Source organism: Salvelinus fontinalis, chromosome 21 (genome assembly GCF_029448725.1).
Source record: "Salvelinus fontinalis isolate EN_2023a chromosome 21, ASM2944872v1, whole genome shotgun sequence".
In the NCBI taxonomy this organism is placed as follows: domain Eukaryota; kingdom Metazoa; phylum Chordata; class Actinopteri; order Salmoniformes; family Salmonidae; genus Salvelinus; species Salvelinus fontinalis.
Genome location: NC_074685.1, coordinates 5,539,283 through 5,675,384, shown reverse-complemented (window position 1 = coordinate 5,675,384; position 136,102 = coordinate 5,539,283). Strand labels below are relative to the sequence as shown.

The 136,102-nt window shown below is 46.2% G+C and overlaps 2 protein-coding genes across 7 annotated transcripts; both read left to right on the top strand.

Annotated features, from left to right (window-relative positions):
* The first annotated feature begins 46,458 nt into the window (after window positions 1-46,458).
* On the top strand, window positions 46,459-53,499 carry LOC129819100 (leucine-rich repeat-containing protein 19-like). 3 transcript variants are annotated; one of them, XM_055875667.1, is made up of 5 exons: window positions 46,459-46,546; window positions 49,073-49,198; window positions 50,267-50,771; window positions 50,979-51,182; window positions 52,147-53,499. In XM_055875667.1, the coding sequence occupies exons 2-5, from the start codon at window positions 49,082-49,084 to the stop codon at window positions 52,491-52,493; spliced, it is 1,173 nt and encodes a 390-aa protein (XP_055731642.1). In that variant the 5' UTR covers window positions 46,459-46,546; window positions 49,073-49,081; the 3' UTR covers window positions 52,494-53,499. The 3 variants fall into 3 exon arrangements, with proteins under 3 accessions (XP_055731642.1, XP_055731643.1, XP_055731641.1); XM_055875668.1 differs by having other exon boundaries at window positions 49,073-49,162; window positions 50,976-51,182; window positions 52,147-53,498; XM_055875666.1 differs by having other exon boundaries at window positions 50,976-51,182; window positions 52,147-53,498.
* Window positions 53,500-53,642: 143 nt separating this feature from the next.
* On the top strand, window positions 53,643-134,574 carry fsd1l (fibronectin type III and SPRY domain containing 1-like). Of its 4 annotated transcripts, none has more exons than XM_055873632.1 (13): window positions 53,643-53,922; window positions 81,040-81,135; window positions 81,368-81,499; window positions 90,757-90,858; window positions 94,812-94,834; window positions 101,759-101,880; window positions 116,979-117,188; window positions 117,736-117,834; window positions 119,267-119,396; window positions 128,190-128,284; window positions 131,510-131,761; window positions 132,664-132,752; window positions 134,208-134,574. In XM_055873632.1, the coding sequence occupies exons 1-13, from the start codon at window positions 53,908-53,910 to the stop codon at window positions 134,328-134,330; spliced, it is 1,488 nt and encodes a 495-aa protein (XP_055729607.1). In that variant the 5' UTR covers window positions 53,643-53,907; the 3' UTR covers window positions 134,331-134,574. The 4 variants fall into 4 exon arrangements, with proteins under 4 accessions (XP_055729607.1, XP_055729605.1, XP_055729608.1 ...); XM_055873630.1 differs by having other exon boundaries at window positions 128,187-128,284; XM_055873633.1 differs by lacking the exon at window positions 81,368-81,499 and having other exon boundaries at window positions 128,187-128,284.
* Window positions 134,575-136,102: the final 1,528 nt, after the last annotated feature.

Below are 136,102 nucleotides of genomic sequence, written 5' to 3'. Positions count from 1 at the left end.
GTACTCACATTCAGTGGTAGGATGGAGTACTCACACTCAGTAGTGGGATGCAGTACTCACACTCAGTGGTAGGATGGAGTACTCACACTCAGTAGTGGGATGCAGTACTCACACTCAGTGGTAGGATGCAGTACTCACACTCAGTGGTAGGCAGCAGTACTCACACTCAGTGGTAGGATACAGTACTCACACTCAGTGGTAGGATGCAGTACTCACACTCAGTGGTAGGATGGAGTACTCACACTCAGTGGTAGGATGCAGTACTCACACTCAGTGGTAGGATGCAGTACTCACACTCAGTGGTAGGATGCAGTACTCACACTCAGTGGTAGGATGCAGTACTCACACTCAGTGGTAGGATACAGTACTGACACGTCACTGTCAGTGGTAGGATGCAGTACTCACACTCAGTGGTAGGCTGCAGTACTCACACTCAGTGGTAGGATGAGGTACTCACACTCAGTGGTAGGATACAGTACTCACACTCAGTGGTAGGATGAGGTACTCACACTCAGTGGTAGGATACAGTACTCACACTCAGTGGTAGGATGCGGTACTCACACTCAGTGGTAGGATACAGTACTCACACTCAGTGGTAGGATGCAGTACTCACACTCAGTGGTAGGATACAGTACTCACACTCAGTGGTAGGATGCAGTACTCACACTCAGTGGTAGGATGCAGTACTCACACTCAGTGGTAGGATACAGTACTCACACTCAGTGGTAGGATGGAGTACTCACACGTCACTGTCAGTGGTAGGATACAGTACTCACACTCAGTGGTAGGATGAGGTACTCACACTCAGTGGCAGGCTGCAGTACTCACACTCAGTGGCAGGCTGCAGTACTCACACTCAGTGGTAGGATACAGTACTCACACGTCACTGTTGGTGGTGTATATAACTGTAGGTCAGTGACTCTATGGCCATCCACCTGACAGGTAACCGTCCCTGTTTTACACACAGTAAAGACATGTCTGTCTCAACACACACAGTAAAGACATGTCTGTCTCAACACACACAGTAAAGACATGTCTGTCTCAACACACACAGTAAAGACATGTCTGTCTCAACACACACAGTAAAGACATGTCTGTCTCAACACAAACAGTAAAGACATGTCTGTCTCAACACACACAGTCGAGACATGTCTGTCTCAACACACACAGTCGAGATGTCTTTGTGAATAATAACGTTTCGCCACCAAGGTAAATAAGAGTGGGGATAGTGGGCAGCCCTGGCGTGTCCCTCTCCACAAATGGAAGCTAGGCTAGGTGACTGCCTTGTGTTTGTGACCACAGCGGCCTGACAGGATCATATACGTTTCAAAGTAGAACACCTTGGTGACTCATGTTGACATTAAGTTTGTCAGCTTCAGAGACTCTTACCATCATCTTCTTCACATAGACCTCCTGCCCTCTACTGACAAACAGGGTGGAGGTTTATAGGGGGAAGAATAGTCCTGAGGACTACTGACAACCAGGGTGGAGGTTTATAGGGGGAAGAATAGTCCTGAAGACTACTGACAACCAGGGTGGAGGTTTATAGGGGGAAGAATAGTCCTGAGGACTACTGACAATGTAAGGTGTGGGTTTATAGGGGGAAGAATAGTCCTGAGGACTACTGACAACCAGGGTGGAGGTTTATAGGGGGAAGACTAGTCCTGAGGACTACTGACAACCAGGGTGGAGGTGTATAGGGGGAAGAATAGTCCTGAGGACTACTGACAACCAGGGTGGAGGTTTATAGGGGGAAGAATAGTCCTGAGGACTACTGACAACCAGGGTGTAGGTTTATAGGGGGAAGAATAGTCCTGAAGACTACTGACAATGTAAGGTGTGGGTTTATAGGGGGAAGAATAGTCCTGAGGACTACTGACAACCAGGGTGGAGGTTTATAGGGGGAAGACTAGTCCTGAGGACTACTGACAACCAGGGTGGAGGTGTATAGGGGGAAGAATAGTCCTGAGGACTACTGACAACCAGGGTGGAGGTTTATAGGGGGAAGAATAGTCCTGAGGACTACTGACAACCAGGGTGTAGGTTTATAGGGGGAAGAATAGTCCTGAGGACTACTGACAACCAGGGTGTAGGTTAATAGGGGGAAGAATAGTCCTGAGGACTACTGACAACCAGGGTGGAGGTTTATAGGGGGAAGAATAGTCCTGATGACTACTGACAACCAGGGTGTAGGTTAATAGGGGGAAGAATAGTCCTAAGGACGACTGACAACCAGGGTGGAGGTGTATAGGGGGAAGAATAGTCCTGAGGACTACTGACAACCAGGGTGTAGGTTAATAGTGGGAAGAATAGTCCTGAGGACTACTGACAACCAGGGTGGAGGTTTATAGATTGGAGAATAGTCCTGAGGACTACTGACAACCAGGGTGGAGGTTTATAGGGGGAAGAATAGTCCTGAGGACTACTGACAACCAGGGTGTAGGTTTATAGGGGGAAGAATAGTCCTGAGGACTACTGACAACCAGGGTGGAGGTTTATAGGGGGAAGAATAGTCCTGAGGACTCCTGACAACCAGGGTGGAGGTTTATAGGGGGAAGAATAGTCCTGAGGACTACTGACAACCAGGATGTAGGTTTATAGGGGGAAGAATAGTCCTGAGGACTACTGACAACCAGGGTGTAGGTTTATAGGGTGGAGAATAGTCCTGAGGACTCCTGACAACCAGGGTGACAACTGACAACTCGCCTGGACAAGACTGACAGTTATTACGACAAGTTTCTCACTCCGCAGACAGAGAAGAAGGAGGAGGCGTTGACAAATACCCAGAGGAGATACAGACAGGAAGGGGAAAGACACCCCAGTGTTACAATCATACACCATATTCATCTATAGATTTATCAGTTAACTAACGTAGTCCTACTCGTCTGATAAAATATTAGCACTGTCACTTACAGTGGCAAGGAAAAGTATGTGAACCCTTTGGAATAACCTGGATTTCTGCATAAATTGGTCATCAAATTTGATCTGATCTTCATCTTAGTCACAACAATAGACAAACACATTGTGCTTAAACTAATAACACACAAAATATTGTATTTTTCTTGTCTATATTGACTACATCGTTTAAACATTCACAGTGTAGGTTGGGAAAAGTATGTGAACCCCTAGGCTAATGACTTCTCCAAAAGCTAATTGGAGTCAGGAGTCAGCTAACCTGGAGTCCAATCAATGAGACGAGATTGGAGATGTTGGTTAGAGCTGCCCTGCCCTATAAAAAACACTCACAAAATGTGAGTTTGCTATTCACAAGAAGCATTGTCTGATGTGAACCATGCCTCGAACAAAAGAGATCTCAGAAGACCCAAGATTAAGAATTGTTGACTTGCATAAATTTGGAAAGGGTTACAAAAGTATCTCTAAAAGCCTTGATGTTCATCAGTCCACGGTAAGACAAATTGTCTATAAATGGAGAAAGTTCATCACTGTTGCTACTCTCCCTAGGAGTGGCCGTCCTGCAAAGATGACTGCAAGAGCACAGCGCAGAATGCTTAATCCGGTTAAGAAGAATCCTGGAGTGTCAGCTAAAGACTGACAGAAATCTCTGGAACATGCTAACATCTCTGTTGACGAGTCTACGATACATAAAACACCAAACAAGAATGTTCTTCATGGGAGGACACCACGGAAGAAGCCACTGCTGTCCAAAAAAAGTTGGCAAAAGTGCACCTGGATGTTCCACAGCGCTACTGGCAAAATAGTCTGTGGAGAGATGAAACTACAGTCGAGTTGTTTGGAAGAAACACAACACTATGTGAGGAAAAAAAAAGGCACAGCACACCAACATCAAAACCTCATCCCAACTGTAAAGTATGGTGGAGGGAGCATCACGGTTTGGGGCTGCTTTGCTGCCTCAGGGCCTGGACAGCTTGCTATCATCGACGGAAAAATGAATTCCCAAGTTCTATCAAGGCATTTTGCAGGAGAATGTTAGGCTATCTGTCCGCCAATTGAAGCTCAACAGAAGTTGGGTGATGCAACAGGACAACAACCCAAAACAACAGAATGGCTTCAACAGAAGAAAATACGCCTTCTGGAGTGGCCCAGTCAGAGTCCTGACCTCAACCTTCTGGAGTGGCCCAGTCAGAGTCCTGACCTCAACCTTCTGGAGTGGCCCAGTCAGAGTCCTGACCTCAACCTTCTGGAGTGGCCCAGTCAGAGTCCTGACCTCAACCTTCTGGAGTGACCCAGTCAGAGTCCTGACCTCAACCTTCTGGAGTGACCCAGTCAGAGTCCTGACCTCAACCTTCTGGAGTGGCCCAGTCAGAGTCCTGACCTCAACCTTCTGGAGTGGCCCAGTCAGAGTCCTGACCTCAACCTTCTGGAGTGGCCCAGTCAGAGTCCTGACCTCAACCCGATTGAGATGCTGTGACATGACCTCGAGAGAGTGGTTCACACCAGACATCCCGAGAATATTGTTGAACTGAAACAGTTTTGTAAAGAGGAATGGTCCAAAATTCCTCCTGACCGATGTGCAGGTCTGATCCACAACTACAGAAAACGTTTGGTTGAGGTTATTGCTGCCAAAGGAGGGTCAACCAGTTATTAAATCCAAGAGTTCACATACTTTTCCCACCCTGCACTGTGAATGTTTATACAGTATGTTCAATAAAGACATGAAAACGTATAATTGTTTGTGTGTTATTAGTTTAAACAGACTGTTTGTTTATCGTTGTGACCTAGATGAAGATCAGATCAAATGTTAGGACCAATTTATGCAGAAATCCAGGTATTTCCAAAGGGTTCACATACTTTTTCTTGCCACTGTATCTGTGTTTGTGACATAAATACAACGGTACAATATAAAGGACATGAAACTTGACAGAGAATTTTTAACTGGTTCATTATATCAACACGGTTGTATGTTCACCGAGCGTTAACATCGTTTCCTTTCTCACTTGTGTTTCACACGACCCAGACCTCTGTGTTTCTTTTGTTTCATTTCTGTTCAAGGAAAAGCTCTTGTTTTTTTTTTCATCCACAGGTGGTCTGGCTCTGTCTCTCTCTCTCTGCACGGTCTGAAATCCCTCCTCAGCCTTACACACGGTCCCAAACGGCTCTCTGTCCCCAAAGGGCTCTGATCAAATGTAGTGCACTATATCAGTAACGGGGTGGCACTCGGGACACGTTGTTTGGGAGCGACGGCACGCCCTCTGAGTTACGGCCAAAACATATCTTAATAAAAGGTCCAGCTGTTTTCTACTTTCATATTATCATTTCTGCGTAACAAATAAATACCTTTTACTGCGATTTGTTTTCAATTAAAATGGTCAAAAAAGAAGCAAAAAAATAGCTTCTTAGCAAAGTGTCACGTTCGGTGTAATGAGGAGACCAAGGCACAGTATGCATACATTCTCTTTGATTAGACGAATGAACACTGAACAAACTAACAAAAAAACAAACCGTGACGCTATATAAACGAGTGCTGACAGGCAACTACACATAAAAAAAAAGAACCCACCAAACCAAAAGGGAAAATGGCAACCTAAATATGATCCCCAATCAGAGACAACGATAAACAGCTGCCTCTGATTGGGAACCAATTCAGGCCACCGTAGACCTACAATATGCCTAGACTTACAAAACACCCCATAGACAATACAAAAAACCCTAGACAATACAAAAACAAGCATACCCACCCTCGTCACACCCCGACCTAACCAAAATAATAAAGAAAACAAAGATAAGTAAGGCCAGGGCGTGACAAAAAGAGCAATTTCTCAAGCAAGAATTTAGCTAAGATTGTCTGGGAGTGGTCTGAGTGGGGAGGGGAAAACTGAAAACTAGCTGTTATTTCAAGAGAGATTATCTTTCTTTTTGGTCTATTAAACAAATGTACCTTCAAAAACTCCATCCCACTAAAACACGCTGACATTTCAGGCGTCTTTTTTCAAACAGCTCTTACACTAAAAGGGCATTATAATCGTTTTCACAAGTTCACAGTATTATTCCAACTTCATAATGTGGAAATATATATAAAACTTGGGGAAATACGTAGTTTTTTTTTACTGCGCTGGGCCTTTAACAAAAATCGAGTTATTTCCTTCAGCCCATTTACTGGGAGGTTGACGTTTATTGGGATAAGTCTTGCCCTGGAGGCAGTACTGGGTCCACTAGATCAAAGTCAAAATTGGCAAAAAATGTATGAAAACAAAAATGAGCCTAATTTAACTTTAGGGTCAGACATTAGGGTTAGCAGTGTGGTTAAGGTTATGGTTAAGGCTTGGTGTAACAGTATAACTTTAGTACCGTCCCCTCGCCCCGGGCGCGAACCAGGGACCCTCTGCACACATCAACAACTGACACCCACGAAGCGTCGTTACCCATCGCTCCACAAAATCCGCGGCCCTTGCAGAGCAAGGGGAAACCCTACTTCAGGTCTCAGAGCAAGTGACGTAACCGATTGAAATGCTATTAGCGTGTACCCGCTAACTAGCTAGCCATTTCACATCCGTTACACTGGGTTAGATTTTAAATGACTTTGTGCCCGTGCCAGCTAGTAACCACACTATAGAGTTGTTTCTAGGGCAAGATTCAGGACAATAAATGCCAACCTGTGTAAAAAGACGAGTCAATAAAAGGAGAATGTATTAAGACATTATATGCTATGCTGTATTGAGAATCAAATCAAATCAAATTGTATTTATCACACATACACATGGTTAGCAGATGTTAATGCGAGTGTAGCGAAACGCTTGTGCTTCTAGTTCCGACTAGAGGTGTGTTAGGGTCTGTCAAAACCTCAGCATAGGGTGCGTCTCAAATGGCAGCCTATATTAAAACAAAAAAACTAGACAAGTCAGTCAAGAGCAAATTCTTATTTACAATTACGGCCTACCCAGGCCAAACCCGTATGATCCTGGGCCAATTGTGCACCGCCCTATTGGACTCCCAATCACAGCCGGATGTGATACGGCCTGGATTTGATCCAAGGACTTTAGTGATGACTCTTAGCACTGAGATGCAGTGCCTTAGACCGCTGCGCCACTCGGGAGCCCAAACTATATAGTGGTATATAGTGCACTACTTTTGACTAGGACTCACAGGGGATAGATAGGGTGCCATTTGGGACGAATCCTAAACAGAGCTGTCAGGGTGATAGATAGACTCCCTCTGTTATCTGAAGATAAAGGGAAGATGGAGAGACAGAATGCTGGGACTGGTTTGTGTTGTAACCCCAGGGACTGAATGACTGGCCTTAAAGCACACTGCTGCGTGTTGTCCAAACAACACATGAAAGTGAGAGACTGACCGGCTTTAACCCTAGAGGGGTTCTAACCCTAGAGGGGTAGGGGTTCTAACCCTAGAGGGGTTCTAACCCTAGAGGGGTAGGGGTTCTAACCCTAGAGGGGTTCTAACCCTAGATGGGTTCTAACCCTAGAGGGGTTCTAACCCTAGATGGGTAGGGGTTCTAACCCTAGATGGGTTCTAACCCTAGAGGGGTAGGGGTTCTAACCCTAGAGGGGTAGGGGTTCTAACCCTAGATGGTTAGGGGTTCTAACCCTAGATGGGTTCTAACCCTAGAGGGGTTCTAACCCTAGAGGGGTAGGGGTTCTAACCCTAGAGGGGTTCTAACCTTAGAGGGGTTCTAACCCTAGAGGGGTTCTAACCCTAGAGGGGTAGGGGTTCTAACCCTAGAGGGGTTCTAACCCTAGAGGGGTTCTAACCCTAGAGGGGTAGGGGTTCTAACCCTAGAGGGGTAGGGGTTCTAACCCTAGAGGGGTTCTAACCCTAGAGGGGTAGGGGTTCTAACCCTAGATGGGTTCTAACCCTAGAGGGGTTCTAACCCTAGAGGGGTAGGGGTTCTAACCCTAGATGGGTTCTAACCCTAGATGGGTTCTAACCCTAGAGGGGTTCTAACCCTAGAGGGGTAGGGGTTCTAACCCTAGAGGGGTTCTAACCCTAGAGGGGTAGAGGTTCTAACCCTAGAGGGGTTCTAACCCTAGAGGGGTAGGGGTTCTAACCCTAGAGGGGTTCTAACCCTAGAGGGGTTCTAACCCTAGAGGGGTAGGGGTTCTAACCCTAGAGGAGTTCTAACCCTAGAGGGGTTCTAACCCTAGAGGGGTAGGGGTTCTAACCCTAGAGGGGTTCTAACCCTAGAGGGGTAGGGGTTCTAACCCTAGACGGGTTCTAACCCTAGAGGGGTAGGGGTTCTAACCCTAGAGGGGTTCTAACCCTAGATGGGTTCTAACCCTAGAGGGGTAGGGGTTCTAACCCTATAGGGGTTCTAACCCTAGAGGGGTTCTAACCATAGATGGGTTCTAACCCTAGAGGGGTTCTAACCCTAGAGGGGCTCTAACCCTAGAGGGGTTCTAACCCTAGAGGGGTAGGGGTTCTAACCCTAGAGGGGTTCTAACCCTAGATGGGTTCTAACCCTAGAGGGGTAGGGGTTCTAACCCTAGAGGGGTTCTAACCCTAGAGGGGTAGGGGTTCTAACCCTAGAGGGGTTCTAACCCTAGAGGGGTTCTAACCCTAGAGGGGTAGGGGTTCTAACCCTAGAGGGGTTCTAACCCTAGAGGGGTAGGGGTTCTAACCCTAGAGGGGTTCTAACCCTAGAGGGGTAGGGGTTCTAACCCTAGAGGGGTTCTAACCCTAGAGGGGTTCTAACCCTAGAGGGGTTCTAACCCTAGAGGGGTTCTAACCCTAGAGGGGTAGGGGTTCTAACCCTAGAGGGGTTCTACTATGCTGACATATGGAATTGTTTTAAGAAGGTCATACCAAGGATAATTTAGCTATTTCATTTGGAATTGTAGGACCCCCCCTTTTGGTATCAAAAAGATACCTAAAGCGTTGGGGGAATGAAACGTTGAATTTGGCTTTACAGATTCATAACTCGAACAACAAAAAATCTAATGGACATTTGTTTTGAAGAGTCTGTCCTGTATCTGAGAGATGTCTGTCCTGTATCTGAGAGATGTCTGTCCTGTATCTGAGAGATGTCTGTCCTGTATCTGAGAGATGTGTTTCCTGTATCTGAGAGATGTGTGTCCTGTATCTGAGAGATGTCTGTCCTGTATCTGAGAGACGTCTTTCCTGTATCTGAGAGACGTCTGTCCTGTATCTGAGAGACGTCTGTCCTGTATCTGAGAGACGTCTTTCCTGTATCTGAGAGATGTCTGTTCTGTATCTGAGAGACGTCTTTCCTGTATCTGAGAGATGTCTGTCCTGTATCTGAGAGACGTCTTTCCTGTATCTGAGAGATGTCTGTCCTGTATCTGAGAGATGTCTGTCCTGTATCTGAAAGATGTCTGTCCTGTATCTGAGAGATGTGTGTCCTGTATCTGAGAGATGTCTGTCCTGTATCTGAGAGATGTCTGTCCTGTATCTGAGAGATGTCTGTCCTGTATCTGAGAGATGTCTGTCCTGTATCTGAGAGATGTAAGAAAGATCAGGCAATTATTATTATTATTTTTTATTACACATATTTAACCCCATATTTTAGACACTAAACTACTTCAATATATACTCTACTTCCAATACATATTTTTTTTTAACTGGTACCGGGCTACATTCAGACGAGTCTTGTGAGGCTTGTGGGTGTCCTAGAACAAAACAATTAACATGTGCATGTCCGTGAGAGTCTCAACTGTCATATGAGTGTGTAGTCTAAACTTTTGGGACGCTGCAGACAGAAGTTGGCATACAGGCCGTACCGACTTCAGACGAGTCCCGTGGGGCTTGTGGGGGTCGTAGAGCAAACCGGAGAACACCATCGTGTTCGCGAGAGTCTCGTCTTAATAGTTCATAGCAAAACCATTCAGACGCTACGGATGTTTTCGTGAGAAGAACGATTTTTTTGGGCGAGGGGGGGGGGGGGGGTGTCTCATGGTCTGACAAACACAGCTGTAGCTCTTTCAACTTTCAACTGGTATCTCTAGCTTAAACAGACATATGTTTATGTTTTTGTTTTTTTATGATGCTAATTGGATTTCCACGGGGGGGGGGGCGCAGACGTCAACTCTAGGGGTTTTAAAACTTACTGCTGCTTGTTGTCCAAACAACACATGAAAGTGAGAGGAACGTTTCCTGCTAAAGAAACGTGTTTTGTAGTGTCCAGTCTCTATTGCGCCCTATGTGGTTCTACTTAAGGGATTTAGGGGGACCTAAGTGGGGTTGAGAATAAACTCATTCAGTGCGGTCCTTAGAACGAGGACTGCCAGATCTTTGAAATATCACTCTAATTCTGGGGTGCCAGACAACTCCACATGTGATTTGATAAAATAAATATTTTATATGACATAGTGGTCAAAAGTCATCAGCTGCCTGATGTCATGAATATAAATAGAGTGGGCCACACTGTATTTGGATAGTTCGGATAGTCAACAAACTAAATACTATCTGTTGATACCAGGAGAGAACCAGTAGACCAGACACAGAGTCACAGTAGAACTAAATACCAGGAGAGAACCAGTAGACCAGACACAGAGTCACAGTAAAGATAAATACCTGGAGAGAACCAGTAGACCAGACACAGAGTCACAGTAGAACTAAATACCAGGAGAGAACCAGTAGACCAGACACAGAGTCACAGTAAAGATAAATACCTGGAGAGAACCAGTAGACCAGACACAGAGTCACATTAGAACTAAATACCAGGAGAGAACCAGTAGACCAGACACAGAGTCACATTAGAACTAAATACCAGGAGAGAACCAGTAGACCAGACACAGAGTCACAGTAGAACTAAATACCTGGAGAGAACCAGTAGACCAGACACAGAGTCACAGTAGAACTAAATACCAGGAGAGAACCAGTAGACCAGACACAGAGTCACAGTAAAGATAAATACCTGGAGAGAACCAGTAGACCGGACACAGAGTCACAGTAGAACTAAATACCTGGAGAGAACCAGTAGACCAGACACAGAGTCACAGTAGAACTAAATACCAGGAGAAAACCAGTAGACCAGACACAGAGTCACAGTAGAACTAAATACCTGGAGAGAACCAGTAGACCAGACACACAGTCACAGTAGAACTAAATACCAGGAGAGAACCAGTAGACCAGACACAGAGTCACAGTAGAACTAAATACCTGGAGAGAATCAGTAGACCAGACACAGAGTCACAGTAGAACTAAATACCAGGAGAGAACCAGTAGACCAGACACAGAGTCACAGTAGAACTAAATACCAGGAGAGAACCAGTAGACCAGACACAGTCACAGTTATCGCTGCCAAAGGTGCTTCAACAAAGTACTGAGTAAAGGGTTTGAATACTTATGTAAATGTGATATTTCAGTTTTTGATTTTTATCACATTCGCAAAAAATTCAATAAATCTGTTTTTGCTTTGTCATTATGGGGTGTGATATCATTATGGGGTATTGTGATGTCATTGTGGGGTAGTGTGATGTCATTATGGGGTATTGTGATGTCATTATGGACTATTGTGATGCCATTATGGGGTATTGTGATGTCATTATGGGGTATTGTGATGTCATTATGGGGTATTGTGATGTCATTATGGGGTATTGTGATGTCATTATGGACTATTGTGATGCCATTATGGGGTATTGTGATGTCATTATGGGGTATTGTGATGTCATTATGGGGTATTGTGATGTCATTATGGGGTATTGTGATGTAATTATGGGGTATTGTGATGTCATTATGGGGTATTGTGTGTAAATTGATGAGAAAAAAAACAATTGAATCAGTTTTAGAATAAGGCTGTAACGTAACAAAACGTGGGAAAAGTCAAGGGGTCTGTATACTTTTCCGAATGCACTGTACATCCAAAAGTATGTCCACACTCTTTTAAATGAGTGAATTTGGTTATTTCAGCCACACCCGTTAATGACAGGTGTATAAAATCGAGCACACCGACATGCAATCTCCATAGACAAACATTGGCAGTAGAATGGCCTAACTGAAGAGCTCCGTGACTTTCAACGTGGCACCGTCATAGGATGCCACATTTCCAACAAGTCAGTGTGTCAAATTTCTGCCCTGCTAGAGCCGCCCCTGATCAATGTAAGTGCTGTTATTGTGAAGTGGAAACGTCTAGGAGCAACAACGGCTCAGCATGCGAAGTGGTAGGCCACAGAAGCTCACAGAACGGGACCGCCAAGTGCTGAAGCGCGTAGCACGTAAAAATCATCTGTTCTGAGATGTTCGACAAGCAGATTTTCACATACTTTTTTGCCTAACTGTCTCACTCATCATTATTCACGATTCATTCAGGATTATCCTTAATAATCATGGTAGCATCCACATTAATGTAGAAATGTTTAGAAAATATATTCTATTATTTACAATAAAAGTGACTCCAAAATGACTCAATACATTATCTACCATTCATTTCCATTGTGGGCACAAAATATTCTGAAACAACTAACCAAAACAAACAGTAAATGTATCCAGCGAGTACAGAACCAAAACAACCAACAAAATGTGTCACTGTACCAATACTTTTGAGAGCTCACCGTAGTTGGTTGAGTACATATATGGTCATGTCGGATGTTGGCTTTCTATTGAGTGGAGTAGATATGAAGGAACAGGAAGTGACCTAGGGGGACAAGGCTTCTAAGACAGGGCCACGTGGTCTGTCTCCTGGGTGCCATGGGAAGGAAGCTGTCCCCGTCTCTCTAGTTCCTGGTTCCTCAATCTTTCCTTCAGCTCAGTTCCTGGTCCACTTGTAGTGGGTCGATGAGGATCTTGTTGAATACTGCCAGCTGCATGGAGATGGTTTTCACCAACGGACGGGAGTCACTTTCCACACCCTTAGAGGCGATGACTGGAGATCAACAGTCAAGGAAATATTGGTTTATACAACATATCTCCCACTGGGAAATTACATATGTCTTCCTTGATTCACTGTATAGAGATACAGGAGATCTGTTCTGGCTGTAGTGTAATGGGAACGATTCCCCAATGCACTTGGTAGTGTTGTGTGTACTGGAAAATAACTCTGTTAAAAAGAGTAAAGGATAGGGCCTCCTGGGTGGCGCAGTGGTCTAAGGCACTGCATCGCTGTGCATCGCTGTGCCACCAGTGACTCTGGGTTGGAGTCCAGGCTCTGTCACAGCCGGCCACGACTGGGAGGCCCATGGGGCGGTGCACAATTGGCCGGGCGCGGTGCACGCTGACCAGGTCGCCAGGTGTACAATGTTTCCTCTGACACATTGGTTCGGCTGGCTTCCGGGTTGGATGGGCATTGTGTCAAGAAGCAGTGCGGCTTGGTTGGGTTGGGTTGTTTTTCAGGGGACGCATGGCTGAGACAAGACTGTAACTACTACCAATTGGGGAGAAAAAAGGGGGTAAAAATATGAATAAATAAATAAATAAATAAATAAATAGAAAGTAAAGGATGATTTGTACCTGAAAAGGTTTCAGCCAGATAAAAAACAGACAAAAAAACACTCAAAGAATCTTCAGTCTCCAAAGTTATGACATTCTTACGATATGCCGATACCAGGCCAAGTTAGCCTGGTATCACATCCATTTGAGCTGGATTGCCAACGGTCATTGTCATGCAACAAGAGATCTGGGACTAGGCTAACCTCTAGTAGGCTGTTACCCAAATTTTACTAGTCAGTTGTCAGTGTTCCATCTGTACCTCAACATGGGGTTCATGTCAGCGTTCCCTCTGTACCTCAACATGGGGTTCATGTCAGCGTTCCCTCTGTACCTCAACATGGGGTTCATGTCAGCGTTCCCTCTGTACCTCAACATGGGGTTCATGTCAGTGTTCCCTCTGTACCTCAACATGGGGTTCATGTCAGCGTTCCCTCTGTACCTCAACATGGGGTTCATGTCAGTGTTCCCTCTGTACCTCAACATGGGGTTCATGTCAGCGTTCCCTCTGTACCTCAACATGGGGTTCATGTCAGCGTTCCCTCTGTACCTCAACATGGGGTTCATGTCAGTGTTCCCTCTGTACCTCAACATGGGGTTCATGTCAGCGTTCCCTCTGTACCTCAACATGGGGTTCATGTCAGCGTTCCCTCTGTACCTCAACATGGGGTTCATGTCAGCGTTCCCTCTGTACCTCAACATGGGGTTCATGTCAGCGTTCCCTCTGTACCTCAACATGGGGTTCATGTCAGCCTTCCCTCTGTACCTCAACATGGGGTTCATGTCAGTGTTCCCTCTGTACCTCAACATGGGGGGTTCATGTCAGTGTTCCCTCTGTAACTCAACAAGGGGTTCATGTCACTGTTCCTTCTGTACCTCAACATGGGGGGTTCATGTCAGTGTTCCCTCTGTACCTCAACATGGGGTTCATGTCAGTGTTCCCTCTGTACCTCAACATGGGGGGTTCATGTCACTGTTCCCTCTGTACCTCAACATGGGGTTCATGTCAGTGTTCCCTCTGTACCTCAACATGGGGGGTTCATGTCAGTGTTCCCTCTGTACCTCAACATGGGGGGTTCATGTCAGTGTTCCCTCTGTACCTCAACATGGGGTTCATGTCACTGTTCCCTCTGTACCTCAACATGGGGTTCATGTCAGCGTTCCCTCTGTACCTCAACATGGGGGGTTCATATCAGTGTTCCCTCTGTACCTCAACATGGGGTTCATGTCAGTGTTCCCTCTGTAGCTCAACATGGGGTTCATGTCAGTGTTCCCTCTGTACCTCAACATGGGGGGTTCATGTCAGTGTTCCCTCTGTACCTCAACATGGGGGGTTCATGTCAGTGTTCCCTCTGTACCTCAACATGGGGTTCATGTCAGTGTTCCCTCTGTACCTCAACATGGGGTTCATGTCAGTGTTCCCTCTGTACCTCAACATGGGGGGTTCATGTCAGTGTTCCCTCTGTACCTCAACATGGGGGGTTCATGTCAGTGTTCCCTCTGTACCTCAACATGGGGTTCATGTCACTGTTCCCTCTGTACCTCAACATGGGGTTCATGTCAGTGTTCCCTCAGTACCTCAACATGGGGTTCATATCAGTGTTCCCTCTGTACCTCAACATGGGGTTCATATCAGTGTTCCCTCTGTACCTCAACATGGGGTTCATGTCAGTGTTCCCTCAGTACCTCAACATGGGGTTCATGTCAGTGTTCCCTCAGTACCTCAACATGGGGTTCATGTCAGTGTTCCCTCAGTACCTCAACATGGGGTTCATGTCAGTGTTCCCTCAGTACCTCAACAAGGGGTTCATGTCAGCGTTCCCTCTGTACCTCAACATGGGGGGTTCATGTCAGTGTTCCCTCTGTACCTCAACATGGGGTTCATGTCAGTGTTCCCTCAGTACCTCAACATGGGGTTCATGTCAGTGTTCCCTCAGTACCTCAACATGGGGTTCATGTCAGTGTTCCCTCTGTACCTCAACATGGGGTTCATGTCAGCGTTCCCTCTGTACCTCAACATGGGGTTCATGTCAGCGTTCCCTCTGTACCTCAACATGGGGTTCATGTCAGTGTTCCCTCTGTACCTCAACATGGGGTTCATGTCAGCGTTCCCTCTGTACCTCAACATGGGGTTCATGTCAGCGTTCCCTCTGTACCTCAACATGGGGTTCATGTCAGCGTTCCCTCTGTACCTCAACATGGGGTTCATGTCAGCGTTCCCTCTGTACCTCAACATGGGGTTCATGTCAGCCTTCCCTCTGTACCTCAACATGGGGTTCATGTCAGTGTTCCCTCTGTACCTCAACATGGGGGGTTCATGTCAGTGTTCCCTCTGTAACTCAACAAGGGGTTCATGTCACTGTTCCTTCTGTACCTCAACATGGGGGGTTCATGTCAGTGTTCCCTCTGTACCTCAACATGGGGTTCATGTCAGTGTTCCCTCTGTACCTCAACATGGGGGGTTCATGTCACTGTTCCCTCTGTACCTCAACATGGGGTTCATGTCAGTGTTCCCTCTGTACCTCAACATGGGGGGTTCATGTCAGTGTTCCCTCTGTACCTCAACATGGGGGGTTCATGTCAGTGTTCCCTCTGTACCTCAACATGGGGTTCATGTCACTGTTCCCTCTGTACCTCAACATGGGGTTCATGTCAGCGTTCCCTCTGTACCTCAACATGGGGGGTTCATATCAGTGTTCCCTCTGTACCTCAACATGGGGTTCATGTCAGTGTTCCCTCTGTAGCTCAACATGGGGTTCATGTCAGTGTTCCCTCTGTACCTCAACATGGGGGGTTCATGTCAGTGTTCCCTCTGTACCTCAACATGGGGGGTTCATGTCAGTGTTCCCTCTGTACCTCAACATGGGGTTCATGTCAGTGTTCCCTCTGTACCTCAACATGGGGTTCATGTCAGTGTTCCCTCTGTACCTCAACATGGGGGGTTCATGTCAGTGTTCCCTCTGTACCTCAACATGGGGGGTTCATGTCAGTGTTCCCTCTGTACCTCAACATGGGGTTCATGTCACTGTTCCCTCTGTACCTCAACATGGGGTTCATGTCAGTGTTCCCTCAGTACCTCAACATGGGGTTCATATCAGTGTTCCCTCTGTACCTCAACATGGGGTTCATATCAGTGTTCCCTCTGTACCTCAACATGGGGTTCATGTCAGTGTTCCCTCAGTACCTCAACATGGGGTTCATGTCAGTGTTCCCTCAGTACCTCAACATGGGGTTCATGTCAGTGTTCCCTCAGTACCTCAACATGGGGTTCATGTCAGTGTTCCCTCAGTACCTCAACAAGGGGTTCATGTCAGCGTTCCCTCTGTACCTCAACATGGGGGGTTCATGTCAGTGTTCCCTCTGTACCTCAACATGGGGTTCATGTCAGTGTTCCCTCAGTACCTCAACATGGGGTTCATGTCAGTGTTCCCTCAGTACCTCAACATGGGGTTCATGTCAGTGTTCCCTCTGTACCTCAACATGGGGTTCATGTCAGTGTTTCCTCTGTGGTTCGTACTCTTCGCTCTTCTTCTGCGTGACCTTCTTAAATCCGTCTTTCCCCCGAGCCAGGGTCACTCTGTCCTCCTGCGGCCTCTACATAGACAAGAACAATAACTTGGTTTGCGTGCTTCTACATCTGCATTGCTTGCTGTTTGGGGTTTTAGGCTGGGTTTCTGTACAGCACTTTGAGTTATCAGCTGATGTACGAAGGGCTTTATAAATACATTTGATTTGATTTGTTTGATTGAAACGTATTAATTCATCCTCTGAGCCACGGACTATAAATATAGAAAACGTGCTGTAGGTTACAGTTAGGGACGCCGGGACGATTTTTGACAGGTGGTGCAGGAATTCTCTTTGTTGTTGCCTGATTTTGATATGTTTCTACTTATAATTTGCGATATTTTGGCTGGATATTTATTAGTCAACTTCGATACAATTAGATACACGTAGCTTCTCTTCCGTCATCGCATGTTGCCCTAGAAGCCTAAATAAACCAATACTCAACAGAATAATTGTTATAAATTGATAGAATGAATGCTTCCGTCTAGTTGACGTCGATAAAGTTGTCTCTGTGATCTCTGCTTCTTTCGCAGGGGATAGAAATTTAGGGACCAAAACAAAAGGGAAGTGACATCAGACCGGTTGTAAGGAAATGGAAAGCTGTTCAAACAACCCGACATGTTTCTGATAACATTTCATTACGGCTTGGATGCATATTTATGCGGTTTAAATACTGTCAGCTTTTATGATGCTGATTTTAAATTTATTTTTAAATGTTTCATTTCAACTTTATTTAACCAGGTATTTATATATTATATATATATATATAACCTTAACCCTTTATTTAACCAGGTATTTATATATTATATATATATATAACCTTAACCCTTTATTTAACCAGGTATTTATATATTATATATATATATAACCTTAACCCTTTATTTAACCAGGTATTTATATAATATATATATATATAACCTCAACCCTTTATTTAACCAGGTTTTTATATATTATATATATATATAACCTTAACCCTTTATTTAACCAGGTATTTATATAATATATATATATATATAACCTTAACCCTTTATTTAACCAGGTATTTATATATTATATATATATAACCTCAACCCTTTATTTAACCAGGTATTTATATATTATATATATATATAACCTTAACCCTTTATTTATCCAGGTATTTATATATTATATATAACCTTAACCCTTTATTTAACCAGGTAAGCTAGTTGAGAACAAGTTCTCATTTACAACTGCGACCTGGCCAAGATAAAGCAAAGCAATGCAACACAGATAACAACAGAATTAAACATGGAATAAACAAGCGTACAGTCAATAACTGAAAAAAAAATTAAGTATATATACAGTGTGTGCAAACGGCATCATACATTTGTTTGTTTATTCATCAATTAATTCACTCAATCATCCAAGGTCACCTTCGCAAAAGGGTCTTTCCTGATTATAAGGTGAAATAAAACGCATTTATATATTCAGCACTTGCTACGGTGTTAGTAGTGGATCTACCGCAGCAAATCTCCAGCTCAAAGACTGTATTGACAATTTTAAAAAGCATATACTGGAAATGTATTAAATCAAACGACTGTGACCGAGTCCAACCAACCGTTGGTTACACCCCTTTCTCCCTTAGTTGGACTGAAACTTAGTTTCTCAGACCGAGTCAGTGGAAGAAACATGACTTCCTGGTGTCAAACGTCTCCGAGAATGTGTTTCCTGTTTAAAAGGAGAGTGTCTTTGTAAAATTCCCTTCAGCTGTACGGAGTGGTTCCTTTGGTAACCACGTTTCCACAAGCAACGTGGTGGTGACCTTGACTAGATGCTCTTATGGTGTCCTTGACGAGAACATCTCTCAGAGATGGAACTACAGGTAACTGCCAAAACAAAGGAAACACGCGATGAGTAAATGAGGGATACAAAGTATATTGAAAGCAGGTGATTCTACACAGGTGTGGGTCCTCTGTTAATTAAGCAATTAACATCCCATCATGATTAGGGTCATGTATAAAAATGCTGAGCAGGTCATTATTTTGGCTACCATGCCAATGCCCTCCATAACATGACAATGCCCCCCATCCCACAGGGCACGAGTGGTCACTGAATCGTTTGACGAGCATGAAAGCGATGTAAACCATATGCCATGGCCGTCTCAGTCATCACATCTCAACCCAATTGAATACTTGAGACCAGCGTTTTCCACCACCGTCAAACAAAACAACAAATGGTGGAATTTGTTGTGGATGAATGGTGTCGTATCCCTCCAATAGAGTTCCAGACCACTTGTAGACTCTACGCTGTTGAAGCTGTTCTGGCTGCTGGTGGACCAACGCCCTATTATTATTAATTAAGAGACTTTCAGTTGGCGTTCCCTTTATTTTGGCAGTTACCTGTATATCCGTCAAGAAAGAGGTCTTGCCGATACTTCCTGGTGATACTCAGTAAATGGAAAAAGAGAGTTTAAAAGTTTAAAATGCTTTTAATGATTATCTATCCATGGTCATAATCATATTTTTAAAACCTACATTGAAATAAAACATGACTTCTGTAAAAAAAAAAACATCCATGTTTTAAACGGGCTGAAGTGAACCGGGAACGTTATTTCATGGACTAATGAACGCCTCAGAGGGAGTCCATTCCACCAGAGCCTGGACCACAGACAGATCCCACACACTACCCAACCAGTAACAGTGAATCTCCGGAACCCGCATTCATACGGAGTCGGGAAGGCTGATCTAGGATCAGGTTCCCCCGTCCATATGAGCTTAATTATTACGATTATTACTCAAATGCAAAACTGATCATAGATCAGAACTCCTAATGAGACTAACTGAGAATAACATTAGCAGTACCTTCTTCTTGTCCTCTCCCGCCGTCTTGAGACTGTCCAGGTTGCTGTATGTCTCCAGCTCCTTGGTTATGGTCTCCATCTTGTCTTCTCCCGCCGTCTTGAGACTGTCCAGGTTGCTGTATGTCTCCAGCTCCTTGGTTATGGTCTCCATCTTGTCTTCTCCGGCAGTCTTGAGACTGTCCAGGTTGCTGTATGTCTCCAGCTCCTGGGTCATGGTTTCCATTTTGTGCTTCAGGCTGGTCAGCTCTGTGTAGATCTTACTCTCCAGCTGCTATACCTTCTGCAGGTCCTCGGTCAGAAGGTCCTGGGTCAGACGGTCCTTGGTCCTGGGTCAGACGGTCCTGGGTCAGACGGTCCTTGGTCATATGGTCCTGGGTCAGACGGTCCTGGGTCAGACGGTCCTGGGTCATATGGTCCTGGTTCAGACGGTCCTGGTTCAGACGGTCCTGGGTCAGACGGTCCTGGGTAAGATGGTCCTGGGTACGACGGCCCTGGGTCAGATGGTCCTGGGTCAGACGGTCCTGGTTCAGACGGTCCTGGGTCAGACGGTCCTGGGTCAGACGGTACTGGCTCAGACGGTCCTGGCTCAGACGGTCCTGGCTCAGACGGACCTGGGTCCTGGGTCAGATGGTCCTGGGTCAGATGGTCCTTGGCCCTGGGTCAGACGGCCCTGGGTCAGACGGTCCTGGGTCAGACGGTCCTGGGTCAGATGGCCCTGGGTCAGATGGTCCTGGGTCAGATGGTCCTGGGTCCTGGGTCCTGGGTCAGATGGCCCTGGGTCATATGGTCCTGGGTCAGATGGTCCTGGGTCCTGGGTCAGATGGCCCTGGGTCATATGGTCCTGGGTCAGATGGTCCTGGGTCCTGGGTCAGATGGTCCTGGGTCAGATGGTCCTGGGTCAGACAGCCCTGGGTCAGATGGTCCTGGGTCCCTATTTTTTTAATTTATTTTCTTTTACCTTTATTTTACCAGGTAAGTTGACTGAGAACACGTTCTCATTTGCAGCAACGACCTGGGGAATAGGTACAGGGGAGAGGAGGGGGATGAATGGGCCAATTGTAAATGTCCTAGGTCTGGTCTGGTCTGCTACATCCTGGTCCCTACGTCCTAGGTCTGGTCTGTTACATCCTGGTCCCTATGTTCTAGGTCTGGTCTGGTCTGTTACATCCTGGTCCCTATGTCCTAGGTCTGGTCTGTTACATCCTGGTCCCTATGTCCTAGGTCTGGTCTGGTCTGCTACATCCTGGTCCCTATGTCCTAGGTCTGGTCTGTTACATCCTGGTCCCTATGTCCTAGGTCTGGTCTGGTCTGTTACATCCTGGTCCCTATGTCCTAGGTCTGGTCTGTTACATCCTGGTCCCTATGTCCTAGGTCTGGTCTGTTACATCCTGGTCCCTATGTCCTAGGTCTGGTCTGTTATATCCTGGTCCCTATGTCCTAGGTCTGGTCTGCTACATCCTGGTCCCTATGTCCTAGGTCTGGTCTGTTACATCCTGGTCCCTATGTCCTAGGTCTGGTCTGCTACATCCTGGTCCCTATGTCCTAGGTCTGGTCTGTTACATCCTGGTCCCTATGTCCTAGGTCTGGTCTGGTCTGTTACATCCTGGTCCCTATGTCCTAGGTCTGGTCTGTTACATCCTGGTCCCTATGTCCTAGGTCTGGTCTGTTACATCCTGGTCCCTATGTCCTAGGTCTGGTCTGGTCTGCTACATCCTGGTCCCTATGTCCTAGGTCTGGTCTGTTACATCCTGGTCCCTATGTCCTAGGTCTGGTCTGGTCTGTTACATCCTGGTCCCTATGTCCTAGGTCTGGTCTGTTACATCCTGGTCCCTATGTCCTAGGTCTGGTCTGTTACATCCTGGTCCCTATGTCCTAGGTCTGGTCTGTTATATCCTGGTCCCTATGTCCTAGGTCTGGTCTGCTACATCCTGGTCCCTATGTCCTAGGTCTGGTCTGTTACATCCTGGTCCCTATGTCCTAGGTCTGGTCTGCTACATCCTGGTCCCTATGTCCTAGGTCTGGTCTGTTACATCCTGGTCCCTATGTCCTAGGTCTGGTCTGGTCTGTTACATCCTGGTCCCTATGTCCTAGGTCTGGTCTGTTACATCCTGGTCCCTATGTCCTAGGTCTGGTCTGTTACATCCTGGTCCCTATGTCCTAGTTCTGGTCTGGTCTGTTACATCCTGGTCCCTATGTCCTAGGTCTGGTCTGGTCTGTTACATCCTGGTCCCTATGTCCTAGGTCTGGTCTGGTCTGTTACATCCTGGTCCCTATGTCCTAGGTCTGGTCTGCTCTGTTACATCCTGGTCCCTATGTCCTAGGTCTGGTCTGTTACATCCTGGTCCCTATGTCCAAGGTCTGGTCTGGTCTGCTACATCCTGGTCCATATGTCCTAGGTCTGGTCTGGTCTGTTACATCCTAGTCCCTATGTCCTAGGTCTGGTCTGGTCTGTTACATCCTGGTCCCTATGTTCTAGGTCTGGTCTGGTCTGTTACATCCTGGTCCCTATGCCCTAGGTCTGGTCTGGTACATCCTGGTCCCTATGTCCTAGGTCTGGTCTGGTCTGTTACATCCTGGTCCCTATGTCCTAGGTCTGGTCTGGTACATCCTGGTCCCTATGTCCTAGGTCTGGTCTGGTCTGTTACATCCTGGTCCCTATGCCCTAGGTCTGGTCTGCTACATCCTGGTCCCTATGTCCTAGGTCTGGTCTGTTACATCCTGGTCCCTATGTCCTAGGTCTGGTCTGTTACATCCTGGTCCCTATGTCCTAGGTCTGGTCTGGTCTGTTACATCCTGGTCCCTATATCCTAGGTCTGTTCTGTTACATCCTGGTCCCTATGTCCTAGGTCTGGTCTGGTCTGCTACATCCTGGTCCCTATGTCCTAGGTCTGGTCTGTTACATCCTGGTCCCTATGTCCTAGGTCTGGTCTGTTACATCCTGGTCCCTATGTCCTAGGTCTGGTCTGCTACATCCTGGTCCCTATGTCCTAGGTCTGGTCTGTTACATCCTGGTCCCTATGTCCTAGGTCTGGTCTGTTACATCCTGGTCCCTATGTCCTAGGTCTTGTCTGGTACACCCTGGTCCCTATGTCCTAGGTCTGGTCTGGTACATCCTGGTCCCTATGTCCTAGGTCTGGTCTGGTACATCCTGGTCCCTATGTCCTTGGTCTGTTCTGGTCTGTTACATCCTGGTCCCTATGTCCTATGTCTGGTCTGGTCTGGTACATCCTTGTCCCTATCTCCTAGCTCTGGTTTGGTCTGCTACATCCTGGTCCCTATGTCCTAGGTCTTTGTCTTGTCTGTTATATCCTGGTCCCTATGTCCTAGGTCTGGTCTGGTCTGCTACATCCTGGTCCCTATGTCCTAGGTCTGGTCTGGTCTGTTACATCCTGGTCCCTATGTCCTAGGTCTGGTCTGTTACATCCTGGTCCCTATGTCCTAGGTCTGGTCTGTTACATCCTGGTCCCTATGTCCTAGGTCTGGTCTGGTCTGTTACATCCTGGTCCCTATGTCCTATGTCCTAGGTCTGTTCTGTTACATCCTGGTCCCTATGTCCTAGGTCTGGTCTGTTACATCCTGGTCCCTATGTCCTAGGTCTGGTATGCTACATCCTGGTCCCTATGTCCTAGGTCTGGTCTGGTCTGTTACATCCTGGTCCCTATGTCCTAGGTCTGGTCTGGTCTGTTACATCCTGGTCCCTATGTCCTAGGTCTGGTCTGCTACATCCTGGTCCCTATGTCCTAGGTCTGGTCTGTTACATCCTGGTCCCTATGTCCTAGGTCTGGTCTGGTCTGTTACATCCTGGTCCCTATGTCCTAGGTCTGGTCTGTTACATCCTGGTCCCTATGTCCTAGGTCTGGTCTGGTCTTTTACATCCTGGTCCCTATGTCCTAGGTCTGGTCTGGTCTGCTACATCCTGGTCCCTATGTCCTAGGTCTGGTCTGTTACATCCTGGTCCCTATGTCCTAGGTCTTGTCTGTTACATCCTGGTCCCTATGTCCTAGGTCTGGTCTGTTACATCCTGGTCCCTATGTCCTAGGTCTGGTCTGGTCTGTTACATCCTGGTCCCTATGTCCTAGGTCTGGTCTGGTACATCCTGGTCCCTATGTCCTTGGTCTGTTCTGGTCTGTTACATCCTGGTCCCTATGTCCTATGTCTGGTCTGGTCTGGTACATCCTTGTCCCTATCTCCTAGCTCTGGTTTGGTCTGCTACATCCTGGTCCCTATGTCCTAGGTCTTTGTCTTGTCTGTTATATCCTGGTCCCTATGTCCTAGGTCTGGTCTGGTCTGCTACATCCTGGTCCCTATGTCCTAGGTCTGGTCTGGTCTGTTACATCCTGGTCCCTATGTCCTAGGTCTGGTCTGTTACATCCTGGTCCCTATGTCCTAGGTCTGGTCTGTTACATCCTGGTCCCTATGTCCTAGGTCTGGTCTGGTCTGTTACATCCTGGTCCCTATGTCCTATGTCCTAGGTCTGTTCTGTTACATCCTGGTCCCTATGTCCTAGGTCTGGTCTGTTACATCCTGGTCCCTATGTCCTAGGTCTGGTATGCTACATCCTGGTCCCTATGTCCTAGGTCTGGTCTGGTCTGTTACATCCTGGTCCCTATGTCCTAGGTCTGGTCTGGTCTGTTACATCCTGGTCCCTATGTCCTAGGTCTGGTCTGCTACATCCTGGTCCCTATGTCCTAGGTCTGGTCTGTTACATCCTGGTCCCTATGTCCTAGGTCTGGTCTGGTCTGTTACATCCTGGTCCCTATGTCCTAGGTCTGGTCTGTTACATCCTGGTCCCTATGTCCTAGGTCTGGTCTGGTCTTTTACATCCTGGTCCCTATGTCCTAGGTCTGGTCTGGTCTGCTACATCCTGGTCCCTATGTCCTAGGTCTGGTCTGTTACATCCTGGTCCCTATGTCCTAGGTCTTGTCTGTTACATCCTGGTCCCTATGTCCTAGGTCTGGTCTGTTACATCCTGGTCCCTATGTCCTAGGTCTGGTCTGGTCTGTTACATCCTGGTCCCTATGTCCTAGGTCTGGTCTGGTCTGTTACATCCTGGTCCCTATGTCCTAGGTCTGGTCTGGTACATCCTGGTCCCTATGTCCTAGTTCTGGTCTGGTCTGTTACATCCTGGTCCCTATGTCCTAGTTCTGGTCTGGTCTGTTACATCCTGGTCCCTATGTTCTAGGTCTGGTCTGGTCTGTTACATCCTGGTCCCTATGTCCTAGGTCTGGTCTGTTACATCCTGGTCCCTATGTCCTAGGTCTGGTCTGGTCTGTTACATCCTGGTCTCTATGTCCTAGGTCTGGTCTGGTCTGTTACATCCTGGTCCCTATGTCCTAGGTCTGGTCTGCTACATCCTGGTCCCTATGTCCTAGGTCTGGTCTGGTCTGCTACATCCTGGTCCCTATGTCCTAGGTCTGGTCTGGTCTGGCTGGGGGAAGGGCCCAGATACAGAGGCATGGGGCAGGACCCAGAGACAGAAGCTGGGGGCAGGGCCCAGAGACAGAGGCATGGGGCAGGGCCCAGAGACAGATGCATGGGGCAGGGCACAGAGACAGAGGCTGGGGACAGGGCCCAGACCCAGAGGCTGGGGGAAAGGCCCAGAGACAGAGGCTGGGGACAGGACCCAGAGACAGAGGCTGGGGGAAGGGCCCAGATACAGAGGGTTGGGACAGGGCCCAGAAACAGAATCTGGGGACAGGGCCCAGAGACAGAAGCTGGGGACAAGGCCCGGCGACAGAAGCTGGGCACAGGGCCCAGATACGGAGACAGAGGCTGGGGACAGGGCCCAGAGACAGAGGCTGGGGACAGGGCCCAGAGACAGTGCCTGGGGACAGGGCCCAGAGACAGAGGGCTGCGCTGGGGCAGACAGGGTCTGAGAGCAGGAAGGGGAAGCAGTCAGGTTCCTACTGATAGTGCCCCAGCCTGCTGCCCAAGCCAGCCGCCCCAACCTGAAGGAGCTGCTGCTGTATACAGAGTAGCAAAGGGCCCCATCAGCACTTCTGTGCATTCTCTACAGCTTCCTCCTGGGGCTAGCCTTAATCTCTCCGCCCAGGAACCCTGCCTGCCTGCCTGCCTGCCTGCCTGCCTGCCTGCCTGCCTGCCTGCCTGCCTGCCTGCCTGCCACACACACACACACACACACACACACACACACACACACACACACACACACACACACACACACACACACACACACACACACACACACACACACACACACACACACACACACACACACACACACACACACACAGCTTCCTCCTGGGGAAGTTCACCACAGGAACTCTGCCACCGACTCACAGAGGATGGATATCTGCCATTAGCAACAATATTTACACAGCATCGCTGCAGAGGAATGCATAGATAATAGTCTGTTCATTAATGATGTATAGAGTAGGATTAGGCTATAATCCATGCCTCCCAGATACAGCCTTCAGAGCAAAGCATTATGGTGTATAGACTAGGCTTAGGCAGAGAGGAGGAGGTGTGATGATGTGGGAGGTGCTTTGCTGGTGACACTGTTGATGATATATATACAATTCAAGGCACACTTAACCAGCATGGCTACCACAGCATTCTGCAGCGATACACCATCCCATCTGGTTTGCACTTAGTCGGACTATCATTTTGTTTTTCAACAGGACAATGGCCCAACACACCTCCAGGCTGTGTAAGGGCTATTAGACCAAGAAGGAGAGTGATGGAGTGCTGCATCAGATGACCTGGCCTCCACAATCACCCGACCTCAACCCAATTGAGATGATTTGGGATGAGTTGGACCGCAGAGTGAAGGAAAAGCAGCCAACAGGTGCTCAGCATATGTGGGAACTCCTTCAAGACTGTTGGGAAAGCATTCCAGGTGAAGCTGGTTGAGAATGCCAATAGTATGCAAAGCTGTCATCAAGTCAAAGGGTGGCTACTTTGAAGAATCTAAAATATGAAATACATTTTGATTTGTATAACACTTTTTGGGTTACTAAATTATTCCATATGTGTTATTTCATAGTCTTCACTATTATTCTACAATGTAGAAAATAGTACAAATAAAGAAAAACCCTTGAATGAGTAGGTGTGTCCCAAACTTTGGACTGGTCCTGTGTGTAAGATTCACTTGACCTATTTCCGCTGACTGTGCAGGGCTGATAAAAAAAAGACAGACAAGTGAAAGGAACAATGCTTCTCACAATAGTCGGATCAAGGACATGTAAACAGCCTAGCTGGTGGCTTTGGAAGTGGACTGAATCCAAAATGGCGCCCTATTCCCTACATAATAAAGCCCCCATAGGGTCCTAGTGAAAAGTAGGGCACTATATAGCAATAGGGTGCCATTTGGGACACAGGCCGTGTCTGAGATGAGATAAAAAGACGATTTAAGGAGAACAGGGTTGTGTCGGGAGGCTGAACACAAAGGAAGGAAACCCCCCTGGCTCTGAGACAACTGTTTATTTGATAAATACACTCAGTTACGAGGAGGTTAATGGATGCAGCACAGAGGCTGTAGCTACACTATATATCTAGTCAGTACAGAGATCTAGTCAGAACAGAGATCTAGTCAGTACAGAGATCTAGTCAGAACAGAGATCTAGTCAGTACAGAGATCTAGTCAGTACAGTACAGAGATCTAGTCAGTACAGTACAGAGATCTAGTCAGTACAGATATCTAGTCAGTACAGTACAGAGATCTAGTCAGAACAGAGATCTAGTCAGTACAGAGATCTAGTCAGTACAGAGATCTAGTCAGTACAGAGATCTAGTCAGTACAGTACAGAGATCTAGTCAGTAGAGTACAGAGATCTAGTCAGTACAGATATCTAGTCAGTACAGTACAGAGATCTAGTCAGAACAGAGATCTAGTCAGAACAGAGATCTAGTCAGTACAGTGCAGAGATCTAGTCAGTACAGTGCAGAGATCTAGTCAGAACAGATATCTAGTCAGTACAGAGATCTAGTCAGTACAGTGCAGAGATCTAGTCAGTACAGAACAGAGATCTAGTCAGAACAGAGATCTAGTCAGTACAGAACAGAGATCTAGTCAGTACAGTATAGAGATCTAGTCAGAACAGAGATCTAGTCAGAACAGAGATCTAGTCAGTACAGTACAGAGATCTAGTCAGAACAGAGATCTAGTCAGAACAGAGATCTAGTCAGTACAGTGCAGAGATCTAGTCAGTACAGTACAGAGATCTAGTCAGAACAGAGATCTAGTCAGTACAGTATAGAGATCTAGTCAGAACAGATATCTAGTCAGTACAGTACAGAGATCTAGTCAGTACAGAGATCTAGTCAGTACAGAACAGAGATCTAGTCAGAAAAGAGATCTAGTCAGTACAGTACAGAGATCTAGTCAGTACAGAACAGAGATCTAGTCAGAACAGAGATCTAGTCAGTACAGTACAGAGATCTAGTCAGAACAGAGATCTAGTCAGTACAGTATAGAGATCTAGTCAGAACAGAGATCTAGTCAGTACAGTACAGAGATCTAGTCAGTACAGTACAGAGATCTAGTCAGTACAGTACAGAGATCTAGTCAGTACAGTACATAGATCTAGTCAGTACAGTACGGAGATCTAGTCAGTACAGTACAGATATCTAGTCAGTACAGTACATAGATCTAGTCAGTACAGTACAGAGATCTAGTCAGTACAGTATAGAGATCTAGTCAGTACAGTACAGAGATCTAGTCAGTACAGAACAGAGATCTAGTCAGTACAGTATAGAGATCTAGTCAGAACAGATATCTAGTCAGTACAGTGCAGAGATCTAGTCAGTACAGTACAGAGATCTAGTCAGTACAGAGATCTAGTCAGTACAGTACAGAGATCTAGTCAGTACAGAGATCTAGTCAGTATAGAGATCTAGTCAGTACAGAGATCTAGTCAGAACAGAGATCTAGTCAGTACAGTACAGAGATCTAGTCAGTACAGTACAGAGATCTAGTCAGTACAGTACAGAGATCTAGTCAGTACAGAGATCTAGTCAGTATAGAGATCTAGTCAGTACAGAGATCTAGTCAGAACAGAGATCTAGTCAGTACAGTACAGAGATCTAGTCAGTACAGTACAGAGATCTAGTCAGTACAGTACAGAGATCTAGTCAGTACATAGATCTAGTCAGAACAGATATCTAGTCAGTACAGTACAGAGATCTAGTCAGTACAGAAATCTAGTCAGAACAGAGATCTAGTCAGTACAGTACAGAGATCTAGTCAGAACAGATATCTAGTCAGTACAGTACAGAGATCTAGTCAGTACAGAGCTCTAGTCAGTACAGAACAGAGATCTAGTCAGTACAGTACAGAGATCTAGTCAGAACAGTACAGAGATCTAGTCAGTACAGAACAGAGATCTAGTCAGTACAGTACAGAGATCTAGTCAGAACAGTACAGAGATCTAGTCAGTACAGAACAGAGATCTAGTCAGTACAGTACAGAGATCTAGTCAGAACAGAGATCTAGTCAGTACATAGATCTAGTCAGTACAGTACAGAGATCTAGTCAGAACAGAGATCTAGTCAGTACAGAACAGAGATCTAGTCAGTACAGTACAGAGATCTAGTCAGGACAGAGATCTAGTCAGTACAGAGATCTAGTCAGTACAGTACAGATATCTAGTCAGTACAGAGATCTAGTCAGAACAGAGATCTAGTCAGTACAGAACAGAGATCTAGTCAGTACAGTATAGAGATCTAGTCAGAACAGTATAGAGATCTAGTCAGAACAGATATCAAGTCAGTACAGTACAGAGATCTAGTCAGTACAGTACAGAGATCTAGTCAGAACAGAGATCTAGTCAGAAGAGTACAGAGATCTAGTCAGTAGAGTACAGAGATCTAGTCAGTACAGAGATCTAGTCAGAACAGAGATCTAGTCAGTACAGAACAGAGATCTAGTCAGTACAGTACAGAGATCTAGTCAGTACAGAGATCTAGTCAGTACAGAACAGAGATCTAGTCAGTACAGAGATCTAGTCAGAACAGATATCTAGTCAGTACAGTACAGAGATCTAGTCAGAACAGTACAGAGATCTAGTCAGTACAGTACAGAGATCTAGTCAGAACAGAGATCTAGTCAGTACAGTACAGAGATCTAGTCAGTACAGTACATAGATCTAGTCAGTACAGAGATCTAGTCAGTACAGAGATCTAGTCAGAACAGAGATCTAGTCAGTACAGTACAGAGATCTAGTCAGTACAGTACAGTGATCTAGTCAGTACAGTACAGAGATCTAGTCAGAACAGATATCTAGTCAGTACAGTACAGAGATCTAGTCAGTAAAGAGATCTAGTCAGAACAGAGATCTAGTCAGTACAGTACAGAGATCTAGTCAGAACAGATATCTAGTCAGTACAGTACAGAGATCTAGTCAGTACAGAGATCTAGTCAGTACAGAACAGAGATCTAGTCAGTACAGTACAGAGATCTAGTCAGAACAGTACAGAGATCTAGTCAGTACAGAACAGAGATCTAGTCAGTACAGTACAGAGATCTAGTCAGAACAGTACAGAGATCTAGTCAGTACAGAACAGAGATCTAGTCAGTACAGTACAGAGATCTAGTCAGTACAGAGATCTAGTCAGTACAGTACAGAGATCTAGTCAGAACAGAGATCTAGTCAGTACAGAACAGAGATCTAGTCAGTACAGTACAGAGATCTAGTCAGGACAGAGATCTAGTCAGTACAGAGATCTAGTCAGAACAGAGATCTAGTCAGTACAGAACAGAGATCTAGTCAGTACAGTATAGAGATCTAGTCAGAACAGTATAGAGATCTAGTCAGAACAGATATCTAGTCAGTACAGTACAGAGATCTAGTCAGTACAGTACAGAGATCTAGTCAGAACAGAGATCTAGTCAGAACAGTACAGAGATCTAGTCAGTACAGTACAGAGATCTAGTCAGTACAGAGATCTAGTCAGAACAGAGATCTAGTCAGTACAGAACAGAGATCTAGTCAGTACAGTACAGAGATCTAGTCAGTACAGAGATCTAGTCAGTACAGAACAGAGATAAAGTCAGTACAGAGATCTAGTCAGAACAGATATCTAGTCAGTACCGTACAGAGATCTAGTCAGAACAGTACAGAGATCTAGTCAGAACAGTACAGAGATCTAGTCAGTACAGTACAGAGATCGAGTCAGAACAGAGATCTAGTCAGTACAGTACAGAGATCTAGTCAGTACAGTACAGAGATCTAGTCAGTACAGAGATCTAGTCAGTACAGAGATCTAGTCAGTACAGAGATCTAGTCAGTACAGAGATCTATTCAGTACAGTACAGAGATCTAGTCAGTACAGTGCAGAGATCTAGTCAGTACAGAGATCTAGTCAGCACAGTGCAGAGATCTAGTCAGTACAGTGCAGTGATCTAGTCAGTACAGAGATCTAGTCAGTACAGATATCTAGTCAGTACAGTATAGAGATCTAGTCAGGACAGTGCAGAGATCTAGTCAATACAGTACAGAGATCTAGTCAGTACAGAGATCTAGTCAGTACAGAGATCTAGTCAGTACAGTACAGAGATCTAGTCAGTACAGTGCAGAGATCTAGTCAGTACAGAGATATAGTCAGCACAGTGCAGAGATCTAGTCAGTACAGAGATCTAGTCAGTACAGAGGTCTAGTCAGTACAGAGATCTAGTCAGTACAGTATAGAGATCTAGTCAGTACAGTATAGAGATCTAGTCAATACAATTACAGAGATCTAGTCAGTACAGAGATCTAGTCAGTACAGTAAAGAGATCTAGTCAGTACAGTACAGAGATCTAGTCAGTACAGAGATCTAGTCAGTACAGTACAGATATCTAGTGAGCACAGTGCAGAGATCTAGTCAGTACAGTGCAGAGATCTAGTCAGTACAGAGATCTAGTCAGTACAATACAGAGATCTAGTCAGTACAGAGATCTAGTCAGTACAGTGCAGAGATCTAGTCAGAACAGAGATCTAGTCAGTACAGTGCGGAGATCTAGTCAGTACAGAGATCTAGTCAGTACAGTAGAGAGATCTAGTCAGCACAGTGCAGAGATCTAGTCAGTACAGTATAGAGATCTAGTCAGTACAGAGATCTAGTCAGTACAGAGATCTAGTCAGTACAGAGATCTAGTCAGTATAGAGATCTAGTCAGTACAGAGATCTAGTCAGTACAGAGATCTAGTCAGTACAGACATCTAGTCATTCTGCTAGCAAACGTACAATCTTTGGAGAATAAAATAGATGACCTACACACAAGATTAAACTACCAACGGTACATTCAAAACTGTAATATCTTGTGCTTCACGGAGTTGTGGCTGTTTACATACCACCACAGTCAGTGGTTCGCACTAAGACAGCATTCAATGAGCTGTATTCCGCCATAAGCAAACAGGAAAACGCTCACCCAGAGGAGGTGCTCCTAGTGGCCGGGGACTTTAATGCAGGGAAATTTAAATCTGTTTTACCAAATTTCTATCAGCATGTTAAATGAGCAACCAGAGGAGAAAAAAAACTCTGGACCACATTTACTTCACACACAGAGACGCATACAAAGCTCTCCCTCGTCCTCCATTTGGCAAATCTGACCATAATTCTATACTCCTGATTCCTGCGTACAAGCTAAAATTAAAGCAGGAAGCACCAGTGTCTAGATCAATAAAAATGTGGTCAGATGAAGCAGATGCAAAGCTACAGGACTGTTTTGCTAGCATAGACTGGAATATGATCCTACAATTGAATTGGCCAGAGATCTAGTCAGTACAGAGATCTAGTCAGTACAGAACAGAGATCTAGTCAGAACAGAGATCTAGTCAGTACAGTACAGAGATCTAGTCAGTACAGATCAGAGATCTAGTCAGAACAGAGATCTAGTCAGTACAGTACAGAGATCTAGTCAGTACAGTACAGAGATCTAGTCAGAACAGAGATCTAGTCAGTACAGTATAGAGATCTAGTCAGAACAGATATCTAGTCAGTACAGTACATAGATCTAGTCAGTACAGTACAGAGATCTAGTCAGTACAGTACAGAGATCTAGTCAGTACAGTACAGAGATCTAGTCAGTACAGTACATAGATCTAGTCAGTACAGTACAGAGATCTAGTCAGTACAGTACAGATATCTAGTCAGTACAGTACATAGATCTAGTCAGTACAGTACAGAGATCTAGTCAGTACAGTATAGAGATCTAGTCAGTACAGTACAGAGATCTAGTCAGTACAGAACAGAGATCTAGTCAGTACAGTATAGAGATCTAGTCAGAACAGATATCTAGTCAGTACAGTGCAGAGATCTAGTCAGTACAGTACAGAGATCTAGTCAGTACAGAGATCTAGTCAGTACAGTACAGAGATCTAGTCAGTACAGAGATCTAGTCAGTATAGAGATCTAGTCAGTACAGAGATCTAGTCAGAACAGAGATCTAGTCAGTACAGTACAGAGATCTAGTCAGTACAGTACAGAGATCTAGTCAGTACAGAGATCTAGTCAGTATAGAGATCTAGTCAGTACAGAGATCTAGTCAGAACAGAGATCTAGTCAGTACAGTACAGAGATCTAGTCAGTACAGTACAGAGATCTAGTCAGTACAGTACAGAGATCTAGTCAGTACAGAGATCTAGTCAGAACAGATATCTAGTCAGTACAGTACAGAGATCTAGTCAGTACAGAGATCTAGTCAGAACAGAGATCTAGTCAGTACAGAACAGAGATCTAGTCAGTACAGTACAGAGATCTAATCAGAACAGTACAGAGCTCTAGTCAGTACAGAACAGAGATCTAGTCAGTACAGTACAGAGATCTAGTCAGAACAGTACAGAGATCTAGTCAGTACAGAACAGAGATCTAGTCAGTACAGTACAGAGATCTAGTAAGAACAGAGATCTAGTCAGTACAGAGATCTAGTCAGTACAGTACAGAGATCTAGTCAGAACAGAGATCTAGTCAGTACAGAACAGAGATCTAGTCAGTACAGTACATAGATCTAGTCAGGACAGAGATCTAGTCAGTACAGAGATCTAGTCAGTGCAGTACAGATATCTAGTCAGTACAGAGATCTAGTCAGAACAGAGATCTAGTCAGTACAGAACAGAGATCTAGTCAGTACAGTATAGAGATCTAGTCAGAACAGTATAGAGATCTAGTCAGAACAGATATCTAGTCAGTACAGTACAGAGATCTAGTCAGTACAGTACAGAGATCTAGTCAGAACAGAGATCTAGTCAGAACAGTACAGAGATCTAGTCAGTACAGTACAGAGATCTAGTCAGTACAGAGATATAGTCAGAACAGAGATCTAGTCAGTACAGAACAGAGATCTAGTCAGTACAGTACAGAGATCTAGTCAGTACAGAGATCTAGTCAGTACAGAACAGAGATCTAGTCAGTACAGAGATCTAGTCAGAACAGATATCTAGTCAGTACAGTACAGAGATCTAGTCAGAACAGTACAGAGATCTAGTCAGTACAGTACAGAGATCTAGTCAGAACAGAGATCTAGTCAGTACAGTACAGAGATCTAGTCAGTACAGTACAGAGATCTAGTCAGTACAGAGATCTAGTCAGTACAGAGATCTAGTCAGAACAGAGATCTATTCAGTACAGTACAGATATCTAGTCAGTACAGTGCAGAGATCTAGTCAGTACAGAGATCTAGTCAGCACAGTGCAGAGATCTAGTCAGTACAGTGCAGAGATCTAGTCAGTACAGAGATCTAGTCAGTACAGATATCTAGTCAGTATAGAGATCTAGTCAGGACAGTGCAGAGATCTAGTCAATACAGTACAGAGATCTAGTCAGTACAGAGATCTAGTCAGTACAGAGATCTAGTCAGTACAGTACAGAGATCTAGTCAGTACAGTGCAGAGATCTAGTCAGTACAGAGATATAGTCAGCACAGTGCAGAGATCTAGTCAGTACAGACATCTAGTCAGTACAGAGATCTAGTCAGTACAGAGATCTAGTCAGTACAGTATAGAGATCTAGTCAGTACAGTATAGAGATCTAGTCAATACAATTACAGAGATCTAGTCAGTACAGAGATCTAGTCAGTACAGTACAGAGATCTAGTCAGTACAGATATCTAGTCAGCACAGTGCAGAGATCTAGTCAGTACAGTGCAGAGATCTAGTCAGTACAGAGATCTAGTCAGTACAGTGCGGAGATCTAGTCAGTACAGAGATCTAGTCAGTACAGTGCAGAGATCTAGTCAGAACAGAGATCTAGTCAGTACAGTGCGGAGATCTAGTCAGTATAGAGATCTAGTCAGTACAGAGATCTAGTCAGTACAGAGATCTAGTCAGTACAGAGATCTAGTCAGTACAGAGATCTAGTCAGTACAGAGATCTAGTCAGTACAGACATCTAGTCATTCTGCTAGCAAACGTACAATCTTTGGAGAATAAAATAGATGACCTACGCACAAGATTAAACTACCAACGGTACATTCAAAACTGTAATATCTTGTGCTTCACGGAGTTGTGGCTGTTTACATACCACCACAGTCAGTGGTTCGCACTAAGACAGCATTCAATGAGCTGTATTCCGCCATAAGCAAACAGGAAAACGCTCACCCAGAGGAGGTGCTCCTAGTGGCCGGGGACTTTAATGCAGGGAAATTTAAATCTGTTTTACCAAATTTCTATCAGCATGTTAAATGAGCAACCATTGGAATTGGCCATTGGCTTCATCAATAAGTGCATCGATGACGTCATCCTCACAGTGACCGTACGTACATACCCCAACCAGAAGCCATGGATTACAGGCAGCATCCGCACTGAGCTAAAGGCTAGAACTGCCGCTTTCAAGGAGCGGGACTGTAACACAGAAGCTTACAAGAAATCCCGCTATGCGTACGACACCGGTTCTGACGCTCGTCGGATGGGGCATGGCTTGCAAACACTACAAAGGGAAGCACAGCCGAGAGCTGCCCAGTGACACAAGACTACCAGACGAGCTAAACTACTATGCTCGCTTCAAGAGCAAATGGCACTGAAACATGCATGAGAGCACCAGCTGTTCCAGAACACTGTGTGATCACGCTCTCCGCAGCCGATGTGAGTAAGATTTTTAACTTCTTACGGCTGAAATCAAAATCGTTAACGGAATCGTTTTGGGATCGACTTGACAACAGCCAGTGAAAGTGCAGGGCGCCAAATTCAAACAACAGAAATCTCATAATTAAAATTCCTCCAACATACAAGTATTTTACACCATTTTAAAGATAAACTTGTTGTTAATCCTACCACAGTGTCCGATTTCAAAAAGGCTTTACAACGAAAGCATACCTTGCGATTATGTTAGGTCAGCGCCTAGTCACAGAAAAACACAGCCATTTTTCCAGCCAAAGAGAGGAGTCACAAAAAGCAGAAATAAAGATAAAATGAATCACTAACCTTCGATGATCTTCATCAGATGGCACTCATAGGACTTCATGTTACACAATACATGTATGTTTAGTTCGATAAAGTTCATATTTATATCTAAAAATCTCAGTTAACATTGGCGCGTTATGTTCAGTAATGTTTTGCCTCGAAAACATCCGGTGAAAGTGCAGAGAGCCACATCAATTTACAGATATACTCATCATAAATGTTGATGAAAATACAAGTGTTATACATGGAAATAAATATATACTTCTCTTTAATGCAACCGCTGTGTCAGATTTCAAAAAAAGCTTTACGGAAAAAGCACAACATGCAATAATCTGAGTACAGCGCTCAGACACCAAAACAAGCCATACAGATACCCGCCATGTTGTGGAGTCAACAGAAGTCAGAAATGGCATTATAAATATTCACTTACCTTTGATGATCTTCATCGGAATGTACTCCCAGGAATCCCAGTTCCACAATAAATGTTTGTTTTGTTCGATAAAGTCCATAATTTATGTCCAAATACCTCCTTTTTGTTCGCGCGTTTAGTTCACAAATACAAATTTACGAGGCGAATGCACTTAGTCCAGACGAAAAGTCAAAAAGTTCCATTACAGTTCGTAGAAACATGTCAAACGATGTATAAAATCAATCTTTAGGATGTTTTTATCATAAATCTTCAATAGTATTCCAACCGGACAATTCCTTTGAAAAAGAAAGCAGCTACCTCTCACAGATGCGCGTGAGACTGCGCTCATGGCATTCTGCCAGACCTCTTAGTCAAACAGCTCTTATTCTCTCCCCCTTCACAGTATAAGCCTGAAACAACATTTTAAAGACTGTTGATATCTAGTGGAAGCCTTAGGAAGTGCAATCAGACCACATTTACACTGTATCTTGGATAGGGAAAGACTTGAAAACCTACAAACCTCAGATTTCCCACTTCCTGGTTGGATTTTTTCTCAGGATTTTGCCTGCAATATGAGTTCTGTTATACTCACAGACATCATTCAAACAGTTTTAGAAACTGCAGAGTGTTTTCTATCCACATCTACTACTAATATGCATATCTTATCTTCTGGGCCTCAGTAGCATGCAGTTTACTCTGGACACGCTTTTCACCCGAACGTGAAAATAGCGCCCCCAGCCATATTAAACAGGTACTGCGAGCATGCGTTGTCCAACTGGCAAGTGTCTTCACTGACATTTTCAACCTCTGCCTGTCCGATTCTCTAATACCAACATGTTTTAAGCAGACCACCATAGTGCTTGTAACCAACCACACTAAGGTAGCCTGCCTAAATGACTACAGACCCGTAGCACTCACGTCTGTATCCATGAAGTGCTTTGAAAGGCTGGTAATGGCTCACATCAACACCATTATCCCAGAAACCTAGACCCCACTCCAATTAGCATACCGCCCCAACAGATCCCAAGAGATCCACAGATGATGCAATCTCTACTGCACTCCACACTGCCCTTTCCCACCTGGACAACAGGAACACCTATGTGAGAATGCTATTCATTGACTACAGCTCAGCGTTCTACACCATAGTGCCCTCGAAGCTCATCACTAAGTTAAGGACCCTGGGACTAAACACCTCCCACTACAACAGGATCCTGGACTTGCTGACGGGCCACCCCCAGGTGGTGAGGGTAGCTCAGTCCCCTCCTGTACTCCCTGTTTACTCATGACTGCACGGCCAGGCACGACTCCAACACCATCATTAAGTTTGCCGATGACACAACAGTGGTAGGCTTGATCACAGACAACGATGAGACAGCCTATAGGGAGGAGGTCAGAGACCTGGCAGTGTGGCGCCAGGACAACAACCTCTCCCTCAACGTGAGCAAGACAAAAGAGATGATTGTGGACTACAGGAAAAAGAGGACTGAGCACGCCCCCATTCTCATCGACGGGGAGTGGAGCAGGTTGAGAGTTTCAAGTTCCTTGGTGTCCACATCACCAACAAACGAACATGGTCTAAGCACATCAAGACAGTCGTGAAGAGGGCACGACAAAACCTATTCCCCCTCAGGAGACTGATAAGATTTGGCATGGGTCCTCAGATCCTCAAAAGGTTCTACAGCTGCACCATCGAGAGCATCCTGACTGGTTGCATCCCTGCCTGGTATGGCAACTGCTCGGCCTCCGACTGCAAGGCACTACAGAGGGTAGTGCGAACGGCCCAGTACATCACTGGGGCCAAGCTCCCTGCCATCCAGGACATCTATACCAGGCGGTGTCAGCGGAAAGCCCGAAAAATTGTCAAAGACTCCAGCCACCCTAGTCATAGACTGTTCTCTCTGCTACCGCACGGCAAGCGGTAGCAGAGAGAGGTCCACGAGGCTCCTAAATAGCTTTTACCCCGAAGCCATAAGACTCCTGAACACCTAATCAATTTGCATTGCCCCCCCCCCCACTCCCTCTTTTACACCGCTGCTTCTCTCTGTTGTTATTATCTATGCATAGTCACTTTAATAACTCTACCTACATGTACATATTATCTCAACTAACCGGTGCCCCAGTACATTGACTCTGTTCCGGTACCCCCCCTGTATATGGTCTCGCTATTGTTATTTTACTGTTGCTGTTTAATTGCTTGTTACTTTTATTTCTTATTCTCATCTGTATTTATAAAGAATTATTAAACTGCATTGTTAGTTAGCGGTTCGTAAGTAAGCAATTCACTGCACGGTTGTTGTATTCGGCGCATGTGACTAATAATGATTTTCGCTTTGTCATTATGGGGTATTGTGATGTCATTATGGGGTATTGTGATGTCATTATGGGGTATTGGGATGTCATTATGGGGTATTGTGATGTCATTATGGGGTACTGTGATGTCATTATGGGGTACTGTGATGTCATTATGGGGTATTGTGATGTCATTATGGGGTATTGTGATGTCATTATGGGGTATTGTGATGTCATTATGGGGTATTGTGATGTCATTATGGGGTATTGTGATGTCATTATTGGGTATTGTGATGTCATTATGGGGTACTGTGTGTAGATTGATGAGGGAAAAAATCTATTTAATCCATTTTAGAATAAGGCTGTAACGTAACAAAATGTGGAAAAAGTCAAAGGGGTCTGATTACTTTCTGAATGCCACTGTACGTGACAAAATCATGCACAACTTTCACTTTGACGAGATAAATATAGAAGAAGTGAAACTGAAAACTTTCACAGAGAAGAACAAGAGGAAATCTTGCTAAATCTATCTATGAAAACATTCAGCCTGTTTCTAATGAATGTCAAACGGCCAGTTTGGAAAAGAGGCCATGGGTGCGCCGTGACAACCACAGAGAGAGGAGTGTGACGCTGTGAGTGTTCTGTACTCTGATCTCACAATGTCTGTCTTGATAGTATCTCGGGAGCTGGATGTCCTCATGACATGGACAGAGATGTTTATTGCGGTTGTGAGATCAGAGTACAGAATACTCACTGCTCACTGCTCCAGCTACCGAGCTTCCTGTCAGCTGTGTTTTATTAGGGCAGGAAACCACCTTAACCATTTACCAGCTTCCTGTCAGCGGTGTAATATTAGAGCAGGAAACCACCTTAACCATTTACCAGCTTCCTGTCAGCTGTGTTTTATTAGAACAGGAAACCACCTTAACCATTTACCAGCTTCCTGTCAGCTGTGTAATATTAGAGCAGGAAACCACCTTAACCATTTACCAGCTTCCTGTCAGCTGTGTAATATTAGAGCAGGAAACCACCTTAACCATTTACCAGCTTCCTGTCAGCTGTGTAATATTAGAGCAGGAAACCACCTTAACCATTCACCAGCTTCCTGTCAGCTGTGTAATATTAGAGCAGGAAACCACCTTAACCATTCACCAGCTTCCTGTCAGCTGTGAAATATTAGAGCAGGAAACCACCTTAACCATTTACCAGCTTCCTGTCAGCTGTGTTTTATTAGAACAGGAAACCACCTTAACCATTTACCAGCTTCCTGTCAGCTGTGTAATATTAGAGCAGGAAACCACCTTAACCATTTACCAGCTTCCTGTCAGCTGTGTTTTATTAGAACAGGAAACCACCTTAACCATTTACCAGCTTCCTGTCAGCTGTGTAATATTAGAGCAGGAAACCACCTTAACCATTTACCAGCTTCCTGTCAGCTGTGTAATATTAGAGCAGGAAACCACCTTAACCATTCACCAGCTTCCTGTCAGCTGTGTAATATTAGAGCAGGAAACCACCTTAACCATTCACCAGCTTCCTGTCAGCTGTGTAATATTAGAGCAGGAAACCACCTTAACCATTTACCAGCTTCCTGTCAGCTGTAATATTAGAGCAGGAAACCACCTTAACCATTTACCAGCTTCCTGTCAGCTGTGTAATATTAGAGCAGGAAACCACCTTAACCATTTACCAGCTTCCTGTCAGCTGTGTAATATTAGAGCAGGAAACCACCTTAACCATTTACCAGCTTCCTGTCAGCTGTGTAATATTAGAGCAGGAAACCACCTTAACCATTTACCAGCTTCCTGTCAGCTGTGTAATATTAGAGCAGGAAACCACCTTAACCATTTACCAGCTTCCTGTCAGCTGTGTAATATTAGAGCAGGAAACCACCTTAACCATTTACCAGCTTCCTGTCAGCTGTGTAATATTAGAGCAGGAAACCACCTTAACAGCTGACAGGATGTACTGCTACAGTCGCTGTTCAGCACTACAGAACAGAGCACCTAGTGTATTCGGAAAGTATTCAGACCCCTTGACTTTTCCCACATTTTGTTACGTGGGGGGGGAAATTATTCAATTAAAAAATGTAATCACAAGACCCCATAATGACAAAGTGAAAAAAGGTTTTAAGAAATGTTTGTAAATTTATTTAAAATAAAAAACAGAAATACCTTATTTACATAAGTATTAAGACCATTTGCTATGAGACTCAAAATTTAGCTCAGGTACATCTTGTTTCCATTGATCATCCTTGAGATGTTTCTACATCTTGTTTGGAGTCCACCTGTGGTAAATTCATTTGATTAGACATTATTTGGAAAGGCACACACCTGTCTATATAAGCTCCGACAGTTGACAAAAAAATCAAGCCATGAGATAGAAGGAATTCTCCGTAGAGTTCCGAGACAGGATTGTGTTGAGGCACAGATCTGAGGAAGGGTACCAAAACATTTCTCCAGCATTGAAGCTCCCCAAGAACACGGTGGCCTCCATTATTCTTAAATGGAAGAAGTTTGGAACCACCAAGAGTCTTCCTAGAGCTGGCCGCCCGGCCAAACTGACCAATCAGGGGAGAAGGGCCTTGGTCAAGGAGATGACCAAGAACCCGATGGTCACTCTAACAGAACTCCGGAGTTCCTCAGATTCAGATCAACTTTATTATCCCACCAGGGGGAAATTAATTTGGTCATGTGCTTAAAAATACGGTACATAAAATATGAAAACACAAAAACGACACAAAATAATTAATTCAAAGTGCTATAGATACACATTTAAAGTGAAATTACAATATGCTGTATTCTGAAGGGACAAACAGACTATAAATGATACAGCCTAGTGGCTTTTGGAATAAAATAGTCCCCATTTTCTACTGAAGAAGTCTCTTGTCCGGCTGCTGTTGTGACTGAATGTTGAGTGAAGGGGATGAGTACTATCCTGTAAAATACTTTCAAGTTTTAGGAGGATTAGTTTTGTGTACATGTCGGTGGTTGATTCTTGATCTATACCAATGATCCTTCCCGCCGTCATTAATCAACGACTGAAGCTTGACTTGGTCTTGCACTCGTATGTTTCCGGAACACGCATATCAGACTAAGGGACAGCTAGATGTCAGGGCTACAGGACAGCATACCACCCTGCAGGGTAGAATACAGATGTCAGGGCTACAGGACAGCATACTCACCCTGAGTTAATATCATGTCCTCCTGCATATAGAAACCAGAGTTAATATCATGTCCTCCTGCATATAGAAACCAGAGTTAATATCATGTCCTCCTGCCTATAGAAACCAGAGTTAATATCATGTCCTCCTGCATATAGAAACCAGAGTTAATATCACGTCCTCCTGCCTATAGAAACCAGAGTTAATATCATGTCCTCCTGCATATAGAAACCAGAGTTAATATCATGTCCTCCTGCATATAGAAACCAGAGTTAATATCACGTCCTCCTGCCTATAGAAACCAGAGTTAATATCATGTCCTCCTGCCTATAGAAACCAGAGTTAATATCATGTCCTCCTGCATATAGAAACCAGAGTTAATATCATGTCCTCGTGCCTATAGAAACCAGAGTTAATATCATGTCCTCCTGCATATAGAAACCAGAGTTAATATCATGTCCTCCTGCCTATAGAAAGCAGAGTTAATATCATGTCCTCCTGCATATAGAAACCAGAGTTAATATCATGTCCTCCTGCATATAGAAACCAGAGTTAATATCATGTCCTCCTGCATATAGAAACCAGAGTTAATATCATGTCCTCCTGCATATAGAAACCAGAGTTAATATCATGTCCTCCTTATAGAAACCAGAGTTAATATCATGTCCTCCTGCATATAGAAACCAGAGTTAATATCAAGTCCTCCTGCATATAGAAACCAGAGTTAATATCATGTCCTCCTGCATATAGAAACCAGAGTTAATATCATGTCCTCCTGCATATAGAAACCAGAGTTAATATCATGTCCTCCTGCATATAGAAACCAGAGTTAATATCATGTCCTCCTGCATATAGAAACCAGAGTTAATATCATGTCCTCCTTATAGAAACCAGAGTTAATATCATGTCCTCCTTATAGAAACCAGAGTTAATATCATGTCCTCCTGCATATAGAAACCAGAGTTAATATCATGTCCTCCTGCATATAGAAACCAGAGTTAATATCATGTCCTCCTGCCAATAGAAACCAGAGTTAATATCATGTCCTCCTGCCAATAGAAACCAGAGTTAATATCGTGTCCTCCTGCCTATAGAAACCAGAGTTAATTTCATCTCCTCCTGCCTACAGAAACCATCAAATCAAATCACGTTTATTTTATATAGCCCTTCGTACATCAGCTAATATCTTGAAGTGCTGTACAGAAACCCAGCCTAAAACCCCAAACAGCAAGCAATGCAGGTGTAGAAGCACGGTGGCTAGGAAAAACTCCCTAGAAAGACCAGAACCTAGGAAGAATCCTAGAGAGGAACCAGGCTATGAGGGGTGGCCAGTCCTCTTCTGGCTGTGCCGAGTGGAGATTATAACAGAACATGGCCAAGATGTACAAATGTTCATAAATGACCAGCAGGGTCAAATAATAATAATCACAGTAGTTGTCGAGGGTGCAGCAAGTCAGCACCTCCGGAGTAAATGTCAGTTGGCTTTTCATAGCCGATCAGTAAGAGTATCTCTACCGCTCCTGCGGTCTCTAGAGAGTTGAAAACAGCAGGTCTGGGACAGGTAGCACGTCCGGTGGACAGGTCAGGTTTCCATAGTCGCAGGCAGAACAGTTGAAACTGGAACAGCAGCAAGGCCAGGTGGACTGGGGACAGCAAGGAGTCATCATGCCAGGTAGTCCTGACGCATGGTCCTAGGGCTTAGGTCCTCCGAGAGAGAGAAAGAAAGAGAGAAGGAGAGAATTAGAGAGCATACTTAAATTCACACAGGACACCGGATAAGACAGGAGAAGTACTCCAGATATAACAAACTGACCCTAGCACCCCGACACATAAACTACTGCAGCATAAATACTGGAGGCTGAGACAGGAGGGGTCAGGAGACACTGTGGCCCCATGCGATGATACCCCCGGACAGGGCAAAACAGGAAGGATATAACCCCACCCACTTTGCCAAAGCACAGCCCCCGCACCACTGGGGGGATAACTTCAACCACCAACTTACAATCCTGAGACAAGGCCGAGTATAGCCCACAAAGATCTCCGCCACGGCACAAACCAAGGGGGGGCGCCAACCCAGACAGGAAGATCGCTCAACCCACTCAAGTGACGCACCCCTCCTAGGGAAAGCATGAAAGACACCAGTAAGCCAGTGACTCAGCCCCTGTAATAGGGTTAGAGGCAGAGAATCCCAGTGGAGAAAGGGGAACCGGCCAGGCAAAGACAGCAAGGGCGGTTCGTTGCTCCAGAGCCTTTCCGTTCAACTTCACACTCTTGGGCCAAACTACACTCAATCATATGACCTACTGAAGAGATAAGTCTTCAGTAAAGACTTAAAGGTTGAGACCGAGTCTGCGTCTCTCACATGGGTAGGCAGACCATTCCATAACAATGGAGATCTATAGGAGAAAGCCCTGCCTCCCGCTGTTTGCTTAGAAATTCTAGGGGCAATTAGGAGGCCTGCGTCTTGTGACCGTAGCGTACGTGTAGGTATGTACGGCAGGACCAACTCGGAAAGATAGGTAGGAGCAAGCCCATGTAACGATTTGTAGGTTAACAGTAAAACCTTGAAATCAGTCCTTGCCTTAACAGGAAGCCAGTGTAGGGAAGCTAGCACTGGAGAAATATGATCACATTTTTTGGTTCTAGTCAGGATTCTAGCAGCCGTATTTAGCACTAACTGAAGTTTATTTAGTGCTTTATCCGGGTAGCCGGAAAGTAGAGCATTGCAGTAGTCTAACCTAGAAGTAACAAAAGCATGGATACATTTTTCTGCATCATTTTTGGACAGAAAATGTCTGATTTGTCCAATGTTACGTAGATGGAAAAATGCTGTCCTTGAAACAGTCTTGATATGTTCTTCAAAAGAGATATCAGGGTCCAGAGTAACGCCGAGGTCCTTCACAGTTTTATTTGAGATGACTTTACAACCATCAAGATTAATTGTCAGATTCAACAGAAGATCTCTTTGTTTCTTGGGACCTAGAACAAGCATCTCTGTTTTGTCCGAGTTTAAAAGTAGAAAGTTTTCAGCCATCCACTTCCTTATGTCTGAAACACAGGCTTCTAGCGAGGGCAATTTTGGGGCTTCACCATGTTTCATTGAAATGCACAGCTGTGTGTCATCCGCATAGCAGTGAAAGTTAACATTATGTTTTCGAATGACATCCCCAAGAGGTAAAATATATAGGGAAAACAATAGTGGTCCTAAAACGGAACCTTGAGGAACACCGAAATGTTCAGTTGATTTGTCAGAGGACAAACCATTCACAGAGACAAACTGATATCTTTCCGACAGATAAACAGGCCAGAACTTGTCCGTGTCGACCAATTTGGGTTTCCAGTCTCTCCAAAAGAATGTGGTGATCGATGGTGTCAAAGGCAGCACTAAGGTCTAGTAGCACGAGGACAGATGCAGAGCCTCGGTCTGACGCCATTAAAAGGTCATTTACCACCTTCACAAGTGCAGTCTCAGTGCTATGATGTGGTCTAAAACCAGACTGAAGCATTTCGTATACATTGTTTGTCTTCAGGAAGGCAGTGAGTTGCTGCGCAACAGCTTTTTCTAAAATGTTTGAGAGGAATGGAAGATTCAATATAGGCCGATAGTTTTTTATATTTGCTGGGTCAAGGTTTGGCTTTTTCAAGAGAGGCTTTATTACTGCCACTTTTAGTGAGTTTGGTACACATCCGGTGGATAGAGAGCCGTTTATTATGTTCAACATAGGAGGGCCAAGCACAGGAAGCAGCTCTTTCAGTAGTTTAGTTGAAATAGGATCCAGTATGCAACTTGAAGGTTTAGAGGCCATGATTATTTTCATCATTGTGTCAAGAGATATAGTACTAAAACATTAAAGTGTCTCTCCCGATCCCAGGTCCTGGCAGAGTTGTGCAGACTCAGGACAGCTGAGCTTTGGAGGAATACGCAGATTTAAAGTGGAGTCCGTAATTTGCTTTCTAATGATCATGATCTTTTCCTCAAAGAAGTTCATAAATTTATTACTGCTGAAGTGAAAGCTATCCTCTCTTGGGGAATGCTGCTTTTTAGTTAGCTTTGCGACAGAATCAAAAATAAATTTTGGATTGTTCTTATTTTCCTCAATTAAGTTGGAAAAGTAGGATGATCGAGCAGCAGTGAGGGCTCTTTGGTACTGCACGGTACTGACTTTCCAAGCTAATCGGAAGACTTCCCGTTTGGAAGAGCTCTGATGTTGTTGTTGTTGTTGATGATGATGATGTTGCCATATTTCTTTTGGTCTTTGTAGCCCCAAACATGTCATACATGTAATAATTAATTTATTCAAAACACTGTGATGACGAATAATACAATTATTTTCTTTAAAACATAGCTTAAAGTTCTTCTGCCTTTTTATTCAAGACCTTTTTTTGAAACGGTTGCTGATAATATTGAGATCTTTGTGATTTCTGTCTGTAAATGAAAAGCGCCCCGTAAAATACAATTTGACAAATTAATAACCTGGATAACAGTGTCACGGGGTTATGAGGACAAAGTCTGATAAATGTTTTACAGTTCATAAGAATTGCACATTTGTGGTCAATCTTTAGCTAGCTAGTTGAACGTCTTTTATGAGCCAGACCAAAGGTTCTCTACATTGTTCTCATTCCAACAGGATCCACTCCTCAGCCCACACAGGTAAGAATTTCACTGAAATATCTGTAAAGTATATATAATATGAAATTATATAATTATATTATATAATATATATATATTGTTTTACGGGTTGACATGTTTTGTTACTCTTCGATATGTCAACAAGTCCTGGTGTTTTTCCTTCTTCTATTTATGAGAATGCGCATGACGACCCATGGCCTTCGTGGCTAAAGGAATTTCATAGTTTCAGGAAACATTTCTTTGTCAACCTATAACCTTACTATAAAATATTGATGTGTGTGATACAAGATGTCGGATCTTAATTTGAGCCAGTTTGCTACAACACAAAAATTAATCCTGCAGCAACAAGACATTATTATGTGGATTATAATTAACAGACATTTTTTGTAGGGGTTAATACATTTTTCGTAAGGGAAAATCAAGTCTGAAATTTAAAAGTGGAAATTACAAACTTCAGAAGGATTTTTTAAGCCTCAAATACACTACAAGTAAAAAAAAATATCCTGCAACAAGGTGATCAAATTAAGATCCTACTTCTGTTTAGCAAGATAAATGCTTGTTATTCAAGGAATTAACTTGATGTATACTCAGACCTGGCCTATTAGCTGCCAGCGAGACACGTATCACTGATACTCCATCACCTTGCTCATGATCATGACGTTGAACTACAGATTTCTAGTGATAATTGAGACTCCCATCGTGATCCTAGTAAAGCAGCATTTTCCTCATTCCATTATCGTGACACGGAGGAGTAATTTGTTTCAATAGTGATAATCGATTGCTACACGTCATAATGGATAGGAAGTCCTGTAGTGAGCACCGTGTCATTCCATTGTGATGTGGCGGAGGAGTAAACACAAACACATAGAAACCACAAAGAAGACAGTGATCTCCTGTAGCGTCAGTCTCATCAGACAGTGATCTCCTGTAGCGTCAGTGTCCTCAGACAGGCAGTGATCTCCTGTACCATCAGTCTCATCAGACAGACAGTGATCTCCTGTACAGTCAGTGTCATCAGACAGGCAGTGATCTCCTGTACAGTCAGTCTCATCAGACAGACAGTGATCTCCTGTACAGTCAGTGTCATCAGACAGGCAGTTATCTCCAGTACCGTCAGTCTCATCAGACAGACAGTGATCTCCTGTACCGTCAGTGTCATCAGACAGTAATCTCCTGTAGCGCCAGTGTCATCAGACAAACAGTGATCTCCTGTACCGTCAGTGTCATCAGACAGTGATCTCCTGTACCGTCAGTGTCATCAGACAGACAGTGATCTCCTGTACCGTCAGTGTCATCAGACAGTGATCTCCTGTACCGTCAGTGTCATCAGACAGTGATCTCCAGTACCGTCAGTGTCAACAGACAGGCAGTGATCTCCTGTACCGTCAGTGTCATCAGACAGTTATCTCCAGTACCGTCAGTGTCATCAGACAGTGATCTCCTGTACCGTCAGTGTCATCAGACAGTGATCTCCAGTACCGTCAGTGTCATCAGACATTGATCTCCTGTACCGTCAGTGTCATCAGACAGTTATCTCCAGTACCGTCAGTGTCATCAGACAAACAGTGATCTCCTGTACCGTCAGTGTCATCAGACAGTGATCTCCTGTACAGTCAGTGTCATCAGACAGGCAGTTATCTCCAGTACCGTCAGTGTCATCAGACAAACAGTGATCTCCTGTACCGTCAGTGTCATCAGACAGTGATCTCCTGTACCGTCAGTGTCATCAGACAGTGATCTCCTGTACCGTCAGTGTCATCAGACAGTGATCTCCTGTACCGTCAGTGTCATCAGACAAACAGTGATCTCCTGTACCGTCAGTGTCATCAGACAGACAGTTATCTCCAGTACCGTCAGTGTCATCAGACAAACAGTGATCTCCTGTACCGTCAGTGTCATCAGACAGTGATCTCCTGTACAGTCAGTGTCATCAGACAGTAATCTCCTGTACCGTCAGTGTCATCAGACAGGCAGTTATCTCCTGTACCGTCAGTGTCATCAGACAGTGATCTCCTGTACAGTCAGTGTCATCAGACAGACAGTGATCTCCTGTACCGTCAGTCTCATCAGACAGACAGTTATCTCCTGTACCGTCAGTCTCATCAGACAGTGATCTCCTGTACCGTCAGTGTCATCAGACAGTAATCTCCTGTACCGTCAGTGTCATCAGACAGGCAGTTATCTCCTGTACCGTCAGTCTCATCAGACAGACAGTGATCTCCTGTACCGTCAGTCTCATCAGACAGACAGTAATCTCCTGTACCGTCAGTCTCATCAGACAGTAATCTCCTGTACCGTCAGTGTCATCAGACAGGCAGTTATCTCTTGTACCGTCAGTGTCATCAGACAGGCAGTGATCTCTTGTACCATCAATGTCATCAGACAGTGATCTCTTGTACCATCAATGTCTTCATTGCCTTACAGAGAGAGAGAGGAAGCAGAAATGAAACACTGTGTTATTGCTGTGTTTCTGTATCTCTTCAGTATGATCTGAATTCTCAATAACTTTTTTATGGTGTTTATTATCTTTCACATTATTCATTGAAGGAAAAGAACATGGCTGCAAGTGAACTACTGCTACTGTGGCTGGCGAGCACATTGCTGACTACTGGAGGAGCTGGGACTGAGGACCAACTGGTGACTACTGGAGGAGCTGGTACTGAGGACCAACTGGTGACTACTGATAGGGAAACTATGAACTGCTGAGTGAGAGGGAAACTATGAACTGCTGAGTGAGAGGGAAACTATGAACTGCTGAGTGAGAGGGAAACTATGAACTGCTGAGTGAGAGGAGGGAAACTATGAACTGCTGAGTGAGAGGAGGGAAACTATGAACTGCTGAGTGAGAGGAGGAAAACTATGAACTGCTTAATGAGAGGAGGGAAACTATGAACTGCTGAGTGAGAGGAGGAAAACTATGAACTGCTTAATGAGAGGAGGGAAACTATGAACTGCTTAGTGAGAGGGAAACTATGAACTGCTTAATGAGAGGGAAACTATGAACTGCTGAGTGAGAGGGAAACTATGAACTGCTGAGTGAGAGGGGGGAAACTATGAACTGCTTAGTGAGAGGGAAACTATGAACTGCTGAGTGAGAGGGGGGAAACTATGAACTGCTGTGTGAGAGGGGGGAAACTATGAACTGCTTAATGAGAGGAGGGAAACTATGAACTGCTCAATGAGAGGGAAACTATGAACTGCTTAGTGAGAGGGAAATTATGAACTGCTTAGTGAGAGGGAAACTATGAACTGCTGAGTGAGAGGAAACTATGAACTGCTTAGTGAGAGGGAAACTATGAACTGCTTAGTGAGAGGGAAACTATGAACTGCTTAGTGAGAGGGAAACTATGAACTGCTGAGTGAGAGGAAACTATGAACTGCTTAGTGAGAGGGAAACTATGAACTGCTTAATGAGAGGGAAACTATGAACTGCTGAGTGAGAGGAAACTATGAACTGCTTAGTGAGAGGGAAACTATGAACTGCTTAGTGAGAGGGAAACTATGAACTGCTTAGTGAGAGGGAAACTATGAACTGCTGAGTGAGAGGAGGGAAACTATGAACTGCTTAGTGAGAGGAGGGAAACTATGAACTGCTTAGTGAGAGGAGGGAAACTATGAACTGCTTAATGAGAGGAGGGAAACTATGAACTGCTTAATGAGAGGGAAACTATGAACTGCTTAATGAGAGGGAAACTATGAGCTGAATAATAACTTCAACATAACTTGTCATCCTATTTACAGGCTGTGAACTGTAGCAACAAGACACTGCAATTCATACCCTCAAATTACAGTCAAACCATCACCAAACTAATTCTGAGCAATAACCTCATAGTGCTGTCCAGCGCTGATGAAGCTGCTCTGAGGAACTACGTCAATCTGATTGAGCTCCATCTAGATGGTAACAGGTTGACTGACCTGCCAGGGAAGTTATTTGAGGCCATGTCAAAGCTGGAGGTCCTCAACCTGTCCCACAATAACATCAGTAGAGTGGAGCCTAAGGCGTTGGCTGGCCTGGTTAACCTGAGGGAGCTGGACCTGTCCTACAATCGTCTCCAGTCACTACCTCTACTGGATGATTTAAAGAAGCTGTCTATCCTCAGGCTCGGGGGGAACACACTGCGGGACTTAGACATCTCTGTGGACAGGAATCCATTAAAGGTGCTAGATCTGAAGGGGAATCCCTGGAACTGCTCTTGTGTATTTCTCAACCGGATTAAATCGATTACCGACTCAACGGACCAGATAAGTAAGCAGCTTCTTCTATCTCTGTTAGCTTGTAATCTCCATGGTCTATTTGTTCCATTCAACGCCTGTCTGTGGTTCCTTACTTTACGTCATGCCGACATCGACTGACAACAATGTTTTAAATGAGGCCTACTTTTCCCTGAAATTTGCCTTCATGTTGTTAGTTTGTTGATGATAAAAAAACGGAATGTGTGTATTTCTTCAGGAGTCTCAGATGCCACCTGCGCCAGCCCTGAGCACCTGTCCGGTAAAGGAATAATGGACAACGGTACCAGCTGCTTTTCAGGGTCATCATCAACAACAACACTTCCACCACCTACAACTCAGTCAATCATTAAGACATCCTCAGCCCAGATCACTACACACTCAGTGTCACTTGCAGTTACTACAAATGCAAGCCTCGTCTTAACAGGTAAGATAAAAAAATATATATATATATTAAATCAATTGACTTGGTCTTACAGTAGATATAGTCTCCTCTTGTCTACATCATATGATGTAGACTTTTCTAACTGAAAATCTGTGATTTGCCGGATGAATGACACGGTTAAAACACTGAATAAAAGCTATCGTTGAGAACAGAAGCATGTGAAAGAGAGAGAGAGGTGACCTACAAAAAAAATACTGTCGTAGATGACTTCAGTTATGATTCTACGGCGTCAGTCAGCAGACAAGGAAAACCGTCATCTAGACAAGAGAGCAGCTGCACTCTAAGGACACCTCGTAAGAGTTCAAAACGTGACTCCCGGGTCCGTATTCATTAGGAGTAAGGGTGCTGATCTAGGATCAGTGTTGCTTTTAAGATCATAATAAATAAGATTACACAGACAGAGGTGGGGGGGGGGACCTGATCCTAGATCACCCCTCTTACCCTGAGAAGGGAGGTTAAATCACCTGATCCTAGATCACCCCTCTTACCCTGAGATGGGAGGTTAAATCACCTGATCCTAGATCACCCCTCTTACCCTGAGATGGGAGGTTAAATCACCTGATCCTAGATCACCACTCTTACCCTGAGAAGGGAGGTTAAATCACCTGTTCCTAGATCACCCCTCTTACCCTGAGAAGGGAGGTTAATAAATCACTCTATAACAATGTGGTCTGAGGAGGCCCCGTATCCCGAGGAACAAGGTTGGGGTCAATTCAAATTGAAAATTGACAAACATGAAAAAATAATGAAATAAATAGCTTCTACTTTCCAGGTTATTGATAAGATATTGAAAATAGACACCCCCTTTTTCCTAGATATTGAATTTGTAATTTCAGTGTACTTTCTGAATTGGCAGCCTTCAATTCAAATTGACCCCCGTCCTGCTGAGGAGACCTCAGAAGAATGTTAAACAGTATATGACCCCTGAATGTTTCTGTTTGCTCAGGCGTGGACCGCGGCAGTGGGGCGCCAGTGGTGGGGAACACCTGGAAGTTTCTCCTGGGTGTGATAGCCATCGCCCTGACCACCTCTATGCTCCTCGTGTGTGCCGTCAAGTCCCCGTCCTGGTACAAGCTGCTGTTCAACTACCGGCACCAGCGGTTGAGAGATGAGGAGGATGCCGACGTGTACACTACAGGACGCTACTCTAGTTTCAGCTTGGACACGGAACAAACGGAGACCAGCGCCCGTGAGCTGGACCACGGGCTAGACGAGTTGGATAACGAGGAGGATGGATACATAGAGGACCGCTATATAGAGACTGAGGTCTATGAAGACAACACAGAACCATAATGCTCTCTGAGCTGCTCCCAGACTTCTGGTTGTGGTTATGTCCGTTTAATTTGATTTGATTTGATTTGGATACCTTTTAGTCTTCGTTTGGACTAATCTTCCAAGAGTCCTGCAGTTTGGCTATTGCGACATCAAAATGATCCCTTTCCGATGAAATAATGGACGATAAATGATTCTATTCGACTCTATTCACTGATAGTATCAGAAGGCCATGGTTGTCCGTCCGTAACCCATGCATAACCTGCTGCCACTGATGATCATTTATTGTTTGGTTTGACAAAATGTGCCCCTAAAAGTTGTGTACATTTGTAAATATTTGCAAGTTTTGAAAATGTTGGAATTCAGTGAAAGGACCTACCATGTGAGGTGTTTTGAGGTCATGATTTAGGCTACTTGCAAAGTTCTACTGCCGGAGACATAGTGTAGGTAATCAACGTTTTGTCTTATTAAATATATATTTGAGGACTTACTCTCGTCTCTGTAAACAGTTAGGGTTAGGGCTGAATGAAGGAATGAATACATGAATACCAGGCGGTGATGCAACCGGTCAGGATGCTCTCGATGGTGCAGCTGTAGAACCTTTTTGAGGATCTGAGGACATAATGCCAAATCTTTTCTGTCTTCTGAGGGTGAATAGGTTTTGTCGTGCCCATTTCACGACTGTCTTGGTGTGTTTTATTTTTGAAAAATTATATATTTTTTAACTGCATTGTTGGTTAGGGGCTCGTAAGTAAGCATTTCACTGTAAGGTCTACCTACACCTGTTGTATTAGGCGCATGTGACAAATACAATTTGATTTGATTTAATAATATTAGGTACATTTCATATTCACAAATGCAAATGGTCTAATTCAACTATATTCAAAATCTAACTTTTTTCACTTTATAAATGAATTTAAACAATATGGCACTACTAAAATGAAAAACAAAAAGGCACCTAAAATGTGTTTTATTAGTAAGATTTGTTAGTTTTAGGATTCCTGGCAATGTAAATAGTTTGTAAGCTTGTTTGCATTTGACTATTCCTATTTTGTTTGTTGATATTTGTTTGTTAATAAAAAATAATATTAAAAAACCAGACGTAACCACAGCAACCGAACATTATCGCGAGACTGCGGACATCCCTGAGAGTAGAGTGATCCATATGCAAAATCCTGATCCTCGTGCCTGAACTTGGAAGTGGACTTAGAAATCTCTGCAAGTCATCTTTAGGCCAGTGGAGGGCACAGCGACTCTACGGCTTAGTTATCAAGCTTCACTAATTTATGAGGGTCGGGGTTACAAAACTATTGCGCATGTACACTAAACTCCGACCACCATCCAGTGGGATAACCGTCTTCTTCTTTTGAGAAAACGTGGCGTGCCTGCCTTCCTATGCATTGGATTTGATTACGTTTGTGTTTCGGTCCGCGGGATGGACTCTCAAAAAGTAAGTACACCCGGCGTATCATGAACCGATATCGATTCTGATCGGCGACATTGTGTATCCATTCTTTGAAGCAGCGCGGTTAGTCAACGTGATAGTTGTGTGTAACTGGACGATGTGTGAACGGTCGAAACGATCTCCAACATTAGTTCAACACGCCGTTATTCTGTCAATGTCAAATCATCAATATGCGTTCAGCGGCTTTCAGGGGGTGGAAACGTTTTCACATTAGCTCTGTTGCCTGCTTGTGAAGAATCTATTGACCTGGAAACTAGATACCATCTGAAAAGCTACAATGTCCCTTTCGAGCCTTTTACTTCTTCTCTGTATTCATCCAACGGCTTGTGGTTCTGTTCGGATATTTCCTGGGACAACTCTATCCTTTCAATGATTTGACACATTGATATTGAGATAGCCTATGCTTGCACAGGTGCACTTCTTCTGTAAAGTAATTCACTTCCTACTTGCTAGTAGTATGGCTTTGAGAGTTTGACAGTCACGGGCAGGTGTTAAAGTCATTCATTTCTTTATTGTATAGATCTGTCTTGACTATAGGATAATTGTCTATTTGCCTGCGTGGACATCAGACAGTCTGTTATTGCAACAACTAACCTACAAAACATCAACGTGATGACCCCCCCCCCAAAAAAAGCTAATTGTAGTGGTCTTTATGTTTTTATGGTCTTGTCACCCATCTCAGAACATGATTATATGTATCACCCTGAAAAGAAGCATCAGATTTGTTTTGAAATGCGACAGACACTTTGTTTCAAGTCGGTTGTCAAGGGACTGTATAGCAACCAGAGGAGCTTATCTTTTGTCTTCGTTTGTTATCAGTGTAACTCGGGTGTGAAAAGACATGTCCCTCTGTCCTCCTTGTGTACTGGATAAAGGGAGGTAGAGGAGAGTAAAAGGACAGTTTAGTCTTGAGCACGTGTTGTCAATCTAAGCTTCTTCTAAGTCTATTACTCAGTTAGAGAGAGAGAGAGATCACACCAGTGGTACAGGTCTATTATAACTGTTAGAGAGAGAGAGAGGTCACACCAGTGGTACAGGTCTATTATAACTGTTAGAGAGAGACAGAGGTCACACCAGTGGTACAGGTCTATTATAACTGTTAGAGAGAGACAGAGGTCACACCAGTGGTACAGGTCTATTATAACTGTTAGAGAGAGACAGAGGTCACACCAGTGGTACAGGTCTATTATAACTGTTAGAGAGAGAGAGAGGTCATACCAGTGGTACAGGTCTATTATAACTGTTAGAGAGAGAGGTCACACCAGTGGTACAGGTCTATTATAACTGTTAGAGAGAGAGGTCACACCAGTAGTACAGGTCTATTATAACTGTTAGAGAGAGAGAGAGAGGTCACACCAGTGGTACAGGTCTATTATAACTGTTAGAGAGAGAGAGAGAGGTCACACCAGTGGTACAGGTCTATTACAACTGTTAGAGAGAGAGAGGTCACACCAGTGGTACAGGTCTATTATAACTGTTAGAGAGAGAGAGGTCACACCAGTGGTACAGGTCTATTATAACTGTTAGAGAGAGAAGTCACACCAGTGGTACAGGTCTATTATAACTGTTAGAGAGAGAGGTCACACCAGTGGTACAGGTCTATTATAACTGTTAGAGAGAGAGGTCACACCAGTGGTACAGGTCTATTATAACTGTTAGAGAGAGAGAGAGGTCACACCAGTGGTACAGGTCTATTATAACTGTTAGAGAGAGAGGTCACACCAGTGGTACAGGTCTATTATAACTGTTAGAGAGAGAGGTCACACCAGTAGTACAGGTCTATTATAACTGTTAGAGAGAGAGAGAGAGGTCACACCAGTGGTACAGGTCTATTATAACTGTTAGAGGGAGAGAGAGAGGTCACACCAGTGGTACAGGTCTATTATAACTGTTAGAGAGAGAGAGGTCACACCAGTGGTACAGGTCTATTATAACTGTTAGAGAGAGAGAGGTCACACCAGTGGTACAGGTCTATTATAACTGTTAGAGAGAGAGAGGTCACACCAGTGGTACAGGTCTATTATAACTGTTAGAGAGAGAGGTCACACCAGTGGTACAGGTCTATTATAACTGTTAGAGAGAGAGGTCACACCAGTGGTACAGGTCTAATATAACTGTTAGAGAGAGAGAGGTCACACCAGTGGTACAGGTCTATTATAACTGTTAGAGAGAGAGGTCACACCAGTGGTACAGGTCTATTATAACTGTTAGAGAGAGAGGTCACACCAGTGGTACAGGTCTATTATAACTGTTAGAGAGAGAGGTCACACCAGTGGTACAGGTCTATTATAACTGTTAGAGAGAGAGGTCACACCCGTGGTACAGGTCTATTATAACTGTTAGAGAGAGAGGTCACACCAGTGGTACAGGTCTATTATAATTGTTAGAGAGAGAGGTCACACCAGTGGTACAGGTCTATTATAACTGTTAGAGAGAGAGAGAGAGGTCACCAGTGGTACAGGTCTATTATAACTGTTAGAGAGAGGGAGAGGTCACACCAGTGGTACAGGTCTATTATAACTGTTAGAGAGAGGGAGAGGTCACACCAGTGGTACAGGTCTATTATAACTGTTAGAAAGAGAGAGAGAGAGGTCACACCAGTGGTACAGGTCTATTATAACTGTTAGAGAGAGAGAGAGAGGTCACACCAGTGGTACAGGTCTATTATAACTGTTAGAGAGAGAGGTCACACCAGTGGTACAGGTCTATTATAACAGTTAGAGAGAGAGGTCACACCAGTGGTACAGGTCTATTATAACTGTTAGAGAGAGAGGTCACACCAGTGGTACAGGTCTATTATAACTGTTAGAGAGAGGTCACACCAGTGGTACAGGTCTATTATAACTGTTAGAGAGAGAGGTCACACCAGTGGTACAGGTCTATTATAACTGTTAGAGAGAGACAGAGGTCACACCAGTGGTACAGGTCTATTATAACTGTTAGAGAGAGACAGAGGTCACACCAGTGGTACAGGTCTATTATAACTGTTAGAGAGAGACAGAGGTCACACCAGTGGTACAGGTCTATTATAACTGTTAGAGAGAGAGAGAGGTCACACCAGTGGTACAGGTCTATTATAACTGTTAGAGAGAGAGGTCACACCAGTGGTACAGGTCTATTATAACTGTTAGAGAGAGAGGTCACACCAGTAGTACAGGTCTATTATAACTGTTAGAGAGAGAGAGAGAGGTCACACCAGTGGTACAGGTCTATTATAACTGTTAGAGAGAGAGAGAGAGGTCACACCAGTGGTACAGGTCTATTACAACTGTTAGAGAGAGAGAGGTCACACCAGTGGTACAGGTCTATTATAACTGTTAGAGAGAGAGAGGTCACACCAGTGGTACAGGTCTATTATAACTGTTAGAGAGAGAAGTCACACCAGTGGTACAGGTCTATTATAACTGTTAGAGAGAGAGGTCACACCAGTGGTACAGGTCTATTATAACTGTTAGAGAGAGAGGTCACACCAGTGGTACAGGTCTATTATAACTGTTAGAGAGAGAGAGAGGTCACACCAGTGGTACAGGTCTATTATAACTGTTAGAGAGAGAGGTCACACCAGTGGTACAGGTCTATTATAACTGTTAGAGAGAGAGGTCACACCAGTAGTACAGGTCTATTATAACTGTTAGAGAGAGAGAGAGGTCACACCAGTGGTACAGGTCTATTATAACTGTTAGAGGGAGAGAGAGAGGTCACACCAGTGGTACAGGTCTATTATAACTGTTAGAGAGAGAGAGGTCACACCAGTGGTACAGGTCTATTATAACTGTTAGAGAGAGAGAGGTCACACCAGTGGTACAGGTCTATTATAACTGTTAGAGAGAGAGAGGTCACACCAGTGGTACAGGTCTATTATAACTGTTAGAGAGAGAGGTCACACCAGTGGTACAGGTCTATTATAACTGTTAGAGAGAGAGGTCACACCAGTGGTACAGGTCTAATATAACTGTTAGAGAGAGAGAGGTCACACCAGTGGTACAGGTCTATTATAACTGTTAGAGAGAGAGGTCACACCAGTGGTACAGGTCTATTATAACTGTTAGAGAGAGAGGTCACACCAGTGGTACAGGTCTATTATAACTGTTAGAGAGAGAGGTCACACCAGTGGTACAGGTCTATTATAACTGTTAGAGAGAGAGGTCACACCCGTGGTACAGGTCTATTATAACTGTTAGAGAGAGAGGTCACACCAGTGGTACAGGTCTATTATAATTGTTAGAGAGAGAGGTCACACCAGTGGTACAGGTCTATTATAACTGTTAGAGAGAGAGAGAGAGGTCACCAGTGGTACAGGTCTATTATAACTGTTAGAGAGAGGGAGAGGTCACACCAGTGGTACAGGTCTATTATAACTGTTAGAGAGAGGGAGAGGTCACACCAGTGGTACAGGTCTATTATAACTGTTAGAAGAGAGAGAGAGAGGTCACACCAGTGGTACAGGTCTATTATAACTGTTAGAGGAGAGAGAGAGGTCACACCAGTGGTACAGGTCTATTATAACTGTTAGAGAGAGAGGTCACACCAGTGGTACAGGTCTATTATAACTGTTAGAGAGAGAGGTCACACCAGTGGTACAGGTCTATTATAACTGTTAGAGAGAGAGGTCACACCAGTGGTACAGGTCTATTATAGCTGTTAGAGAGAGGTCACACCAGTGGTACAGGTCTATTATAACTGTTAGAGAGAGAGGTCACACCAGTGGTACAGGTCTATTATAACTGTTAGAGAGAGAGGTCACACCAGTGGTACAGGTCTATTATAACTGTTAGAGAGAGAGGTCACACCAGTAGTACAGGTCTATTATAACTGTTAGAGAGAGAGAGAGGTCACACCAGTGGTACAGGTCTATTATAACTGTTAGAGAGAGAGAGGTCACACCAGTGGTACAGGTCTATTATAACTGTTAGAGAGAGAGGTCACACCAGTGGTACAGGTCTATTATAACTGTTAGAGAGAGAGGTCACACCAGTGGTACAGGTCTATTATAACTGTTAGAGAGAGAGGTCACACCAGTGGTACAGGTCTATTATAACTGTTAGAGAGAGAGAGAGGTCACACCAGTGGTACAGGTCTATTATAACTGTTAGAGAGAGAGATCACACCAGTGGTACAGGTCTATTATAACTGTTAGAGAGAGAGGTCACACCAGTGGTACAGGTCTATTATAACTGTTAGAGAGAGAGAGAGGTCACACCAGTGGTACAGGTCTATTATAACTGTTAGAGAGAGAGAGAGGTCACACCAGTGGTACAGGTCTATTATAACTGTTAGAGAGAGAGAGGTCACACCAGTGGTACAGGTCTATTATAACTGTTAGAGAGAGAGGTCACACCAGTGGTACAGGTCTATTATAACTGTTAGAGAGAGAGAGAGGTCACACCAGTAGTACAGGTCTATTATAACTGTTAGAGAGAGAGGTCACACCAGTAGTACAGGTCTATTATAACTGTTAGAGAGAGAGGTCACACCAGTGGTACAGGTCTATTATAACTGTTAGAGAGAGAGAGAGGTCACACCGGTGGTACAGGTCTATTATAACTGTTAGAGAGAGAGGTCACACCAGTGGTACAGGTCTATTATAACTGTTAGAGAGAGAGAGAGTTCACACCAGTGGTACAGGTCTATTATAACTGTTAGAGAGAGAGAGAGAGGTCACACCAGTGGTACAGGTCTATTATAACTGTTGGAGAGAGAGGTCACACCAGTGGTACAGGTCTATTATAACTGTTGGAGAGAGAGGTCACACCAGTGGTACAGGTCTATTATAACTGTTAGAGAGAGAGGTCACACCAGTGGTACAGGTCTATTATAACTGTTAGAGAGAGAGGTCACACCAGTGGTACAGGTCTATTATAACTGTTAGAGAGAGAGGTCACACCAGTGGTACAGGTCTATTATAACTGTTAGGGAGAGAGAGAGGTCACACCAGTGGTACAGGTCTATTATAACTGTTAGAGAGAGAGGTCACACCAGTGGTACAGGTCTATTATAACTGTTAGAGAGAGAGAGAGGTCACACCAGTGGTACAGGTCTATTATAACTGTTAGAGAGAGAGAGAGAGGTCACACCAGTGGTACAGGTCTATTATAACTGTTAGAGAGAGAGGTCACACCAGTGGTACAGGTCTATTATAACTGTTAGAGAGAGAGGTCACACCAGTGGTACAGGTCTATTATAACTGTTAGAGAGAGAGAGAGGTCACACCAGTGGTACAGGTCTATTATAACTGTTAGAGAGAGAGGTCACACCAGTGGTACAGGTCTATTATAACTGTTAGAGAGAGAGAGAGGTCACACCAGTGGTACAGGTCTATTATAACTGTTAGAGAGAGAGAGAGGTCACACCAGTGGTACAGGTCTATTATAACTGTTAGAGAGAGAGGTCACACCAGTGGTACAGGTCTATTATAACTGTTAGAGAGAGAGGTCACACCAGTGGTACAGGTCTATTATAACTGTTAGAGAGAGAGAGGTCACACCAGTGGTACAGGTCTATTATAACTGTTAGAGAGAGAGGTCACACCAGTGGTACAGGTCTATTATAACTGTTAGAGAGAGAGGTCACACCAGTGGTACAGGTCTATTATAACTGTTAGAGAGAGAGGTCACACCAGTGGTACAGGTCTATTATAACTGTTAGAGAGAGAGGTCACACCAGTGGTACAGGTCTATTATAACTGTTAGAGAGAGAGAGAGGTCACACCAGTGGTACAGGTCTATTATAACTGTTAGAGAGAGAGAGAGGTCACACCAGTGGTACAGGTCTATTATAACTGTTAGAGAGAGAGAGAGGTCACACCAGTGGTACAGGTCTATTATAACTGTTAGAGAGAGAGAGAGGTCACACCAGTGGTACAGGTCTATTATAACTGTTAGAGAGAGAGGTCACACCAGTGGTACAGGTCTATTATAACTGTTAGAGAGAGAGGTCACACCAGTGGTACAGGTCTATTATAACTGTTAGAGAGAGAGGTCACACCAGTGGTACAGGTCTATTATAACTGTTAGAGAGAGAGGTCACACCAGTGGTACAGGTCTATTATAACTGTTAGAGAGAGAGGTCACACCAGTGGTACAGGTCTATTATAACTGTTAGAGAGAGAGGTCACACCAGTGGTACAGGTCTATTATAACTGTTAGAGAGAGAGGTCACACCAGTGGTACAGGTCTATTATAACTGTTAGAGAGAGAGGTCACACCAGTGGTACAGGTCTATTATAACTGTTAGAGAGAGAGAGAGGTCACACCAGTGGTACAGGTCTATTATAACTGTTAGAGAGAGAGGTCACACCAGTGGTACAGGTCTATTATAACTGTTAGAGAGAGAGGTCACACCAGTGGTACAGGTCTATTATAACTGTTAGAGAGAGAGAGAGGTCACACCAGTGGTACAGGTCTATTATAACTGTTAGAGAGAGAGAGTCACACCAGTGGTACAGGTCTATTATAACTGTTAGAGAGAGAGGTCACACCAGTGGTACAGGTCTATTATAACTGTTAGAGAGAGAGAGAGGTCACACCAGTGGTACAGGTCTATTATAACTGTTAGAGAGAGAGAGAGGTCACACCAGTGGTACAGGTCTATTATAACTGTTAGAGAGAGAGAGGTCACACCAGTGGTACAGGTCTATTATAACTGTTAGAGAGAGAGGTCACACCAGTGGTACAGGTCTATTATAACTGTTAGAGAGAGAGAGAGGTCACACCAGTGGTACAGGTCTATTATAACTGTTAGAGAGAGAGGTCACACCAGTGGTACAGGTCTATTATAACTGTTAGAGAGAGAGGTCACACCAGTGGTACAGGTCTATTATAACTGTTAGAGAGAGAGAGAGGTCACACCAGTGGTACAGGTCTATTATAACTGTTAGAGAGAGAGGTCACACCAGTGGTACAGGTCTATTATAACTGTTAGAGAGAGAGAGAGTCACACCAGTGGTACAGGTCTATTATAACTGTTAGAGAGAGAGAGAGGTCACACCAGTGGTACAGGTCTATTATAACTGTTGAGAGAGAGAGGTCACACCAGTGGTACAGGTCTATTATAACTGTTAGGAGAGAGAGGTCACACCAGTGGTACAGGTCTATTATAACTGTTAGAGAGAGAGGTCACACCAGTGGTACAGGTCTATTATAACTGTTAGAGAGAGAGGTCACACCAGTGGTACAGGTCTATTATAACTGTTAGAGAGAGAGGTCACACCAGTGGTACAGGTCTATTATAACTGTTAGGAGAGAGAGAGGTCACACCAGTGGTACAGGTCTATTATAACTGTTAGAGAGAGAGGTCACACCAGTGGTACAGGTCTATTATAACTGTTAGAGAGAGAGAGGTCACACCAGTGGTACAGGTCTATTATAACTGTTAGAGAGAGAGAGAGGTCACACCAGTGGTACAGGTCTATTATAACTGTTAGAGAGAGAGGTCACACCAGTGGTACAGGTCTATTATAACTGTTAGAGAGAGAGGTCACACCAGTGGTACAGGTCTATTATAACTGTTAGAGAGAGAGAGAGGTCACACCAGTGGTACAGGTCTATTATAACTGTTAGAGAGAGAGGTCACACCAGTGGTACAGGTCTATTATAACTGTTAGAGAGAGAGAGAGGTCACACCAGTGGTACAGGTCTATTATAACTGTTAGAGAGAGAGAGAGGTCACACCAGTGGTACAGGTCTATTATAACTGTTAGAGAGAGAGGTCACACCAGTGGTACAGGTCTATTATAACTGTTAGAGAGAGAGGTCACACCAGTGGTACAGGTCTATTATAACTGTTAGAGAGAGAGAGAGGTCACACCAGTGGTACAGGTCTATTATAACTGTTAGAGAGAGAGAGGTCACACCAGTGGTACAGGTCTATTATAACTGTTAGAGAGAGAGGTCACACCAGTGGTACAGGTCTATTATAACTGTTAGAGAGAGAGGTCACACCAGTGGTACAGGTCTATTATAACTGTTAGAGAGAGAGAGGTCACACCAGTGGTACAGGTCTATTATAACTGTTAGAGAGAGAGAGAGGTCACACCAGTGGTACAGGTCTATTATAACTGTTAGAGAGAGAGAGAGGTCACACCAGTGGTACAGGTCTATTATAACTGTTAGAGAGAGAGAGGTCACACCAGTGGTACAGGTCTATTATAACTGTTAGAGAGAGAGAGAGGTCACACCAGTGGTACAGGTCTATTATAACTGTTAGAGAGAGAGAGGTCACACCAGTGGTACAGGTCTATTATAACTGTTAGAGAGAGAGAGAGGTCACACCAGTGGTACAGGTCTATTATAACTGTTAGAGAGAGAGGTCACACCAGTGGTACAGGTCTATTATAACTGTTAGAGAGAGAGAGGTCACACCAGTGGTACAGGTCTATTATAACTGTTAGAGAGAGAGGTCACACCAGTGGTACAGGTCTATTATAACTGTTAGAGAGAGAGGTCACACCAGTGGTACAGGTCTATTATAACTGTTAGAGAGAGAGAGGTCACACCAGTGGTACAGGTCTATTATAACTGTTAGAGAGAGAGGTCACACCAGTGGTACAGGTCTATTATAACTGTTAGAGAGAGAGGTCACACCAGTGGTACAGGTCTATTATAACTGTTAGAGAGAGAGGTCACACCAGTGGTACAGGTCTATTATAACTGTTAGAGAGAGAGAGGTCACACCAGTGGTACAGGTCTATTATAACTGTTAGAGAGAGAGAGGTCACACCAGTAGTACAGGTCTATTATAACTGTTAGAGAGAGAGGTCACACCAGTGGTACAGGTCTATTATAACTGTTAGAGAGAGAGAGAGGTCACACCAGTGGTACAGGTCTATTATAACTGTTAGAGAGAGAGAGAGTCACACCAGTGGTACAGGTCTATTATAACTGTTAGAGAGAGAGAGAGGTCACACCAGTGGTACAGGTCTATTATAACTGTTAGAGAGAGAGAGTCACACCAGTGGTACAGGTCTATTATAACTGTTAGAGAGAGAGGTCACACCAGTGGTACAGGTCTATTATAACTGTTAGGAGAGAGAGAGGTCACACCAGTGGTACAGGTCTATTATAACTGTTAGAGAGAGAGAGAGGTCACACCAGTGGTACAGGTCTATTATAACTGTTAGAGAGAGAGAGGTCACACCAGTGGTACAGGTCTATTATAACTGTTAGAGAGAGAGGTCACACCAGTGGTACAGGTCTATTATAACTGTTAGAGAGAGAGGTCACACCAGTGGTACAGGTCTATTATAACTGTTAGAGAGAGAGGTCACACCAGTGGTACAGGTCTATTATAACTGTTAGAGAGAGAGAGGTCACACCAGTGGTACAGGTCTATTATAACTGTTAGAGAGAGAGAGGTCACACCAGTGGTACAGGTCTATTATAACTGTTAGAGAGAGAGAGGTCACACCAGTGGTACAGGTCTATTATAACTGTTAGAGAGAGAGAGAGGTCACACCAGTGGTACAGGTCTATTATAACTGTTGAGAGAGAGAGGTCACACCAGTGGTACAGGTCTATTATAACTGTTAGAGAGAGAGAGGTCACACCAGTGGTACAGGTCTATTATAACTGTTAGAGAGAGAGGTCACACCAGTGGTACAGGTCTATTATAACTGTTAGAGAGAGAGGTCACACCAGTGGTACAGGTCTATTATAACTGTTAGAGAGAGAGGTCACACCAGTGGTACAGGTCTATTATAACTGTTAGAGAGAGAGAGGTCACACCAGTGGTACAGGTCTATTATAACTGTTAGAGAGAGAGAGAGGTCACACCAGTGGTACAGGTCTATTATAACTGTTAGAGAGAGAGAGAGGTCACACCAGTGGTACAGGTCTATTATAACTGTTAGAGAGAGAGGTCACACCAGTGGTACAGGTCTATTATAACTGTTAGAGAGAGAGGTCACACCAGTGGTACAGGTCTATTATAACTGTTAGAGAGAGAGAGAGGTCACACCAGTGGTACAGGTCTATTATAACTGTTAGAGAGAGAGAGGTCACACCAGTGGTACAGGTCTATTATAACTGTTAGAGAGAGAGAGGTCACACCAGTGGTACAGGTCTATTATAACTGTTAGAGAGAGAGAGGTCACACCAGTGGTACAGGTCTATTATAACTGTTAGAGAGAGAGAGAGGTCACACCAGTGGTACAGGTCTATTATAACTGTTAGAGAGAGAGAGGTCACACCAGTGGTACAGGTCTATTATAACTGTTAGAGAGAGAGAGAGGTCACACCAGTGGTACAGGTCTATTATAACTGTTAGAGAGAGAGGTCACACCAGTGGTACAGGTCTATTATAACTGTTAGAGAGAGAGAGGTCACACCAGTGGTACAGGTCTATTATAACTGTTAGAGAGAGAGAGGTCACACCAGTGGTACAGGTCTATTATAACTGTTAGAGAGAGAGAGAGGTCACACCAGTGGTACAGGTCTATTATAACTGTTAGAGAGAGGTCACACCAGTGGTACAGGTCTATTATAACTGTTAGAGAGAGAGGTCACACCAGTGGTACAGGTCTATTATAACTGTTAGAGAGAGAGAGAGATCACACCAGTGGTACAGGTCTATTATAACTGTTAGAGAGAGAGAGAGGTCACACCAGTGGTACAGGTCTATTATAACTGTTAGAGAGAGAGAGGTCACACCAGTGGTACAGGTCTATTATAACTGTTAGAGAGAGAGGTCACACCAGTGGTACAGGTCTATTATAACTGTTAGAGAGAGAGGTCACACCAGTGGTACAGGTCTATTATAACTGTTAGAGAGAGAGGTCACACCAGTGGTACAGGTCTATTATAACTGTTAGAGAGAGAGAGAGGTCACACCAGTGGTACAGGTCTATTATAACTGTTAGAGAGAGAGAGGTCACACCAGTGGTACAGGTCTATTATAACTGTTAGAGAGAGAGAGAGTCACACCAGTGGTACAGGTCTATTATAACTGTTAGAGAGAGAGAGAGGTCACACCAGTGGTACAGGTCTATTATAACTGTTAGGAGAGAGAGGTCACACCAGTGGTACAGGTCTATTATAACTGTTAGGAGAGAGAGGTCACACCAGTGGTACAGGTCTATTATAACTGTTAGAGAGAGAGAGGTCACACCAGTGGTACAGGTCTATTATAACTGTTAGAGAGAGAGGTCACACCAGTGGTACAGGTCTATTATAACTGTTAGAGAGAGAGGTCACACCAGTGGTACAGGTCTATTATAACTGTTAGGAGAGAGAGAGGTCACACCAGTGGTACAGGTCTATTATAACTGTTGAGAGAGAGAGAGGTCACACCAGTGGTACAGGTCTATTATAACTGTTAGAGAGAGAGAGAGGTCACACCAGTGGTACAGGTCTATTATAACTGTTAGAGAGAGAGGTCACACCAGTGGTACAGGTCTATTATAACTGTTAGAGAGAGAGGTCACACCAGTGGTACAGGTCTATTATAACTGTTAGAGAGAGAGAGGTCACACCAGTGGTACAGGTCTATTATAACTGTTAGAGAGAGAGAGGTCACACCAGTGGTACAGGTCTATTATAACTGTTAGAGAGAGAGAGGTCACACCAGTGGTACAGGTCTATTATAACTGTTAGAGAGAGAGAGGTCACACCAGTGGTACAGGTCTATTATAACTGTTAGAGAGAGAGAGGTCACACCAGTGGTACAGGTCTATTATAACTGTTAGAGAGAGAGAGGTCACACCAGTGGTACAGGTCTATTATAACTGTTAGAGAGAGAGAGAGGTCACACCAGTGGTACAGGTCTATTATAACTGTTAGAGAGAGAGGTCACACCAGTGGTACAGGTCTATTATAACTGTTAGAGAGAGAGGTCACACCAGTGGTACAGGTCTATTATAACTGTTAGAGAGAGAGAGGTCACACCAGTGGTACAGGTCTATTATAACTGTTAGAGAGAGAGAGGTCACACCAGTGGTACAGGTCTATTATAACTGTTAGAGAGAGAGAGGTCACACCAGTGGTACAGGTCTATTATAACTGTTAGAGAGAGAGGTCACACCAGTGGTACAGGTCTATTATAACTGTTAGAGAGAGAGGTCACACCAGTGGTACAGGTCTATTATAACTGTTAGAGAGAGAGAGGTCACACCAGTGGTACAGGTCTATTATAACTGTTAGAGAGAGAGAGAGGTCACACCAGTGGTACAGGTCTATTATAACTGTTAGAGAGAGAGAGGTCACACCAGTGGTACAGGTCTATTATAACTGTTAGAGAGAGAGGTCACACCAGTGGTACAGGTCTATTATAACTGTTAGAGAGAGAGAGAGGTCACACCAGTGGTACAGGTCTATTATAACTGTTAGAGAGAGAGAGAGATCACACCAGTGGTACAGGTCTATTATAACTGTTAGAGAGAGAGAGAGGTCACACCAGTGGTACAGGTCTATTATAACTGTTAGAGAGAGAGGTCACACCAGTGGTACAGGTCTATTATAACTGTTAGAGAGAGAGGTCACACCAGTGGTACAGGTCTATTATAACTGTTAGAGAGAGAGAGAGGTCACACCAGTGGTACAGGTCTATTATAACTGTTAGAGAGAGAGAGGGTCACACCAGTGGTACAGGTCTATTATAACTGTTAGAGAGAGAGAGGTCACACCAGTGGTACAGGTCTATTATAACTGTTAGAGAGAGAGGTCACACCAGTGGTACAGGTCTATTATAACTGTTAGAGAGAGAGGTCACACCAGTGGTACAGGTCTATTATAACTGTTAGAGAGAGAGGTCACACCAGTGGTACAGGTCTATTATAACTGTTAGAGAGAGAGAGAGGTCACACCAGTGGTACAGGTCTATTATAACTGTTAGAGAGAGAGAGGTCACACCAGTGGTACAGGTCTATTATAACTGTTAGAGAGAGAGAGAGTCACACCAGTGGTACAGGTCTATTATAACTGTTAGAGAGAGAGAGAGGTCACACCAGTGGTACAGGTCTATTATAACTGTTAGGAGAGAGAGGTCACACCAGTGGTACAGGTCTATTATAACTGTTGAGAGAGAGAGGTCACACCAGTGGTACAGGTCTATTATAACTGTTAGAGAGAGAGGTCACACCAGTGGTACAGGTCTATTATAACTGTTAGAGAGAGAGGTCACACCAGTGGTACAGGTCTATTATAACTGTTAGAGAGAGAGGTCACACCAGTGGTACAGGTCTATTATAACTGTTAGGAGAGAGAGAGGTCACACCAGTGGTACAGGTCTATTATAACTGTTGAGAGAGAGAGGTCACACCAGTGGTACAGGTCTATTATAACTGTTAGAGAGAGAGAGAGGTCACACCAGTGGTACAGGTCTATTATAACTGTTAGAGAGAGAGAGAGGTCACACCAGTGGTACAGGTCTATTATAACTGTTAGAGAGAGAAGGTCACACCAGTGGTACAGGTCTATTATAACTGTTAGAGAGAGAGGTCACACCAGTGGTACAGGTCTATTATAACTGTTAGAGAGAGAGAGAGGTCACACCAGTGGTACAGGTCTATTATAACTGTTAGAGAGAGAGGTCACACCAGTGGTACAGGTCTATTATAACTGTTAGAGAGAGAGAGAGGTCACACCAGTGGTACAGGTCTATTATAACTGTTAGAGAGAGAGAGAGGTCACACCAGTGGTACAGGTCTATTATAACTGTTAGAGAGAGAGGTCACACCAGTGGTACAGGTCTATTATAACTGTTAGAGAGAGAGGTCACACCAGTGGTACAGGTCTATTATAACTGTTAGAGAGAGAGAGAGGTCACACCAGTGGTACAGGTCTATTATAACTGTTAGAGAGAGAGGTCACACCAGTGGTACAGGTCTATTATAACTGTTAGAGAGAGAGGTCACACCAGTGGTACAGGTCTATTATAACTGTTAGAGAGAGAGAGAGGTCACACCAGTGGTACAGGTCTATTATAACTGTTAGAGAGAGAGAGAGGTCACACCAGTGGTACAGGTCTATTATAACTGTTAGAGAGAGAGAGAGGTCACACCAGTGGTACAGGTCTATTATAACTGTTAGAGAGAGAGAGAGGTCACACCAGTGGTACAGGTCTATTATAACTGTTAGAGAGAGAGGTCACACCAGTGGTACAGGTCTATTATAACTGTTAGAGAGAGAGAGAGGTCACACCAGTGGTACAGGTCTATTATAACTGTTAGAGAGAGAGGTCACACCAGTGGTACAGGTCTATTATAACTGTTAGAGAGAGAGGTCACACCAGTGGTACAGGTCTATTATAACTGTTAGAGAGAGAGGTCACACCAGTGGTACAGGTCTATTATAACTGTTAGAGAGAGAGAGAGGTCACACCAGTGGTACAGGTCTATTATAACTGTTAGAGAGAGAGAGAGGTCACACCAGTGGTACAGGTCTATTATAACTGTTAGAGAGAGAGAGAGGTCACACCAGTGGTACAGGTCTATTATAACTGTTAGAGAGAGAGGTCACACCAGTGGTACAGGTCTATTATAACTGTTAGAGAGAGAGAGAGGTCACACCAGTGGTACAGGTCTATTATAACTGTTAGAGAGAGAGAGGTCACACCAGTGGTACAGGTCTATTATAACTGTTAGAGAGAGAGAGAGGTCACACCAGTGGTACAGGTCTATTATAACTGTTAGAGAGAGAGAGAGGTCACACCAGTGGTACAGGTCTATTATAACTGTTAGAGAGAGAGAGAGGTCACACCAGTGGTACAGGTCTATTATAACTGTTAGAGAGAGAGGTCACACCAGTGGTACAGGTCTATTATAACTGTTAGAGAGAGGGAGAGGTCACACCAGTGGTACAGGTCTATTATAACTGTTAGAGAGAGAGGTCACACCAGTGGTACAGGTCTATTATAACTGTTAGAGAGAGGGAGAGGTCACACCAGTGGTACAGGTCTATTATAACTGTTAGAGAGAGGGAGAGGTCACACCAGTGGTACAGGTCTATTATAACTGTTAGAGAGAGAGGTCACACCAGTGGTACAGGTCTATTATAACTGTTAGAGAGAGAGAGAGGTCACACCAGTGGTACAGGTCTATTATAACTGTTAGAGAGAGAGGTCACACCAGTGGTACAGGTCTATTATAACTGTTAGAGAGAGAGGTCACACCAGTGGTACAGGTCTATTATAACTGTTAGAGAGAGAGAGAGGTCACACCAGTGGTACAGGTCTATTATAACTGTTAGAGAGAGAGAGAGAGGTCACACCAGTGGTACAGGTCTATTATAACTGTTAGAGAGAGGGAGAGGTCACACCAGTGGTACAGGTCTATTATAACTGTTAGAGAGAGAGGTCACACCAGTGGTACAGGTCTATTATAACTGTTAGAGAGAGGGAGAGGTCACACCAGTGGTACAGGTCTATTATAACTGTTAGAGAGAGGGAGAGGTCACACCAGTGGTACAGGTCTATTATAACTGTTAGAGAGAGAGGTCACACCAGTGGTACAGGTCTATTATAACTGTTAGAGAGAGAGAGAGGTCACACCAGTGGTACAGGTCTATTATAACTGTTAGAGAGAGAGGTCACACCAGTGGTACAGGTCTATTATAACTGTTAGAGAGAGAGGTCACACCAGTGGTACAGGTCTATTATAACTGTTAGAGAGAGAGAGAGGTCACACCAGTGGTACAGGTCTATTATAACTGTTAGAGAGAGAGAGAGAGGTCACACCAGTGGTACAGGTCTATTATAACTGTTAGAGAGAGAGAGAGAGGTCACACCAGTGGTACAGGTCTATTATAACTGTTAGAGAGAGAGGTCACACCAGTGGTACAGGTCTATTATAACTGTTAGAGAGAGAGGTCACACCAGTGGTACAGGTCTATTATAACTGTTAGAGAGAGAGGTCACACCAGTGGTACAGGTCTATTATAACTGTTAGAGAGAGAGAGAGGTCACACCAGTAGTACAGGTCTATTATAACTGTTAGAGAGAGAGAGAGTGTGTGTGTGTGTGTTATACAGCATTAATCTAGCTGAATTAGCTGAATTAGCCATGTAGAGTTCCATTTGATTTCATGTGGATTTAGTTTGTTTGGGTTGTGAGTCTTGCATCAATGTTTTGCATGTTTTTGGAAAATTGAGCACTGCAGACTAAAGTGTCCTGGAAAGGCAAGGCACCTGTCAATTTCTTGTTTTAGCTCTTCCAGGGGAAGCAAACCACATTTTCCTTCACTTTACTCTTCAAACTACCCCCCACCCTGCTTGAGCTCTGTCATTTAGGGTTCTGCATTTTGACATTTTCCCTGGACAGTCAGTATTTCACCGTGGAGTAGCCGATTGATCAGAATGCTGCTGAAATAGATACAGGCCAGAGTTGACACATCTCCTAGGCAAGGGGCCTTTGCTGTGGCTACACTATCCAGTCCAGTGGTACTATTGGCCAAAGCTCAAATGACTAGTAGGCTTAAAGTATTGCAGATCCCACTCTTTTCAGAGCTAATTATATGTCACATGTCCTTGCTAAAAAAAGGACCTCCAAAATTTCCTGGATATTTTTGTTCTATTTTTCTTATTTTTGGGGGGGGGCAATTTGAACTTTGAACTTTACTACTGGGCAATTCCATGGTAACAGAGTGCCACTGAAACGGATTTTTCCACTTTAAAATGTATGTCAAGCAAAAACCAATGAGTGAAAGCCTAAGCAAACCATTGGACTACATTTAACAATCTCCACAGAAAATGTGACAAAAACAAATCTACTTGACGAACAGTGCAGATGCAAAGTTTGGTAACAGAATGACGTGCAAACAGCACATGTAAGCTCGTGAGATCTAGCTGGTCGTAGAGGTCAGATCAGAAAACATATTATTTCCATGTCAAGCCATGACACTCACCATCTCAGATTGTTCTCAAATCGTCCCTGTAGTCAAAGACGGGTAAAAATTGGCATTCCTGAAACATTATTTTGTTGACATTTTATTTCAGCCATTTTAATTGATACGATTCAGATCATATTCAATATAAGTACCAAACATCAGATTTGGACAAAACTTCTTCCTACCAATGAGTAAGACATGAAGAATAATGATTGGTTGTTGTCAAAAGACACCCACGGACCCCCCCCCCCCCCCCCCCCACACACACACACACACACACACACACACACCTCACGCCAATCCCACCCCAACAACCAGTATACAGTCGTGTCCAAAAGTTTTGAGAATGAGACAAATATTAATTTTCACAAAGTCTGCTGCCTCAGTTTGTATGATGGCAATTTGCATATACTCCAGAATGTTATGAAGAATGATCAGATGAATTGCAATTAATTGCAAAGTCCCTCTTTGCCATGCAAATTAACTGAATCCCCAAAAAACATTTCCACTGCATTTCAGCCCTGCCACAAAAGGACCAGCTGACATTGGGGTGGGATTGGTGTGGGGTGGGGTGTGGTGTGAGATGTGGGGTGTGATTGGTGTGAGATGTGGGGTGTGGTGGGATTGGTGTGGGGTGTGGTGGGATTGGTGTGGGGTATGGGGTGGGATTGGTGTGAGATGTGGGGTGTGGTGGGATTGGTGTGGGGTGGAATTGGTGTGGGGTGTGGGGTGGGATTGGTGTGAGATGTGGGGTGGGATTGGTGTGAGATGTGGGGTGTGGTGGGATTGGTGTGGGGTGTGGTGGGATTGGTGTGGGGTATGGGGTGGGATTGGTGTGGGGTGGGATTGGTGTGGGGTGGGATTGGTGTGAGATGTGGGGTGTGATTGGTGTGGGATTGGTGTGAGATGTGGGGTGTGATTGGTGTGGGGTGGGATTGGTGAGAGATGTGGGGTGTGATTGGTGTGGGGTGTGGGGTGGGATTGGTGTGAGATGTGGGGTGGGATGTGGGGTGTGGGGTGGGATTGGGGTGTGAAATGTGGGGTGGGGTGGGATTGGGGTGTGAGATGGGATTGGTGTGGGGTGGGATTGGTGTGGGGTGTGGGGTGGGATTGGTGTGGGGTAGGATGTGGGGTGTGGGGTGGGATTGGGGTGTGAGATGTGGGGTGGGGTGTGGGGTGGGATTGGTGTGGGGTGTGGGGTGGGATTGGTGTGGGGTGGGATTGGGGTGTGAGATGTGGGGTGGGATTGGGGTGGGGTATGGGGTGGGACTGGTGTGGGGTGGGATTGGTGTGAGATGTGGGGTGGGATTGGTGTGAGATGTGGGGTGTGATTGGTGTTTGGTGGGAATGGTGTGGGGTGGGATTGGTGTGAGATGTGGGGTGGGATTGGTGTGAGATGTGGGGTGGGATTGGTGTGAGATGTGGGGTGGGATTGGTGTTTGGTGGGATTGGTGTGGGGTGTGGGGTGGGATTGGTGTGGGGTGGGATTGGTGTGAGATGTGGGGTGGGATTGGTGTGGGGTGGGATTGGTGTGAGATGTGGGGTGGGATTGGTGTGAGATGTGGGGTGGGGTGTGGGGTGGGATTGGTGTGGGGGGGGGGGGGGGGGGGGGGGTCCGTAGGTGACTTTTGACCATTTCTTTGGATTCTCATTGGTAGAAAAAGGTTTGGTCCGAATCAGATGTTGGGTACTAATATTGAATATTATCTGAATCCTGTTAATTAAAATTGTTCATCTGGGTGCAATCAATTTGCTTTATTTCTCAGAGATCAAATTCTATTTCAACAAAATAAGGTTTCAGGAAAGCTACTCGTATCTTTTATTAACTACAGAACCGATTTCAGAATAATCTGAGATGGTGGGTGTCAGTGCTTCTTTTTCTTTTTGAGGTGGAACGACCCAGTAGGGTTATGGAACGACCCGGCAGGGTTCTGGAACAACCCAGTAGGGTTCTGGAATGACCCGGTAGGGTTATGGAACGAGCCAATATGGTCATGGAACGACCCAGTAGGTTTATATAACGACCCGGTAGGGTTATGGACGACCCAGTAGGGTTATGGAACGACCCAGTAGGGTTATATAACAACCCAATAGGGTTATGGAACGACCCAGCAGGGTTATATAACGACCCGGTAGGGTTATGGACGACCCGGTAGGGTCATGGAACGACCCAATAGGGTTATATAACGACCCGGTAGGGTTATGGAACGACCCAATAGGTTTATATAACGACCCGGTAGGGTTATGGACGACCCGGTAGGGTTATGGACGACCCGGTAGGGTCATGGAACGACCCAATAGGGTTATATAACAACCCGGTAGGGATATGGACGACCCGGTAGGGTTATATAACGACCCGGTAGGGTTATGGAACGACCCAGCAGGGTTATGGACGACCCGGTAGGGTCATGGAACGACCCAATAGGGTTATATAACGACCCGGTAGGGATATGGACGACCCGGCAGGGTTATATAACGACCCGGTAGGGTTCTGGAACGACCCAGCAGGGTTATGGACGACCCGGTAGGGTCATGGAACGACCCAATAGGGTTATATAATGACCCGGTAGGGATATGGACGACCCGGCAGGGATATGGACGACCCGGTAGGGTTATATAACGACCCGGTAGGGTTATGGAACGACCCAGCAGGGTTATGGAACGACCCAGCAGGGTTATATAACGACCCAGCAGGGTTATGGAACGACCCAGCAGGGTTATATAACGACCCAGCAGGGTTATGGAACGACCCAGCAGGGTTATATAACGACCCAGCAGGGTTATGGAACGACCCAATAGGGTTATGGAACGACCCAATAGGGTTATATAACGACCCAGCAGGGTTATGGAACGACCCGGCAGGGTTATGGAACGACCCAGCAGGGTTATGGAACGACCCAGCAGGGTTATGGAACGACCCAGCAGGGTTATGGAATGACCCGGTAGGGTTATGGAACGACCCAATAGGTTTATATAACGACCCGGTAGGGTTATGGACGACCCGGTAGGGTCATGGAACGACCCAATAGGGTTATGGAACGACCCGGCAGGGTTATGGAACGACCCGGCAGGGTTACGGAACGACCCGGTAGAGTTATGGAACGACCCAATAGGGTTATATAACGACCCGGTAGGGTTATGGAACGACCCGGCAGGGTTACGGAACGACCCGGTAGAGTTCTGTATAATCATATATAGTAATACTCTGTCCTAGTGTCGTGCAGCAGTTTTAAATAGAAGTGAAGCCTAATCCTCAAATCTGCCTAATCATGTCATGTTGCACAGTTGCACGGTCGCTCGCTCGGCCCACCGGGAACTCTCACATGACATAACAGATACAAAATGCCCAAACATTTGGAGATTACACATCCCAAATGCCTCTCAATGACTAGCCTTCATCAATAATTAACATGTAGTATACATTGGTGTGTGTGTGGTTATCTTATGCCGTCTATAGGCTGAACATGGACTGTGGACTGGGCCGGTCTGTGGGCTTGGCCTATGGGCTGCTGAACATGGTCTGTAGGCTGGGCCTATAAACTAAACATGGTCTGTGGGCTTGGCCTATAAACTGCTGAACATGGTCTGTGGGCTTGGCCTATAAGCTGAACATGGTCTGTGGGCTGGGCCTATAAGCTGCTGAACATGGTCTGTGGGCTGGGCCGGTCTGTGGGCTTGGCCTATAAGCTGCTGAACATGGTCTGTGGGCTGGGCCTATGGGCTGAACATGGTCTGTGGGCTGGGCCTATGGGCTGAACATGGTCTGTGGGCTGGGCCTATAAGCTGAACATGGTCTGTGGGCTTGGCCTATAAGCTGCTGAACATGGTCTGTGGGCTGGGCCTATAAGCGGAACATGGTCTGTGGGCTGGGCCTATAAGCTGCTGAACATGGTCTGTGGGCTTGGCCTATAAGCGGAACATGGTCTGTGGGCTGGGCCTATGAGCTGAACATGGTCTGTGGGCTGGGCCTATGGGCTGAACATGGTCTGTGGGCTGGGCCTATAAGCTGAACATGGTCTGTGGGCTGGGCCTATAAGCTGCTGAACATGGTCTGTGGGCTGGGCCTATAAGCTGAACATGGTCTGTGGGCTTGGCCTATAAGCTGAACATGGTCTGTGGGCTTGGCCTATAAGCTGAACATGGTCTGTGGGCTGGGCCAAATGAGATCAGGACAGGACTCAGGCCACACCCCTTATTGTTGAGAAGCCTTACTGTACAGTGGATATTTAATATTATTGTGGAGAAGACTTATTGTATATTGTGGTTGGACAAGATGGAAACTGACCTGAGTCAATGGGTTATTTTATATCTATTATTCTGTTCTGTTGATTCTATTCTCCATTAACATGCATGATGCATTGACCATATTAGCTAACATAGTAGAATGTAAGGAATATATACATAATATAGCCCCTAAAGATTTATGTTTTTCAGAGAATTATGTTTCCTGACGCCCATAATAATATGATGCGTCACAATGACCACAATGAAATTCAAATGAACATTTTGATGTTATTCATTTAGGCTTAATTCCATTGAAGTTCTTTCAGGTAGGCAATATTGACAGTGTACAGTCGTGGCCAAAAGTTTTCAGAATGGCACAAATCTTTAGATATTTTTTGTCAGATGTTACTATGGAATGCTGAAGTATAATTACAAGCATTTCATAAGTGTCAAAGGCTTTTATTGATAATTATATGAAGTTGATGCAAAGAGTCAATATTTGCAGTGTTGACCCTTCTTATTCAAGACCTCTGCAATCCGCCTTGGCATGCTGTCAATTAACTTCTGGGCCACATCCTGACTGATGGTAACCAATTCTTGCATAATCAATGATTGGAGTTTGTCAGAATTTGTGGGGTTTTTGTTTGTCCACCCGCCTCTTGAGGATTGACCACAAGTTCTCAATGGGATTAAGGTCTGGGGAGTTTCCTGGCCATGGACCCAAAATATCGATGTCTTGTTCCCCGAGCCACTTAGTTATCACTTTTGCCTTATGGCAAGGTGCTCCATCATGCTGGAAAAGGCATTGTTCGTCACCAAACTGCAAAAATTGAGAGTGAGCCCACTCCCTTGGCTGAGAAGCAACCCCACACATGAATGGTCTCAGGATGCTTTACTGTTGGCCCGACACAGGACTGATGGTAGCACTCACCTTGTCTTCTCCGGACAAGCTTTTTTCCGGATGCCCCAAACAATCGGAAAGGGGATTCATCAGAGAAAATGACTTTACCCCAGTCCTCAGCAGTCCAATCCCTGTACCTTTTGCAAAATATCAGTCTGTCCCTGATGTTTTTCCTGGAGAGAAGTGGCTCCTTTGCTGCCCTTCTTGACACCAGGCCATCCTCCAAAAGTCTTTGCCTCACTTTGTGTGCAGATGCACTCACACCTGCCTGCTGCCATTCCTGAGCAAGCTCTGTACTGGTGGTGCCCCGATCCCGCAGCTGAATCAACTTTAGGAGACGGTCCTGGCGCTTACTGGACTTTCTTGGGCGCCCTGAAGCCTTCTTCACAACAATTGAACCGCTCTCCTTGAAGTTCTTGATGATCCGATAAATGGTTGATTTAGGTGCAATCTTACTGGCAGCAACATCCTTGCCTGTGAAGCCCTTTTTGTGCAAAGCAATGATGACGGCACATGTTTCCTTGCAGGTAACAATGGTTGACAGAGGAAGAACAATGATTCCAAGCACCACCCTCCTTTTGAAGCTTCCAGTCTGTTATTCGAACTCAATCAGCATGACAGAGTGATCTCCAGCCTTGTCCTCGTCAACACTCACACCTGTGTTAACGAGAGAATCACTGACATGATGTCAGCTGGTCCTTTTGTGGCAGGGCTGAAATGCAGTGGAAATGTTTTTTGGGGGGATTCAGTTCATTTGCATGGCAAAGAGGTACTTTGCAATTAATTGCAATTCATCTGATCACTCTTCATAACATTCTGGAGTATATGCAAATTGCCATCATACAAACTGAGGCAGCAGACTTTGTGAAAATTAATATTTGTCTCATTCTCAAAACTTTTGGTCACGACTGTATACTGGTTGTTGGGGCAGGAGTGAGGTCATAAAGAAGACGGAACCATAACTGGTGTCGTAGTCCTTCTTGTTTCCATGTGTTGACATGAACTCTGGAGCAGGTGATAGAGAACAGGAGACACTATGAGCTGAACATAACAGAATGTACTGAACATAACTGAACATCATGATGGAGTTTTGACGTCAGGGGACTTCAACATGGAGTTTTGATGTCAGGGGACTTCAACATGGTGTTTTGATGTCAGGGGACTTCAACATGGTGTTTTGATGGCAGGGGACTTCAACATGGAGTTTTGATGGCAGGGGACTTCAACATGGTGTTTTGACGTCAGGGGACTTCAACATGGTGTTTTGATGTCAGGGGACTTCAACATGGTGTTTTGATGTCAGGGGACTTCAACATGGTGTTTTGATGTCAGGGGACTTCAACATGGTGTTTTGATGTCAGGGGACTTCAACATGGTGTTTTGATGTCAGGGGACTTCAACATGGTGTTTTGACGTCAGGGGACTTCAACATGGTGTTTTGATGTCAGGGGACTTCAACATGGTGTTTTGATGTCAGGGGACTTCAACATGGTGTTTTGATGTCAGGGGACTTCAACATGGTGTTTTGATGTCAGGGGACTTCAACATGGTGTTTTGACGTCAGGGGACTTCAACATGGTGTTTTGACGGCAGGGGACTTCAACATGGTGTTTTGACGGCAGGGGACTTCAACATGGTGTTTTGACGGCAGGGGACTTCAACGTGGTGTTTTGACGGCAGGGGACTTCAACATGGTGTTTTGACGGCAGGAGACTTCAACGTGGTGTTTTGACGGCAGGGGACTTCAACATGATGGTGTTTTGATGTCAGGGGTCTTCAACACCATGATGTTTTGATGTCAGGGGTCTTCAACATGATGGTGTTTTGATGTCAGGGGTCTTCAACATGATGTTTTGATGTCAGGGGTCTTCAACATGATGTTTTGATGTCAGGGTTCTTCAACACCATGTATTTTCTGGTGATGTTTGGATTTCTAAGACTAATTTTCCTTCTGTTTGACCAGAAATCTAAGACCATTATTTACGTCTACTTTTTAAGATGCAAAAGGGTTGAACAAATATCTCTACGCCTTGATTTCCCCCCCCCAAAAAAATATACTCGTAGCGTTCATTTGACACCCAATTTGATCCTATAAACGTCACAAGGTGGTGTTCATGAACGTGACCCCAGTGCACTATATAAAGAATAAAGGTTGGCATGCACTGCGTTGGTGCCAGATACCCAGCCACATAGAGACAGCACAAAGGCCAGGTTCCATTCCCTAGGCAGTCCAAGTAGAGGAGGTTAGAGCAGTGGTGAAGTTTCAGCATGACTTGTTATGTAGGCCATTCACAACCAGCCTTTAGGGTGATTTCGTCATAATGTGGGTTACTGAATATGACTCGATTTTATAGAAACACAGACAAAATTAGGGCAGATTTATACAAATCATGTGTAGCCTGGACTATGTGTGGCCATAGTTCAACAGAAGGCAGGTCAGCTCTCTACACACAGCACCAGGAATAGCTTTAAATGACTAGTGGAGTTGCAGGTGCTGATCCTGAATCTGGCTGGAGGTGCCCTGGCTGGGTGGCTGGAAGTGCCCTGGCTGGGTGGCTGGAGGTGCCCTGGCTGGGTGGCTGGAGGTGCCCTGGCTGGGTGGCTGGGGGTGCCCTGGCTGGGTGGTTGGAGGTGCCCTGGCTGGGTGGCTGGGTGGCTGGAGGTGCCCTGGCTGTGTGGCTGGAGGTGCCCTGGCTGGAGGTGCCCTGGCTGGGTGGCTGGAGGTGCCCTGGCTGGGTGGCTGGAGGTGCCCTGGCTGGGTGGCTGGAGGTGCCCTGGCTGGAGGTACCCTGGCTGGGTGGCTGGAGGTGCCCTGGCTGGAGGTCCCCTGGCTGGGTGGCTGGAGGTGCCCTGGCTGGGTGGCTGGAGGTGCCCTGGCTTGGTGGCTGGAGGTTCCCAGGCTGGAGGTACCCTGGCTGGGTGGCTGGAGGTGCCCTGGCTGGAAGTGCCCTGGCTGGGTGGTTGGAGGTGCCCTGGCTGGGTGGTTGGAGGTGCCCTGGCTGGGTGGCTGGAGGTCCCCTGGCTGGAGGTACCCTGGCTGGGTGGCTTGAGGTGCCCTGGCTGGGTGGCTGGAGGTGCCCTGGCTGGAGGTGCCCTGGCTGGGTGGCTGGAGGTGCCCTGGCTGGGTGGCTGGAGGTGCCCTGGCTGGGTGGCTGGAGGTGCCCTGGCTGGGTGGTTGGAGGTGCCCTGGCTGGGTGGTTGGAGGTACCCTGGCTGGGTGGTTGGAAGTGCCCTGGTAGAGATTGTCTCTGTCTCACACTGTAAATCTGTATGGACCAAACAGTGGACGAGGGCTCCAGACCTCGGTCTTATACCGGTTAGTATAATACCTGATAACAAATTACTAATTGTCTTTTGCATCACACTAGTCTGGCAAACGTATTGTACGCCTGCTGTGTGGATTCTGACTGTCTGACACTTCTGATGATGGTAAGGAAGTCACAGTCCCGTTTCTCCCTATTGCCTGAAGCAGGGCAGGAGACGTATGGTAGGAACCAAGAGGTCAGTCAGGGTCCTGAACATAGAGGGAGGTTATAATTGGTCATGAGTGAACTTCTAACACGGAAACAAATCTGACAAGCAATTTGAACATGTGACTGAATAGCCTGAAATACAATAGTAGGCCAATGGATTGATGTATTGATGTATTGATGTATTGAAGTGTTGATGTATTGATGTATTGATGGATTGATGGGTTGATGTATTGATGGATTGATGTATTGATTTATTGATGTATTGATGGATTGATGGATTGATGGATTGATGTACTGATGTATTGATGTATTGATGGATTGATGTACTGATGTATTGATGGATTGATGGATTGATGGATTGATGTACTGATGTATTGATGTATTGATGGATTGATGTATTGATGGATTGATGTATTGATTGATTGATGTATTGATGTATTGATGGATTGATGTATTGATTGATTGATGTACTGATGTATTGATATATTGATGGATTGATGTATTGATGGATTGATGTATTGATATATTGATTGATGTATTGATGTATTGATGGATTGCTGTATTGATGGATTGATGTATTGATGTATTGATGTATTGATGTACTGATGTATTGATGGATTGATGTATTGATGGATTGATGGATTGATGGATTGCAGACACTTTAACGTATACATAATGTGTCTATCTTTCAGGAGGCCCTACAAAGGATAATAACCACGTTGGCCAATAAAAATGAGGACCTCCATAACTTCATGGAAACACTTAGTCACTCTCTGGCTGGTGTCCAGGTAAGACAAATAATAACACTCAACCTTTATGTAATTACATTAAACATAAACATAAGGCAATATTAACCGTGAAATCACAATGCTGTACAGTAACTTTCATTTGCCAAATATGCCATATTAAATCAATCAAATGAAATATGAATGAAATATGAAATGTTAATGAATCTATAGAGTAGTGACGCAGAGATTGATTCTGGATGCAGAGATGAATCAAGGTGTGTGGTCGTGACAGGTGAACTCCACGCGAGCAGTGTCCGACCTGGAGGAGGAGTTTGACTTGTTATTCACCGTCCTGGTTGAAGTGAAGGAGAGCATGATCAACATCATCAAACAGGAAGGGGCCAAGAAGACACAGGAAATACAGGTACCTGACCCCTAACCCCTAACCCCTAACCCAACATCATCTAACAGGAAGGGGCCAAGAAGACACAGGAAATACAGGTACCTGACCCCTGACCCTAACCCCTAACCCAACACCATCAAACAGGAAGGGGCCAAGAAGACACAGGAAATACAGGTACCTGACCCCTGACCCCTAACCCCTAACCCAACATCATCAAACAGGAAGGGGCCAAGAAGACACAGGAAATACAGGTACCTGACCCCTGACCCCTAACCCCTAACCCAACATCATCTAACAGGAAGGGGCCAAGAAGACACAGGAAATACAGGTACCTGACCCCTAACCCCTAACCCCTAACCCAACACCATCAAACAAGAAGGGGCCAAGAAGACACAGGAAATACAGGTACCTGACCCCTGACCCTAACCCCTAACCCAACACCATCAAACAGGAAGGGGCCAAGAAGACACAGGAAATACAGGTACCTGACCCCTGACCCCTAACCCCTAACCCAACATCATCAAACAGGAAGGGGCCAAGAAGACACAGGAAATACAGGTACCTGACCCCTGACCCCTAACCCCTAACCCAACATCATCAAACAGGAAGGGGCCAAGAAGACACAGGAAATACAGGTACCTGACCCCTAACCCCTAACCCCTAACCCAACACCATCAAACAGGAAGGGGCCAAGAAGACACAGGAAATACAGGTACCTGACCCCTGACCCCTAACCCAACACCATCAAACAGGAAGGGGCCAAGAAGGCTCACTAGCTACAGGTACCTGACCCCTGACCCCTAACCCAACACCATCAAACAGGAAGGGGCCAAGAAGGCTCACTAGCTACAGGTACCTGACCCCTGACCCCTAACCCAACACCATCAAACAGGAAGGGGCCAAGAAGGCTCACTAGCTACATGTACCTGACCCCTGACCCCTAATCCAACACCATCAAACAGGAAGGGGCCAAGAAGGCTCAGTAGCTACAGGTACCTGACCCCTGACCCCTAATCCAACACCATCAAACAGGAAGGGGCCAAGAAGACACAGGAAATACAGGTACCTGACCCCTGACCCCTAACCCCTAACCCAACATCATCAAACAGGAAGGGGCCAAGAAGACACAGGAAGTACAGGTACCTGACCCCTGACCCCTAACCCCTAACCCAACACCATCAAACAGGAAGGGGCCAAGAAAACACAGGAAATACAGGTACCTGACCCCTAACCCCTAACCCAACACCATCAAACAGGAAGGGGCCAAGAAGACACAGGAAATACAGGTACCTGACCCCTAACCCCTGACCCCTAACCCAACACCATCAAACAGGAAGGGGCCAAGAAAACACAGGAAATACAGGTACCTGACCCCTAACCCCTAACCCCTAACCCAACATCATCAAACAGGAAGGGGCCAAGAAGGCTCACTAGCTACAGGTACCTGACCCCTGACCCCTAATCCAACACCATCAAACAGGAAGGGGCCAAGAAGGCTCACTAGCTACAGGTACCTGACCCCTGACCCCTAATCCAACACCATCAAACAGGAAGGGGCCAAGAAGGCTCAGTAGCTACAGGTACCTGACCCCTGACCCCTAATCAAACACCATCAAACAGGAAGGGGCCAAGAAGGCTCACTAGCTACAGGTACCTGACGCTAAACGCAACCTTAACCTTAACCCCAACACACAGGATAGGTCTGCAAGTCTTAGGAGCTACAGGGATCAATAGACAGCCTACTACTGTATCATATCCCAGAGACATACTACACACTGAGAGGATTTGTCTCATATCCCAGAGACATACTACACCCTGAGAGGATTTGTCTCTTATCCCAGAGACATACTACACACTGAGAGGATTTGTCTCTTATCCCAGAGACATACTACAGACTGAGAGGATATGTCTCATATCCCAGAGACATACTACACCCTGAGAGGATTTGTCTCTTATCCCAGAGACATACTACAGACTGAGAGGATTTGTCTCTTATCCCAGAGACATACTACAGACTGAGAGGATTTGTCTCATATCCCAGAGACATACTACACCCTGAGAGGATTTGTCTCTTATCCCAGAGACATACTACAGACTGAGAGGATTTGTCTCTTATCCCAGAGACATACTACAGACTGAGAGGATTTGTCTCTTATCCCAGAGACATACTACAGACTTAGAGGATTTGTCTCATATCCCAGAGACATACTACAGACTGAGAGGATTTGTCTCTTATCCCAGAGACATACTACAGACTGAGAGGATTTGTCTCTTATCCCAGAGACATACTACAGACTGAGAGGATTTGTCTCATATCCCAGAGACATACTACAGACTGAGAGGATTTGTCTCTTATCCCAGAGACATACTACAGACTGAGAGGATTTGTCTCATATCCCAGAGACATACTACACCCTGAGAGGATTTGTCTCTTATCCCAGAGACATACTACAGACTGAGAGGATTTGTCTCTCAGTAGTGAATGCGATGCCTGGGAGGCTCCTGTGATGTTTGTGTGTGTATCTGGCATCAACCCTGGTGTGTGTGTGTGTATCTGGCATCAACCCTGGTGTGTGTGTATCTGGCATCAGCTCTGGTGTGTGTGTATCTGGCATCAGCCCTGGTGTGTGTATCTGGCATCAGCCCTGGTGTGTGTGTATCTGGCATCAGCCCTGGTGTGTGTGTATCTGGCATCAGCCCTGGTGTGTGTGTATCTGGCATCAGCCCTGGTGTGTGTGTATCTGGCATCAGCCCTGGTGTGTGTGTGTATCTGGCGTCAACCCTGGTGTGTGTGTGTATCTGGCATCAGCCCTGGTGTGTGTGTATCTGGCATCAGCCCTGGTGTGTGTGTATCTGGCATCAGCCCTGGTGTGTGTGTATCTGGCATCAGCCCTGGTGTGTGTGTATCTGGCATCAGCCCTGGTGTGTGTGTATCTGGCATCAGCCCTGGTGTGTGTGTGTATCTGGCATCAACCCTGGTGTGTGTGTATCTGGCATCAGCCCTGGTGTGTGTGTATCTGGCGTCAGCCCTGGTGTGTGTGTATCTGGCATCTACCCTGGTGTGTGTGTATCTGGCATCAGCCCTGGTGTGGGTATCTGGCATCAGCCCTGGTGTGTGTGTATCTGGCATCAGCCCTGGTGTGTGTATCTGGCATCAGCCCTGGTGTGGGTATCTGGCATCAGCCCTGGTGTGTGTGTGTATCTGGCATCAGCCCTGGTGTGTGTGTGTGTATCTGGCATCAGCCCTGGTGTGGGTATCTGGCATCAGCCCTGGTGTGTGTATATCTGGCATCAGCCCTGGTGTGTGTGTGTATCTGGCATCAGCCCTGGTGTGGGTATCTGGCATCAGCCCTGGTGTGTGTGTATCTGGCATCAGCCCTGGTGTGTGTGTGTATCTGGCATCAGCCCTGGTGTGTGTGTGTGTGTATCTGGCATCAGCCCTGGTGTGGGTATCTGGCATCAGCCCTGGTGTGTGTATATCTGGCATCAGCCCTGGTGTGTGTGTGTATCTGGCATCAGCCCTGGTGTGGGTATCTGGCATCAGCCCTGGTGTGTGTGTATCTGGCATCAGCACTGGTGTGTGTGTATCTGGCATCAGCCCTGGTGTGTGTGTATCTGGCGTCAGCCCTGGTGTGTGTGTATCTGGCATCAGCCCTGGTGTGGGTATCTGGCATCAGCCCTGGTGTGTGTGTATCTGGCATCAGCCCTGGTGTGTGTGTAACTGGCGTCAGCCCTGGTGTGTGTGTATCTGGCGTTAGCCCTGGTGTGTGTGTATCTGGCGTTAGCCCTGGTGTGTGTGTATCTGCGTGTGTTTGGGTGTTGAGCTTGTTTGGGTTTATTTATTCTTGCTCAGAGATAAAACTGAAGAAATTCAGAATTGACTAAGAATGGCAAAACACACATTTTAAAATCCATAACACATCATACGAGATAGAATAGAATAGAGAACATTACAGGGCATTTTTTCATTCTGTCTGTTAAAAATAATGTTTTACCCAAAAATGATCTTCCATAATGTTGTAGTGTCTCCACACACCTCTCACCCCTCTCACCCCTCTGACCCCTCTCACCCCTCTCTGACAGCCTGGGGTGTGTGTGATGTTATAGAGTCTCCATACACCCCTCTCTCAGACAGCCTGGGGTGTGTGTGATGTCATAGAGTCTCCATACACCTCTCTCTGACAGCCTGGGGTGTGTATGATGTCATCTTGCTGCTATGGCAGTTCTCTGGCCAACTCTCAAAGTCCATTGAGCAGGAACAAAAAGTGTCTGAAATTACCCCCCCCCCCCCCCCAGATATGAGATGACCCATTGTCCCTCTTTTGTAGGGTGAGCGCTGCCTGGTATTCTGTTTCCCATTACATCAAACTCACCTCACGCCCAGTATCAACTCGCATGTCTCGTCATGTGACTCAGGAAAACATATATTTTCATCAGTTAAATGCAAAACATACACCTGTTTTCGTATTCATTTATTCTAAATTGTTAAATGTCCGACTCTTTTAAAGGACTAAACCCATAGCAGGACGACCACGTTGTTCGTGATTAGTTCATTCAACCCTCCCAAGAGCTAGGTTTTGTTTTGCCAGCATTCACCGTTATTATGAGTTGGTCTGTCAGCTGATGAACCAACATGTTATCTGGGTCACTGTAAGCTCATCTAGCCTTTACCAACCAAGTAGATGTTCTGTTACCTCCACACCCTGCTCTGGTCCTCTCTCCTTGTGGTAATCGTTACGTTTCCCCCCTGCTCTAGTCCTCTCTCCTTGGGGTAATCGTTATGTTTCCCCCCGCTCTGGTCCTCTCTCCTTGTGGTGATCGTTACGTTTCCCCCCGCTCTAGTCCTCTCTCCTTGTGGTAATCGTTACGTTTCCCCCCGCTCTAGTCCTCTCTCCTTGGGGTAATCGTTATGTTTCCCCCGCTCTGGTCCTCTCTCTTTGGGGTGATCGTTACGTTTCCCCCCGCTCTGGTCTTCTCTCCTTGGGGTAATCGTTACGTTTCCCCCCGCTCTGGTCCTCTCTCCTTGGGGTAATCGTTACGTTTCCGTCCCGCTCTGGTCCTCTCTCCTTGGGGTAACCGTTACGTCTCCCCCCGCTCTGGTCCTCTCTCCTTGGGGTAATCGTTACTTTTCCCCCGCTCTGGTCCTCTCTCCTTGTGGTAATCGTTACGTTTCCCCCGCTCTGGTCCTCTCTCCTTGGGGTAATCGTTACGTTTCCCCCGCTCTGGTCCTCTCTCCTTGGGGTAATCGTTACGTTTCCCCCCGCTCTGGTCCTCTCTCCTTGGGGTAATCGTTACGTTTCCCCCGCTCTGGTCCTCTCTCCTTGAGGTGATCGTTACGTTTCCCCCACTCTGGTCCTCTCTCCTTGTGGTAATCGTTACGTTTCCCCCCTGCTCTAGTCCTCTCTCCTTGGGGTAATCGTTACGTTTCCCCCGCTCTGGTCCTCTCTCCTTGTGGTGATCGTTACGTTTCCCCCCTGCTCTAGTCCTCTCTCCTTGGGGTAATCGTTACGTTTCCCCCGCTCTGGTCCTCTCTCCTTGTGGTAATCGTTATGTTTCCCCCCTGCTCTAGTCCTCTCTCCTTGTGGTAATCGTTACGTTTCCCCCCGCTCTGGTCCTCTCTCCTTGTGGTAATCGTTACGTTTCCCCCCGCTCTAGTCCTCTCTCCTTGGGGTAATCGTTATGTTTCCCCCGCTCTGGTCCTCTCTCTTTGGGGTGATCGTTACGTTTCCCCCCGCTCTGGTCTTCTCTCCTTGGGGTAATCGTTACGTTTCCCCCCGCTCTAGTCCTCTCTCCTTGGGGTAATCGTTACGTTTCCCCCCGCTCTGGTCCTCTCTCCTTGGGGTAATCGTTACGTTTCCGTCCCGCTCTGGTCCTCTCTCCTTGGGGTAACCGTTACGTCTCCCCCCGCTCTGGTCCTCTCTCCTTGGGGTAATCGTTACTTTTCCCCCGCTCTGGTCCTCTCTCCTTGTGGTAATCGTTACGTTTCCCCCGCTCTGGTCCTCTCTCCTTGGGGTAATCGTTACGTTTCCCCCGCTCTGGTCCTCTCTCCTTGGGGTAATCGTTACGTTTCCCCCGCTCTGGTCCTCTCTCCTTGAGGTGATCGTTACGTTTCCCCCACTCTGGTCCTCTCTCCTTGTGGTAATCGTTACGTTTCCCCCCTGCTCTAGTCCTCTCTCCTTGGGGTAATCGTTACGTCTCCCCCGCTCTGGTCCTCTCTCCTTGTGGTGATCGTTACGTTTCCCCCCTGCTCTAGTCCTCTCTCCTTGGGGTAATCGTTACGTTTCCCCCGCTCTGGTCCTCTCTCCTTGTGGTAATCGTTATGTTTCCCCCCTGCTCTAGTCCTCTCTCCTTGTGGTGATCGTTACGTTTCCCCCCGCTCTGGTCCTCTCTCCTTGTGGTAATCGTTACGTTTCCCCCCCGCTCTGGTCCTTTCTCCTTGGGGTAATCGTTACGTTTCCCCCGCTCTGGTCCTCTCTCCTTGGGGTAATCGTTATGTTTCCCCCCGCTCTAGTCCTCTCTCCTTGGGGTAATCGTTACGTTTCCCCCGCTCTAGTCCTCTCTCTTTGGGGTAATCGTTACGTTTCCCCCCGCTCTAGTCCTCTCTCTTTGGGGTAATCGTTACGTTTCCCCCCTGCTCTAGTCCTCTCTCCTTGTGGTAATCGTTACATTTCCCCCCGCTCTAGTCCTCTCTCCTTGGGGTCACAGGAACCTGAGAGGAGGCTTAGCAATAGCAGCTGATAGTCTTTCTGTTAGCAAACAGGTCTTCTCATGGTCAGCTAACTTCCTGTAGGAAGGACAGTTCTGACAGACTGTTCAGCATCAGGTTCAGTCCCAAATGGGATTATATTCTGTAGTGTACCCTATTCCCTATATACTGTAGTGCACCCTATATACTGTAGTGTACCCTATTCCCTATATACTGTAGTGCACCCTATATACTGTAGTGCACCCTATTCCCTATATACTGTAGTGCACCCTATATACTGTAGTGTACCCTATTCCCTATATACTGTAGTGCACCCTATATACTGTAGTGTACCCTATTCCCTATATACTGTAGTGTACCCTATTCCCTATATACTGTAGTGCACCCTATATACTGTAGTGTACCCTATTCCCTATATACTGTAGTGTACCCTATTCCCTATATACTGTAGTGCACCCTATATACTGTAGTGTACCCTATTCCCTATATACTGTAGTGTACCCTATTCCCTATATACTGTAGTGTACCCTATTCCCTATATACTGTAGTGTACCATATATACTGTATTATACCTTATATACTGTAGTGTTCCCTTATTCCCTATATTCTGTAGTGTACCCTATTCCCTATATTCTGTAGTGTACCCTATTCCCTATATACTGTAGTGTACCCTATTCTGTAGTGTACCCTATTCCCTATATACTGTAGTGTACCCTATTCCCTATATACTGTAGTGTACCCTATTCCCTATATACTGTAGTGTACCCTATTCCCTATATAATGTAGTGTACCCTATTCCCTATCTACTGTAGTGCAGTACTGTTGACCAGGCCCCATCCATAGGGATCTGGTTAAAAGTAGTGCACTATATAGGGAATAGTATCTGCACTACAGATACATCCTCAGTCTGACTCAGCAGAGACCTCAGGCTGACTGCCAAACACAGAGCACTTCCAGACGGAGGGATATTGTCTTTTTAGCTTTGACCTTTTTGAAAAGGTCATTGAACAGCACTCCGGTAAACAGCGAGATAGATGTTAATGGTATCAGGTCTTAAAGTCCCAGTGTAGTCAAAATGTAGTTTTTTTCCCTTGCGTTTTATAGTATCATATTGTACCACAGTTGATGAAACTAAACACTGTAAAAGTGTAAAACAATGTGAACATTGTTATTTTCAACCAGCAACAATCAAGAACTAACAATCTACACAGGACCGTCCAATCAGCAGGTTTACGTGGGCGGGAGTTTCAGCTTCCCTTGGTGACATCACCATGTGGTCAATTGGTTAATACACCAGAAGCAAACCTCTCTGCCAATAACAGCTAGGCGAGGGCCCCTGGGAGAGTGGTGCCAGAAAAATAACCTCTCACTCAACGATCAACAAAACAAAAAGGAGCTGATCGTGGACTTCAGGAAACGGCAGAGGGAGCACGCCCCCTTATCCACATCGACGGGACCGCAGTGGAAAAGTTGGAAAGTTCCTCGGGCGTACACATCACTGACGATCTGAAAATGGTCCACCCACACACAGACAGTGTGGTGAAGAAGGTGCAACAGTGCCTCTTCAACCTCAGGAAGCTAAAGAGATTTCACTTGGCCCCTAAAACCCTCACACACTTTTACAGATGCACAATTGAGAGCATCCTGTCGAGCTGTATCATGGTACGGCAACTGCACCGCCTGGTACGGCAACTGCACCGCCTGGTACGGCAACTGCACCGCCTGGTACGGCCACTGCACCGCCCGCAACCACAAGGCTCTCCAGAGCGTGATGCGTTCTGTCCAACACATCACCGGGGGCAAACTACCTGCCCTCCAGGACACCTACAGCACACGATGTCACAGGAAGACCAAAAAGATCAAGGACACCAACCACCCGAGCCACTGCCTGTTCACCCCGCTATCATCCAGAAGGCGAGGTCAGTACAGGTGCATCAAAGCAGGGACCGAGAGACTGAAAAACATCTTCTATCTCAATGCCATCAGACTGTTAAATAGCCATAATTCGCTGGCTTCCACCCGGTTACGCAACCCTGCACCTTAGAGGCTGCTGCCCTCTATACATAGATATGGAATCACTAGCCACTTTAATAATGTTTACATACTGCTTTACTCATCTCATATGTATATACTGTATTCTATTCTACTGTATTTTAGTCAAAGCCACTCCAACATTGCTCATCCTAATATTTATATATTTCTTAATTCCATTCTTCTACTTTTAGATGTGTGTGTATTGTTGTGAATTGTTTTTAGATACTACTGTACTGTTGGAGTTAGGAACACAAGCATTTCGCTACATGTGCTAAATTTATGCATGTGACCAATAAAATTAGATTTTCAGTTTTCTACTCCCCACTCGGACAACTCCCAGAATTCTTGCATGAGAAATAGTTTTTTGCCCCAAAAATTATTTGTGCCATTTTTAATGGAAATCTATTACATACAGTAAGGTACTTAATTGTTACCCAGAATTGATTTGATATTGATATAAAAATGGCTGCATTGGGCCTTTTAATAGAAACCAAACCTGAATGTGCTGTAACAGCTCCATATTTCCTTTGTTCCATAGAATCAACTGACACAGAGCAGCGACGCCTTGGAGAGTGCAGAGGAGCTCCTGGAGTTTGCCAACAATGCTCTGAATATTAAAGACGAGGATGAGTTCACTAAGGTAGAGGCTGCTGGTCTGTGATATCATACAGGATGTGGTGTGAAACAACAGCATCTCATTGGCTGTCTAGGCCTTAGACGAGAAGATTATTTGAATGTGATCAGCTGACACGGGATACCAGGAAGTAGGTAAAGGTCAACGTTGAATGCTGCTGGGTAACATGAGTCAGGAAAATCTTGGCCTCATCCAGCTAAATTTGGTAGATTGTAGTCCTCATTCTAAAGTGAAAGTTTATTTGATTGTTTTGGATTTGTTTCTAAATACAATGTGATAAAATTAATGGAAACTAATGAGAACTTTTTTTGTTTTAACAAGCTTAAAATATACTACGAAGGTGACCCATGAAGAATGGTTCTCTTAATTAAACTAACAAACATTTTCGCCTATCAATTTTCTATCTAATATTTTCAGAAACTTAAAGTGGAACTGACAGTGTTGTAACAACATGAATATGACACTTAAAAAAAAAAACATTTTCTGACAAGCGAGCACTTAGATATGGTCCTTTTCACATTTTCAAAAATTCATAGAACGTTTGGGAATGAATAGAGTAAGTCATTTGTGAAAACTCTTTTAATATAAACTTCTTATGGCTGAAGTCCCGGTAACGGGAACGTTATGACAACAGCCAGTCGAAGTGCAGGGCACCAAATTCAAAAAAACAGAAATCTCATAATTAAAATTCCTCAGATATTCATGTGTCTTATATCATTTTAAAGGTAATCTTGTTGTTAATCCCACCAAAGTGTCCGATTTCAAATATGCTTTTCAGCGAAAGCACTACAAACGATTATGTTAGGTCACACCAAAACCACAATAATCACAGGCCATTTTTTTTTCATTTGTGAAAACTCGATAGCAACATAGAGGTTGTGCTTTTGGACAATTAATAGACGCTGCAGTACATAAAACCTAATAAAAACACCTGCCTCGTCCAGGACCAGAGTCTACGCAGACTGGTGCAGCACAGCCAATCAGAGCTACAGTAGGCCTATACGCAGACCGGTGTGATATAGCCACCAAAAGCTATTTGCCACATGGGCCTGCCATCATTCACTTTCAACTGGACTGTGTGTAAGTAGATCATTAGAACACATTCGTGTGTTAATGATTAACAAACACATGTTATCCAGGTAGGCTAGTTGAGAACAAGTTCTCATTTGCAACTGCGACCTGGCCAAGATAAAGCAAAGCAGTTCGACACATACAACAACACATAGTTACACATGGAGTAAAACAAACATACAGTCAATAATACAGTAGAAAAAAAAGAAAACAAAGTCTATATACAGTGTGTGCAAATGAGGTAAGATAAATAAATACAGTATGGTGATGAGGTATTTGGACGGTGTTACGCACGCCTCTGAGAAGAGGGAACGCAACTCCCTGCTACAACTCAACTCTCTGTGAAGTGCAAGAGGTATGGACTGCAGGTGCGAGAAAGGACGACAAAGGCAGAATTTACCGTTTACTAGGATTTATTTTCTTACACGGTAATATGGGGAAAAGGGTCTGGACGGAACCAAAGTAAAGAAAGTAAATATCAAAGTTCCCCCTCTCCTATCTAACCTGCCTACCCACTTAACTTACCTAACTTAGCACCGTCTGGTGCCCTAACCAAAATACAGGGGGTGGTCCGCCCAGGTCTTACCTAGTGTGCCTAGACAGTAAATATACTACGGGTATATGTATGCCCGCGGGCCTCTTGCCTAAGCACTCCCAAAGTGCCTTCTCCTTCCCCCCTGGGAACAAATGAAACAGTAATTATTAACGATTTCACAAACACTCACAAACACAGGACATAGCAAAACTGCTACCAACAACAACAGTACATACCACACTTTCTGATACACAACCAACACTATATCACAATCTAATTTCTCTCTCTCAATCTCCAAATCTCTACTCCTTATCTCATCTCCTCTCCTCTCTCTCCAATCTCCTCTCTACTGAACAGAACACTGGTTTTTATATCTTCAGGTGGCAATGTTAATTAGTCAGCTGCTTCTTGACGAGGGGGCGGGGTCAGCTCCAATCACCAATTAGCCTGGGGTCGACCAATCAGCTGGTTGGGGAGTATTTCAGGAAGCCATCTCCTGAAACACACACACTCAAATACAAAACAGAACACAGAAACTGGGGAACGTAACAGACGGGCTATATTTCAGATGGGCTATGTACTGGTGCAGTGATCTGGGAGCTGCTCTGACAGCTGGTGCTTAAAGCTAGTGAGGGAGATGAGTCTCCAGCTTCAGTGATTTTTGCAGTTTGTTCCAGTCATTGGCAGCAGAGAACTGGAAGGAAAAGCAGCCAAAGGAGGTGTTGGCTTTGGGGGTGACCAGTGAGATATACCTGCTGGAGCACGTGCTACGGGTGGTTGCTGCTATGGTGACCAGTGAGCTGAGATAAGGCGGGGCTTTACCTAGCAAAGACTTATAGATGACCTGGAACGAGTGGGTTTGGCGACGAATATGTAGCGAGGACCAGCCAACGAGAGTGTACAGGTCGCAGTGGTGGGTAGTATATGGGGCTTTGGTGACAAAACGGATGGCACTGTGATAGGCAAATACATTTAATTGATAACTAAGTGTGCGTTCGTAAATTGCCTCCAGTGTGTTTGAGTGATCTCTGCGCAAATAAATTCAGAGCGTTTTGCTCTCTGAGCGCACACTATTGACACTGGACGGTCTGGCGGAGGGTTGAACCGAGCATTCCTCACAACGGCAGTCAAGCTAACTGGCTAACGTTGGCTAGCTACTTCCAGACACAAATGAGAGAACACCTAACGCTTGCCAGCTGTTTTCATGTTATCTATAGCGTTGGTGACTGTAACTGTGCTGTGACTCATTCTCCTTACGTTTACTGACACCGGTCATATTCAGCAGGTGTTGCGAGTTTGTAAATGCGCCAGTTTTTCTGCGCTTTGGCAGACGAGAGTGTTCTGAAATCGGAGTAGATAGCCAGTGAATTGTAGAACGAGAGATATGCTAACTGGATAACAGTCGTTCAAGCTCAGCATAGCTAGCGAGCAAAGCGATTCACGTCTTGCTAGCTAACCAAATGACACCTGCATCACTAGCTGTGTATAGCCACAGAAAAACAATATGAGGGGAAACAGTCAGTCACTCCTCCAATGACATGACATCCTCCTAGCAGCTAGCTACCTAGCTAACGTTAGGCTCTGTGTTTTTACCTTGCTACATAAATAGATACGCCTGTTAGCCACGTTATGACATGACATCCTCCTAGCAGCTAGCTAACGTTAGGCTCTGTGTTTTTACCTTGCTACATAAATAGATACGCCTGTTAGCCACGTTATGACTGACGTGTGATCATTGCCCTTGCTAGTTTGATTGTATTGACATTCCCAGCTGTAGTAACATTCGTCCGTTTTTGTCCAAAATATTGAACTGAAGAAGTGCATCCTGAATGGAGGCAGCAAACGATGTACCAGACCAGCTGGGATTTACAACCTGATTTAGGATTTTGGGGGGATTAGCAAGAAATGTATTGGTGAATTATATTAATCAAGCATTGAACTGCAACCATCTATTCTGCCAACAATACCTTACTGTAAGTCATGGAATGTTGAGTCAAATTTAACCTATTTTTAAAACTTTTTATAAAGTTGGTTTTGTAGCATAAACTAGGAATTTTTACATTTTTGACTGGTATTATGATTGACTGTTTATTTCATATCTGCAAAGTAGTTTAAAACGCAGTCAGTTCCACTTCAACTAATGTTTAAATCCAAAGTCATGCTGCTTTTTTCTGTGTGATGTTGATCACCATGCTCTACTCAGCGTCCCACTGTGAGGGCCCCTGCCTGCCTATCTGTGTCCACTACAGCCACTGAGCAGAACATTGCTGCACGCCCACCAATACTCACCTGCATGGCTGTACTAACCAACCTCTTCTTCTTTCTCCTCTTCCTCTCCTCCTCTGCTTCCAAGGCTGCCAAGCAGATCAAAGATAGGTAGGTATACTCGTCCCTTGTCTAGTCTGTGGACATGTCTGTTATCGGCTGCAGTGAGAAGCCTTGTTTGGAGCATCGTTGAGATCGATAGTTTAGCAGATGTATTTGTGCTATTTTCATCAGTAGTCTGACGTCAGTGAACTGATAGTAACATGTACTTGACCTACACTACCGTTCAAAAGGTTGGGGTCACTTAGATATGTCTTTGTTATAAAAAAATATATAATAAAAACACTTTGTCCATTTAAATAACATCAAATTGATCAGAAATACAGTGTAGACATTGTTTATGTTGTAAATGACTATCGTAGCTGGAAATGGCTGATTTTAAAATTAAAATAAAACAAAATTGGGAATAATAAAGAAAAGCCCCAAAAAGTCATTTAAAAAAAAAAATACAATCAAATTGATCGGAAATGCAGTGTAGACATTGTTAATGTTGTAAATGATTATTGTAGCTGGAAACGGCTGATTTTTTTATGGAATATCTACATAGGCGTACAGAGACCCGTTATCAGCAACCATCACTCCTGTGTTCCAATGGCACATTGTGTTAGCTAATCAAAGTTTATCATTTTAAAAGACTAATTGATCATTAGAAAACCCCTTTGCAATTATGTTAGCACAGCTGAAAACTGTTGTTCTGATTAAAGAAGCAATAAAAATGGCCTTCTTTAGACTAGTTGAGTATCTGGAGCATCAGCATTTGTGGGTTTGATTACAGGCTCAAAATGCCTAGAAACAAAGACCTTTCTTCTGAAACTCGTCAGTCTATTCTTGTTCTGAGAAATGAAGGCTATTCCATGCGAGAAACTGAAGATCTCGTACAACGCTGTGTACTACTCCCTTCACAGAACAGGGCAAACTGGCTCTAACCAGAATAGAAAGAGGAGTGGGAGGCCCTGGTGCACAACTGAGCAAGAGGACAAGTACATTAGAGTGTCTAGTTTGAGAAACAGACGCCTCACAAGTTCTCAACTGGCAGCTTCATTAAATAGTACCCGCAAAACACCAGTCTCAACATCAACAGTGAAGAGGTGACGAACACAGGAGCCATTGGAACACAGGAGTGATGGTTGCTGATAATGGGCCTCTGTACGCCTATTCCATTAAAAATCTGCCGTTTCCAGCTACAATAGTCATTTACAACATCAACAATGTCTACACTGTTCTAATCAATTTGATGTTATTTTTAATGGACAAAAAAATGTGTTTATCTTTTTCTTTTAAAGGACATTTCTAAGTGACCCCAAACTTTTGAATGGTAGTGTATATGTGGTTACATGTTATGTGTGTTTACATGCCGTGTGGTTACATGCCGTGAGTGGTTACATGCCGTGTGGGGTTAAATGCCGTGTGGGGTTACATGCCGTGTGGGGTTACATGCCGTGTGTGGTTACGCGCCGTGTGTGGTTACGCGCCGTGTGTGGTTACGTGCCGTGTGTGGTTACGTGCCGTGTGTGGTTACACGCCGTGTCTTTACATGCCGTCTGTGGTTACATGCCGTCTGTGGTTACATGCCGTGTGGTTACATGCCGTGTGGTTACATGCCGTGTGGTTACACGCCGTGTGTGGTTACACGCCGTGTGTGGTTACACGCCGTGTGTGGTTACACGCCGTGTGTGGTTACACGCCGTGTGTGGTTACATGTGGTTACATGCCGTGTGGTTACATACCGTGTGGTTACATGCCGTGTGTGGTTACACGCCGTGTGTGGTTACATGCCGTGTGTGGTTACATGTGGTTACATGCCGTGTGTGGTTACATGTGGTTACATGTCGTGTGGTTACATGCCGTGTGTGGTTACATGCCGTGTGTGGTTACATGCCGTGTGTGGTTACATGCCGTGTGTGGTTACATGCCGTGTGTGGCTACATGCCGTGTGGTTACATGCCGTGTGGTTACATGTGGTTACATGCCGGGTGGTTACATGCCGGGTGGTTACATGCCGGGTGGTTACATGCCGGGTGGTTACATGCCGGGTGGTTACATGCCGTGTGTGGTTACATGCCGTGTGTGGTTACATGCCGTGTGTGGTTACATGCCGTGTGTGGTTACATGCCGTGTGTGGTTACATGCCGTGTGTGGCTACATGCCGTGTGGCTACATGCCGTGTGGTTACATGCCGTGTGGTTACATGCCGTGTGTGGTTACATGCCGTGTGTGGTTACATGCCGTGTGTGGTTACATGCCGTGTGGTTACATGCCGTGTGGTTACATGCCGTGTGTGGTTACACGCCGTGTGTGGTTACACGCCGTGTGTGGTTACACGCCGTGTGTGGTTACACGCCGTGTGTGGTTACACGCCGTGTGTGGTTACATGTGGTTACATGCCGTGTGTGGTTACATGTGGTTACATGCCGTGTGGTTACATGCCGTGTGGTTACATGCCGTGTGTGGTTACATGCCGTGTGTGGTTACATGCCGTGTGTGGTTACATGCCGTGTGTGGTTACATGCCGTGTGTGGTTACACGCCGTGTGTGGTTACACGCCGTGTGTAGTTACACGCCGTGTGTGGTTACACGCCGTGTGTGGTTACACGCCGTGTGTGGTTACACGCCGTGTGTGGTTACACGCCGTGTGTGGTTACACGCCGTGTGTGGTTACACGCCGTGTGTGGTTACATGCCGTGTGTGGTTACATGCCGTGTGTGGTTACATGCCATGTGGTTACACGCCACGTGTGGTTACATGCCGCGTGTGGTTACATGTGGTTACACGCCGTGTGTGGTTACATACCGTGTGGTTACACGCCCGTGTGGTTACACGCCGTGTGTGGTTACATGCCGTGTGGTTACATGCCGTGTGTGGTTACATACCGTGTGGTTACATGCCGTGTGTGGTTACATGCCGTGTGGTTACATACCGTGTGGTTACATGTCGTGTGGGGTTACATGCCGTGTGTGGTTACATGCCGTGTGGTTACATGCCGTGTGGTTACATGCCGTGTGGTTACATGCCGTGTGGTTACATGCCGTGTGGGGTTACATGCCGTGTGGGGTTACATGCCGTGTGGGGTTACATGCCGTGGGGTTACATGCCGTGTGGTTACATGCCGTGTGGTTACATACCGTGTGGGGTTACATGCCGTGTGGGGTTACATGCCGTGTGGGGTTACATGCCGTGTGTGGTTACATACCGTGTGGTTACATGCCGTGTGTGGTTACATGCCGTGTGTGGTTACATGCCGTGTGGTTACATGCCGTGTGGTTACATGTGGTTACACGCCGTGTGGGGTTACACGCCGTGTGGGGTTACACGCCGTGTGTGGTTACACGCCGTGTGGGGTTACACGCCGTGTGGGGTTACACGCCGTGTGTGGTTACACGCCGTGTGTGGTTACACGCCGTGTGTGGTTACATGCCGTGTGGTTACAAGTGGTTACATGCCGTGTGGTTACATGCCGTGTGTGGTTACATGCCGTGTGTGGTTACATGTGGTTACATGCCGTGTGGTTACATGCCGTGTGTGGTTACATGCCGTGTGTGGTTACATGCCGTGTGTGGTTACATGCCGTGTGGGGTTACATGTCGTGTGGGGTTACATGTCGTGTGGGGTTACATGTCGTGTGGGGTTACATGTCGTGTGGTTACATGTCGTGTGGTTACATGTCGTGTGGTTACATGCCGTGTGTGGTTACATGCCGTGTGGTTACATGTCGTGTGGGGTTGCACGCCGTGTGGGGTTGCACGCCGTGTGGGGTTGCACGCCGTGTGTGGTTACACGCCGTGTGGTTACACGCCGTGTGTGGTTACACGCCGTGTGTGGTTACACGCCGTGTGTGGTTACATGCCATGTGGTTACATGTGGTTACATGCCGTGTGTGGTTACATGCCGTGTGTGGTTACATGCCGTGTGTGGTTACATGCCGTGTGTGGTTACATGCCGTGTGTGGTTACATGCCGTGTGGGGTTGCATGCCGTGTGGGGTTGCATGCCGTGTGGGGTTGCATGTGGTTACATGCCTTGTGGTTACATGCCGTGTGGTTACATGCCGTGTGGTTACATGCCGTGTGGTTACATGCCGTGTGGTTACATGCCGTGTGTGGTCGCATGCCGTGTGTGGTCGCATGCCGTGTGTGGTCGCATGCCGTGTGTGGTCGCATGCCGTGTGTGGTCGCATGCCGTGTGTGGTCGCATGCCGTGTGTGGTCGCATGCCGTGTGTGGTCGCATGCCGTGTGTGGTCGCATGCCGTGTGTGGTCGCATGCCGTGTGTGGTCGCATGCCGTGTGTGGTCGCATGCCGTGTGTGGTTACATGCCGTGTGTGGTTACATGCCGTGTGTGGCTACATGCCGTGTGGTTACATGCCGTGTGGTTACACGTGGTTACATGCCGTGTGTGGTTACATGCCGTGTGTGGTTACATGCCGTGTGTGGTTACATGCCGTGTGTGGTTACATGCCGTGTGTGGCTACATGCCGTGTGTGGTTACACGCCGTGTGTGGTTACACGCCGTGTGTGGTTACATGTGGTTACATGCCGTGTGTGGTTACATGTGGTTACATGCCTTGTGGTTACATGCCGTGTGGTTACATGCCGTGTGGTTACATGCCGTGTGGTTACATGCCGTGTGTGGTCGCATGCCGTGTGTGGTCGCATGCCGTGTGTGGTCGCATGCCGTGTGTGGTCGCATGCCGTGTGTGGTCGCATGCCGTGTGTGGTCGCATGCCGTGTGTGGTCGCATGCCGTGTGTGGTCGCATGCCGTGTGTGGTCGCATGCCGTGTGTGGTCGCATGCCGTGTGTGGTCGCATGCCGTGTGTGGTCGCATGCCGTGTGTGGTCGCATGCCGTGTGTGGTTACATGCCGTGTGTGGCTACATGCCGTGTGGTTACATGCCGTGTGGTTACACGTGGTTACATGCCGTGTGTGGTTACATGCCGTGTGTGGTTACATGCCGTGTGTGGCTACATGCCGTGTGTGGCTACATGCCGTGTGGCTACATGCCGTGTGGTTACATGCCGTGTGTGGTTACATGCCGTGTGTGGTTACATGCCGTGTGTGGTTACATGCCGTGTGGTTACATGCCGTGTGTGGTTACATGCCGTGTGTGGTTACATGCCGTGTGTGGTTACACGCCGTGTGTGGTTACACGCCGTGTGTGGTTACACGTGGTTACATGCCGTGTGTGGTTACATGTGGTTACATGCCGTGTGGTTACATGCCGTGTGGTTACATGCCGTGTGGTTACATGCCGTGTGTGGTTACATGCCGTGTGTGGTTACACGCCGTGTGTGGTTACACGCCGTGTGTGGTTACACGCCGTGTGTGGTTACACGCCGTGTGTGGTTACACGCCGTGTGTGGTTACACGCCGTGTGTGGTTACACGGCGTGTTTGGTTACATGTGGTTACACGGCGTGTGTGGTTACATGTGGTTACACGCCGTGTGTGGTTACATGCCGTGTGTGGTTACATGCCGTGTGTGGTTACACGCCGTGTGTGGTTACACGCCGTGTGTGGTTACACGGCGTGTGTGGTTACACGCCGTCTGTGGTTACACGCCGTGTGGTTACATGTGGTTACATGCCGGGTGGTTACATGCCGTGTGTGATTACATGCCGTGTGTGGTTACATGCCGTGTGTGGTTACATGCCGTGTGTGGTTACACGCCGCGTGTGGTTACACGCCGCGTGTGGTTACACGCCGCGTGTGGTTACACGCCGCGTGTGGTTACACGCCGCGTGTGGTTACACGCCGCGTGTGGTTACACGCCGCGTGTGGTTACACGCCGCGTGTGGTTACACGCCGTGTGGTTACACGCCGTGTGGTTACACGCCCGTGTGGTTACACGCCGTGTGTGGTTACACGCCGTGTGTGGTTACACGCCGTGTGTGGTTACACGCCGTGTGTGGTTACACGCCGTGTGGTTACACGCCGTGTGTGGTTACACGCCGTGTGTGGTTACACGCCGTGTGTGGTTACACGCCGTGTGTGGTTACACGCCGTGTGTGGTTACACGCCGTGTGGTTACACGCCGTGTGGTTACATGTGGTTACATGCCGTGTGGTTACATGTGGTTACATGCCGTGTGGTTACATGCCGTGTGGTTACATGCCGTGTGGTTACACGCCGTGTGTGGTTACATGCCGTGTGGTTACACGCCGTGTGTGGTTACACGCCGTGTGGTTACATGCCGTGTGTGGTTACATACCGTGTGGTTACATGCTGTTTGTCTGCTGTGACTGATCCCAGGTCAGTGTCTGTTAGCTGGAGGGTGTGGTTACATGCCGTGTGTGGTTACATGCCGTGTGTGGTTACATGCCGTGTGGTTACATGCCGTGTGTGGTTACATGCCGTGTGTGGTTACATGCCGTGTGTGGTTACATACCGTGTGGTTACATACCGTGTGGTTACATACCGTGTGGTTACATGCCGTGTGTGGTTACATACCGTGTGGTTACACGCCGTGTGGTTACACGCCGTGTGGTTACACACCGTGTGGTTACACACCGTGTGGTTACACGCCGTGTGGTTACACGCCGTGTGGTTACATGCCGTGTGTGGTTACATGCCGTGTGGTTACATGCCGTGTGGTTACACGCCGTGTGTGGTTACATGCCGTGTGGTTACACGCCGTGTGTGGTTACATACCGTGTGGTTACATGCTGTTTGTCTGCTGTGACTGATCCCAGGTCAGTGTCTGTTAGCTGGAGGGTGGTCTGAAAGACCCCACACACCAGAACGATGGATGACCATGTGTAACTGATTGCTGCTGACCAGAATATATTTTTGTAGAATCATCAAAAACAGCCAGAAGGCGTTGCCAATAACACACTGTAGTCACAGCAATGGAAGGGCTTCCTGCCGTTTCAGCTGGTAGGGTGGTGGTGTTAGTCTCACTGTGCCTCGTTCCTCCCTGTCCTCTGCCGTTTCAGCTGGTAGGGTGGTGGTGTTAGTCTCACTGTGCCTCGTTCCTCCCTGCAGGGTAACCATGGCCTCAGCCTTCAGACTGACTATGAAGCCCAAGGTCACAGACAACATGAACCATCTGATGGTGGACTTCAACCAGGAGAGACAACTTCTCCAGAACCTCAAGTTCCTGCCTGGTATGTGATGAGACTATGGCTGCCATCCCAAATGACACCCTATTCCCTATATAGTGCACTACTATAGACCAGGACTGGCACCCTATTCCCTATATAGTGCACTACTATAGACCAGGACTGGCACCCTATTCCCTATATAGTGCACTACTATAGACCAGGACTGGCACCCTATTCCCTATATAGTGCACTACTATAGACCAGGACTGGCACCCTATTCCCTATATAGTGCACTACTATAGACCAGGACTGGCACCCTATTCCCTATATAGTGCACTACTATAGACCAGGACTGGCACCCTATTCCCTATATAGTGCACTACTATAGACCAGGACTGGCACCCTATTCCCTATATAGTGTACTACTATAGACCAGGACTGGCACCCTATTCCCTATGCGGTGCACTACTATAGACGAGGACTGGCACCCTATTCCCTATATAGTGTACTACTATAGACCAGGACTGGCACCCTATTCCCTATGCGGTGCACTACTATAGACGAGGACTGGCACCCTATTCCCTATATAGTGTACTACTATAGACCAGGACTGGCACCCTATTCCCTATATAGTGCACTACTATAGACCAGGACTGGCACCCTATTCCCTACACAGTGCACTACTTTTTACCAGGGCCCTATTCCGTATATAGAGCACTACTTTTACATTTGAGTCATTTAGCAGACGCTCTTATCCAGAGTGACTTGCAGTTCAAAGGGCCCTGGCCCCAAGGGCCCTATTGACAAGGGGTCAAACGTAGTGCACCGCATAGGGAACTGGGTGTCATTCCTGGTCTATAGTAGTGCACTGTGTAGGGAATGTGATATGGACCAGGTTGTCCTCAGGTGCCTGAAGGATATGGACCAGGTTGTCCTCAGGTGCCTGAGACGATGTGGATGTAGACCAGGTTGTCCTCAGGTGCCTGGAGGATGTGGACCAGGTTGTCCTCAGGTGCCTGGAGGATGTGGACCAGGTTGTCCTCAGGTGCCTGAAGGATATGGACCGGGTTGTCCTCAGGTGCCTGAAACGTAGTGGATGTGGACCAGGTTGTCCTCAGGTGCCTGAAGGATGTGGACCAGGTTGTCCTCAGGTGCCTGAGACGTAGTGGATGTGGACCAGGTTGTCCTCAGGTGCCTGAGACGTAGTGGATGTGGACCAGGTTGTCCTCAGGTGCCTGAGACGTAGTGGATGTGGACCAGGTTGTCCTCAGGTGCCTGAAGGATGTGGACCAGGTTGTCCTCAGGTGCCTGAGACGTAGTGGATGTGGACCAGGTTGTCCTCAGGTGCCTGAGACGTAGTGGATGTGGACCAGGTTGTCCTCAGGTGCCTGAGACGTAGTGGATGTGGACCAGGTTGTCCTCAGGTGCCTGAGACGTAGTGGATGTGGACCAGGTTGTCCTCAGGTGCCTGAGACGTAGTGGATGTGGACCAGGTTGTCCTCAGGTGCCTGAGACGTAGTGGATGTGGACCAGGTTGTCCTCAGGTGCCTGAGACGTAGTGGATGTGGACCAGGTTGTCCTCAGGTGCCTGAGACGTAGTGGATGTGGACCAGGTTGTCCTCAGGTGCCTGAGACGTAGTGGATGTGGACCAGGTTGTCCTCAGGTGCCTGAGACGTAGTGGATGTGGACCAGGTTGTCCTCAGGTGCCTGAGACGTAGTGGATGTGGACCAGGTTGTCCTCAGGTGCCTGAGACGTAGTGGATGTGGACCAGGTTGTCCTCAGGTGCCTGAGACGTAGTGGATGTGGACCAGGTTGTCCTCAGGTGCCTGAGACGTAGTGGATGTGGACCAGGTTGTCCTCAGGTGCCTGAGACGTAGTGGATGTGGACCAGGTTGTCCTCAGGTGCCTGAGACGTAGTGGATGTGGACCAGGTTGTCCTCAGGTGACTGAGACGTAGTGGATGTGGACCAGGTTGTCCTCAGGTGACTGAGACGTAGTGGATGTGGACCAGGTTGTCCTCAGGTGACTGAGACGTAGTGGATGTGGACCAGGTTGTCCTCAGGTGACTGAAGGATGTGGACCAGGTTGTCCTCAGGTGCCTGAAGGATGTGGACCAGGTTGTCCTCAGGTGCCTGAGACGTAGTGGATGTGGACCAGGTTGTCCTCAGGTGCCTGAGACGTAGTGGATGTGGACCAGGTTGTCCTCAGGTGCCTGAGACGTAGTGGATGTGGACCAGGTTGTCCTCAGGTGCCTGAGACGTAGTGGATGTGGACCAGGTTGTCCTCAGGTGCCTGAGACGTAGTGGATGTGGACCAGGTTGTCCTCAGGTGCCTGAGACGTAGTGGATGTGGACCAGGTTGTCCTCAGGTGCCTGAGACGTAGTGGATGTGGACCAGGTTGTCCTCAGGTGCCTGAGACGTAGTGGATGTGGTACAGGACATCAGTTTTAACTCGTTGACATTTGAAACCATCCAATCTGACAACACATCTCTTTATTATTAAACTAATAGACAATGAGATTGCTAATATTTGCATTATTACAATTCTGTATATGAACTGTTTTGGTGTCATAAATTATATGGCCTGTTGTTAAATTGAGTTTCTACCTTTGATCGTTTTTTTCTGCTTATTTGGTATGTATTAGGATCGCCATTAGCCGCTGCAAAAGCATCAGCTATAGAGGACAGGAAATGATATCACATGTTTTGTCACATGCGCCAAATACAACTTCCCATGAAATGCTTACAAGCCCTTAACCAACAATGCAGTTCAATAAATAGAGTTAAGAAAATATTTACTAAATAAATTAAAGTATAAAAATCTAATCAAAAAGAAACACAAGAAGATGACATAACAATAACGAGCCTTTATACAGGGGGGACCGGTAGGGAGGAACAGACAGACAGACCTCAGTCAGAGGGAGGAATGGACAGACAGACCTCAGTCAGAGGGAGAATGGACAGACAGACCTCAGTCAGAGGGAGAATGGACAGACAGACGTCAGTCAGCCAGAGGGAGGAATGGACAGACAGATCTCAGTCAGCCAGAGGGAGGAATGGACAGACAGACGTCAGTCAGCCAGAGGGAGGAATGGACAGACAGACGTCAGTCAGCCAGAGGGAGGAATGGACAGACAGACAGATCTCAGTCAGCCAGAGGGCGGAATGGACAGACAGACAGATCTCAGTCAGCCAGAGGGCGGAATGGACAGACAGACAGATCTCAGTCAGCCAGAGGGAGGAATAGACAGACAGATCTCAGTCAGCCAGAGGGAGGAACAGACAGACAGACAGATCTCAGTCAGCCAGAGGGAGGAACGGACAGACAGATCAGTCAGCCAGAGGGAGGAACAGACAGACAGATCTCAGTCAGCCAGAGGGAGGAACAGACAGACAGACAGACAGATCTCAGTCAGCCAGAGGGAGGAATAGACAGACAGACAGATCTCAGTCAGCCAGAGGGAGGAATGGACAGACAGACAGACCTCAGTCAGCCAGAGGGAGGAATGGACAGACAGACAGATCTCAGTCAGCCAGAGGGAGGAATGGACAGACAGACAGATCTCAGTCAGCCAGAGGGAGGAATGGACAGACAGACAGATCTCAGTCAGCCAGAGGGAGGAACAGACAGACAGACAGACCTCAGTCAGCCAGAGGGAGGAACAGACAGACAGACAGATCTCAGTCAGACAGAATGAGGAACAGACAGACAGACCTCAGTCAGCCAGAGGGAGGAACAGACAGACAGATCTCAGTCAGCCAGAGGGAGGAATGGACAGACAGACAGATCTCAGTCAGCCAGAGGGAGGAACAGACAGACAGACAGATCTCAGTCAGCCAGAGGGAGGAATTAACAGACAGACAGACTTCAGTCAGCCAGAGGGAGGAACAGACAGACCTCAGTCAGCCAGAGGGAGGAACAGACAGACAGACCTCAGTCAGCCAGAGGGAGGAACAGACAGACAGACCTCAGTCAGCCAGAGGGAGGAACAGACAGACAGACAGACAGACAGACAGACAGACAGACAGACAGACAGACAGACCTCAGTCAGCCAGAGGGAGGAACAGACAGACAGACCTCAGTCAGCCAGAGGGAGGAACAGACAGACAGACCTCAGCCAGAGGGAGGAACATCATTTACATTTACATTTAAGTCATTTAGCAGACGCTCTTATCCAGAGCGACTTACAAATTGGAAAGCTCATACATATTCATCCTGGTCCCCCCGTGGGGAATGAACCCACAACCCTGGCGTTGCAAGCGCCATGCTCTACCAACTGAGCCACACGGGACCTGAACAGACATACAGATCTCAGTCAGCCAGAGGGAGGAACAGACAGACAGACAGATCTCAGTCAGCCAGAGGGAGGAACAGACAGACAGACAGATCTCAGTCAGCCAGAGGGAGGAACAGACAGACAGACCTCAGTCAGCCAGAGGGAGGAACAGACAGACAGATCTCAGTCAGCCAGAGGGAGGAATAGACAGACAGACATACCTCAGTCAGCCAGAGGGAAGAACAGACAGACAGATGTCAGCCAGAGGGAAGAACAGACAGACAGATGTCAGCCAGAGGGAGGAACAGACAGACAGATCTCAGTCAGCCAGAGGGAGGAACAGACAGACAGATCTCAGTCAGCCAGAGGGAGGAACAGACAGACAAATCTCAGTCAGCCAGAGGGAGGAACAGACAGACAAATCTCAGTCAGCCAGAGGGAGGAACAGAGACAGACAGACCTCAGTCAGAGGGAGGAATAGACAGACAGACAGATCTCATTCAGCCAGAGGGAGGAACAGACAGACAGACCTCAGTCAGCCAGAGGGAGGAACAGACAGACAGACCTCAGTCAGCCAGAGGGAGGAACAGACAGACAGATCTCAGTCAGCCAGAGGGAGGAACAGACAGACAGATCTCAGTCAGCCAGAGGGAGGAACAGACATACAGATCTCAGTCAGCCAGAGGGAGGAACAGACAGACAGATCTCAGTCAGCCAGAGGGAGGAACAGACAGACAGATCTCAGTCAGCCAGAGGGAGGAACAGACAGACAGACAGATCTCAGTCAGCCAGAGGGAGGAACAGACAGACAGACAGATCTCAGTCAGCCAGAGGGAGGAACAGACAGACAGACCTCAGTCAGCCAGAGGGAGGAACAGACAGACAGACCTCAGCCAGAGGGAGGAACAGACAGATCTCAGTCAGCCAGAGGGAGGAACAGACATACAGATCTCAGTCAGCCAGAGGGAGGAACAGACAGACAGACCTCAGTCAGCCAGAGGGAGGAACAGACAGACAGACCTCAGCCAGAGGGAGGAACAGACATACAGATCTCAGTCAGCCAGAGGGAGGAACAGACAGACAGACCTCAGTCAGCCAGAGGGAGGAACAGACAGACAGATCTCAGTCAGCCAGAGGGAGGAATAGACAGACAGACATACCTCAGTCAGCCAGAGGGAGGAACAGACAGACAGATGTCAGCCAGAGGGAGGAACAGACAGACAGATCTCAGTCAGCCAGAGGGAGGAACAGACAGACAAATCTCAGTCAGCCAGAGGGAGGAACAGAGACAGACAGACAGATCTCATTCAGCCAGAGGGAGGAACAGACAGACAGACCTCAGTCAGCCAGAGGGAGGAACAGACAGACAGACCTCAGTCAGCCAGAGGGAGGAACAGACAGACAGATCTCAGTCAGCCAGAGGGAGGAACAGACAGACAGACAGATCTCAGTCAGCCAGAGGGAGGAACAGACAGACAGACAGACAGATCTCAGTCAGCCAGAGGGAGGAACAGACAGACAGACAGACAGATCTCAGTCAGCCAGAGGGAGGAATAGACAGACAGACAGACCTCAGTCAGCCAGAGGGAGGAACAGACAGACAGACCTCAGTCAGCCAGAGGGAGGAATAGACAGACAGACAGACATACCTCAGTCAGCCAGAGGGAGGAACAGACAGACAGATCTCAGTCAGCCAGAGGGAGGAACAGACAGACAGATCTCAGTCAGCCAGAGGGAGGAACAGACAGACAGATCTCAGTCAGCCAGAGGGAGGAACAGACAGACAGATCTCAGTCAGCCAGAGGGAGGAACAGACAGACAGATCTCAGTCAGCCAGAGGGAGGAACAGACAGACAGACAGATCTCAGTCAGCCAGAGGGAGGAATGGACAGACAGCTAATTTATTTTTATTTCAGAGTAACAGAGCATCAGCTGCCACAACAGTCATCCAAAGATTCTCCAGAGACTTTCTCTTCATGGTCGAATGTAGAGCAGATCTGTTCGGACTCTTTTGTAGATGTTCTAGAGGATTCTAGGGAGCACCAAGCCTCGTCTTTAAAGGGTTATAATGACTGGCCCTCCTATTGGAATATTGGTGATATCTGTGCTGCTCAGATCCAGGATCATCTGACGATGACTCCCCCTCTCCTCCTCTTCCCAGCGCTGTGTCATACAGGGTCCCTAAAGGCTCTGCACCAGCGCTCGACCCCAGATGATGCACTGAGCTCTGCACTAAATATTACTCTGACTGAACTAGCCCTGAATGTAGATGCGCCCCAAGCTCAGAGCTAGCCACTCAACAAAGACTAAAAATAACCCAGAAAAATAACAATTTCCTCAGGGAACTAACCTGGGCAGTAGTCCTTTCTCATGCTAGACAATCCCTCCATAAACTACTGTTGTAATGTGCTGTATGGTTGTATGGATGTATGGCTGTGTAGCTATATGGATGTATGGCTGTGTAGCTATATGGATGTATGGCTGTGTAGCTATATGGATGTATGGCTGTGTAGATGTATGGTTGTATGGATGTATGGCTGTGTAGCTATATGGCTGTGTGGCTATATGGCTGTGTAGCTATATGGATGTATGGCTGTGTAGCTATATGGCTGTGTAGCTATATGGCTGTGTAGCTATATGGATGTATGGCTGTGTAGCTATATGGATGTGTAGCTATATGGATGTATGGCTATATGGATGTATGGCTGTGTAGCTATATGGATGTATGGCTGTGTAGCTATATGGCTGTGTAGCTATATGGATGTATGGCTGTGTAGCTATATGGATGTATGGCTGTGTAGCTATATGGATGTATGGCTATGTAGATGTATGGTTGTATGGATGTATGGCTGTGTAGCTATATGGCTGTGTAGCTATATGGCTGTGTGGCTATATGGCTGTGTGGCTATATGGATGTGTAGCTATATGGATGTATGGCTATATGGATGTATGGCTGTGTAGCTATATGGATGTATGGCTATATGGATGTATGGCTGTGTAGCTATATGGATGTATGGCTGTGTAGCTATATGGTTGTGTAGCTATATGGATGTATGGTTGTGTAGCTATATGGATGTATGGCTGTGTAGCTATATGGTTGTATGGATGTATGGCTGTGTAGCTATATGGCTGTGTGGCTATATGGATGTATGGCTGTGTAGCTATATGGATGTATGGCTGTGTAGCTATATGGCTGTGTAGCTATATGGATGTATGGCTGTGTAGCTATATGGATGTATGGTTGTGTAGCTATATGGATGTATGGCTGTGTAGCTATATGGCTGTGTGGCTATATGGATGTATGGCTGTGTAGCTATATGGCTGTGTGGCTATATGGATGTATGGCTGTGTAGCTATATGGATGTATGGCTGTGTAGCTATATGGCTGTGTGGCTATATGGCTGTATGGCTGTGTAGCTATATGGCTGTGTAGCTATATGGATGTGTGGCTATATGGATGTATGGCTGTGTAGCTATATGGATGTGTAGCTATATGGATGTATGGCTGTGTAGCTATATGGATGTATGGCTGTGTAGCTATATGGATGTATGGCTGTGTAGCTATATGGCTGTGTAGCTATATGGATGTATGGCTGTGTAGCTATATGGCTGTGTAGCTATATGGATGTATGGCTGTGTAGCTATATGGATGTATGGCTGTGTAGATGTATGGATGTATGGCTGTGTAGATGTATGGCTGTATAGTGACTGGGTTACTAGTAGCTTGAGAGGCGAGAACTGCTTGTGTAGCTTCTACAGCTTGAGGACAAATCCTTCTCAAGCTGACTATTGTCTGTGTGTGTGTTTGCATTGATACATTAGCCTGTACACATCGTTGTGGACCTGGAGCAGCTTTGAGGGCAATCGGTCAGAGGAGTGGCTAGACTAGTGAACTGTTTGAATCGGTCAGAGAAGTGGCTAGACTAGTGAACTGCTTGAATCGGTCAGAGAAGTGGCTAGACTAGAGAACTGCTTGAATCGGTCAGAGGAGTGGCTAGACTAGAGAACTGCTTGAATCGGTCAGAGAAGTGGCTAGACTAGAGAACTGCTTGAATCGGTCGGAGAAGTGGCTAGACTAGAGAACTGGGGGGGTGGTGGAGGCTCCTGGGGGGGTGGAGGCTCCTGGGGGGGGGGGGGGGTGGAGGCTCCTGGGGTGGGGGTGGTGGAGGCTCCTGGGGTGGGGGTGGTGGAGGCTCCTGGGGGGGTGGAGGCTCCTGGGGGGGTGGAGGCTGCTGGGGGGGATGGAGGCTCCTGGGGAAGGTGGAGGCTGCTGGGGGGGGGCTCCTGGGGAAGGTGGAGGCTCCTGGGGAAGGTGGAGGCTCCTGGGGAAGGTGGAGGCTCCTGGGGGGTGTGGAGGCTCCTGGGGGGTGTGGAGGCTCCTGGGGGGTGTGGAGGCTCCTGGGAAAGGTGGAGGCGATGTGAGCAGATCTCGCCCCTCAGCAGCCTCCAAGTAGCTTAGCGGTTAGAGAGGCGAGCCAGCAGCCTGAGGGTTGTCAATTTGAATCCCGGGTCTGACGGGAAAAATCTGGCGGGAAATGCCATTGTCTGTCGTTATGCCCTTGAACAAGGCACTTGAACCCCACAACAACAGTTCCACGGGCGCCCAGTGTTGGGTTAAAAGCAGATTGTCACATTTCGTTTGGACCTTGTGTGTAACTGACCAATAAAGTGATCTCTATGTTATTTTAATCTTGTGTGGTTGCGTAATCCGTATGAGAGGGCCAGTGTGTGTTCCGTATAACTAGGCAGTCTGTGTGTGGCTGCTCTGCTCTCGCTGTTCCTCAGTAGATAGTAGATATGTTCACTGGACCGTGTGAGCAGAAAGAGACAGAAATAATCATCACAGCTCAGACTAGCCTCTACCTCTGTCACATGATTGGAGAGCAGTCTGTTTGACATTTTTTAAAATGCATTTCCTGCAATTCTACAGTTTGACAGGATTTATGATGCCTCTTGGGGGATAGAGGGGTATATGGAGGGGTATATGGAGGGGTACAGTGCATTCGGAAAGTATTCAGGCCCCTTGACTTTTTCCATGTTTTGTTGCGTTACAACCTTATTCTAAAATGTTTTAAAAAGTTGTTTCCCCCCGAACCCCATCAATGTACAAACAATACCCCGTATTGACGAATCAAAAACAGGTTTTTAGGCATTTTGAAAAAACTGAAATCACATTTACGTAAGTATTCAGACCCTTTACTCAGTACTTTGTTGAAGCACCTTTGGCAGCGATTACAGCCTCGAGTCTTCTTGGGTATGACGCTACAAGCTTGGCACACCTGTATTTGGGGAGTTTTTCCCATTCTTCTCTGCAGATCCTGTCAAGCTCTGTCAGGTTGGATGGGGAGCATCGCTGCACAGCTATTTTCAGGTCTCTCCAGAGATGTTCGATCGGGTTCAATGCCGGGCTCTGGCTGGGCCACTCAAGGACATTCAGAGACCTGTCCCGAAGCCACTCCTACGTTGTCTTGGCTGTGTGCTTAGGGGCTCGTCTTCCTATTGGAAGGTGAACCTTCGCCCCAGTCTGAGGTCCTGAGCGCTCTGGAGCAGGTTTTCATCAAGGATCTCTCTGTACTTTGCTCCGTTCATCTTTCCCTTGATCCTTACTAGTCTCCCAGTCCCTGCTGCTGAAAAACATCCTTGATCCTTACTAGTGTCCTAGTTGATCAGGATGTTGATTGTGACCTGTGGAATGTTGTCCCACTCCTCTTCAACGGCTGTTCAAAGTTGCTGGTTATTGGCGGGAACTGGAACACGCTGTCGTACACGTCAATCCAGAGCATCCCAAACATGCTCAATGGGTGACGTGTCTGGTGAGTACATCATGCATACTAACCTTCACACACAATACCCATATCCAACAGACACCAGTCAGTCAACCACACCATCAACAAGACACATGTCATGGAAAGATTTTACTATATTTTAGTAAGATTTTAGGTAACTTAAACTAGTTCCTGGTGCTGAGCTTGATGTTGATGCCTCCTGAAGATGTTGATGGGATCGGACTCTAAATGGAACACAGTCACGTTAGCCTCTGTGGTATTTAGTTTGCTAGCTAGCTAACGGTTAGCTAACGTAACCTAACAAAGCTAACGTTAGCATGAAAAGTTCGAAATCACAGATAGCAGCTGCCTATTTACATTGATGTGCTTTGGAATGTCTAGCCAGCGTATTATGAAAGCCAGCTAGCTAGATTTTGGTTAAGATAAACAAATGTAGTTTGATAGCTAGCTAGTTAACGTTAGCTTGACTTATTTTCTGCTGTGCTGATGTTAGCTGATAGCTCCCTCCTTTGAAGTGAAGTGGAAAATCGATAGAATAGCATCACTTTTCAATGTTCGACGACATGGCAACCCCATCAGTTGAGACTTCAGTTCTGTTTCGAAAGCCTCTGGCTGAAAGTGCAAACTCAGAAATGTTTATATTTCTCACACCTCCACGGAGCGGTCCTCCACATCCCGAAATCGCTTTGAATTCTGGATATTGTGGTTTGCTTACAACCAGGCAATGTAGTTGGCCCGTTTTCTACCGTTGAGATGCAGAAACGCTCGTATTTGCGTGTTAGTACGAAATTCTACATTTTTAATACACATATAGGTTAATAGCATATTAATGGACATGCGTAGAGCAATGCCCCTTTAAAATAACTGTCCAGTTAAAATCTCACTCTTAAAAGTTAATATTCTGTTAACTCATTCCTAAATAATGTTTTTATTTTGTCCTATACTCGTATTTGTGGCCAAAGCATGAATTGTACAAAAAAAATAAAAAATAAATACCACCTCAAACAGACTGTTTTTAAAAAAGCTAGCTATTTCCTCATAGAGGATGATGTCATCCTCCTGAGGAGGTTGAGATGGCCAATCAGCGGTCTACTCGCGTAAATATTTTTAATGACCGTTATACGTCCACACCATTCTGTTGTTTGGGTACGGCCCTGCCACACCAGAGCGTGTGAGCAGAGTTGAGCATTCGGGAAATCCCGCTCATCGCTCACGGAGCACCGCATCTTTTCCAACCGCTCCGCTAAAAACCGCTCCTCACTCACAAAAATATTCTGCCGCTCCAAATTCACTCCATTCATGAAAATCACAATTTATCCGACATTCCATCTATTTGTGTGTCTAGCTGGACCTACCATTTGATTTTAAAGTATTGAAACCAAATCATATGATTTCAATGAAAAGTAACTTATTAAACAACATGAACCCGTAAGAAACACTCATCATTGCAAATAGGCTACATGTCATATTACACTATTATTATTACATATTGCACTGACAGGATGACTTGGGTCTTTTTGATATGGCTGATTTAAGATAATTTTATTTGTCAATTGTACTTAATGTCCAACCGAAATGTTACTTCTACTTAATCCCATCGCCTCCGGTTGGAGCAGGGGGCTGCCACACTGGGCGCTGTGGAGCAGTTGCTGTGGGGGGTTAAGTGCCTTGCTCAAGGGCACAACGGCAGATAATGGCATCTAGGATTTGATACCAACAATCCTCCAGTTGCCAGTTTACTTCCCCGTCAGATGTTTTCCCCTGGAATTCGAACTGGCAACCCTCCGGTTGGTCCGGTCCCTCTCTAACCGCTAGGATACCTGGCACCCCTCCGGTTGGTGGCTCGCCTCTCTAACCGCTAGGATACCTGGCAACCCTCCGGTTGGTCTGGTCCCCTCTAACCGCTAGGATACCTGGCAACCCTCCGGTTGGTGGCTCGCCTCTCTAACCGCTAGGATACCTGGCAACCCTCCGGTTGGTGGCTCGCCTCTCTAACCGCTAGGATACCTGGCAACCCTCCGGTTGGTCCGGTCCCTCTCTAACCGCTAGGATACCTGGCAACCCTCCGGTTGGTCCGGTCCCCTCTAACCGCTAGGATACCTGGCAACCCTCCGGTTGGTGGCTCGCCTCTCTAACCGCTAGGATACCTGGCAACCCTCCGGTTGGTGGCTCGCCTCTCTAACCGCTAGGATACCTGGCAACTCTCCGGTTGGTGGCTCGCCACTCTAACTGCTAGGATACCTGGCAACCCTCCGGTTGGTGGCTCGCCTCTCTAACCGCTAGGATACCTGGCAACCCTCCGGTTGGTCCGGTCCCTCTCTAATCGCTAGGATACCTGGCAACCCTCCGGTTGGTGGCTCACCTCTCTAACCGCTAGGATACCTGGCAACCCTCCGGTTGGTGGCTCGCCTCGCTAACCGCTAGGATACCTGGCAACCCTCCGGTTGGTGGCTCGCCTCTCTAACCGCTAGGATACCTGGCAACCCTTCGGTTGGTGGCTCGCCTCGCTAACCGCTAGGATACCTGGCAACCCTCCGGTTGGTGGCTCGCTTCTCTAACCGCTAGGACACCTGGCAACCCTCCGGTTGGTGGCTCGCCTCTCTAACCGCTAGGATACCTGGCAACACTCCGGTTGGTGGCTCGCCTCTCTAACCGCTAGGATACCTGGCAACCCTCCGGTTGGTGGCTCGCCTCTCTAACCGCTAGGATACCTGGCAACCCTCCGGTTGGTCCGGTCCCTCTCTAACCGCTAGGATACCTGGCAACCCTCCGGTTGGTCCGGTCCCTCTCTAACCACTAGGATACCTGGCAACCCTCCGGTTGGTGGCTCGCCTCTCTAACCGCTAGGATACCTGGCAACCCTCCGGTTGGTGGCTCGCCTCTCTAACCGCTAGGATACCTGGCAACCCTCCGGTTGGTCCGGTCCCTCTCTAACCGCTAGGATACCTGGCAACCCTCCGGTTGGTCCGGTCCCTCTCTAACCACTAGGATACCTGGCAACCCTCCGGTTGGTGGCTCGCCTCTCTAACCGCCAGGATACCTGGCAACCCTCCGGTTGGTGGCTCGCCTCTCTAACCGCTAGGATACCTGGCAACCCAAATGGGAAAAAGTGGATGTCTTTCCAACGCTGGGCCAATTGTGCGCCGTCCTATGGGACTCCCGATCACGGCCGGATGTGATGCGGCCTGGATGTAATCCTTGTAACTATGGATACAATATAGAGGTCATAAACGACACTGTAAATGACATTACTTTTATAATATGGAAATTGTGAAGTCACATTTGGCCTCACGGGTGTGTGGTTTGCTTGTATGACATCAAAGCGGTATTTATTATAATCCTCAATGTCTCATCTTTCAGAACACATCCACTCCTCTCCATTTACAGAATTCAACTCTCGGACAACAAATGAGGAATGAGTAGTCCAATTGGGGGGCGGGATGGGGGAGTCTTGTCGCGCACGGTGCTCACTCTCAGAGCGTCCGACAGTCTAAACCCATGCTGCGCGTCAAAGCCAAGAGCCCGAGCTCTAACGGCATGTATAACATGTTACTGTACAGTGACAGCGTTCCAATCTAGGTGCTTATCAATGACAGAATCTGCCATTTTCAACCCATATACGGGATGACCGAGGCTGTGAGTGGAAAGGGCTACCATAGACAGGATGTTTGAAAAAGTCCTAAAGGCTGGTGTTAGTACCAGGGGTGTTAGTACCAGGGGTGTTAGTACCAGGGGTGTTAGTACCAGGGGTGTGACCCTGACCTCTAGAACCTGAAGGCTGCTGTTAGTACCAGGGGGTGTTAGTACCAGGGGGTGTTAGTACCAGGGGGTGTTAGTACCAGGGGGTGTTAGTACCAGGGGGTGTTAGTACCAGGGGGTGTGACCCTGACCTCTAGAACCTGAAGGCTGCTGTTAGTACCAGGGGTGTTAGTACCAGGGGTGTTAGTACCAGTGGTGTTAGTACCAGTGGTGTGACCCTGACCTCTAGGATAACTTAGTCAATGGAAACTCTCTAACTATTATAATAAGTAAACCATCTGATCCACAGTGGTGTGAGTACCAGGGGGTGTGAGTACCGGGGGGTGTTAGGACCGGGGGGTGTTTACTGTCATGTTAATAAGACAGATCTGTCACACTCCTCTTATTTTTTTATAATAAAAAAATGTAAATAAAAAAACATGAATGATAGGAATTATTGATTGTGATATGTACGTGTCACGTAGAGTAGGCCAGAAGGCTAAACTGGAAAACCTAACCTCTATCAAAATAAAAAGATGGCGGAGCCGCAAAAGTTCTTCTGTGCTTCTAGGTGTTTATTTACAAGGTGATTCCGGAACAAAAACAACAGTACTGCCATCAAACGTCTACCTTATGGGACAGCTTAAAAACAATGCTGCCCCATCCACAGCTCGATCCAAAATGCCTCCCCATGAACTGAAAGAAAGGCTCCTTTTGTAGGGCTAGCCCCTCCCCTCAGAAAAATTACTACCCTAATTAATTAAGCAATTACCTAGTCAAACCTACATTTTCCATTAACTAAACATACTAAAGGATATACATTGCAACCCGTTTTTAAACAATATCACAACATAACATTTACATCACTACTGACAGTATCTTTCAATATGCCCATTTACATTAATGAGCCATTTGGGACAGGCACTATAAAGTCAACCCAATCCCTTAGCTCGGGTCCTTTTCCAGCATACCCGGAAGCTACAGAGATGGAGAGAGAGAGGAACAGAACAAACAAACAAAGCGCTCATCCACAACATTGATAAGTATAATAAATATTGCATATCTTAAATATGAACACTGAGAAGTGTGAAATGTATGTACTAAGACAGAAGTTAATTTGTGTGTCAACCCACATTGTTAACTTATCTTATAATGGAGCAGGGAGGGGTGATGAATGTGTGTGTGCGCGTTAACGAACCAAATGCTGCCCACGGCCAGTGACGGACTTCTACGTCACATACGAATTGATGAAGTTAGAACATTTTCCAAATAAAGCTTAGACTCATTTATTTACCAATATCTTCCTATGCAAAAATCTTGTCCAGCTTTTAAAGATGCCTTCCTCTCTGTCATTCCAGTCCCCTGGGCCCCAGAGATAGAGGTAGGGGACTGTCTGGTGTTAGACAACACGGTGTCCGTAGCCTGGAAGATGCCAGTAGAGGACAGCAAGATAGATCACTACATACTGGAGTACAGAAAGACCGACCACGAAGGACTGCCACGCATCAAAGACCAACGGTGCTGGGAGGTGGTGGATAACATCAAGACCACAGAATACTCACTGTCAGGTACAAAACTGACAGTTGAGGCCTACTGTAGCCTGGGCCCAGATCTGTTTGTACCATCTTGCCTACTGTAGCCTGGGCCCAAATCTGTTTGTGCCAACTCCAATGGCGATTGTCATGCCACTTTTTAAAAACTTTTTTTAAAACCTTTTTTTAACCTTTATTTAACTAGGCAAGTCAGTTAAGAACATATTCTTGTTTTCAATGACGGCCTACTGGGGAACAGCGGGTTAACTGCCTTGTTCATGGGCAGAACGACAGATTTTTACCTTGTCAGCTCTGGGGATTCGATCCAGCAACCTTTCGGTTACTGGCCCAACGCTCTAACCACGAGGCTACCTGCCGCCACTTGGCAAGGCAGCACAAACAGATCTGGGACCAGGCTAAGACTGTACTCTCTTCATGTATCTTCCTGTGTTTTAAAACGTGAACAGTCCAGTCTTGCTTTACCGAAACGTTTGTAACTTTATCGAAGTGTAAAAGCTTGTTTCTATTTGTTGTTTCCAGAACATAATGAACCAAAGCAGATAATATGCTAATCATCCCCCAGGTTTAAAGTTTGACTCCAAGTTCATGAACTTCCGGGTACGAGCATGCAACAAGGCAGCAGCTGGAGAATACTCGGATCCAGTTACCCTGGAAACCAGAGGTAGGACGGTTAGTTACCCTGGAAACCAGAGGTAGGACGGTTAGTTACCCTGGAAACCAGAGGTAGGACGGTTAGTTACCCTGGAAACCAGAGGTAGGACGGTTAGTTACCCTGGAAACCAGAGGTAGGACGGTTAGTTACCCTGGAAACCAGAGGTAGGACGGTTAGTTACCCTGGAAACCAGAGGTAGGACGGTTAGTTACCCTGGACACCAGAGGTAGGACGGTTAGTTACCCTGGACACCAGAGGTAGGACGGTTAGTTACCCTGGACACCAGAGGTAGGACGGTTAGTTACCCTGGACACCAGAGGTAGGACGGTTAGTTACCCTGGACACCAGAGGTAGGACGGTTAGTTACCCTGGACACCAGAGGTAGGACGGTTAGTTACCCTGGACACCAGAGGTAGGACGGTTAGTTACCCTGGACACCAGAGGTAGGACGGTTAGTTACCCTGGACACCAGAGGTAGGACGGTTAGTTACCCTGGACACCAGAGGTAGGACGGTTAGTTACCCTGGACACCAGAGGTAGGACGGTTAGTTACCCTGGACACCAGAGGTAGGACGGTTAGTTACCCTGGACACCAGAGGTAGGACGGTTAGTTACCCTGGACACCAGAGGTAGGACGGTTAGTTACCCTGGACACCAGAGGTAGGACGGTTAGTTACCCTGGACACCAGAGGTAGGACGGTTAGTTACCCTGGACACCAGAGGTAGGACGGTTAGTTACCCTGGACACCAGAGGTAGGACGGTTAGTTACCCTGGACACCAGAGGTAGGACGGTTAGTTACCCTGGACACCAGAGGTAGGACGGTTAGTTACCCTGGACACCAGAGGTAGGACGGTTAGTTACCCTGGACACCAGAGGTAGGACGGTTAGTTACCCTGGACACCAGAGGTAGGACGGTTAGTTACCCTGGACACCAGAGGTAGGACGGTTAGTTACCCTGGACACCAGAGGTAGGACGGTTAGTTACCCTGGACACCAGAGGTAGGACGGTTAGTTACCCTGGACACCAGAGGTAGGACGGTTAGTTACCCTGGACACCAGAGGTAGGACGGTTAGTTACCCTGGACACCAGAGGTAGGACGGTTAGTTACCCTGGACACCAGAGGTAGGACGGTTAGTTACCCTGGACACCAGAGGTAGGACGGTTAGTTACCCTGGACACCAGAGGTAGGGCGGTTAGTTACCCTGGACACCAGAGGTAGGGCGGTTAGTTACCCTGGACACCAGAGGTAGGGCGGTTAGTTACCCTGGACACCAGAGGTAAGATGGTTGCACGATATTGTCTTGGATCCTTAATTACGTAGTCATTCCAATATTGATATAAAGTTAATTGAACAAAGTGTTTTACCCGGCAACAAAAAATAAGAAAATGCCTGCTATATCTCGTGTTTGGTTAGTTGATTGTTTGATTCCCTCCCCAGCGTTTAACTTCGGTTTCGACTCGTCGTCGTCCCATCTGAACCTGAAGGTAGAGGACAGGACTGTGGAGTGGGACCCCCAGGGGGGCAAGGGGCTGGAGAGCAAGGTCAAGGGCAAGGAGAACAAGGGCAGGTGAGAACTGAACTGGAACAAGTACGTGTCTCAAATGGACCCCTAGGCCCTATGCACTTATGGAGATCTGAGAGGATTTGATTGGTATAAAGCAATGTGTAGACACTTCGACTAAGCCTATCAGAGGGAAAGGAGGAGCTATTACCATATTGACTGCACCTGTCAAATCCTCTCAGCTCTCAACATAGGATTTAGGGTCTAGGGATCTATTTGGGATTGGACCTAATCCTGATTTTACTTAGAACTCCCTTTTGAAATAGCCTGATCCTAGATCTGTGTGACGTCTTTTCCAACTTCTATGGTCATTGTCACTTTTTTTGGCGTGACAGGACACACACACAGGTCTGGGACCAGGCTACCATTCAACTGCTATTTCTCCCACATTCTTCTTTGTTTAGTTCTCATGGGCTGTGTTTCCACAGGACACCCTTTATCTGATTGGTCAAAAGGCCAGTACACTTGCAGCGTTGTTACTACAGACACTGTCTGCCAAGTTGAGATCTCATTTCCTCAAGTGATAGAAGTTTTACAAGCTGCAGTGTTGATACTCTTAGAAGAGGATCTTGAAAAAACAATTGCAGGCTCCGTCTTAAAGGGCGACATCCAGCGGGCTACATCTAGCGGGCTACATCTAGCGGGCTACACCTAGCGGGCTACACCTAGCGGGCTACACCTAGCGGGCTACATCTAGCGGGCTACATCTAGCTGGCTACATCTAGCTGGCTACATCCAGCTGGCTACATCCAGCTGGCTACATCCAGCTGGCTACATCCAGCTGGCTACATCCAGCTGGCTACATCCAGCTGGCTACATCCAGCTGGCTACATCCAGTTAAATACATCTAGCTGGCTACATCTAGCTGGCTACATCTAGCTGGCTACATCTAGCTGGCTACATCTAGCTGGCTACATCCAGTTAAATACATCTAGCTGGCTACATCCAGCTGGCTACATCCAGCTGGCTACATGCAGCTGGCTACATCCAGCTGGCTACATCCAGCTGGCTACATCCAGTTAAATACATCCAGCTGGCTACATCCAGCTGGCTACATCCAGCTGGCTACATCCAGCTGGCTACATCTAGCTGGCTACATCCAGATGGCTACATGCAGCTGGCTACATCTAGCTGGCTACATCCAGTTAAATACATCCAGCTGGCTACATCCAGCTGGCTACATCCAGCTGGCTACATCCAGCTGGCTACATCCAGCTGGCTACATCCAGCTGGCTACATCTAGCTGGCTACATCCAGCTGGCTACATCTAGCTGGCTACATCCAGATGGCTACATGCAGCTGGCTACATCCAGATGGCTACATCCAGTTAAATACATCTAGCTGGCTACATCCAGCTGGCTACATCTAGCTGGCTACATCCAGCTGGCTACATCCAGCTGGCTACATCCAGCTGGCTACATCCAGCTGGCTACATCCAGCTGGCTACATCCAGCTGGCTACATCCAGATGGCTACATCCAGCTGGCTACATGCAGTTAAATACATCCAGTTGGCTACATCTAGCTGGCTACATCCAGTTAAATACATCTAGCTGGCTACATCTAGCTGGCTACATCTAGCTGGCTACATCTAGCTGGCTACATCCAGCTGGCTACATCCAGCTGGCTACATCCAGCTGGCTACATCTAGCTGGCTACATCCAGTTAAATACATCTAGCTGGCTACATCTAGCTGGCTACATCTAGCTGGCTACATCTAGCTGGCTACATCTAGCTGGCTACATCCAGTTAAATACATCTAGCTGGCTACATCTAGCTGGCTACATCTAGCTGGCTACATCTAGCTGGCTACATCTAGCTGGCTACATCCAGCTGGCTACATCCAGCTGGCTACATCTAGCTGGCTACATCTAGCTGGCTACATCCAGTTAAATACATCTAGCTGGCTACATCTAGCTGGCTACATCTAGCTGGCTACATCTAGCTGGCTACATCTAGCTGGCTACATCCAGCTGGCTACATCCAGCTGGCTACATCTAGCTGGCTACATCTAGCTGGCTACATCCAGTTAAATACATCTAGCTGGCTACATCTAGCTGGCTACATCTAGCTGGCTACATCTAGCTGGCTACATCTAGCTGGCTACATCTAGCTGGCTACGTCTAGCTGGCTACGTCTAGCTGGCTACGTCTAGCGGGCTACGTCTAGCGGGCTACATCTAGCGGGCTACATCTAGCTGGCTACATCCAGCTGGCTACATCCAGCTGGCTACATCCAGCTGGCTACATCCAGCTGGCTACATCCAGCTGGCTACATCCAGCTGGCTACATCCAGTTAAATACATCTAGCTGGCTACATCTAGCTGGCTACATCTAGCTGGCTACATCTAGCTGGCTACATCTAGCTGGCTACATCCAGTTAAATACATCTAGCTGGCTACATCCAGCTGGCTACATGCAGCTGGCTACATCCAGCTGGCTACATCCAGCTGGCTACATCCAGTTAAATACATCCAGCTGGCTACATCCAGCTGGCTACATCCAGCTGGCTACATCTAGCTGGCTACATCCAGATGGCTACATGCAGCTGGCTACATCTAGCTGGCTACATCCAGTTAAATACATCTAGCTGGCTACATCCAGCTGGCTACATCCAGCTGGCTACATCCAGCTGGCTACATCCAGCTGGCTACATCTAGCTGGCTACATCTAGCTGGCTACATCCAGCTGGCTACATCTAGCTGGCTACATCCAGATGGCTACATGCAGCTGGCTACATCCAGATGGCTACATCCAGTTAAATACATCTAGCTGGCTACATCCAGCTGGCTACATCTAGCTGGCTACATCCAGCTGGCTACATCCAGCTGGCTACATCCAGCTGGCTACATCCAGCTGGCTACATCCAGATGGCTACATCCAGCTGGCTACATGCAGTTAAATACATCCAGTTGGCTACATCTAGCTGGCTACATCCAGTTAAATACATCTAGCTGGCTACATCTAGCTGGCTACATCTAGCTGGCTACATCTAGCTGGCTACATCCAGCTGGCTACATCCAGCTGGCTACATCCAGCTGGCTACATCTAGCTGGCTACATCCAGTTAAATACATCTAGCTGGCTACATCTAGCTGGCTACATCTAGCTGGCTACATCTAGCTGGCTACATCTAGCTGGCTACATCTAGCTGGCTACATCCAGTTAAATACATCTAGCTGGCTACATCTAGCTGGCTACATCTAGCTGGCTACATCTAGCTGGCTACATCTAGCTGGCTACATCCAGCTGGCTACATCCAGCTGGCTACATCTAGCTGGCTACATCTAGCTGGCTACATCCAGTTAAATACATCTAGCTGGCTACATCTAGCTGGCTACATCTAGCTGGCTACATCTAGCTGGCTACATCTAGCTGGCTACATCTAGCTGGCTACGTCTAGCTGGCTACGTCTAGCTGGCTACATCCAGCTGGCGACATCCAGCTGGCTACATCCAGCTGGCGACATCTAGCTGGCGACATCCATCTGGCGACATCCAGCTGGCTACATCCAGCTGGCGACATCCAGTTGGCGACATCCAGCTGGCTACATCTAGCTGGCGACATCCAGCTGGCGACATCTAGCTGGCGACATCTAGCTGGCGACATCTAGCTGGCGACATCTAGCTGGCGACATCTAGCTGGCGACATCCAGCTGGCGACATCTAGCTGGCGACATCCAGCTGGCTACATCCAGCGGGCTACATCTAGCTGTCAAACCTGTGGCATTGGGCCACCTGCAACCTGTGGCATTGGGCCACCTGGATGTAGCATTGGGCCACCTGGATGTAGCATTGGGCTACCTGGATGTAGCATTGGGCCACCTGGATGTAGCATTGGGCCACCTGGATGTAGCATTGGGCCACCTGGATGTAGCATTGGGCCACCTGGATGTAGCATTGGGCCACCTGGATGTAGCATTGGGCCACCTGGATGTAGCATTGGGCTACCTGGATGTAGCATTGGGCTACCTGGATGTAGCATTGGGCCACCTGGATGTAGCATTGGGCCACCTGGATGTAGCATTGGGCCACCTGGATGTAGCATTGGGCCACCTGGATGTAGCATTGGGCCACCTGGATGTAGCATTGGGCCACCTGGATGTAGCATTGGGCCACCTGTAACGTCGTGTTCGTACGCTCCAGCAAACCAAAACCCTCATATGTTTTATTCATTAAGTCCCTTCCAGGTTTTTGTGTGAACAGTTTACGGATCTTTTCAGCAAAGTTGATTTTTTTTGCTCGTTGAGGTCTGTGAGAATCAACCTCCTGAAAATGGCTTGATATTGAGAATCTGTGTGGATTCTGTGTGTGACTAACTTCACTCGATGGAGAGGGTATCTCTTTACCAACTCTTGATTTAGTCCAAATCATTGCACATTGCACATTTGATTTGGTTAAACTGGACATGGTTGCCGCCCACAAACAAAGAAAATGATTACATCTTATTCTGTCCTGAGAGCAGCTCCATCTGTAGAGGACATCCTTAACTCGGTTTCTCTTTCTTAAAACCTTTCCTTATTTCGCCCTCTCCTTCTAAAGAAATGGTGGCAAAATAAATCAAATGAACCTCTACCTTCAGCCAACCAATCTCTGTGACAGAACCAATGTGTAGTTAGAACCAATGTGTAGTTAGAACCAATGTGTAGTTAGAACCAATGTGTAGTTAGAACCAATGTGTAGTTAGAATCAATGTGTAGTTAGTAGCACATCATTAATTTTGTTTTTACCCGTTTTTCCTGCTTGCAACAAATGGTTTTGGTGAGTAACATTTCTAGTGTACTAGCTGTAATATCCATGGTTTTCATTCGTTCCATATCATGTTTACAAAAACAAAACGATCACAGCCACGATTACAACAACGATCGCAGCCACGATTACAACAACGATCACAGCCACGATTACAACAACGATCACAGCCACGATTACAACAACGATCACAGCCACGATTACAACAACGAGCACAGCCACGATTACAACAACGATCACAGCCACGATTACAATGCTCTCTTAGAAAAAAAACTAGAAAATTAAGTCCGTTTTAAATTAGGTTCTGCTTATAAAGACTTCATGCCTTCATAAGCGCTACATAAGTGTTACAAAGCATCTATAACCGTATGCCATGCTTTATAAAGGGTTCATAAATGTGGTATAACCCACTATGTCGAATGTTATTATTTTACATTTTACCTCTCCTTAGATGCCAGGTTAGGGTTACACACTAATGTTCTGTCATGGTCTATGGACCCCCTGAAGTAGACCTGGCAACCCCATGTATAGAACTCTAGTTCTGCCACTGCTGTGAAGCCACCAAAGTTATTTAAAATAACTATTGAAGTAGCTACATTATGTAAGAGAACGCAACACTTAAATGCTACAAACTAAAATGAATTACAATAAATAAAAAGGTTGACTTGTTTTCCACTGGCAGCACAAGTGGAGCATTTTTTATTTGCGAACTCATCACATGATCAGCAACACTAAAAAAAAGTATTTCCGGGGCGCGGAATTTCAGAATTAAAAATAAAATATATATCAAAGGCACCCACGTAATAGTAGAAAAGTGTCAATAACCATTCATGATATATGAAAAGTGGTCTAACCATTAACAATGATTCAAGTGTGTTCATATTTATGTGACTTGCATTAAAATGTGGGGTTTTAAAACATGTTCCAATGTTAAAGAAATGCCCCCCAATGTGAATCACTGTATATGGAATACATATTGGATTAGAGCAGAAACTATTTTCCACGCCGCAGCAAAAGTATTGTAGGGAATACTCCGTAGGGTCTGTAGAATGTGTATTAATACTCCGTGGGGTCTGTAGAATGTGTATTAATACTCCGTGGGGTCTGTAGAATGTGTATTAATACTCCGTGGGGTCTGTAGAATGTGTATTAATACTCCGTGGGGTCTGTAGAATGTGTATTAATACTCCGTGGGGTCTGTAGAATGTGTATTAATACTCCGTGGGGTCTGTAGAATGTGTATTAATACTCCGTGGGGTCTGTAGAATGTGTATTAATACTCCGTGGGGTCTGTAGAATGTGTATTAATACTCCGTGGGGTCTGTAGAATGTGTATTAATACTCCGTGGGGTCTGTAGAATGTGTATTAATACTCCGTGGGGTCTGCAGAATGTGTATTAATACTCCGTGGGGTCTGCAGAATGTGTATTAATACTCCGTGGGGTCTGCAGAATGTGTATTAATACTCCGTGGGGTCTGCAGAATGTGTATTAATACTCCGTGGGGTCTGCAGAATGTGTATTAATACTCCGTGGGGTCTGCAGAATGTGTATTAATACTCCGTGGGGTCTGCAGAATGTGTATTAATACTCCGTGGGGTCTGTAGAATGTGTATTAATACTCCGTGGGGTCTGTAGAATGTGTATTAATACTCCGTGGGGTCTGTAGAATGTGTATTAATACTCCGTGGGGTCTGTAGAATGTGTATTAATACTCCGTGGGGTCTGTAGAATGTGTATTAATACTCCGTGGGGTCTGTAGAATGTGTATTAATACTCCGTGGGGTCTGTAGAATGTGTATTAATACTCCGTGGGGTCTGTAGAATGTGTATTAATACTCCGTGGGGTCTGTAGAATGTGTATTAATACTCCGTGGGGTCTGTAGAATGTGTATTAATACTCCGTGGGGTCTGTAGAATGTGTATTAATACTCCGTGGGGTCTGTAGAATGTGTATTAATACTCCGTGGGGTCTGTAGAATGTGTATTTATACTCCGTGGGGTCTGTAGAATGTGTATTTATACTCCGTGGGGTCTGTAGAATGTGTATTTATACTCCGTGGGGTCTGTAGAATGTGTATTAATACTCCGTGGGGTCTGTAGAATGTGTATTAATACTCCGTGGGGTCTGTAGAATGTGTATTAATACTCCGTGGGGTCTGTAGAATGTGTATTAATACTCCGTGGGGTCTGTAGAATGTGTATTAATACTCCGTGGGGTCTGTAGAATGTGTATTAATACTCCGTGGGGTCTGTAGAATGTGTATATGGTGTCATTTCATGGGGCTCTGAATAATACGGAGAGGTGCTGGCCTTAAACTGTGGTCAAAGTACAGGAAAAAACGATTATATGTGCCAATGGAGAGTACCTAGTAGGGTCTGTAGACTGTGTATATGGTGTCATTTCATGGGGCTCTGAATAATACGGAGGGTTGCTGGCCTTTAACTCTGTCCGTCCCATTGGCGCCCGAATCACAACACGTGTTCCTCCTGCACTACAGAAAAGCCGCTAACCCCAAAAAATGGGGGAAATCCGAAACCTGGAAAAAGAAAACCAAGAAAACGGAATTTGGGGGGGGGGGGGGGGGATATTTTTTAAAGGCCCTACCAACGTGACTGCACTTTAGAGTGTGTCATCCTGCAGCACAGCATTATGGGGGAAGTTGAGGTCAGGCCCAATATTGTCCATGCACCCAGGAGGGAAAGAGGTTGGACCATCCTAGAAATGTTTTACAGTAACATAAAAGCGTCTGCTAAATTTGATATATTATCTAAATCGACTTACAGTCATGCGTGAATACATTTCTACGTATGGGTGGTCCCTGGAATTGAACCCGCTATCCTGGTGTTGCAATGCTCTACCAAGATGCATCACAGGGTTATAGATGCTTTGTGAAGCCTCAATTTAATATGATGTAATAAGGCCTTTATTAAGCGGTGCTTATGCCACCCTTTATAAAGCACAGGTTTATATCATATTTGACAGTGTGTTATGTGACAGTTATGAACCCTTTATAAAGCATGACATATGGTTATAGATGATTTGTAACACATTTCTATGGTGTTTCTATGTGTCTATCGACCCCGTCCGCTCGTGTCCATCGACCCCGTCCGCTCGTGTCCATCGACCCCGTCCGCTCGTGTCCATCGACCCCGTCCGCTCGTGTCCATCGACCCCGTCCGCTCGTGTCCATCGACCCCGTCCGCTCGTGTCCATCGACCCCGTCCGCTCGTGTCCATCACCACTAAGCTTCAGTTTGTTTGCGTTCTAATAAACGGTTTGAGTGCGTTGGAAGACCGTCTTCATCCGCTTCATACTGCAAGGGGTGTTGTTTATCTTCATAGTTTACCATCTGTGGGAAAACTCCTGGTCCTTGGAGCTGGATATCTAGCTGAAAGGGGAAAACTCCTGGTCCTTGGAGCTGAATATCTAGCTGAAAGGGGAAAACTCCTGGTCCTTGGAGCTGAATATCTAGCTGAAAGGGGAAAACTCCTGGTCCTTGGAGCTGGATATCTAGCTGAAAGGGGAAAACTCCTGGTCCTTGGAGCTGGATATCTAGCTGAAAGGGGAAAACTCCTGGTCCTTGGAGCTGGATATCTAGCTGAAAGGGGAAAACTCCTGGTCCTTGGAGCTGGATATCTAGCTGAAAGGGGAAAACTCCTGGTCCTTGGAGCTGGATATCTAGCTGAAAGGGGAAAACTCCTGGTCCTTGGAGCTGGATATCTAGCTGAAAGGAAATGGGCTTCTCCACAGCATCCTTGTTCACTTTACTGTCTTGTCTGTTGTACTGTAATACTCATCGTCAGGGTAACGTCTGTGTGTTGTACTGTAATACTCATCGTTAGGGTAACGTCTGTGTGTTGTACTGTAATACTCATCGTTAGGGTAACGTCTGTGTGTTGTACTGTAATACTCATCGTTAGGGTAACGTCTGTGTGTTGTACTGTAATACTCATCGTTAGGGTAACGTCTGTGTGTTGTACTGTAATACTCATCGTTAGGGTAACGTGTGTGTTTTATGTTGTAATGTCCTTCCTTCCTCTCGGTTGTAGAAGTGGAACTCCGTCTCCCAAGAGAACGTTGACGACTCGGTCGCCTGCCATCAGAGGAAGCAGAGACCGGTTCACTGGAGAGTCCTACACCGTGCTAGGTAAACGTGCGCGCGCAAACAAAGTAATGTAGCAGAGACAGGTTCACAGGAGAGTTATACACTGCTAGGTAGGTAAACACAACATTAACACATCGCTGTGATAAGTAGGTAAACGCTACCAACCTTATAGCACTCACGCCTGTAGCCATGAAGTGCTTAGAAAAGGCTGGTCATGCCTCACATCAACACCAGAAACCCTAGACCCACTCCAATTAGCATACCGCCGCAACAGATCCAAAGATGATGTAATCTCTATTGCACTCCACACTGCCCTTTCCCACCTGGACAAGAAGATCCACTATGTGAGAATGCTGTTCGTTGACTACAGCTCAGCATTCAACATCATAGTGTCTTCCAAGCTCAACACCAAGCTCAGGATCCTGAGACTGAACACCTCCCTCTGCAACTGGATCCTGTACTTCCGGTACAGGCCGCCCCCAGATGGTGAGGGAAGGTAACAACACATCAGCACACATCCAAAACAGGGGCCCCTCTGGGGTGCGTGCTTAGTCCCCTCCTGTACTCCCTATTTACTCACGACTCCAATACCATCATCAAGTTTGCTGACGACACGACGGTGGTAGGACTGATCACCCACGACGATGAGGTAGCCTATAGGGGGGAAGTGGTCAGAGACCTGGCAGTATGGTGCCAGGACAAAAAAACTTCCCCCTCAACGTCAGCAACACAAAGGAGCTAATCGTGGACTACAGGAAACGGAGGGAAACGGAGGGGCGACCAACTCCACCACATCGATGTCGCTGTGGTGGAGTAGGTCGAGAGCTATAAGTTCCTCGGTGTCCACTAGGGTTGCACATTTTGGGGAATGTTCAGAGGTGGAAACTTTCCGTTAACGGAAATATATGCATATTGTAATATTAATACCATTTAAATGTAGATGTTTTTTGCATTGGATATATTTATGGAAACATAAACCTTTTACCTTATCATAAGTAGACATAATTGCAAATGATTAAATCCTTCCAATAGAAAAAAAAAATACAATTGAGTTACAAATTTAACTTTGATTAAATGAGTTGACTCTTCAAATGGGATGATTTCACTGAACAACAAAAGAAAGGGAATATTGAATGATCCCAATGATCCATCACATCTCCCAAAAACGTTTTAAACAGATCTGTAAAATGATAGTCTAGAAACTAAAGCTTTGGTTGTCTTCCTCTCAGGCTTCCATGTCTTCTCCCTGGACCTCCTCAATGTCCACCTCTTGAACATCAGACTCCATGTCTTCTCCCTGGACCTCCTCAATATCCACCTCTTGAACATCAGACTCTGAGGCCTCATCTTCACTGTCACTTTCCAACCTTGTTGAGGATGGCTCATTGTCAGGCTCAAAAAGCCTCAAATTCGCCCAGATAGACAATTCTTCAACCCTTGTATTGGTCAGCCTGTTGCGTGTTTTGGTGTGTTCCCAAACAAGGACCAGTTGCGCTCTGAGGCGGCTGATGTTGGTGGGATTTGGAGGATGATGGAGGTACAGGGGAAAGAACCTCAGATCCACAAAGTCCCTTCCACCAGGTGGCTGATGAGATATGTTGGCACCACTGCCATATTGCATCTCCATCCCAAAGCCCTTGCTTGGAAGTGTACTTCGTCAGACTGCCCAGAACCTTGTCCTCATCCAGGCCAAGGTGGCGAGACACAGTAGTGATGACACCATAGGCCTTGTTGATCTCTGCAGCCGACAGGATGCTCTTGCCAGCATACTTGGGGTCCAACATGTACGCTGCGGCGTGTACGGGCTTCAGGCTGAAGTCTTCACGCTTTTTGATGTATTTCAGAACTGCAGTTTCCTCTGCTTGGAGCAACAGTGAAGTGGGCAGTATGGATTTCTTCTCTTACATCTGCAAACAGAGTCTGAACATCAGACAGGATGGCATTGTCTCCCTGCTATAGGTTTCAGGCTGCTTACCACTCTCTCCCAAAATACACCATCCAGGAGGATCCTCTTGATGAGGCTGTCCATATCAGCAGACTGTGATATAGCCATTTCTTGGAGAGACTCCTTCCCCTCCAGGAGACTGTCAAACATGATGACAACACCGACCCAATGGGTGTTGCTGGGCAGCTTCAATGTGGTGCTCTTATTCTTCTCACTTTGCTTGGTGAGGTAGATTGCTGCTATAACTTGATGACCCTTCACATACCTAACCATTTCCTTGGCTCTCTTGTATAGTGTATCCATTGTTTTCAGTGCCATGATGTCCTTTAGGAGCAGATTAAATGCATGAGCAGCACAGCCAATGGGTGTGATGTGAGGGTAGGACTCCTCCACTTTAGACCAAGCAGCCTTCGTGTTCACAGCGTTGCCTGTCACCAGTGCAAATACCTTCTGTGGTCCACAGTTTGGATGGTGTATCAATACACCCAGTCACTAAAAAGACACATGCTTTCTTCCCAACTCAGTTTCCGGAGAGGAAGGAAACTGCTCAGAGATTTCACCTTGAGGACAATGGTGACTTTAAAACAGTTACAGAGTTTAATGGCTGTGATAGGAGAAAACTGAGGATGGATCAACAATATTGTAGCTACTCCACAATACTAACCTAATTGACAGAGTGAAAAAATACAGAATATAAAAAATATTCTAAAACATGCATCCTGTTTGCAACAAGGCACTAAAGTAATACTGCAAAAAATGTGGCAAAGCAATTCACTTTTTGTCCTGAATACAAAGTGTGATGTTTGGAGCCAATCCAACACATTATTGAGTACCACTCTCCATATTTTCAAGCATAGTGGTGGCTGCATCATGTTATGGGAATGCTTGTCATCGTTAAGCACTGGGGAGTTTCAGGATAAAAAAATAAATAAATGGGATCAAATCAAACATTATTTGTCACATGTGCCGAATACAACAAGTGTAGACCCTACCGTTAAATGCTTACTTACAAGCACCTAACCAACAGTGCAGTTAAAAAATATTTACCAAATAAATAATAAATATTTAACACATCGCTGTGATAGGTAGGTAAACGCTACCAACCTTATAGCACTCACGCCTGTAGCCATGAAGTGCTTGGAAAAGGCTGGTCATGCCTCACATCAACACCAGAAACCCTAGACCCACTCCAATTAGCATACCGCCCCAACAGACCCCCCCCCCCCCCCACACGTGATACCAACATTCAAGTTGTGTAGTTTGCTCTGTCTGTCAAGGGATTGATAAGCCTCCATGTCTGTCCACCCCCCCCCCCCCCCCAGGTGATACCAGTATGGACTGTGGTCAACACTACTGGGAGGTGAAAGCCCTGAAAGACTGTAAGTCCTACAGTGTTGGAGTCTCCTACAGGAACCTGGGAAAGTTTGACCAGCTGGGTAAGACCAACACTACCTGGTGTATCCACATCAACCACTGGCTGCAGGCCTCCTTCGCTGCCAAGCACAACAACAAGGCCAAGAGCCTGGACGGCACCGTACCGGATCGCATCGGAGTCTTCTGTGACCTGGACTCAGGTGGGTTTATGTTAGAGACACATGGGGACCACACCTGGTTTCAAATATTATTTGAAATATTTCAGATACTTTTGCGTATTTGCTTTAGCGTGCCTGAGATGGCAGATAGGTGGTGTTTGCACTTTGGGGACTATTTAGTTGGTTACTTTTCGGCAGGAAAGCTCAGTCACGCACAGCTAAAGTATTAGGAGCTAGGACTCGTTGTTGATCCATACATTTGATGCAGCTAGGACTCGTTGTTGATCCATACATTTGATGCAGCTAGGACTCGTTGTTGATCCATACATTTGATGCAGCTAGGACTCGTTGTTGATCCATACATTTGATGCAGCTAGGACTCGTTGTTGATCCATACATTTGATGCAGCTAGGACTCGTTGTCGATCCATACATTTGATGCAGCTAGGACTCGTTGTTGATCCATACATTTGATGCAGCTAGGACTCGTTGTTGATCCATACATTTGATGCAGCTAGGACTCATTGTTGATCCATACATTTGATGCAGCTAGGACTCGTTGTTGATCCATACATTTGATGCAGCTAAGACTCGTTGTTGATCCATACATTTGATACAGCTATACCTGTGGTATCTTGTACTGACACTTTCACCAACTGAGTTACAATGCGGGTCCTCATTGTTCTACGCGGTACAGATTGGTGTGTTTTACAGTCAGTCAGGGTGGAATACCATATCCCTCAGGCGCCGGCGACCCGTGACACGTATACACAGGCCATCGGATACGGCCATATTAAATTTAATCTCTCTTCCCCAGGAAGTGATTACAAACTGGGCTTTTCTCCTGAGTACCAGAAAACACTTTACATCGTGCTCTCTCTGTGCATGACGTGACGTGGATACAATAGTTTGAATTCTGTTTTGTTTTCTCTTGGTCTTCCTCAGGACAACTGTCCTTCTACAACGCTGAAACGAAGCAGTTGATCCACACGTTCAAGGCTAAGTTTAGCCAACCTGTAGTACCGGCCTTCATGGTAAGTTTTGTCTGTATTCTGGTTGATATTCTTGTCTTGTCTGCCACTCCCTCATACCTGTACTGTATACCCCCTGCTTGTCCTAGATAACTAGATAAAAACCTAGAGAACACCAGAGAACTTGTCCTGCCTTTCTTGAACTCAACACTGGTACTTGTCTTTTCTAACTAGCGCTGACATTGCTGAGGAAATGTCCTTACTGTGACTAGTATCTGGTTGTCCCACCTTTCTGTCTCATGATGATGAATGCACTAACTGTACATCTCTCTGGATAAGTCCCAGACCACAGGTCCATAGGTCACAGGCTAGTTCAGTCCCAGACCACAGGTCCGTAGGTCACAGGCTAGTTCAGTCCCAGACCACAGGTCCGTAGGTCACAGGCTAGTTCAGTCTCAGACCACAGGTCCGTAGGTCACAGGCTAGTTCAGTCCCAGACCACAGGTCCGTAGGTCACAGGCTAGTTCAGTCCCAGACCACAGGTCCGTAGGTCACAGGCTAGTTCAGTCCCAGACCACAGGTCCGTAGGTCACAGGCTAGTTCAGTCCCAGACCACAGGTCCGTAGGTCACAGGCTAGTTCAGTCCCAGACCACAGGTCCATAGGTCACAGGCTAGTTCAGTCCCAGACCACAGGTCCATAGGTCACGATAAAACAGGTCCCTAGGGGACCAACACAATATGACACGTGTTACACAAAATTGGGATTTTAAAAGAGAGTGAGAGAGAGAAAAACACACTTTGGTGCATTTGTCAACTATGCTTATTTTAACCCTAACGTTGCCCCGAACTGCCGCTCTTATGGGTCAGAATAGAATGATGTAATTACGTGTTGAAGGTCTCCGACGGGGTGTCTCAGCTTGGACCGGATTCCGACATCTCTGATGACGGTCCGTCTTCGGTTACCGGGTGTAACTCTCTCGTTTCTCCTCACGATGTCAGTGTCCTTTCTCTTAGTGGTCTGTTTCCTCGCCCTGAAAACGGGTCTTCGGAGGAGAGCTAATCAACCGTGTGGATGGTTCCAGCATGGGAAGGAAAACAGTGTAGACACACGATTCCTTGGAGAGCGGTGACATGGTGGTCCTGCTGGAATTCACCCCCTTTAGATACGGCTACTCATCCATAGGTTGTTAAAAGGTCTTCTTCAACCTCGTGTTGCGTTTTGGGTTTCCTGACCACTTAGACCTTGGCTGCAGCTCATGGTCACTTAGTCTGATATGTTAAAAGGAATTTTGTCTGCTGCCTTAGTTTTACAGTGGGCGTGAGGTGTCATAACCTCCCCCCATCTCCATACCTCTCCATCTCTTCCCCTCTGGTGGGTGTAAGAGATCTCGCTGTAGGATTGTGGTCCACAGTAACCTGACCTGAGCAGGCCAGTCATGACGTGTGTTTTGTTATCTACAGGTATAATGTGGTGGACTATGATAGAGGTTTTGTATTAATGTATTGTGTTCTTCCAGGTATGGTGCGGAGGACTGAGCCTCAGTACAGGCATGCAGGTCCCCAGTGCAGTCAAGAGTTTCCAGAAGACCGAGAACGGCCTGGGAGGATCCAACAGCAGCCTCAACAGCATGGCCCAGTAGCCCAGACTGACTGGATGTGTCTGGAACAGCACCCTATTCCCTAGAACTGCAGTTCCCTAGCAGTTCCCGCTCAGCCCAGTCAAAACTGTTCGCTGCTCTGGCACCCCAATGGTGGAACAAACTCCCTCACGACGCCAGGACAGCGGAGTCAATCACCACCTTCCGGAGACACCTGAAACCCCACCTCTTTAAGGAATACCTAGGATAGGATAAAGCAATCCTTCTGACCCCACCCCCCCCCCCCCCCCCCTTAAAAGATTTAGATGCACTATTGTAAAGTGGCTGTTCCACTGGATGTCATAAGGTGAATGCACCAATTTGTAAGTCGCTCTGGATAAGAGCGTCTGCTAAATGACTTAATGACTAGAACTCTCTAACTCAACTCTGGAGCTGCAAGCCAGTTCCACTGCGGTTTTTTCATTGTTCCCCTCTATTCAGGGACTGATTTAGACCTGGGACACCAGGTTGGTGATTCCCCTCTAATCAGGGACTGATTTAGACCTGGGACACCAGGTGGGTGATTCCCCTCTATTCAGGGACTGATTTAGACCTGGGACACCAGGTGGGTGATTCCGCTCTAATCAGGGACTGATTTAGACCTGGGACACCAGGTGGGTGATTCCGCTCTAATCAGGGACTGGTTTAGACCTGGGACAACAGGTGGGTGATTCCCCTCTAATCAGGGCCTGATTTAGACCTGGGACACCAGGTGGGTGCAATAATTATCAGGTACAACAGAAACCCAGCAGGCTCCGGACCTCGTGGGGTCAGAGTTCAATACCCCTGACCTCGTGGGGTCAGAGTTCAACACCCCTGCTCTAAAAGGCACTATATAAGGAATAGGGTGCCATTTCGGATGCAACCAATGATTTAACTGAACTCGCTCCTGTTCTGACTTCCTGCTTCCTGTGCAAGTACAATCCCTTCCTGTTCTTGATCTGTCAGTCAACCCAGAGCCGCCCCAACGCATGAGAAACACTGAGCCTGTCTGGCGCCAGAAGAAACCAAACCAGCCTTGCATTCTCTCCTCACAGTTTAACCAAGTTTAACCAAGCAGCTACAGACCCTTAAGGGAATGAAGATCTGGCCCCCCCCGTGGTGCACAACAATAACCCAGCTACAGCATTAGGGGAACCCCTCTGAACCAGGTTCCAGATCTCATTAGGGAATCGACCACCCATAGGATTCTCACTCTGTATCGGGAATGCTAGATGTTTAAATCAGGGAATAGACCGGGGCTTTTCTCCCTGGTTTTAGTTAGAACGCTGAGTTTTAGATCATTCTGTGTCTCTCTGAAGTGTGAAGGTGCGTTTTGGCATGATGAGAAACTCTTTTGTTTACTTAGCAGCTGTATATTGTCTCCTATATTTCTGTTTTTTGATGTATGGCAGTATGGCAGTGTGAGAGAATGGCTTAGAAACACTTTCCTCTCTCCTAGAGGCTTCTTTTCAATCAATCAAGTTTATTTTATATAGCCCTTCGTACATCAGCTAATATCTCGAAGTGCTGTACAGAAACCCAGCCTAAAACCCCAAACAGCTAGTAATGCAGGTGTAGAAGTCTGGTCTGAACCCTCAGTTTCTTCGGTATGACAGACACCAAAACCTTGTCGGAACAGAACTGCAAGCTTACTCTATTATTCCTGATGATGTAGGGTTAAATAATGGAGGACTTCTGTACTGTATGGTACTGTATGGTACTGTATGGTACTGTATGATACTGTGTAATACTGTGTAATACTGTGTAATACTGTATGGTACTGTATGATACTG

Coding starts and splice junctions, on each gene's coding strand:
- fsd1l (XM_055873629.1), top strand. CDS start 127,192: ATGGTGTTTCTATGTGTCTATCGACCCCGTCCGCTCGTGTCCATCGAC. Junction 128,285..131,509: donor AGAGTCCTACACCGTGCTAG/GTAAACGTGCGC, acceptor CCCCCCCCCCAG/GTGATACCAGTATGGACTGT. Junction 132,753..134,207: donor CTGTAGTACCGGCCTTCATG/GTAAGTTTTGTC, acceptor GTGTTCTTCCAG/GTATGGTGCGGAGGACTGAG.
- LOC129819100 (XM_055875666.1), top strand. CDS start 49,082: ATGGCTGCAAGTGAACTACTGCTACTGTGGCTGGCGAGCACATTGCTG. Junction 49,199..50,266: donor CTGGTACTGAGGACCAACTG/GTGACTACTGAT, acceptor TCCTATTTACAG/GCTGTGAACTGTAGCAACAA. Junction 51,183..52,146: donor TGCAAGCCTCGTCTTAACAG/GTAAGATAAAAA, acceptor CTGTTTGCTCAG/GCGTGGACCGCGGCAGTGGG.